A 137,216-nucleotide genomic window follows, 5' to 3' on the forward strand; every position below is an offset into this window, starting at 1 on the left:
ATTGCAGCCTAAAGAGAGAAACGCATCACAGTAATTTTTTACAGCAGAATTTTTTGTCTTTGCTAACATATCAATATTAAAATCACCACAAATGTAATATTGTTTTTTGAAATTATTTAACGAATCAATGCACTCACAGAATTTGGTTTGAAACTCAATTAACTTATTTTTGGGATGCCTGTATACTACACCAACTGTGCACTGTCTATTGTTTGATAAAGTAATATCCACCCAGAGATCTTCACATTCCTGTAAGTTTAGACATAAATTATTAATTTGATTATACTTTATTGAACTGCTTACGTATAGCCCGACACCACCTGCTTGTATTTTAGCATCAGTTTGTTTGTTATTAAAGTGGACAAAATTATAGCCTTGCAAGCTAACAAAATGCAATCGATTTTCATTCAGCCAGGTTTCTGACACAGCAATAAGGTCCGGTGCATTTCGACAAGCAGTGATTCTAATTTTTCAAAGTTGCCAACTAGGCTTCTCATGTTTACATGTAAAATCGATAGCTGGTTCCTATTAATATTGTTAGTTAAAGAGAAGGAGTTTTTTGAATAAAAATTTTTACAATCCGCAGACATTGCCACAAACAAAGTATGACCAACAGATGAATACAAAACCAATAACGCAGGACACGAAAGATTACAAAATGACTTTGCAACAAAACAGATTAAAAGCAAAATCACCAACACCTGCATTTATAACTTGTAGTCAGGATAATCAAAGAATTCACTTATGTGTGACGTGACGAAATAGGACGGTGACCAACAAGCACCGAAAAAGAACAAATAACAAGTCTGGTTTAAGTGGTGTAAGAAACACTTTAGAAAATAAACAAACACTATTATTGCGTTATGAAATATTTAATTTAGCAAGGATTTTGGAAATTGACTAAGTAATAATTTTAATTTGAAACTAAGAACTAAATTAAATTACGGTACTTTAGTTGATGAGAGGTAACTCAGGGCAAAATTCCGTCAAGCAGTGATATAGAATCAAATGAATTGTGTTAAAATGACCTGATTAAAATATGCAGCTTAAAAAGAGAATTAAGACTGGCGAGGATAATGGATATACTTACGTAGACGTAGCCTAAGTTAGTCGGTTTATGATATCGATCAATGTCGGAATACGAATTGTAAAATACAGTACGAGAAAAAATAAATAAAAAAAATACGAGTTCGGAAGGTGAAGAGTTCAAAAATATTATTATTACGTCACAAAGGATGAAACTTAGGGAAAAAATATTAGTCAGTCTTGACCTAGCTGAATCTGATTACTGTACTTCAAAATTGTGTAGAACTACAAATTAATAGAATAACAAACTAAAATTAAACAAAAAATGGAGTGGTAGCGTACAATAAACTGTCCAGATTTGATCTTTTTTTCTTCTGAAATTTGATTTGTTTCCAATAAATTAACCTCTTTGGTGTTGATGGTTGAGCTTGTGCTGAAATTGGTCTTGGTTGGGTTGAAGGTTATTAGTAACGGTTGGGTGAAAAATAATGGCTGGGTTTAGAAAATGTAAGAAAGTCAAAAACGAGTCCTTTTAACTTACTTTGTCTTCTAAACTTGAGGATTTTACTGGCAGCTGTGATTATCTTCGTAAATGCAAAAAAACAAACAAACAATGACTGCTGACTTGTTAGCTAGCCCTTGGCTAGCCTAACTGAAGGTCTTTTCAAGTTTAATTATCTCTGCAACTTCCTGGTTGATTTTGATAGTTTTGGTGTTGATATTACTACAATCAAATTTTCTTCTTCGTTTTTCTAGAATTAGCTTTTCTCCAGGCCTTAATTATTTTTATGAGTCCATTTTTTGATTTGGGCCTGGAGAGAGAAATTTTTGCTGCTTGCTTTGAAAAGCGCGGGAACTTTTTCAAAGGTAAAAGTTCTAAAAATGAAAGACATTTACAAACTAGAAATTGCTAAATTAATGTTTAAATATAACCATATTTTTTGCCCTGTACTTTTTCGAATTACTTCAAAAAAAACATCAAACGTTCATAATCGCTCAACTAGATGTTCAATCAAAACTGATAATTACTTCCCAGCCAGCAAGCACGTATGAGCCCCACATGGGGACCCATATGGGATGATGTACGGGCCCCATGTGAGCTGCTTATATGGGGCCCGTACACATTGTGTCCGCGGGCATCACATTGAGTCCGTATGGGCTGCCCATATTCATTTATGGGTTTCATGTGGGCTGCTCACATTCAACCCACATATTAATGTGGGATGCCTATATGTAACCCATAAATCTAATACAGGCTGCCCATATGTGACCCATAAGTCTAACATGGGCTGCCATATGCAACCCATAAATCTAATATGGGCTGCCCATATGTAACCCATAAATCTAATACAGGCTGCCCATATGTATATCAGGTATTACAGTGATGGGCATTATCGGCGATAATTATCGGCGATAAATTTTTATCGCTTATCGTTATCGCTTAATTATTTTTTCAGTTATTGTTTATCGTTATCGCCAAGGCAATATTTGATTATCGCCGATAATTAATCGCCCATAAATTTTATTTTGGATCAATACACAAGTGGAAAGACCATGAAAAGTAATATTTTTACTAGCCACCTAGTTAATGAAACTAAAATTAAAACCAGTTCTTCTTCAGTGCCTGAAGTGTGTGTGCACAGGTCGTTATCAGGGAAGGGGACACGCCCCCCTGCAGCGACGGCTCTGACAACACAATAATTTTTAGAGTTGCAAATTGCAATGCATGCAACATACGAGGCCGCTTTTACATTGGAAACATGGTCTTTCGCGCCACCTCACGATCAACTATTTTATTCTTGTGTTTTCTTTTTTCGTTGGAAGTGTTAGTTTTTAGTAATTGTAGTAAAGAAATAAAATCTCTCTCGTCAAAACATGAAACTTACTGTTTTAAGCGCATTAAATCTTTAGATGAGTAGATTAACTAAAATTGCAAGAACTTGCCTTGAGACGTGCGGTTACGTCACAAACTCAGATTAAAAGATAAAATTCACACACAATAACAACACAAGATCGGTTATAGACTGTGAGATCGATTTTTTTCTAGCTTGGCGATATAACTTTAATCCAAAAATAATAACCAAATTCGTAAGTGCCATTTAACTTAAAAAGTTAACCTATTTGTGCCTAAAGTGAAAATACTTAAAAAAAATTTCGGAAAATTTAAATATTGCATAATTATGACCTAAAAAACATATCATAATTATTTTTTTCCTATTTGTGTTTGTACTTTTTCAGAAAAAAGCCGTCCTATATATAAGACGCTAAGCAAATCCGTTATCAAATTTCACAAGTTTCTTCTGCGTAATGCTTAAGCGTTTAACTTATTACATTTTACTTATCGCTCAAAGTGATAAATGGGAAATGTCTTGTTCATGTCTTGTCATGTCATTATTGTCATCGAGCATTTTATTGAAATGAAAGTTCAAAAAATATGAAGATGAAAATTAGCAAAGTAACACAACATCACTGAAACAAGTCATTGCGGAATATGATATTGCTTGAAGCATTTAACATGCAGACCAACATCACATTTTTTGCATCTTGTAGTAGTTTTTGCATGACAATAGGCGGATCGAGTTGCGTGGTAAAATTATGCTAAATACAGTATAACCTTTCTCATTTACTGTAGCCTACCTATGCGACATAGCCTACCTCAATCAAATATTTTTATTCCCACTAATACAGTGCCTACATTGTAATTCTTATCTCAACAACTCAGCGTTCTGCCATTGCTTTAATGATGGTGTTCACAAAGAAAACAAAAAAAATTATCTGAAATTATCAGTAAATTACGATAATTATGTTATTGTTCTTAAACAAACACGACTAATTTGACAAGCTTGATGGATTTCACAGTATGCACATTTTTACTACCAATAACGCTTAAGATTACTGATAAATTTTCAAACATTTTGCGTTTTTGGGAATTTTTTCAATGATTGCTGACTTTGCTGTAAACAGCCCTTTAAGCAGAAAGCAAAATACAAAGTTTGGAAGTTTTTATGGTATTTTCATTTGATTTAATATTTTGCCCACTGCATGTAAGCGGCACTGTAACTTAATTGATAAAAGTATCCAACTGGTATCTGAAGGTATAATTATAAGCCCGGCGGTTACCTCAGTGGTTTGATTCTGAATCAAGAGGTTGAAGATTCCATACCCACTGCCGCTATTGCGATTCTATTTATGCATAACTTACAAAAAGTTTTGTCCCTTTACAGTATATTATGTTCGATTTTTCGGCATGTTGATGAAAACAGTTCGTGCTGCATGGGATGGGGCAGCGCTAATGAAGAAAAAAAAAATTATCGTTATCGGACATTATCGGCGATAATTTATCGTTTATCGCTTAACTTTTTTTTGATTTATCGTTTATCGTTATCGCTTTAGGCATTTTTCGTTTATCGATTGTCGTTATCGCTTAACTGAAAAATGAGTTATCGCGCCCAACACTGCAGGTATATATATAACTGCAGACAGTTGCCAAAGTGCTCAAACTGCAAGCAGTGAACTTTGCGCAATGCATAGCAAGGTGTCCCAGTAATTTTGCTTGTTCAATTTCATTTTGTGTTTGTTTAAAAGATCAATAAAAGTCGTTTGAGACAACTAAAAAATCTCAAAGTCTAGACAAATGCTGATCGAGGTGTATATCATATTAGTATAGGTTGCCCAATCACTGTATGGGTAGCCCATGGTCTGCCCTTGAAAAATGTGGGCAGTCCATGGTCTGTCCATAAAAAATGTGGGCAGCCCATGGTCTGCCCATGAAAAATGTGGGCAGCCCATGGTCTGCCCATAAAAAATGTGGGCAGCCCATATTCTGCCCATAAAAAATGTGGGCAGCCCATGGTCTGCCCATAAACAAAGTAGGAAGCCCATGGTCTGCCCATAAACAAAGTGGGAAGCCCATCAATATTTCATGCTTAGCCCATGATCAATAATTTTATGTGGCTAAATTTATTAAAATGCATTTATATGATCACGCATTTGAAGATTGGAAGTTTTATATTCCACCTTGTCATTTAGCAACACATTCTGCAAGAAAGCCCATATTGGGCACATATGGCAAAAACCCACATAGAACCCACATGCCCACAAGCCCATTAAAAGAGTATATGGAGCCCATATGGGCTTGCTGGCTGGGTTTGTTCCTCTGTAGGCTATGCTACTACAAAACTTCAACGAAGCATCAAGTATAGTGAAGTAAAAATATGGAACTCAATCCCACTAGATATTAAAAAAAAATCTTTTGACTCATTTAAAAAACTTTACAAAAACTATCTAATTGCAAAATATTAAAGTTGATTGCAGTGTAATTTACTAATGCGGACCGATATTCTTTAAGCTTTTAATCGTTGACTATCAACACCTAATGTTGGCACTTGTAATTTTGACATATCATGGATGAAAGTTTGTTTCTGTCTTGACTCTTTGTTGCTAATGTAGATATTTTAGTGTAATGTTTACTAAATGTTTATCATCGACTTGGCTGAGGGTGGCTGCTTGACTCGAAGACCGTCATGGTCACTTCGCAGCTTCCCGAACTTGTGATTTAAGCTACTTAACGTAGGGGAGATGTTCCACCAACGGACAGGGTACGACCAACGGACCACCCTTCTATTTCTTAAAGTAAAAGTTGAAAGCACGAAAAAAGTTATTGTGGGATCTAGATTAACCTTTTTGGTTTTGAAAATCTTTGTTGCGGGGAAACATTTTTCTTCTGCAAATTTTTTCATCCATTGGTTTATTTTTTCAAGACTGTTTTTTGTTTGCTGATTGCTTATTCATTGATTAATGAAATTGCAATGAGTTAAATGTTTAAATTTTATCCATCATTAAACTAGGCCATAAAATCCAAAAACTATCACGTATTTGACCATAACGGACCACCCACTTGTTTGACCATTGGGTCACTAGTTAATTGTTCAACAATGTCTTCCTTCATGTATTCAGGCTAAAGATGTCAGCAATTAAAACAACTAGCAATATAACAGGGTTGTTTAGTTCGGAAAATCTCAACAAAGCTGTCGAAGTTGTTTTGAAACAAATTATTTTTGTTCGAAAGTCGGTAAAATAATATGATATAGGCCTACCACGAACAACGTTGGGTCGTTATGTTAAAGAATGAATCAATGGATAGTGAGAGAACTACTGCACCAACACCCGTGTCTACAAAACGCCTGTCTGATATCTTAAAGTTTTCTGCAACTTTAGAAAAATTTGAGGTTTAAAAGGAGTAAAATAAACACCAAAAACAGTTAAATCTCATATTATGAAATTGAACTGAATATGAAATGAAATTTCATAATAAAGGCATATTTCTAGTGCTTATTGCTTATGTTGTTGTTTTTTTTGTATTTTGTTTGTGTATTAAATAGTCCAAAATAAGCTCCAGTGCATCAGATTTTTGCCATGTAGACAGGGCCGTAGCCAGACCGCAGAGCAAGGGGGGGCCAACTTTTCGTTAGGGGGGGCCGAAAAATTATTAATGATTTTGGCATTTTAACCTCTTAAACACCGGTATCCACAAATATTGCAATATGTCAGTTTAGTGTTAAGACCAGTAGCGTAGCCAGGAATTTTGAAAGGAGAGGTTTTGACGACCGGCGGGCGAAGCCCGACGGCGTGTTCGCCTAAGACGACACCAAGCGATGGGGGGTCTGGGGGGCCTCCCCCAGAAAATTTTGAAAAATTACTTTGAATTTGGTGCATTCTGAGAGCATTTTCAACAAAAATGTGAGTATGAATATTCCTGTAAAATGGTGCTGTCAGGTGGAATAGCAAAAGGATAAGATCATGTTTTCTTCAGCATTTTTCGGAAATAAAGCTAAGTCTCTATGTTTTCTTGTTGTTAATTCCTGGCTGAGATGTTTGAATGTTAGGTATTGGCACAACTCGCTCTTTTAATGCAGTTTTGTTTAAAATTAGGCAAATTTTTTTAGACTGAAAGCATCATGCTCAAGCATAAAGAGACTGAAAGCATCATTCTCAATATCGTGACGTCACACGCGTGCCAAAGGGGGGGGGGGTTGTAACCCCCCCCCCTTTGGCTACGCCACTGGTTAAGACCAACACTGGTCTCTTATCACGGCAACCATATTACAATGACCAACATAACAAAGCAATTGTTGACTTGTTGTATAAATAGCGGTACTTGTTACGAGCAAAAACTTTAACTGGCTCGAAGAAGCTAGTGCCGAGGATTTTGATATATATGATTACATTCCGCCTATACAACCGTGAGCTAGTCTATTGCAATTGCAATCGCGGATGTTTGGATGCAAGCCGTCTCACAAACAAGTCTAAATCGATAGATTTCGATACAGAATGTTCAAAGGCCATAAGCACTAAGTTTGCCTGTCTTGGTTGTAACATGCTCCGTCTAGTGGGAGCGTCAGCCCTTGTTAACACTGAGAATCCACACTCACAAACGGCAGTGCTAGATTCAAATGTAGCAATATCTGCTGCAAGGTTGAACACTTCACAGATCAGAAAACTAGAAACAAAATTTATTTACACTGATTGGATTGAAGAAAAAAAATAAACACTGCTTAACTGCACAAATTTGGTTTATCACTGCACAGATTGGTTATCACTGACCCTTAGAATTAAGTATGGTAAGTAATGGGTTTGAATTAAGTATGGTAAGTATTTAAGAATGGTAAGAATTAAGTATAGCCTAATTTGTACCGGTTTGTAGGCCTGCTGGAAATCCATTCCATCTTTGTTAGGTTATCATTCTTTCCCAAAACATTTTTATTTTACACAGTTTCTGACAATTTTTTTACCAACCTAACACGTGTTGGCCTTGGTTGAATTGAACCTGTTGAGGTTGCCAAAGGAGGAGTTAGGGGGGGTGGGGCGAAATTGTTTAATCATCATAGCTGTTAACTAAACAAAACAATTGTAGTTAATTGGGCCAGTTGGAGCTGTGCAACGGGAAAATGGGCAAAATCATTATAATTGCAGCTGTTGCTCAAGAATGTTGGGATTTTGCCAGGGGGGGCGAAATTTTTTTCAGGGGGGGCGAGGCCCCCCTGGCCCCCGGCTGGCTACGGGCCTGCATGTAGAAGTGACCCGTTGGTCGAATAGCAGTGGCCCGTTGGTCGTACAGGGGTTTGACCAACGGGGCACTTTTTAGTATCATTTAAAAGTTAATTTTCGGAAGTTAGTAGTAGGAAAATTAAGAAACTTTTTGGCTGAATATACCAGGGTATGTGACCTACTGTTATGCCAAAAAAGGAGGACGCATGACCTTTGTATGGACAGAAAATAACAAATATGTGAAAAATGACCCGTTGGTAACACATCTCCCCTACTTTAACGATGCAGTGACATTTGTTATTTTTCTTTGTTTCAATTGTGTTCGTTAAGCGTGCTACATCATTTACTAATTTTGCTGTTATGATATTGCACAACAAAATAAACCAATCAATCAATCAAGATTACGTGGCGCTGGTTCGACTCTCAGGATGTGCGCTTGAGCAAAGTACTTTCAGGACTGCTCTCCATTCAGCGGCACCTAGTGAATGGAATAATTCCCCGGCAACAATCGAAAAATCTTCACTGTGCCAATCTCGGTAACCATCCCTGCGTCAAGAGCCTCTACAAAGTAGGCTATGCGAAACTACCAGGAATAACCTATCAAGGCTTTGTCAGTCCGAGGATAAACATTTATAACCAAACCAAACAGATCGGCATTCAGTTAAATTTCAAGCCGCACGTTGTCATGGCTTGCGTGTAAAGATTGCCATGATACAATCACAAAGACAACATACCAAAATCTTGGAAGAAAAAAAATCTGCTTTTTTATGTTTAGGTCGGCATATTAATTTTCTTTCATGTTCTTAATAGCCTATAAAACAAGGGCTACAAACACGCATTTTTAAACTTTGAAATAATTAACAATTACAGTATGGCACTATGGTAGGCTACCACATATTTTTTTCTGTAGATTTTAAAAAATAAAACGCACTCTGTTCAAAAAATCTTAAAATGCCAATCAAACTTCAAACGACTTTTTAGCACTATTGTCGCAAGCCATTTTTATGGGTGTGAAAAACTCCTATTGTTACATCAACATCACAATCACATTTTATGTTTCATTGTGTATTCCTTTCAATTGCTGCACGGAAAGACTCGGACACCCCCACTAGTGGGGACAAACCAAATTTGTAAGATGATGTGTTTTTATTGCGGTTCCACGAATTACCCATACGTAGCCTACCCATAAGTATCACGTCCTTCGAATTACCCATGTAAGTCTAGCTAGCCGAATCACCCATAAGCCGCGTCGAATTACCCATAAGCATCCATAAGTGACACCGAATTACCCATAAGTCACGTCGAATTACCCATAAGCATCATGTCGCGTCGAACTACCCGTAAGTCCAGCCGAATTACCCGGGGAAGGTGGCGTAAGTTGAGCAGGTTTTTATAAAAACGCGTTTCTTGAAAATGTGTCAGGCTTCAGAGAACATTTTTTGTCATGGATATTAAAGGTATGCTCATTGGCTCTGCTTCAACGCAAAAATATTTTTCTTGTCTCTTATATTTCATCTGATCTGAGTAGTTTTGTAAAAGTTGCTTAACTTACCCCACCCTTTTCTTAATGGGGTAAGTTGAGCAATAGTGGGGTAAGTTGAACAACAATGAATGAAGGTGTTGATTGCTTACATTAATAAGAAATCAAGACAACTTCAATTTTTTAAGTTGCAGAGTTAGTATAATAGCCTACATGTTTTTATTGCAACTGAGCCATTGATTTCCCACTCAGGATATGTTTTTGGTTTTCGTATCTAGGGAGGGGAGTGGTTGCCCCAGTTTTCAATATATCACCATATAAACTATTTAAATGTTAGGCTATAGTGAGGAGTTTTTGGAAAAATCTCTTGCAGATCGATGACGTAACGCGAGATAAGAAAAAGTGTTGCACCTGATGTTAAAGCGGCCGGAGCAGGGCCATCTAGATGATTAATTTTTACTTGCCCAGTTTCCTATGTGAATTACTTATTTCTTCATTCTGACATTTAATTAACGCTGTTTGACGCGTTACTACATCGTGGGAACGTATACAGTCGCTACAATACTCTCCGCCCATTACAACTTTGTTGTAGTGGTAACATTTAATGAAAACAGAATCCATATGACAAAAACATGTCAATAACAGTCATTAGCCCCACTTCACAAATACAATGGTTATTCAACATTCCAGTTGTCAAGTCCAGATGAAAAAAATACTTTTTCTTTACGACGTTCTGTGCCACCAACCGTTGACGGTGTGGGTAGTTTTGCCACAACATCTTTTGTGCACCAACACTCATCCACAGCTTTGTTACTGTATGTAAATATTCGTTATCATCCCGTGAACTTCCAGGAATTTTGCATCTATGTCCCCATCATCATCAAAGCCCTTAATTTGCCTCACATAGTAGCCAAATGGATTTTGGACTTGTCCTCAAATTTTACAATAACAAAATCTCTAAGTGCCAAATTTAGATCAGGAGATTTGTTACTTTCTTGCTCTTCATCGCTTGAGGCCATGGAACTCAAGCCTGAGAGGTTTACCGAATCTTCAGAATCTGCTACAAAAAAAGTATCTTTTTCATTATTGCTGGCTTGCATTAATGCAATCTTCTGTTTTTACCTTTTGGTTTTAACTGTTGTGTGGCCTTGAGCTTTTCCTTTTCAAGTTTTTCTTCTTTGCGTTTGTTTTGCAATGCAATGTTGCTTTGCCTTTCATGCCAGCGTGCTTCTATGGCATTTTTTTCTGAAGCGTCTGTTAAAATGGCAGTTTTTCCCTTACGTCGCTTTCTTTTGCTCTTTCGTGCTGCTGCCTTAGGGAAGGGAACTATATCTGATGGTGATGTATACAGTGTTGTCCCAGTAGGCCTATCAGCAACTCCTGGACTGGTGAAAGAACGCCGATGAGTGGATTCACTTTCATCAAGATGTGCTGCTACATCACCAGCTGCATTATATTGTTATCGGTTGATTCAGGCTCAACTGTGCAACTGTCAGCAGTAGCAATCCCATTTTCCTCATTGCTAAGTAACATGGCATTTGACTGGCCAACACCAATAGGCATAGGTCGATCAGTGACCATGCTCGAAACAAAATCTGCATCAGGAAAAATGTCCGCATTGAAGGGATAAATCCCTGTAGAACGAAAGCCAGACGTAAAATGTTACTAGCAGTCATTGCCAATAAGTAGCCTAAGCAGATTTTGCAGTTCCGGGAACAGCATAAATTGTTATGGTTTTGCCTGGATTGTTGGGAATTCAATTATCCATAAACCTGCTGTAATACGACTTAAACGGTTCGTACACAGCCTTGTCTAGAGGCTGTAATTGATGCGATGTGTGGTAGGCTATACCCGCTAGCCGTGCACAGCTCTACTGACTGAAGTCACATTATCGGCAGCGACAGCATTCTTCACTCGATTCGTGTAACGAGTCAGCGTCATCCGTTTAATACCATGATCAATAGAAGCAGGCAAGCAGCATTTACGGATTTTTCATTTATAACATCATCTGCTGCACTCCTCAGCACAGCATCTTGAATGTTTCCCTTGTTTGTTTTTCTTAGATATATAGGCTACAAGGCAATGTATTTAACTGACCATTGACCAAGCAATATATTTGAAAAGGTAACCTGTACATCAATTGTAGATTTAACATAAAAAGGAAAGAAAAAAAACAAGATAATTAGCTGGCTTGACCTAATCAGCTGTCTTAAGTTATTGACTGGGGTAAGTTGAGCAACTGCTTAACTTACCCCAAGAGCAATTGCTCAACTTACCCCATCTCCACCATTTTTTAAAAAAGTTAATTTTTTTAAAAAACTGCTAGAAAACTACATTGCATTATTGGCTACAAGCCGAGGCAGATGTAACGTCTACTTCAATTGCAAAACGAATTTCATCTATCTCTACTAAACATTCAATAAACAGAAATTTCCGCCGCTGCCAAATATTTACTCCTAAGCACCCAAACTCAAAAAAGTGCAACCATTCCTAAACAAAGCTTTCAGTTGTTTAGATCAGTGCTCTTCAACCTTTTTGTCCGTGGTACACCTTTTTTCAATTTTTAATAACTTCGTATACCTCACAAATAGCAATGTTTAATTGTGCACAGGAAGTAAAAAAAACTAATAATTAATTAATTGTTTGTTAAAGTGATTATAGTAGTCTTGAACTGGGCACAAGAAACTGCGCATGCAAAAAACGTCAAAATTGAAGATTTAATGGCTAGCTTGTTATTCCATTGTTTCGGCAAGTTGGACATAACGTGGTGTTAGCTCTTTCTATATTCCTCCCCGCATTAAAGAATCAATGTCAAGTATCGAGTTTTGTTTGTTTGACATGATCTCAACAAGACTGGAAAACCCTTCTTCACACAAATAAGTGGTGGTCATCTGCACCAAGACATCAATGGCTTTTTGGGCGAGATTTTGTATTCGGGAAATTGAAGAAGAGATACCCAACATTCTGTGTAATCCACTTCTCGGAATGAGTATTTTTGATTTAAATCAGCCCGTAGTTCCAATAATTCCTCATCCTCAGTTGGTTCTTCATTAAATGGTTGGATATTCCACGAGTTTGCTTCCAGACATTGGTCGTTATCTTCAGGAAAATACGTAGTCAAATTGTCGGCAAGTAATTTCAGGTGACCAACAATAAGGGCAGACAAGTTATCTTCAGTAGAAACGTCCTCAAACTCCCAGCTAGACTCTTTCATGTATTGACTTAATACAGGAAAGTCATTGAAGTTCCTCGACAAAGCATTCTCTTTCCAGAGTGCAATTTTTATCTTCAGCACATTGATCTTGCTAGTTGACCGAAATATATCACCCCCTCTTCCTTGAAGACTGATATTCACTTGGTTTAAACGATCAAAAATCGACGCCAAGTAGCCTATGCCAATTTTGCAATCCAGATTATGTCACGAAACTTGGAAGCCCTTGGGTCTCCGTGTTCAGTGTAAAATGCCCCTAATTGTTCGCGAAGTTTAAACACACGGGAAAGAACTTTCCCTCGCGATAGCCACTGTACCTTTGAGTGCCGAATAAGTTTTTTAGAAGAGGAGGTCATTTCATCACAAGCCCGTAATTGCGCATTAATGACGCAACAATCCCAAAGTCAAATACGAACCACACGGCACACGCATCCAAAATGAGCGTATCTGTTTCAAAAGCGCAAAGCCAGTTGGCGAGTAATAACCGCACAGGCGCACACCAGTAGGTCCGGTTAAAAGTTTACAAATATGCCAATTGCTGTCTCTGTTGTGACTTCCACTATCACAGATCTAAGCTGTATACCCTTCGTATACCCTTCTCCAGCTGTATACCTTAGTTTTGATCTGGTATACACTTGGGTATATAGTATACCCAGTTGAAGAGCACTGGTTTAGATCGATACAGTGGCTTAAAAGGCATTATGGGTAAAATAACTTGGTGACGGAAAAATTCGTTTTAGCTTGTCCGTTTTCCAGGAACTAGGGGTTGCTCAACTTACCCCATTGCTCAACTCACCCCACCTTCCCCTAAGTCACGTCGAATTAACTACCGTATTTATTATTTTGGTTTAACGCGTAAAACATACGATACGGTATAACGGTAACCCAAATATCTCATGCGACTTGTGACATGCTACTGTAGCAATCCAATATCATGCCAAACACGTTTTCCTTCCTAACAAGTGAACCATTTTAACCTATGCGTAATTTCCTAAAGATTTTGTATTTTTCCATCTAAGCTGCTCAAAATAGAAAAAAGGTAACAGAAAATAAAACTGTCCACACTCGCCCTTTGAGAGGAGAGACGTGGAGAAACGAACAGCGAAACGAGAGAAATTAGAACGTAGCCTATGCAATTTGGATAATTGTTAAAATGTGATAATTCGTAACCTCTTGTAAATTCGCTTCATTATTCGGTAATGTCTAAATTCATTTTTGTTATTAACCTACAATATTATACAAACACCTTCTGATAACTAAAAGTTATAATTCGAGTAACAATTGTGTGGAAATAGTTTAATGGAGTCAGATATAATTAAATTAGATAGATAGAATTTGGTCAGACAGCATTAATATTAGGCTACTAATTAAAATATACTGAATAATGAAAAGTTTGAGTGTTCATCAGAACAATTATCGTTTCTAGCACTATAGTTGCAACGTACATCTGACGAAATGGAAAGTCATCAACAAACAAGATGGTTTATTGCTTCACTGACGTTTCGTGCACCATGACAATGCGCATCCTCAGAGTGAATAACATACAAAATAAAATTTCACAAGGTTATATACTGCAGTGCGATTGAAGGCAAGAAAAAATAAAATAATTCGTTTTTTATGTTGTTTGGCATGAAAAAATCCTGTTTGGCATTTTTTCAAAATTCTTTTTTTCTGAGGAATACAGTACTCTCAAGAATGAAGATAGCTAGGTTGTGCAATAGCAGCAAATGTAGGCTGAGCTTTGTTGCAGTTTTATCCATTTTTTACCGAATCTATTACTTATTAATGAAGAAACCTTCGGTTTTGCAGCGTTTTGCCTATTTGACATTTTTTAGGTCATTTTGAATTGAATTGAATTGAATTGAATTTTGCATTTTTTGTCCAGTTGTTTGGTCATTGACTCATTTTTTCCATAAGTGGACCTGGCAACTCTGGATGAAACCGGCAACCAGGTAAAATCATAGATTACTTACTGGTGTATTACTGTATTGTTGATTGATTGATTGATTGAATCTTTATCCTCGGACTGGGAAAGCTTCTTGCAGAGCTTAATCCTGGCAGTTTCGCATACTTGTAGAGGCTTCGGATCACTGACGCAGGCCCGGTCACCGAGATTGACAGAGTGAAGTTTCCGATTGTTGAAGTCTTGTTGCCGGGGAACTATTCCATCCATTAGATGCCGCTGAATGGAGAGCAGTCCTTAACGTGCGTTGCTCAAGCGCACACCCCGAGAGTCGAACCAGCACCGCTTGATCTTGAAGTTTCTTCGTTCCAGAAGTGACGCGCTAACCAATTGAGCTATCGGGGCGGACTTGAGCTGTCGATGTGTAAGATATCTATGGTAAAATGGTCTGTGGCTCTGTGCAGTGATTACTGATTAGTGTGGCTGTTATTTCTTGGTTAACCCAAGGTACTTATTGAAGCTAGCTAACCTGCGGACGAGATAGTTGTTTCAATTCCAGTACAGTAGAATTCGCCTATATAGTGACTTTGGCTATATTGACACTTCGCCTATAGTGACACCTGTTGCAAAGTCCCGTTTGCAAACCATATGTTTTGCATAGAAATGACTTCGTCTATAGTGACTTCGTGACGAACACTTTGCTTACAGTGACACCACATTTCTGTTCCTTGGGCTCAAAAATTTCCGTATAAGGACACTTTACGGTGTATTTCCAGTTTAAGTTGGAATCATATTTTGTCCTTATCAGCATTCACCAGTTCCCAGCCAGCAAATCCATCTTTTTACATTGATTTAACGTATGCAGAGGTTGAACCATAAAGGATTGATTTGCTGACTGGGTTTGAATTAAGGCAGTGGCTATTTGACCGGCTCCGGTCTTTGAATCTGAAACACTATTTGACCGGTCATGACGTCTTACATAAGTACTTTTTTCTTTTTCTCTTTCAAAGCAAAAGACGTGAAGCGCCGTTATAAAGTTCTAAATTCAACACGTTCTCTTCAACTCAGTCCGTGGCGCATACGTTGCGTCTCGGGTTGCCATTCTAGAGGGGATGAGTTCGATACTATCCAGAAGCATTGACTTTTTTTCATTTTTTTTTTTTTATTTAAACTTTGAACCGAAGCGCATTTTTGTGATCAATTTTTAATTTGAGTAGTCTACAGCCCATTTTTTTATGTCTTTTCAAATGTGAGAAATAAAGTTAGAGTTTTTTTAATTTGCTGGAATTTGAGAATTTCTCTTGGTAATTTTCCGATCGTGATAAGTGGTCCAATTTTCCAATCGTCCATTTTTTTTAAAAGAAAATTACATTTTTGCTCTCAAGTTAGTTATAGCCTATACAATACTTCTTTAAAACATATAACTAACTTGAGAGCAAAAATTCCAGCAAATTAAAAAAACTCTAACTTTATTACTCACATTTGAAAAGACATAAAAAAATGGGCTGTAGACTACTCAAATTAAAAATTGACCACAAAAATGCGCTTCGGTTCAAAGTTTAGATAAAAAAAAATGAAAAAAAAAGTCAATGCTTCCGGATAGTATCGAACTCATCCCCTCTAGAATGGCAACCCGAGACGCAACGTATGCGCCACGGACTGAGTTGAAGAAGACGTGTTGAATTTAGAACTTTATAACGGCGCTTCACGTCTTTTGCTTTGAAAGAGAAAAAGAAAAAAGTACTTATGTAATGACGTCATGACTGGTCAAATAGTGTTTCAGATTCAAAGACCGGAGCCGGTCAAATAGCCACTGCCTTGAATTAAACCAACATGGGATGCGCAGCATGCGCAGATACTGTACTGCACAAATGAAGTTATCAACGACGTCATCATTCGTCTATAGTGACACTTTTTCTGCGGTCCCTTCAGGTGTCACTATAGGCGAACTCTACTGTACTTTCACAGGAGCTTTTCACCTTCTTTTTTCTTTCCAATAATAGTTGCATCTGTTCGGTAACGTCATTGACCAGAGTGGCTGATTCTATACTAAGAGCACCGGTAATTTATCTGGGAATTACAGCATCAGAAATCTTTGCCACTTATTCAAATGCATCACTGGGAAAGGAAATTTATATTACGGTTGGTCAAATGTATGAGTTTAACTTAAGAAATAATTTCTTATTATCTAATAAGTACGACTAACCAGTTCATTTGTGTTTGATTTTCATCCTTTATAAATCCTTCAAAATGAAAGGTTTCTCCCTCCCTCTCTCTCTCGTTGCAGGGAGGGTAACTATTCCTTACAAGTTACAACTATTGGTTAGTGTTGCCTACATGCAAGCTGGGTTTTTTTTTTCGCTGACACTTTTCGGTCATTTGTCCGAAATGACTTGAAAAAGTTCGGTCATTTTTTTTGAGGAAAATATTTCCTTTCAAGTAGCTAATACAAACCAAAATTTGCACTTTCTGACTAGCTACAACATAGGCGCCAACTTTTTATGCTGTATTAATACATAAAACAATAGATGAACTAGCGATCGGCAGCAGGACAACATTTTTTGAATGCAAATTGCAACAGCTTTGCGATAAATAATCACTAGAACGAGTAGGATGCTACAATTCCACACCAGACAAAATCTGTCATTTTTACATTGATTTAACGTCTGCAGACATTGAATCAATGTAAAGATGACTGACTTTGCTGCCTGCGACATAGCAAAAATCTATCATTTTGTGTCGATTCAATGTCACCAGATGTTGAATGCACCCAAAAACAACATAATTTGCTACGTAGACGGAGCGTGCGTTTAGCTTTATGCGCTTGCAAACAGACTCGATGTTGCTTTCGAAAGTCGAAACCTCTGCAGTGAATTGTCGCGGCAGTGAACCACTCACTGTGAAAATGAACTTGAAGTCTCGGCACGACGTAACCACCAACCAACGTAACAAGGGCTGGTACAAACCGCATTGCGCCTATTTCTTGCATATGACTTTTATAAAGTTTGTACCTAAGGTCATGAACTTGATTACAAGTCACGAAGAGACACATTGCTGTGATTGGTTAAAATAGCATCATGAATATGAGGTGATACCTCATTCAGCTAAATCTCTAATTGCTAGCAGTTTTTAAATCAGCAGAAACAAGCTGGATTGATGGCTATGATTTTTTCTCTGTTGTTTAGTTATAATTTTTAGGATAAGCTTGCACACAGCTCTGGTTCCAGAGCTACAGCTTGCTCCATCACTAGTAGGGTGGAGTGAAAAAAATAAAAATCACTAATTCAAAAAACGTCCCCTCTCAATAGTTGCCTTTGGTCCCAAAACTAAGTTTAAAAGTGTTTTTGGGGTGTTGCCTCGAATACTCAGGTGACAACCTTGACGCAAAGGTCATGCTGGGGTCAAATCCCATAAAAATGCCATAACTCTGTGAGCGGTGATGTTAGAGAGCTAATTTTGATGCCAAAAGAAGCAGAATGTGCACTTTCCTATCTGTCCCAAAAGAAGTTTTTTTCGAAATTTTGCTAGAAATATGGTTATTTTCACAAAATGTAATTTTCAGGTCAAATATGAATAACATATGGCATTATGCACAGTTAACATCACCATAATGAGTATGATATATCTCTAACCAATGAAACACACATTTGAGTGGTTTTAGAGCAAGCACAAGCACAGGATGGTAACAACAAACAAATATAAAATTGGGTTTCATAATATTACAATAGCCTAGACGACAGACGTTAAATGCCAGTTTTATGCAGGGGGAAATGGTATGGGCAGGAAGACCTAAGATTGAAATTGCTTTTTGCTTTTGTATTGCTTCATCAGTTTTCGTGACCGAATCTTTAGCCTGATCAGACCGTCACGTCTGTTGAAACCAGCTATTACTGATGAAGCTTCGGTTACAAGCTTTATGTGGCGCTCCACAGCTTAATTGTGGCATGGGTGGCGAATAATGAGCTTTTCTTCTCTGATTTTTTCGATGTTGCAGTTACTCAGGTGTGGAATTGCTGGTGGTTTGTTGGTTTGGTCAGAATTTAAGTTCACAAGTTTGTAGTAAGATTTAGCATGATTGAATTTTTTCACATGGACAGAAGCTACGGATTCTTCCCCATCGGATGGCTCGTTTTGGACTGGTGCTGCTTCGCTTTCAGGCACTTCATTTTCGATTGAAAATTGTTCGATGACTCCCCTCAAACTAAGGATTTTGTTCACAGCTAAATGACGAAAATTATGGGTACAGAATCTGTATGGTCGTAATGTTGGGCACTGTTAATGAAGATCTCAAGCTTCTTGAAGTTGGAGGACTTTCCCATGCAAGGTGGCTGACCTTGGCCTGTCGCATACCCCGTTTCTCTGTTTCTATACAACAACCAACCACAACATTGACAACAATCGCAGAATTTTGCATTAGAGTTTACTTTCCGGCATAGTTTGAAATCAAGCACTACCACACGATCACAGATGGACCGAAAAACTTCTTCAATATGCTACAAAGAGTCGTCAAATTTCCGAACAATAAAGTCAAGAAGATTGCACTGGATGTCCTTACGCGAAATGCATTCTTTGCGCAACAAGAAAACATTTTCTTGGGGATGTTGGCAGATGAAACAGTTCGTCATTTAGCTGTGAACAAAATCCTTAGTTTGAGAGGGGTCATTGAACAATTTTCAATCGAAAATGAAGTGCCTGAAAGCGAAGCAGCACCAGTCCAAAACGAGCCATCCGATGGGGAAGAATCCGTAGCTTCTGTCCATGTGAAAATATTCAATGTTCCAGCAATCAACGTTCATGCTAAATCTTACTACAAACTTGTGAACTTAAATTCTGACCAAACCAACAAACCACCAGCAATTCCACACCTGAGTAACTGCGACATCGAAAAAACCAGAGAAGAAAAGCTCATTATGCGCCACCCATACCACAATTAAGCTGTGGAGCGCCACATAAAGCTTGTAACCGAAGCTTCATCAGCAGTAGCTGGCTTCAACAGACGTGACGGTCTGATCAGGCTAAAGATTCGGTCACGAAAACTGATGAAGCAATACAATACCAAAAAGCAATTTCAATCCTAGGTCTTCCTGCCCATACTATTTCCCCCTGCATAAAACTGGCATTTAACGTCTGTCGTCTAGGCTATTGTAATATTATGAAACCCAATTTCATATTTGTTTGTTGTTACCATGCTGTGCTTGTGCTTGCTCTAAGACCACTCAAATGTGTGTTTCATTGGTTAGAGATATATCATACTCATTGTGCTGATTTCTTGTGGAGTGATTATGTTATGGTGATGTTAAACTGTGCATAATGCTATGTGTTATTCATATTTGACCTGAAAATTACATTTTGTGAAAATAACCATATATCTAGCGAAATTTCGAAAAAAACTTCTCTTGGGACAGATAGGAAAGTGCACATTCTGCTTCTTTTGGCATCAAAATTAGCTCTTTAACATCACCGCTCACAGAGTTATGGCATTTTTATGAGATTTGACCCCAGCATGACCTTTGCGTCAAGGTTGTCACCTGAGTATTCGAGGCAACACCCCAAAACCACTTTTAAACTTAGTTTTGGGACCAAAGGCAACTATTGAGAGGGGACGTTTTTTGAATTAGTGATTTTTATTTTTTTCACTCCACCCTAATCACTAGTGCTGTCTACCAGGTTGACGTTCCAAATCACCACATTTTGGCACTATATGACATCTGACGACGTTGTGCAGAAAAAATACGGCAATCTATATCAATGCCGACATGGAAACAACAGCAGCTCTTTCAAAACCAAACAAAGATGAATTAATGGTGTCTAATTGGGTAGTGGTGGAATTTAATATTGGTTCAACCTCCCGAAACACAACGGGTGACAATAGCAAATTGTATGCGGGCCAAATTAGTTTCCAATTCAGTTTATGAAGTCAAATTCTTAAGGCCCCCATACAATTTGTCTTGTGACAAGTACTCATGGCCCTTGAATGAGGATCAGACCTTTGTGGACTTTGATGCCATATCTCGCGTTCTTCCAGAACCAATCTTTGATCGACGAAACAATATTTTCTTTTCTGTGTAATTTGTCACAAACTGTAAAACATGTATTGTAATCGTTCTGCTGTTGGTATCCGAAAATTAATTTTTGTAACATCCACTGTTGCCGCTGTGTCACAGAAAGGTGCATGATTGATGATACTGTCGTTCAGTAGTTGTTCATATTTCTTTACTGTTTATGTTAGCAATTTCTATTCAATACGTAAACAAGTTGATTTCAATATACGATCATTAAGCCTGGTGTGGCTAATCGCGACCATGAGGGTAACCAATTGTAGAAAGTCCCTACCAATTGGGCAGAAAGTTATTTTTAAAAACACTGCTTGTGGGCAAAGTTGTATGATACCATGTTAAAATTGCTTGATCCACAACTAAATGTGTAAAATATAGCCAAAAAACTAGCTGTGGGCAAAGTTGCCACTTTGGGGACAACTTTGCCCAGCAAAATGAAACAAACAAAAAAATAATGAAAAAGATTACTTCTGATAATTTAAGTTGTTGCATGCTTTAGCACATGTCTTTGCAAACCAGATAAGCCATTGCAACAAGAATTACCTCTTTTACAACAAAATTTACAACAAATAATTGTCAGCTAACTCATGATATCTGGGCAAAGTTGTAAGGTTTCACGGTACTTCTACAGCTAAAATGTTTTGTGCTTGTATAAATTCAGACTTTTTTTGTTTCTTAAATTATATACTTTTCACTTGAATTATTTCTCGCAGGCAGACATTATTTAAAATCCAAAGCTTTTGTGGTCCAAAAAGTTTAACCTCATGGGCCATGGTTTACACACTCTTGCTGTTAAGAACTTGTAGTCTACTAGTCATTGAAAAAATGCATCCAAGACTTCCCAACAAGTCAGGTCAAAAGACTTTAATGGTCATTAACATCTTTTCTTTGTGGTTACAGGGTCTAATGCATTTGGCCAGTTTGGACTGATGAGAAAGTCATTCTACAAATTAGAGCAAATGCTTCAATGGACAAGATAGATGGAATGTTGTGGGTTTATAGCAAGGTATATTCAGTTGTTATTGTTTACTGGTAAAATAATATTATGTATCGTTGTTTAGGTGAGTGAACAAAGTTTAGTGGTATTTAGTCTTCACTCTGCTTTCCATTTATTGTTAACCAGTTAGCCAGTGTAATTTTTCATGTGTTTGCATTGCTGAGTAGAAGTTGAGCAGCTAGGAAAAATAGGCCCTTTATTTTAAATCAACTGCTTCAGTTTAAATCAACTGTAAGAACACAGGGAGAAAAGAGCAACCGGTAACAATCTAGATTAGCAAAGGTGCTTGTTTGACGTTTTATAATCCATGAAGATTGTAGACCTGTGTTACCTGTTTTTACCAGCTTAAGTTTCAACAGGGAAAGATCAAAAAGCATCGAATCAATGGTTGGGCTTATTGAGAAATTTCTTAATCAGCAATATTGTGACATTATTTTCCAATCTGCTAAGGTTCAATTCGCTTTAAACAATACTGTTTGAATTCCTTTTTTTCATAATTTTAGAATCTCCGCTATGTGTGTTTCACCTGTGTGGCCCTTAGCTTTGTATCAGCCAGTTGTAACACACCAGAAACATTTCATGAAGTTCCAAGCCTCAGCTATATTACCATCGTAGTTGACTTGATCACTGGGACCATTTTGTTTCTTGAAGTTTGTGTCAAATCTCGACTCCAGTGCAAGGTATGTAACACTATCTGACTTGTACGCATGCTTGTACTTGTACGCCTTAAAGCAGCCATCGTGGCCATGGCCGCTAAGTAGTGCTTGAATGACTGCTGGTGCTACCGTCTCAGTTGGCTAATTGGGCCGCCAGTTTCTTTTAGCTAATTATTTAATTTTGCAATAGAATGACCGTAGATTAACTGTCGAAAATATCTAGTTCAGCGAGTCATAATCACCACTGTTGTATTGTGCGGGAACATTTGCCATTGTAGGCTATGGAATATATCCAGTTGCGATCACCAGCTATATAAGTCTTGTTTGTAATTTCCGACGTTTATTTTAACAAAGTGTTTATCCGAAGTGCTAATTTACATCGGCTGGCAATATTGTCCTGTTTATGTAGATTCAATGTTGTCAGACATTGAATCGTTATTAAAAAGGAGAACTACCCAGACAACAAAATTCGTCATTTTTACCCTGATTTAACGGCTGGAAACGTAGAATCAATGTAAAAATGACGGATTTTGTTGTTAGTGTGTGGGTTAGTTGACATCGGAGGGGAAAACACGTGTCTTCAGAGTTGAGAAATGTTTCCGCTGTGGGTTAGTGACTTTACACTCTCAATTGTGACATCATAACGGTATAACTGGTCAGGTTTTATGAAAGGCAATATGCAGTTGAAACAATTTACTGAGCAGCGAGCAATTGAAACAATTTAGTGTCGTTAGATGGTCCCGCAATACCGGATTACAATCCCGATAAAGCAGTTATTGCGTGGTACAACGATTCCATTGCAGGACGTCGCCCAGACTTCAACAACGCTATGTGATCATTTTAGCATTGTTGCATACTTGTGCTATCGTTTGTATTTTGGCTTCCAAGAACGCAGATTTGGCCGCCGAGAAGGAGCTTTCGGTAGGCCACGATGGCTGCCGGAAAAAAACACGAGTTTTAAGGCCTGTCTACATATTTTATTTAGACATAGGCGTCAATTACACGGGAAGGAAAGCGTTGCCCCTCAAGTCTGAGACAGAAGGGAGTGAAATATGTCTGAGCCCGTCATTGTTTTGTTGATAGCCTATTAGTTAAAACAGCTTTCACAACTTTGTCTGAAAACTACAGTAGGCTACCGGTTTTGAGCTGTGTTATAAGCTACATAATAAAGTCTTACTACATAGTTATCAAACTAAGAACCTGAGCAAAACTATAACAAACAAATCAATATATAGTTAAAACAACTTTAAACATACTATTCTAAACACAAAAGCGACTAACTTAAAAATTGGCTACCTTTCACCAACTATGCATTGTAAATGTAAAGTAAGAGAACTCAAAGAATACGAATAAACGTTTGCAGTGCGCCGCTGCAAGCAGATGCGGGCACCAAATTAAGACGTCTTGCATAATAACAAAAGAGCCCCACACAGAACTCAACAACGAAAGAGAATTCACTTAGAGCTGTTTACACGAATTTACAAGCTAACATTGTTCAAATTCCAAATATCTTGTAGCAAATAAGAAATATGGCAAATCGGGTCTTGCTTTGGCAATTTTTGCTCATTGAGGTACGAGCCTGTCTGAAATATCTATTACGACTTATGGCAATATACATTATACAATACAAGTCTAGTGAACTTGAGTTATAATTGTAGCTACATACGTTTTCATGCTTTACTAAAATGCACAACAAAGTAAATTATATACAAAAGCAAAATTGAGTTTGTGACAATTTCACAAATAGAACGTAAAACTGTTAAGTCATTTATCAGAGGTGTGTGAAATGAAAATCAACAATAGTCAGACAAGTTTTTTTTCATTCTCTTTATTCGTTTGTTTTGCTGTGATATTGTTGCTTTCTTGACCAACGAATTTAATCCTGAATGAATGGCATTCACTGCGTTGTAGTTAACTAAGTCCTGCATAAGAATGCGAATTGCGAAGGTTATGCTATGGTATGCAATGACAACCATACTAAATGGTGTGCAAAATGATTCATGGCAGTTGCGAAAGACTGAAATGTGGGTCGACAAATAGTGCATTGTAAATCATTTAGGTTGAAATAAAGATTGGCAACTTTAAGAATTCACTTTTGGAATTAGGGGAAATTCTCGCCTCCCTGAAATTAGCTTGCTTTAGAAAAACTTTGACGCCAATGGATGTAGATAAGTGTTAAAATTTTATGTGGAAAATATTCTATAAAATTTATTTTAATATAGTTTTTTTTAGTGAAAACAAAAACATAAATATGTTGAATCTGATTGTTTTCTTTTGTTGATAACAAAATTTAGTAAGTCCTGTAGAATGTTTGCAAATTCTGTTATCAAAGCTGTGACATCAACTTTGTTATGTTTAACCCTATATATATATTTAAATTTTCAATTTGTCAAAGAATATTAAAATGCTATGTCTGGTCAATCCTTTTATACAACTCTGAAACTTGGACAATGGACAGTGTCACAAAAAATGGAAAAACGGATCAATGCCTTCGAGCTCTGGTCAGTGGTCATACAGGTAAATGTTAAAAATGGAATGGAAAACAAAAGGAAACAAAAGGAATGGAAAACAAAAACAAATGGAAACAAAAGATTACTAACGATGCATTATCTAACTAACGATGATTATCTTACTAACGATGCGATTACTAACAGTATTATCCAAATTTGATTCAAGCAAAATTCTCTTACAAATAGTCAAAAGAAGAAAATTAAAGTATTTTGGACACACAATAAGGCAAAACTCGTTACAAAGATCACTAATAGAAGGGAAGATAAACGGTAAAAGAAACCAAGGTAGACCAAGAATGATTTGGACATCAAACATCACTAAATGGACAAAATTAAGTTATGAAAATGCAATACGAACAGCTCATGGTCGAGAACAATGGCGCATTGTATCCAACCTTCAATACGAGGAAGGAACGCAATGATGATGATTAATTTTGTTAACATCAAGTTTGTTATACTTTGTCTCTCAACCTTTACTCCATTCATGTTTTGATCAGTTGAATGTCTCTTAGGATCATCTCACTCTAGAAGTTGAAAAACTCATGAGATAGGACACTTCGTTGTCTGACGCCCTGACATATCAGTTTGAATTCTCCATTTATGCGTATTGCAGCAGTTTGTTTCATGTAGATTCTAGAGTTAGTGAGTTTTCAACTTGGGAGTCATTAGCTTTTTTCTAAAGGTCTCAAATATTTTGACAAGCAAAAAAATTACTAAAATAACATCTAAAAGTATTCTTTCGTCTTAGCATTTTGTTTCTATATTTCACTCAGTCTTGGATTAAACAATCTAATAAAATAAGGCCATTTAACAAAAATCACATTCTTTCACTCAAATTAGTGTTCAAAGGCAAAAATAGTGTTTTAAGGCTAATTGGATAATTAACAACCATTGTGGTCAAATACACCAGTAATGCTTCATTACATAACTAAAGAAGAAATAAAAGACTCTGAAGAATTGTCAGTGGATGGTTGGGAAAGACAAGCACCTTCACGTGGTCCCCCCCGTCAGTAACATACGAAATTATACAAAATACGTATGCGAAACGAAGCTTGTCAAACAAGAGCTAATGAGACTGTTCAGCGCAGGGTGGGTGGGAAAATGCCCTTTTCAGGGCACGGCAGTGCTCGCACTGTCGAAAAGTACCGACGACCCACCGTACTGCAGCTGAACACCGAGGGCATCACGGCCAGCAAGCTCAACATCATCGAGCACCTGGCCACCAAGCATCAAGCCCTCATCATCCTCCTCCAGGAGACTCACTGTACATCTGTGGATAAGTTGGTAATAACCAACTTCACACTCGCAGGCGCAACCTGCAGCAGGAAACACGGCCTCGCCACGTTTGTCCATGACCGGCTGAGCTGGTCCTTGGTTGACCAATCCCAAGCTCAATCGGAGATCGAGTGGCTTTGTGTAGATGTAGCAGGCTACAACATCGTCAATGTCTACAAGCCCCCACCTTCGCGGATAACATCAACAGCCATCCCAGTGTTCCCCCACCCCAGCCTCTACGCTGGCGATTTTAACTGCCACCACACTGACTGGGGATACAACTCCATCAACAACGACGGAGATAGTCTGGCCGCTTGGGCAACCAACAACAACCTCGCCCTCTTATACGATCCTAAGGGCGCACCGAGCTTCCACTCCGGTCGTTGGAACACTGGCACGAACCCAGACCTGGCTTTCGCAAGTGATGACCCCGATGATCGCCAGCCGGACAGACGTGTGTTAGAGAAGTTCCCAAGGTCTCAACACCGACCCTCGCTAATCACGGCCCCCTTGCTTGCCACACCTATTCCGAGCAAGCCTGTCAAGCGATGGAACTTTAGAAAGGCCGACTGGGAATACTACAGCTTCCTCACAAACGAAGCTACGCAGTACCTCCCATCCCCACACACCATCAAAGTGGATGAAGCCTACCAGGACTTCTGTGATGCAATCATATCTGCGGCAAAAGACTCCATCCCGCGAGGTCGACGGAAAAACTACATACCTTGCTGGGATGTGGAGTGCGACAGGCTTTACCGCGACTTCCTCCGTTCCCCCCAGGGTACCGCCACCACCAACTCAGCAACAGCCCTGCTGGCAAGATTGGATTCAAAGAGGAAGAAGCGCTGGACAGAAGCCATAGACTCAATCGACTTCACGCACTCCAGCCGCACAGCTTGGAGTACACTCAACAACCTCACTGGCAGATCACGTGCCTCTCGTCGCCAATGCCCCATTTCAGCAAATGCCATCGCCTCACAACTTGTGGAAAATGGAGTGCACAGAACGAGAGACCGTGAATCAGACAAGTCCGTCCTCAAGGAAATGACGGACCTCTGGAAGGTCCCAACACCTGTCGAGGGCAACATCTCTGGTGAGTTTACCCCAGAAGAATTTGCCTCCGCCCTCCAGCACCTAAAGCCAGGCAAATCCCCGGGCCTTGACCACCTATGCCCGGAACTAATACTCCAAGCTGCCCCCTCTATGAGGTCCTGGTTAAAAGAATTCCTTTCCTGCTGCTTGCGTCACCTGCGCATCCCAAGAATCTGGAGAAGAGCCCTAGTGGTTGCAGTCCCAAAGCCGAAGAAGCCCCCAGGGGATCCGAAGAGCTACCGCCCCATCTCTCTGCTCTGTATCCCCTTCAAGATACTCGAAAGACTTATCTACGCCCGTGTCGAACCGATAATAGACCCTCAGCTCCCTCGGGAACAAGCCGGCTTTCGCCACGGAAGATCAACTGTAGACCAGGTCACTCTGATGACCCAAGACATCGAGGACAGCTTCTCGGCAAAAAAGAAGGCTGGCGCCGTGTTTGTCGATCTCACGGCTGCCTACGACACTGTATGGCACAGCGGCCTTACCTGCAAACTACTCCGTCTCCTTCCTGACAGGCACATGGTCCATATGATTATGGAACTTGTGCAAAACCGCAGCTTTACCCTCTCCACCGGTAGCGGCCGACGAAGTAGACTACGTCGACTCAGGAACGGCGTCCCACAGGGCTCTGTCCTGGCTCCCCTCCTCTTTAACACTTACATCTATGACCTGCCTGACACCATCTCCAGGAAGTATGCTTATGCAGACGATCTGGCTCTCCTGCATCCAGCCGGAGATTGGCAGTCAATGGAGAGGAACCTAAGCCAGGACATGTCAACTATATCAACATATCTCCAGAAATGGAAGCTACAGCTCAGCAAGGCAAAGACAGTGTCGGCGGCCTTCCACCTAAACAACAAGGAAGCAAAACGTGAGATCAACATTACCACCGATGACGAACACCTCCCCTACTGCGCCGAACCCACCTACCTCGGCGTAACCCTGGACAGGTCACTCACGTACCGACGACACCTGGAGTCACTGCGCAAAAAACTATCTGCGCGCGTTGCACTTTTGAGGCGGCTGGCGGGTTCCGGCTGGGGAGCTGATGCGAAAACCCTTCGCACAGCTACCTTGGCCCTTGTCCATTCTACCGCTGAGTACTGCGCACCAGTGTGGTGCCGCAGCTCTCACACCCGCCACATTGACACCGCCATCAATGACGCACTACGCACTGTGACTGGATGCCTGCGTCCCACTCCAACGGACTGCCTTCCCATCCTTGCAGGCATCCAACCTGCTGAGCTTCGCCGTAAAGGAGCCATGATTTCCCTTGCTCGTCGCGCACTGGACCCCGACCACCTCCTCCACAGTACATTCCAGCGCCTACCTGGAGGACAGCAGCGACTGAAATCAAGACGCCCATTTGTGCCCGCCGCACGACAGCTTCTGAACAACGTTGAAGATCTTGGAATAAGTGCGGCACACTGGACGAACTACACATGGAACATGGAGTGGCAAAACAACACCTCCCGACTCCGTGATTTCCTACCCGACGTCGATCCCCACCCTCCGGGAATGTCCCTCGCAAGACTTGCGTGGGTCCGGCTTAACCGCCTACGAACCGGCGTCGGTCGCTTTCGTTCAGACATGTGCAAATGGGGCCTGGCTCCCTCACCGGGATGCGAGTGTGGCGCCACAGACCAGACAGTAGATCATGTCGTCCATGACTGCCCAATCCATCAACCACCACATGGAGCGCTTGGACTGAAGGCCCTGGATGACGAGACTGTCGAGTGGCTGATGACATCATGCCCAAACATATAGTCCAGAAGAACAGCTCATACGACGAAGAAGTGGATGGTTTTAAGCAAAAAACAAAACTTTCGTCGAAACTGAAACTTCGAGAAAGATGACAATGATGTAAAGAGCTGAAATGTGTCCTACCATAAATAGGTTTCTTGAAAACGCCGATGATATGATGCTGGATGACGATATCCAATCGAGTAGCCTATTATTGACAACCTTCTGTTTCTTCACTGTCAATATCCCAAGTATAATTTGTTATCTCGCCCACGCCCCACACAAATGTTCTACAGTCTACATAGAATAACTGAAGAACACTTGGAGAGGGCGTTGGGTTACGCTGAATAGCTAAAATGTATGCCAATATAAAAAAAATGTTGAAAACCACTGCTGTAGAGGTTCAATGTTTCCCAACTACGGTACTCGGACCCTATTTTAGCATAAAAACTACCTCTTTTGTAATTTTAATCACATGTATATTAGGGTGTTTTTAATTTTCTCATATCGTAAGTTTGATTTGTACAGGGCACCAGGTTGTTACAATTGGTAAGAAAACAATGTCTTTCAAATTTCAAGAAATTATTTCAACATTTACAACTTGCGCAAGGAGGTTGAAAAATTCGCAAAATCAATAAAACAAGCAACTTTACAACACGCAACCAAATAACCAGCTTTATTCAGTACTTTTAATATGCACGCATTTCAGGCACGTTTATAGGATAACAAAGCAAATATAGCAACAAAGCAACTATTCCTCTATCAAACTTTACACCGTGTTTCACCAATAACCGAGATGATCAGAAGCAGTGGCGTATTTAGAAAGCTTGTTAGGGGGGGGGGGGGGGGGGGGGCAATACATTGTGTTAGTCAGCCGTGTAGCGGTCCAGAATCGCCAAAAATACCGTCATATGATATTTGAACGGCCCCATACTTTAAATCAAGAGCGATTCCGCAGAAGTAAGTTACTGTTCCAATCAATGAACCAACAAAAGATATCAAACACTTCAAAACATAAACAATAATGGAACATAAACAACAAGTTAGTCCTTCCGACCTCGAATACTTTTGAATATTCTCGACAATTCGCAATGACAGCCATCGCATTAAACTTAGAGTTTGCGCTTGGCAAATATGTCAATTACTGCATCATACTCGAGTACAATATCCTTGTTTAAATACATCTGAGCTAGACCATCCAAACATGGCTTTTAATTTTTTTTGGCTAAGGGAAATTTTCTTCGATGATGCTCCACTACCTGCAGAACGTACTGTTTCTGCTCCTCATCTCTGGTCAATGTCGTATTGAACTCTGTCATAAGCGCCACTCCTCGTTCTGCCAAATCGTTTGTCACCCTCAGGGCAGAAACTGTTTCCTTGGCACTTTGGTAGGCCTCATTTTCAGCCCAGTATTTAAGATCAAGGGTTAAGAAGCTTTTGTCTAGACCAAGTATTGTGAATAATCGTTCAGTTGCAGTAGTGCAGAAATCAGACAGTTTTCTCTCAGCAATATCGGTAGGTACCACGGCTCGGTTTGGCGGATCTTCGGATCCATGACTGTTTGTCATACTGCGAACCATTTCCCTCTTATCAATGTCAGTGACTCTGCTGTCAAACAGTGCAAAGGCAATGAGACCTTCCGACAAGTTCCACAGGTGTCTGGAGTAAGCCTTGAAGGCTAATTGAGATACTGTACTTCTCCATCAGCATACGTTGTTAAGTTCTTCATAAAATTCAGGTCGTTGAGAGGTGCCTGTATGGCTGAATCACAGCTGTACCAGTGGCCTATGTAAACACTCACAATAAATAAGCACATGCGTAGCAATTGACTGGACGTTTTGGGCTGCGTCTGTCTTCGGCCAGTGGTACGAAGGTCCAGTTGGAATTGCTTCCTGAACAGCCATATTTTAAGGGAATATATCGCCCGTGCCATCCATCTGGCTCGATGAAGTGCACCAGGGTGACGGAATTTAACACCTCTCTTCGGCATTCCTCCGAGAAATATGATACTGAGTGCTAATAATTCAGCGTAATCGTCCCGAGGATGATTGAGATCTAGCTTGTCGCCGCTAACTTCAGGATTTCTGCGCGGACAGGTTGTAACTGATCAGAAACAGCAGGATCGTCCAGAGATGTGCTGAAGTTTGCTTGATCTATATTTGGCCAGAAGTCGCGGAACCGAGCGAATAAGTCGATGACTGGGGCTTAGAAACAGCATCTACCAGAGAGAAAACTTTTTCAAGGACAATCTCCAAGGAAATTTTCAAGGAAATGACCTGAACTGCTACCTACCAGCCAAATTTTATCTTTAGACCTTGTCCCAGCCATTGTACATTACAACCGCAAATTGTTAGTAAACTGAAAAAAATGCAACAGCACAACAGACATGACAGTGTAATTTTTGTAGTTTTACGAGGTGTTGCAATTGTGACGTAACAATGCTTTATTTGTTCTGTGAAGTAACGTAGCCTACAAGTACCGGTAATTGCTTATATTCCGCTGCTAGATTATAGGCTAAACAACCTAAACTTTAGCTTCCTTGCGCAAGTAGTAAATGTCGACGGATTTCAACAAAAATTTGCCAAAAGGATTTTTTTACTGAAAGGAAATGAACACCACCCTGTACATTAATATTAACAATGGTTAGAATTTTGCGTATTACGCTAAAAACACCCTAATGTATATATTGCAATTATTTTCAGGAAGGGAAAAGAATGAAGGATCGATGGCACATTTTTGATTCCATCATGGTCATCTTTATATGGCTTTCTGTGATAATTCAAGTAAGCATTTAATCGTGTCAAACTATTTTAGTCAACAACATTATCACGATTTAGTGAAGCTGTAATGGAATATCTACGGTATGTTTCCTGTGCTTTTTGGGCTGTGTGTGACCTTTTATGTGTAGTGCTGGTAACAATTTTAGAAATTTCCTGACAAAGATAAAAGGTTTTAGGTATAAATATACATATTTTTAATAGAAAAACTTCGAAGTTTTTCAATATGCTCCAAACTATATCACTTTTATCGTAATGCATTTAGTATGGTTCCCACTGTTGTTGAAAACATCTTGAATGCCTACGGCATGACATTAAACAGTTTCATTTCATGTTTAATTAAAGCCTAAACATTTTTAATTGGGACAATGCCAAGAAAGTTTCCTGATTATATTGACATATTGGTATTTTTGGTTTGCAACCATTTCACAAAATATCGTTGAAATATTGTGCATATCTGTAAATGTTGAGAAAAGCAATAAAGCGAGTGTTTAAAACACTTATGTAGTGAGTGACCGTTATTTATGCTTCCAACTCTAAATTAAGAAAAAATGTTCTGTTCTGTTGCAATACTGAAGTTATACAGTGCCGTATATAATAAGAAACAAAATTAGTCAGTAAAAAATCCGCCTTTATGTTGGCGAAAGCTTTATCAATTAATTATACAAGTTTGCTAGTCAAATCAGAAAAGAATCTAGTCTTTTTCCTGCGCCGTTTATCAGGCCAAATTTAATTATGCTGATTATATGATTAGTTGATTACGGTTGCATTTATCATTCACTTCATTAAATGTATCATATATAAACATTAAACAAGCATTCTAAAATTCGTTCAATTACATTGTACTCATTTTGTATTGTTTTAATATTTTTGCAAACCATCAGTGATGTCAGTTTTCAACCATGACTACCGACAGTATGTTTTGACCAGTTTTCCAGTAATTTAAAAAAAAAAAAAAACTTTTCAGATTGCAGAACTTACTTTCATCAGCAAAGATCCACAGAAAGACGATTCTTTTCCGTTCGGTTTGTTTCGCACACCTCGTGCACTAATACTATTGCGAATGTTTCGCTGCTTCAGCTTTCAGTTTGAGAGTGGAAGACTGACCATCATTGTGGTGTAAGTGTGATTGTTGTTTGTTACTGGCTACCTATTGCCTACTAGTAATGTGTTTTGCTTGTTTTGTGTTTCTAATTTATATTTATTCATATCACTGCACTTCAATGTTTGTTAACTGATATTGTCTAATCGATATTGTTTAAATGATGTCTGTTTTGGTGTTGCAACATCAGTTTCCAGGTGAAAAACAAGTCATTCTTGATTTTAGATTATTTAAATCAGGGGTGTCCTGCTGTCTACTAGCCTATCAATTACGGCATGCTTGTGGAGCTCACTAATCGAACTTAAAATACCATTTTTTTTTTAAATCAGGCAAGAATTGTGTATGACAGTTTTACTTGTTCAAATTTTTGCAAAAAATGTAAGTTATTTTTTCCAAAACATCATAATTCGTAAAAAAAGGAAGAGGTATCCCAACAAGAATCTGTTGGTTTGATGTTAGCGAAAAGTATTTTTCCTGCCAATAAGATTGGATTTTTTTTAGAAAAGTTGTGCTAAGAAATGATTGGAACATGTCAAATTTTTTTTAACTTATGTAGAAAAGTAAGAATTTGTGATTAGGCTAGAAGAAATTGGTACGTTTTAAACATTGCATAAGCACAGAACGCAAACTAGCAGTCACAACAAATTACTCAGGTTAAGATGACGCCTTAAGTTACAACCAGGTGACTTGACTAGAAAGCCTCAAACAAACATAAAGACGAAATTCATCTAATTGCCTCAAAATGATTATTCCTGATTACCACAAATCATCTCATTTCGTTGCAAATAAGCTGAACTATCGTAACTTCAAAAATTTAGTTTTGAGAAAATTGAATTTTAAAGTTTACGCTGTCTTTTCTGTTCATTGTATGATCTTTCTAAAAGTTTTCTAAAGGAAAAACATAACAACTAAACATTGTTTTTAACATGCAGTTTTGTTGAACGGGAATTGTTTCATAGAATGTATGGTAGGTGGTACGTGGTATAGCCAGTTTTCTGCAAAGGTTCATTAAATCCTTTTTCTTGGCTTGAGATATCTTTAGTGGTGCATGATATAGCTGTTTGGTCATTCCATGTCAAATGATAGGAAAAAAACAAATTTTGTAACCATTATGTCTCAGATTTCCCTTTACTGCTATTATCTTGTTGCCCCTGCAAAATGAGGAATAATGCAAAAAAAAATTCTTTCCAAACTCGTTTCGTTCAAAAGTTATCGCATGTTGAAATTTTAGCCACTAGGTGGAGATTTTATGTGTGAGCACACCCACGCTCTACATAAAAGGCTTATAACTTCATATCTACTTTAGGGAGAGGCCCCAAAATTGGTTTCTGGCAGTTTTAAGGGTCAAGGAATTCGAATTTGAAGTCAAAAATACAAAAAGACAACTCCCTCATGTTCAAATTTCAAGTTGAAATGCTTTCAGCAATTTTTCAGTTACGTAACTTGAGACACCATTTTCACAATGTTGAGGCGGAGTTAAAACCTAATTTTTTTTTCATGAAATACATTTTTTTTCTTGCACATTTCAAAAATATAGGTTTGGTCAATGTGTATTTAGAATTGCCAGTTTGGATGCATTTTTTATAAAAGTACTAGGTAATGCACAATCACAGCTATATTGATTTTTTAATACTTATTGTCTTGAGTATTGTTTATTGCAAATGCAATAGGTTGACAATTCACATACATGATTAAGGTACAGTTGTGTCTTACTCTTATACTTAAGGTACCTCTAGCTTTAACAGCATTAAAGGTACCTTAAACAAGATGTACCGTAAGTAGATCGTTGAAGGTCAAATGCACCAACAAAAACAGGTCGAGATTAGCTCATAATCCTTCTTCTGAACTTATAGTTAATGTCCTTTGTTGTGAAGAAAAACCATAAATAACTTCTTCCCAACAAAGGGCATATGAAGAAGTTAATAAACATCTTGAAATGTTTTCGTTGATGCACTTTGGTAATGGTGTTGGTACTATCTAACTACTCAACCATCAAGTACGGAAAGCATAACACAGTACTTACAATTTACTTACTAAACAAAGAATGATGACAAATAAATAAAACGCAAACAAAACTAAAAGAAACATTCAAATGACAGACTGTTAAAGTACGATAGTAGAAGTCAGCTGATTTTACAATTACTTTGATCTATCATTTGAATGGTTCTTCCAGTTTTTTTGTTTCTTTTTGTTCACCAGAAAACATCAGGTATACAGATACTGCATCATACTTGCAATCACACACATGTTCCACAGCTCATTTAAAACTGCAAAAATAAGAACACGAAACGAACGTCAAATATTGTTCCTATATTAATGTAACATACGGTACCATACAGCACAATCTTGAAATCAACAAGCTAAAAGTTAAAGTGATGTCGAAGTGCTTAATATTGCTTCTAAATCTTTCTCCTCAAGAATATATTTTCTTCCACTGGTGCTGGCTAGTCTTGGGGCTGCGATTACATGTAAAATTTGTTGCAAAGATATTCAACAAATATCATCCCTTGAAGGCCATTGAAAATATTGCTGGGACCATGTGGTGACGTGAACTTAACTTGAACTTCGCCTTCTTCCTCGATTAATTCCATGACATATCCAATCCACCAGAAGGAATCGTATCTACAGGCAATATAATCATTTACCTTGGCTTTAGTCACAACTATTGGTCCTTCAATTTCATGAAAAATGTGTATTCCACAAAATTCAAGGGTTCACTTGTTCTTTTGAACCTGATGCTGTTGTTATTAATTGGTTCAAAATGGTGAAATGATCTGGTTCCTCGAATTGTTGCTCCTTTACTAAATCTTTGTTGAAGAGTAATCCGAGTGTGTTGCATGTCATCTTTGGAAAGAAAGAAGAAGTTTATTCTTTCGATGTTAACTTTGCAATACTCAAACAGACTTTTTGATGACAAAATCTGATTGCCTGCTGGTCTTTGCAAGCTTGCTCTTGCTGCAAGTCTTTTTACAGTTCCACCTATGCCTCACAGGGGGACTTTCCATGGCTTGTGGCAAAAAATGACCATGATGCACTCAGGTTAAAATCAAGCTCATGATGGTAAAAGTTCAGCAGATTTTTGAAATTTTTATATTGTCCTGAACACCCATCAGAAAAATATTCAAGTTTTTAAACTTGACATAAATTACTGGAAACATAGTTTGTAACGTGCTTCAGGAGCTCATGCACGAAAGCAGTATCATGATTTATGTCATCAGAAATGCAACAGAGTGATACATGACACAACACATTTTCATTATTTTTGTAGTAAATACTACGGGATGTAGGGTACTCTGGCTTTGATTCCAGTGGAAGCCCTGCACTTCGTCCTGTACAGTAAATTGATAGTTTTCAGCAAAGTCCAGTAACACAATACAGGAACTTCTATCCATGTTGTTCTTTCTGCTGCTCAAGTATTGTGCTTGACACTTGGCAATATATGAATGAGAAGTCAGGTTATCTATGGCCTCAGAAAGAATGTCGACAAATTCCTCCACAGAAGCCACCAATGTATTTAACGTTGTCCTGTCAGTTCGTCAGCGTATGCTCAAATTCTATGAATGGAGACAAAGGACCAGATGAACTTCAATTCGCTTTTAATTCCAATTCATACACAGCATGAATTTGTTGTATATCCGGATTTCGAGCATTTAGCTCTCTTCAGTACAACTTTTGAATTGCGAATGAACAACACTACAAATGAACTGGTATTTATAGCGAAAAAGGTTCCACGTTGACAGCGATGGCATTGCAAAACAACGTCAATCACTGCCAACGTGGAGCAAACAATTTGAACAGTGGCGAAACGGTTGAACGAACAATGGATAAAGGCCTACGAATAAAATTAACACGTGGAGAAACTTGCGTTAACAATATCGACGTGGAACTTCATTGCGCTAGTTTAACGTCTTTGCGGACCAGTATAAACTGTAATTTAATGCATATAGCAAACCTCGAGAAAGACGATAAGAGCTAGGAGGCGTATCCACTGAAAGTTACCTTAAACAAGAAATTACAAGAACAACAATTTGCGCTACTACCGTTGTCCCTTTGTACGGCCAAGGACGACGAAGATTGTTGATTCCTTTTTTTCGACTTCTTGCTCTTCTTAGCCATTAGGAAAAGCGACTTGAGGCGTCCTTTGTCCAATTGCCTCGCAGACAGGGAATGCGAATGTCAGTTGATTGCCATTGTTGATAGGATATATCTTCCTCTCTATCCTGTAAAGTGTAAACATCCTAAAAGGTATGCATGCACGCAGGGATTCTTTACCAGGACAATGACCACAGCAACGCACCATACAAATTCTGTCATCTGTTCGGCAACCAATTTTTGCCATTAAACTTTTGTAGGTTTCTTTTAAATGAGCAGCATCTGCTAAAAGCTTAGCATTTTGGTGGTGGGTGCAAACACATACGGAGTGTGTTCCACTGGCAGACATTGTCACACACCATTTTGGTCTCAAAAAACAGAACTTAGAGAATCCAACATTGGTGTGTGGATGTTTGTCACAAAATTCGTTGTTTAATTTCTTAAGATTGCATAAAATCAATCGTTTTTGCATGTGTACATTTCGTGAAATGCTTACGTAATTCTTCATTCCTGGCATACACCTACTGTACTCATCACTCTCGTAAAAGCTCTGTATCGCATTTATTGTCTCCAGTGGTAGCACTTTTCCACGTTTAGCTTCAGGAGCTCTCAATATTCCCTTCTCTTCTTTTAACTTGGTTGACGTCTTGGACATGGAATGAACTGTAAAGTAACTTTGTTACTTTGTTGAAGCATCTTGAAGTGGATCCCAACATCTTTTGGCTCTTCCAAAGCTGAAGAGCTCATCAAAACGCTATCCCTAGTGTAGGTGATAACTTGAGTTTTGGATATTTTAGCTGAACTTTTTTTTTTAAATAATCTGTTCTGCAGCTGTGGTAGATCAAATATTTCCTTTTGGTCCATTTCAACGACACGATACTTTGTTTTCGATGCTATCCTGATCAACATGTACCACTGTTCTGGGGTGAATATTTCGACATTTTTATTGGCAATGCACATTGTCATTTTTGTTTTGAAAATGTCCACTTTAAAAAAAAAAGCTTTTTCTTTCAACTGAATTTGCTTCGTATAGAAGAAACCACAAAAATAAGCTGATAATGTTCCAATTAATGCAAAATTATATGTTGAAAGCTTTCTTAAGTACCGTAGTAAAATAGAGAAACTTCTGATTTTGGGGATTTTGTCAGCTTGCTGCCTATGTTGTGCAAAAGCATATTTTTCTCTTTTTTTTGTCTGGCTTTAAGTCACGATATCTCTCACAGGTTTCACATTTGTCTCTTTTCGGATGGTGAAACTCAAGTTCATACTTTGAAACACAGCACACCAGCAAGAACAACTCAATGCCTCCGTGTCAGCTTCTTCGTATAAATTGTACATTTTGGATTCATTTAAATCAGCTGGAAGATATAGCAAACTACTTGAAAAATGGCAGTAATGAGATGGGAGCCTAGGAAAAGGCAAAATATGCCCTCCTAAGCGTTTCGGCTCTCTTTCAGTAGCTTCATGTTTTCAATTTCTTCCTCGTTGATCATTTTCCACTATGCCATATTCAGATGATTCAAAAGATGGATATTATGGGTTATCAATCGACACGTTCATAAATGAAATAATATGAGCCAAAACTTTGGAAAATAGGTCACAATTCATCCATCCGGAAGGAGCAGCTAATCCCAAGCTTTATGTTCCACAAATTTTGTGTCGGAATTGGGCAACTGGTTTAAATTCTTTGAACGCCATAGCTCTTGCTTGCTGCTTATCCATCGTGAACTCTGAGCGTTGCGGGAAAAAAGCTCTTGCCTTGTGAGTCGATTCTGGTTGTAAGGTAATGCTGCTATTTCTTTGGCAAAACCCTTACAACCAGTCTTCACCAGCCATGCTTTCAGACTCTTTAGCTTGTTTCATTAATCTCCTTATAGTTGTTCTGAGAACTTCACAAGTGCAAGCTGCCTCTGGTATGGACAACCTTGGCTCTATCACATCTTTAACTGCGTTTGTAAACTCTGTTCACTATATTGCTGACTTTAAACGTTTGCATTTCAATAACATCAAAGTAAAAATACACTGTTGCTTAGAGTTTAGATGATAACAACCTAAAATTGCATGACTAAAGATTTGGCATTATACTGTTGGACCTTTGGACCATGGTCCAAAGGTAGCTTGACTAAATGGTCCAACGATCTCCCAATCTGCCATTTTTTACAAAACTAAAAAAAAATCAGAAGAATTCGCAGTTTAATTTAACTTTCCGTCTAACTCGTCAAGCAAATTTTATCAGCTAATACTAGAAAATAGAAATATGTAATTTACTTGCTACATGTTTGAACTAGTTAATTTGGAAATATATCCGAAATATTTACTTTTATACTGTCAAAACAAATTTTCTGCCATTACGCTTTAAGTACTGCTGGTGAACCTTATTTGGACAAGCGCAGGGTTTCCAATCAAAAGAGTAAACATTTTAAGCTAAGTTTTAATTTTCAGTCCCTTTTGGTTTTTGAGAAAAGTGTCATGGTCCAAACGTTTTGGTGGTTCACAAGTTCCACATCTCCCCTACTCTTTTTCTCTTTAAATGCGATGCAGTGTTTTCTGCATTGCTTTCTTCATCACTTGTGTATTCTTTGTCGTCATCACTTTCAGATGTTTTACTGGAATCTGAAATCTTTTTTTCGATTTCCTTGTTTTCACGTTCGGAATTTTGATACTGTTTTTCTTCGTCATTGTTTGAAAAATCTACTCCAGTGATGCTTTTTCCTGCTTCACAATCTTTTTTTTTCTTTTTTTTTTCTCATCATATCCATAACGCATTTCTTTCAAAATATATATACAATTAAAGAAGTATCAGTTGCAGAAAGTGCCCTCTAGAGACATCATTTGCATCACTGCTGGCGGAATGGCCCGTTTCGGTGAGTCCGATTCGGTGAGTCCAATTCGGTGAGTCCGATTCCCTATTCGGTGATTTTTTGAATTTTTTTTTTAAATTATCGGGTACTGTAGCCTAATTATCATTGCCGTTTTAGGATTAGGGGTTTGGGTTAGGAGTTAGGAACTCACCGAATCGGACTCACTGATTCGGACTCACCGAATAGTAGCAGACCCCACTGCTGGAGTGTTGGCATTTAGACTAGTTGCAGTACCATCATTCATCAATGTTTGGAATACGTTCCATTACCTACTTTGGTTCTACAAACAAATTTTATTTAATGGTGCCAAGCCACATTTCTCAAAACCAAATTTTAAGTTGGAAACGGAATTTGTCTCCACTAATTGGCATACTTCCTTCGGCAATTGTGGAAAAGTATCTTTAGGAATGCCTGCTTGCTTTCGATCTGGACCTTCCAGTTTTGTAAAACATTACACCATGCTTAATCTAATCAAAAAATAAAGAGCCCAAAATGTAGATGCCAAACTCATGTTCAGCAAACAAACGTTTCGAAAACTATACTGTCTTCATCTTCAGTGGTATAAATATAAGCAATCCCTTAATGCCGCTTAGATTTAAATTAAATTGCGGCTGACGTCACAAAGACTCATCAACAGAACAAGCGATTATGAGAGCGAAAACGTAATAAAAGTCAAATTTTTTCATGAAATGATGCGTAACAGAAGTCAGTATTTTACGATAAGACTTTACAAAAAAAACAAATTACAATTTCCTGGATCAACAAGATGCGTTTGACAAGTCAGAATAAGTGCTATACGGTATATATATCAGTTCAACAATTAAATAAATGTAATGGTGCAGATGCCAAGTCCAAGTTCAATTGCGGAGATTTTTCTTTGATAAATAACATTTCCAGAATTTTCAATTTCCTTGAGTCCTCTCCTTAGTATTTCAACTTCTTCAAAATTAATCTTGTGGTCTGCATTGGTGCGCAAATGGTTTGCAACCTCAGATTCTTTGAATTTTGATGATCTAGTTTGTGTTCTAAAATTCTTGTGTATAGATTCCTTTTTGTTTCTCCAGTGTAATTTGCTCCACACGAACAAGACATTTGGTACACTATATTGGAGCTTGATAATTTGGATTGTCGGTCTTTAAAATTAAAACGTTTTGAAAGATGTGTGGTTTGTGGACAAAACAAATAGACAATTTTCCTTGGGTTAGTTGAAATGTTAAATGTTGAAGTTCTTTGCGTATTTGGTATGGCATGTCACCGAGAAACGGCAGCTTAAAGATTAAAAATCGAGTTTGATCTTTAGCTAATTTTTGGCTGGGTGAAGTGCTGTGTACTTGGTTCAAAAGAGTTGCAATACATTTATTTACGAATTTTCTGGGGTAGGCTAGCCATTATGCCCAAGCATCTTTTTAATGATATCGAATTCTTGGTGTATGGAAGAATATGAATTGCAGATGCGGTAAGCTCGGGAAAGAAGAGAATTAACAAGATTACGTTTGTAGTGAAAAGGAACAAAGCTTGACCAAAGGGAGTAATGTCCAGTGTGTGTAGGTTTTCGATACACATTGGTGTTGATGTTACCTTCATCCGTTCTACTAACTAGAACGTCTAAGAAAGGTAGACACTTGTCAACTTCTGCTTGATTTGTAAAAGATATTTCTTTTTTTAAGGAGTTAATTAATTTGAAAAACTTTGACAACAGAAGAAGAGGAAGTTGGAAAAATTAAGAAGATATCATCCACATAGCAGCAAATTAAGGTTGATTTTTTCATTTCGGCAGTATGAAGTAAAGCTTGGTCTATCACATAGTTCAATAAAACATCGGCCATGAGTGGGGCAATGGGACTTCCCATTGCTACACCATCTATTTGTTTATGGTATTTTCCATTGAACTGAAAAGTCGTATTTTTGGTTACCCATTTCAATAACGATTTAAGTCGGCGCTTGTTGAGACTAAGAAATTCTTTTACGTCTTACGTAAAATTCAGTTGTAAGATTAAGCCAATGGTAAAATTTACAGGAATGTTAGTGAACAGACTTTTTACATCAAAAGAAGTTAGAATTTTATTAGGAAAAGAGCCATGGTCGATAAGAGAAACAAAAGAAAAGACATCCTTTAAGTTTGTAGTGTGAGATCGAATAGGTGAAAGAATTTCGTTGAGCCATTTAGCACATTGGTGATTAAAGCTACCTACTGAAGATAAAATAGGCCTTAGTGGGAAGTTTGGTTTTATGAATTTTTTGAAGTCCGTAAAGAGTGGGAGTGGTAGCAGAAGAAGGACGAATTCTGGAATAATCTTCTGGTGAAAGTGCTTTAGCTGCTTTTAAATAACGTAAGTGATTTTGAAACCTGTGAAGTTTTATAATATTGTCATCCGTATCTGTTGGTTGAAATTTAGATTCCTTTTGACCCCACAAAAGTTGAAATATTTGTCCTGAAAAAGAAAATAAAATTAAACACAATGTAAACATAGTTGGTCCAAATTTTTTTTGTATATGTACAATAACTAGAGCTCGACCGATATGACTTTTTCAGACCGATACCGATATTTATGAAATTTTTAGGCCGATGCCGATATATATCAACTACGAAAAATTTGTTACCAACAAAGTTATTAAGCAACAAACCAGTCCAAGAAAGTTTATGCATTGGTTGCTGTAATGGAAAAATCATTCTTAACACTAATCACAAAAATAAAGCAAACAAAAAAGAAACAACCAAATGCAATATTGTTTTGTTTTCAATTCAATATTCAAAGTTCAACAGTTTCAAATTGTAGTTTAAAAAACATAGTTTCTCACCATTCATGCCAAGAAGAAAACATCTTTTGTTGTTGTAAATTAGTCCAACAGTGCTGAACACTTGTTTGCTGGGGACAGATGTAGGGGGTGTTCCGTGATACTTTCTTGCAAGCTTAGGGAATCTGGTGCAATTGTTTGCCCACCAAACTATTGGGTTGGTTCGTTTTCGGTCGCATACAGGTTCCTGTAAGTACTGGTCAAGTTCGCAAATATTTTCACCTTCGTTTTGCGATGCTTGACAGGATTCAAGCATAGCAGCAAACATGTTGTCCAATGAGCTAGCACTGACAGCAGTACATGAGGTTGTTGGTCTTTCCACATTTTCCTCCTTATCACACATTCTTATTTTTTCCTCCACTTCATTCTTTATCACAGATACTTCTTCGCAACTCAAAGAAAGTTTCAGCACTGACACAATGGGTATTATTAAAGAGATTGTTGTGTTGGCTTTGCTGATATCCAAAGTTATTTCTTGGAATGGCTTCAAAGTGGATATCAAATTTTCAATTAATTTCCTTTGATGATTGTTTGGTATGTGGTCTTGAACCACCCCTCCATGCTCTGTTGCATAAAGGGCAAGGGCGTTTTTTTGCTCCATCCCTTTGAAGCATGATGTAGACCAGGGGTGGGCACACTTTTTGAATTAGGGGCCAAAATTATTTTGTTCTTAGACTGGCGGGCCAAGTGATCGAGCCGCCACTTACATATAGTTTGTCACACGAATAACAAAGGGACAAAAAAAACGGAAGATTAAATTAACAAATAACTGAAAAATACAACCAAAAAACAAAATCGAATTTAAATACGACGTCTGACAGGATTGTCAAGCTTTATTTTTTGCCAAAGCATCGAAATTTGGCATCATTTTGGTTGTGGCGATAGTCAGGATAGATTTGAGGTGCGCATCACTCAGCTGAGACCTGTGGCTAGATTTGTTAAAATTCATCAAGCTGAACGTCTGTTCACAAATATATGTGGAACCAAACAATACCAGCATTTTTTGTGCCACCTTTCGAATTTCTGGAAATCTGGTGTTGCTTAGCGATGCGTAAAACTCATTTAGCTTCAGGGCTTCGAATTTCTCCTTTAAAACGTAGTCACTCTGAAGATCGATCAATTCCAACTGCAGTTCTTGTGGTGCTGTTGCAGCGACTTGTGAAAGTGGAGCCGAAATAATCTGAAATGGTTTTTGGAGTTTTTCGAAATCAAGAAATCTACGGCAAAATTCGTGGTGCAAATCATTTAGTGATTTGCTGTATTTATTTGCATGTTTAGGGGCTTCTTTCATCGTCAGTAATGTGGGGAAATGAACAAAAGAATTGTTGGACATTTGTGCTGAGAATAAAGCCAATTTTGATTTGAAAGCCGTAACGCTTGTGTACATATCGTGAGCGAAGAGTTCTTTCCCTTGCAGCTTTGCATTCAGCTCATTCATATGTGTTAATATATCGACAGAAAAAGCAAAATCACAGAGCCAATCTCTGTCCTCCAGCTCAGGAAATTCATCAGCTTTCCCGATTGACTTCAAAAATGAGGTAATTGCCTCTTTAAGGTTCCAGACTCGTTTACATGCTTTACCCAAGCTTAACCAGCGCACATGAGAATGATAAAGCAAGTCCTGGTGATCAGAATCAATTTCCTCAAGAAACTTGATAAATTGGCGATGGTGAAGTCCTCTCCCTTTTATGTAGTTGATCAGTTTTACTACTGCCTTCACTACATGATTGAGCTGCAGTACAGATTTACACAGGGCTTCCTGATGGATAATGCAGTGCAAAAAAGTTATATCCACCCCAGCATTTTCCTCATTCATCTTATCTTGAAGTCTTTTTAGCAGTCCAACATTTTTTCCTGTCAAATTTGGTGATCCATCAGTGGTGACATTCGTAAGTTTGTTCCATGGTAATTTAAACCTGTCGATCACACTAGTGACTTTAAGAAAAAGGTCCTCTCCTCGAGTAGTCCCTTTTAACGACTCCATTGCTAAAAGTTCTTCTATTATCTCAAACTTGTCATTAATTCCTCTGACGAAAATCAAAAGCTGTGCCGTGTCTCTTACGTCATTACTTTCGTCCAGCGCTAACGAATAAAATACAAAAGAATCTGCTTTTCCTTTCAACTCGTTAGCTAAGTGCTCATCAATTTGTTCTATACGGCGAGTTACAGTTCTGCGTGATAAACTGATTTGTTCATATTTGCTTTTTGCATCTGGACACAAGAGACTTGCTGTCTCTACCATGCACTGCTTGATAAATTCTCCATCGGAAAATGGTTTGCTTGCTTGTGCTATTTTGAAAGCCAGTAAAAAACTTGCCTTGGTGATTGACTCAGAAACTGCACTCTGCTGAAAAAGAGTGCTTTGCTGAATCCGAAAATTTGCCACTAATCTCTGAGAAACGTCCTTTCTTTGCTGAGTTGACAGGCTGCTATGATGGTTTGCATGATTGGTGTCAAAATGGCGGCGGATGTTGTATTCTTTCAAAACAGCAACGTTTTTTTGGCAAATAAGGCATACCGCAGTTGATCCCACTTCGGTAAAAAAGTATTTCGTCGTCCACTCCTTTTTGAACACTCTGCGCTCACTATCGACTTTACGCTTCTTCGCTGCACTCATTTTAACAATATAATTTATTAACAACTTAGCAATGTCTATTTCGCTTAGCATTCCACACTGACGAAACTGTTGATAAAAACACTAAACTAAGAAATATGGTACATTACTGGTTAAATTGACTAATAAAACTTTCTGTTTTTAGTGAACCTCCCAGCAAACTGTCCACTTGAAGCGGTTGACTGTCTCTTATCTATAGTCTCGTTCTGTTGCTCAACACAACAAACAGTTTACCAGCCTCATTTTTTTAAAAAAATGAGGCTGGTAAACTGTTTGTTGTGTTGAGCAACAGAACGAGACATTACTGGTTAAAAGCAGAAAGCACTGTTGCGTCAAGCGACGCACAAATGTACCTGTGACATCATAATGCTCTACATTCTACATTGTATCGCTATTTAGAGACAAGAGGTATCTAATCCTCCTATTGAAACTTCACAATAATAAAACTTGCAACATGTCGATAACATCCGGCGGGCCAGAATACAAGAGCCGGCGGGCCGGATTTGGCCCGCGGGCCGTAGTTTGCCCATGTCTGATGTAGACTGAATTCCAACGAGTTGGCACTGATTGTAATATCGAGTGCTTGGGCAATAATGGGCATGTCAATTTTATCCTGAATAATGCAAAGTCTTTACTTAGCAAGTACTGCTAGATTGAAGTGAGTTGCGATTTTCCGAATTTTGAAGCCATCATCGAGCAAAAGCTGCCTGATTTCTGGTCCAATGAATATACCAGCCTTCAGCTTGGCATCGCTTTTGTTGGCCCCAAATTTTTCTTTCAAATATGCAAACCCGTCTTTGTTTGAATCCATCGCTTTCACAAAAAATTTCGTCAAGCCAAGCTTCATATGAAGCGGAGGCAGGTATATCATTTCAGGGTCAATCAAACATCTGTGCTTCACATTGTATCTACCAATTGTGGGATTATCCCGTGGAGGCCAAACTTTTACAGCATTGTGATTGCTGTCCTGGCGACTGTCCCACACACATAAAAAACACATGTGCTTTGTATAGCCCAACTGCAATCCTAAGAGAAGAGATATGACTTTTAAATCTCCACAGATTTTCCATTTGTATACAGAATAATTTAGCTGTTTCAGAAGTACTTCCATTGTTTGATGTGTTTCTTTCTTGCTAATGCTGTGTGCTAAAGGAAGAGACGGCTGATTGTTACCATTGTGCAACAGCACAGCTTTCAAACTTGTTTTGCTGGAATCAATGAATAGCCTCCAGTCAACAGGATCGTGTTTACATCCTAGCTCTTGCATCAAACCATCTACATTCTTACAGTAACATATATCATCTTCAGTTGTAAAAAAAGTGCGAAATTTTCTTGCTGCGTTCATGAAAAAAAGAAATTGTGGTGCATGAATCTAACAAATTCCACTGTTGTAATCTAGACCCCAAAAATTCCGTTTTCTCTTTGGACAAAGACAGATCACGCACAAGGTCGTCCAAGCGATCCTGATTGATTAAGAGTGGTATTTTTTTATCCAACAAAGATGCCTCCATTTTCGCATCTGTATTCTCCTCACTACTCACTAGTTCATCGCTAAATAAGAACTATTCATCTCTAACTGGAGGAAGAGGAATAACAATATCAGTACCATGGATAATGGGGTAGAAGAGCTGAAGGGCAAACTGGATATTCAATCTTAGACTTCTTTTGCACGAAAATCCTTTGATGTTGGTCATGCAAAAGTAACAGTCTGAGTGGTGGTTACTGTGTTCACGCCATATCATTGGCACAGCAAAAGGCATAGCCTTCCTTTTACCATCAAGCCATAACAGAAGGCCTGTTCTGCACCGATTGCAGCAAATGCATGGGGCCCAGCTCTTGTCTTGGTCACCGACTTGACATCCAAAGTAGTGCTTGTACGCAAACTTGACTCTGGTGGAGAGCTTCATAGTGTGGAAAAGTGGAGTGTATTCTCCGCATATGTAACAAAACTTGTCTGGATGGTTCAAGCAAGCTCGCCTTGAGCTGCTTGGTCGAGAACTCATACTTCTTGCAGTCTCTATTGCTGACTACGTTAGTAAAAAGTATACAATAACCTGAAAAGATACATTGTGAAAGTTATGCCTCCAAACACAATACTAAACTTAACCAAATACATTAGCTGCGCATAACTGCAACACAAACGCAGCAACAACCTCAAAACCAATGATACAGTCACTTGATGTAATTGAAAAAAACAGAATTTCGACACTTTAAACCCTGATTAACATAAAGTCAATAAAGGATCCGTGTAAAGCAGATACAAAAGCATCTAATTTAGTGAAAAAAAATTGAATGCAGTAATATTAACGATGACCTTTTAAAGTACATGTAGTTCAAACAGAAATAGAAAATGTTGGGTGGAAATTCAATGTTCATGACAAAGTCCAACTTGAAATTCTTCTGTTGCAGATCGCGATTTCGGGTATTGAACCCTCTTGAGTACAACTTATTAACAGTATAGTATCAGTAAAATTTACAGCAGTTCACTTTAGAAAATGACTAAACATGTTATGTGGTTGCTAAGGAACAAATTAGTCTGTGAAATTAGTCTACGAGCAGTAATAATGACAATTTCTATGCAAATTATGAAGGTTATTAGGTCATACAACCGACAGTTGCAACAATAAAAAGCACGAAAATATTAAACATGCAGGCAAAGTATTTAAATTCTAACAACAAACAAAGGGGTCAGTCAAGCTGACATACGCTTAAGCCTCGAACCAGTCAAACCGGCCTCCTGTAGAATGATCCAGATAAAAGGATGCGAGATACTTCTAAAATAAAAAAGAAAAAAAGAATTTTGACACTTTAAACTCTGATCAACGTAAAGTCAATAGAGGATCCGCGTAAAGCAGATACAAAAGCATCTAATTTAGTGAAAAAAATTGAATGCAGTAATATTAACGACGACCTTTTAAACTTTTTAAATGACTTGATGTAATCATTATGACAGATTATGATGTCACAAAAGCGAAAAGCCAAAGGTTATTATTACATCATTATGTACCTTTGTTGGAGACAATTAACTGTAGAAAAATTGATTTTTTTGCTAAAAAAACGAACAAAAGTGTAATTATCTTGAAATCCTGACGTGATAGGAAAATTCTGACTTCAGATTCGAGCTCAGCACACCTGAATTACCTAGAAAAGGTTGTTAGTCTAGCTTGTAAAATTTTCTTGTTGACCAGTGATTTGTCTGACTCTTTTCGTTAAAGAATAGATTATGTCGAGTGGCTTGATCATGATGTAGCTTTTTTTCGCTGCAAGGATTTGTCGAACAACGTTGTTTGGCGTCATCGCAGCAAGGCGGCTTTTGTATTCGTTGTGTGGCCCTAGAGAAACGCTGCTGCATTGGCTCTGAAGGCACTTTTTCTTCCGGCGGTGAGAACGGCAGAACACTCGCGTTTCTGATCTGGATTGTTCCTGATGATTTCTGAGAAAGGCAAAATAAATTCAATTACATGTCTGACTATAGAAGTATCTATCAACGGTTTGTAAGTCGACCTGTGCAAAATGTAAAGGTACGATTTGTAATGTGAACAAAACTAATATATAACAAAAGAACATACGCTTTGAAAGGCATACACCATTCACAAACTCGTAAATGTTCATACAATAGTCTGAACAGTGGTTTAGAACTTGCAATTTAAACACATATGTAATAGATCATGGCCACCTAATAGAATATGGCCGGCTATGTCACATATAATGGCCTTTTTACAACAGGCCGATAGAAAAATACTTGAAATTTTGACTAACAAAGAAACTGCTCTTACTGGCATGGGGAGAGAGAGAGAGAACTTGTATTTTGTCTGTTGCAAGAATAGCTCGGTACAATTATACACAACATGAATAGAATAGCATCATAGCCATCTAGATACCACAACAGTCAGCTGCTTCTCTGTTCTTGATGTGACAAATGTCAAGCATTGGTAAATTACGTTTTAGTTATTTTTCCAGTTTCATTTTTGTTAGTTTGCCGTTGCTACGTGTTTGCGCCAGCAATTAAATAAAGTTAAAAAAATTACAAGTTTCCTGAACTTTTTACTTTGAGAGTCTTCATAGGCAAGTTAAAAAATGAGTTGTGATGTCACACCAAACTTTAATCATTTAATTTCAGTTTAAAACAGTGGTATTAAAACAAGGGAATTAGTTTAAAATGCTAAGCAATTAAACATATGCAGCTTTGAAAATAAAATGTGGTCTGTTGCAGTTAATGGATCAAGTAGCCTAATTAAGACATCAATTACTGTAACATGAGGAAACAAAAATAGAAAAAAAAACAAGAGAAGGAACAGCTCGAAAGGTCAAATTTTCAAAAATATTATTGTTGCGTCATAAAATATGAAAATTAGGCAAAAATTATAAAATCAGTCAGACCAAGTTGATTACATTCCTATAAATTTAAAATTGTGCAGAACTACAAACTATTGGCCAACACAAGAAAATGAAACAAAAACGGAGTTGTAACATAGAGTACAATGAACAGTCCAGATTCAATTCTTTAGAAATTTGATTTGGTAATCATAAACAACATTTTTTTGAGTCGATGATTGCAGCACCAAGCCTGGGTAGGGTTTGAACTTGGTTGAGTGAGAATGAAGGCTGACTACGGTTAGGTGGAATATAAAAACGACCAAAAGCATTTCTTGTGACTGCTCTTTACTTTGTCTTCAAAATTCAATAATAACAGTGGCTATCTACGAGCGATCCAACTCAGAAAATACAAATAACAAAATGGCTGTCGAATTCACTGGTAGGCCTAGCTACTGGCTAGGCTAAATCAAGGTTTCTTTGAATTGTCCCTTCTCTGCGAGTTCTTCATCGATTTTTAAAATTTTGCAACTAAAATGATCACACTTAAATTCCTTTCTCAATTTGTCCAAATCTAGCCATTCTCCAAGCCTAAATTTTTCTTGATATATTTAGACCTGGAAAGCAAAAACTTTGCTGTTCACTTTAAAAAAGCGCGGGAAAACTCTAATTGTCAACAACAAAGCAGATATTTTTCAGACTTGTTAGGCGTTTTTAATGCATTTAAAAGGTGCCTGACCTTACATTCCTTAGACATATTGTATTACCAAACTACAACATGACTGGTGCAAATGAATGATTTTTTTAGTGAACAAACACCACAAAATAATAAACAGTACAGACTATTTTTTTACAACAGAAATAGTGTAAGGACATGCGAAAATAATCATGTATGTGACATTCAATAAAGTGGGGGGAACTAGAAAAACCATAGTGACCATGGTGACGGAAAAAAGACATCCCGTAACTACAATAGAGTCTTAAACTACTTTTGCCGTTGCTTTTGCTTAAGTGCCATAATGTTATTCTTTCTTTTTGACTCATTTATAATCTTATGGTAATTATTATAATAACAAGACAATCCACATTTGCATCCTTTTCTTTACAACATCTAAAACAGAACAGCACTACAAACAAAATAAGCAAGTGGCTGAGAAGGCACAGTGAAGCCACCCCTTGACAAAAGCTGGAAGTACGAAGGAGCATTAGCTGCAGAATCAGCTGTAAGTAAAGTTTTGCACATTATACATTTGGAGCGTTTAGCAAGCTTTTTGCGGTATAATCGGTTATTGCAAATCCAACTTCTGCACTATCAAAAGATAATGTTGCGTCAAACATTTCAATGGCAACTTTATCCACATCTTCCTGAAAGTTTTCCAAGCTTGAAATGCATGGATCACTTACAGCTAGATCATCTTTCAAAAAATGAATATCCCTTTTCAACAAAGATTTGCACGCAATAATTCTTTCAGAGTTTGTGACCTCTCTTAAACCAACCAAAAAGCGCCCTCCACTCATTTGCTGCCTGTACTGTGAAAACCTTTTTACCAAAGGATCAGTTTGCATTTTTCCTAGTCTGACAAACTGGTACCCACTCTCAAACAAATCGTTTGTCAATGAAACTTGTGCACGCAGCGTCTGGATGAGTGTACTTGATGTCTGTTTAGAGCATGGGTCACCAAACTTTTTTCTCTGAGGGCCGGATTGCTGCAAGATTAACAGCTGAGGACCTGTTGGGCAGATGATGTCACTGATTGATCGTGATGTCATTGACTGTCGATTGTTGGGCAGATGATGTCACTGATTGATCGTGTTGTTGATCAGTTACATTTCTGGGTGGATGAGCAGTTGTTTCTACTACTGACACATTGTTAGAATAGTTATTATCAGAATCAATGTACTTTGTTTGCTTTTCTGAAAGTCTTCTGATAATTTGTTGCAGTGGGCAATTAGGGGATCGCACTAATTTTTTAATACTACCCAAATAAGATTCAAACGATAATGCTGCAAAGTTTTCCAAATGTCCAAAATTTCCAACATCAGCAGTTAAATGAATTGAATTATGCACATTATAAACTAACATGTTTGAACCATAGATTTTCACAAAATTCTCAACAAAAGAACTTAATAGCTTGTTTGCATAATCACGATGCGTGGTAACAAGATAAGGGTTTGATAAGCAATAGATACTAACAGAAAGGCAAAGAAAATGCTGGTATGTACTTTCAGGAATAGCTTGGTTACTGTTTAGTAGAAACAATGCCAGTATAGAGCAAAAATGTAAGAAATTCAGTAGCCTTCCAACGCTCAAACTCAACTAGAGATCGGCCCTTGCGTGTAAATTCTTTTGGTAAGCATTGGGAAAATCTTTCTAGGTTGTCAGAGATCATTTTCATAGCAACAGAATCATTTTTACAATTTTGTGGCAACAGACTTTTGCACCATACCCATAACATTTTTCTGACAGTTGCAAGGTAAATCAAATGCATTGGATGCAAAACAAATTGAGACATCAGACCAACCGACAGTTCTGTCAGTGGTGTGTCACCAGTATGATAAACAAAGTTTTTTAAATCTTGTTAGCGATAACCACAACCTCGATGGGTGCAAGCGGCTTCGCATGATTTCCCCTGTCTTTGTGCTACGGAGTTATACAAACAGATGGTTTCAGCTGAAAGCATAAGGGTAGCAAAATCGATGTCTCCTAGTTGGAATAAAAAGATGCACAAAAATTAATGAGTGGTTGCTTGGGAGCGAAACCATAATTCTTTGCAGAGCCAGAGCAGTGTCTGCACGTCTGTAAAAACATAAGATTGGGGCGCATGCCTCGCAATCTGTTATGCCAACCCATGCTACTTCCCCGTAAGATAAGGCAAAATAAAAAATATATTAAAATGAGCTAAAGATTCAAGTTAAATTTGGCACTACAATTAGTATACTTAATCAACGTTTAAAAACATTAATAGTGGCAAATGGCACTTCCTCATCAAACTGCCTTACTCGTTGTATGCGTGTTTTCATGCTGCTTATGTACTAGATTTCAACTTGTTGTGATATTTAGGTTTATTCAAACACTACAAAGACAATTAAACAGCACTTTATTAATCACAAGGGCTGAAAACAGCACAATACACTCTTTTTGAAGAATCAAAACTTTAAAAATGAACTGTTTGAAACGACCATTTAACAGGTTTTAATGAACTAAGAAACGAAGTACATCTGCAAAACACAAGCCATAAATATAAAACGAACAAAGTAAGTCAGTCACACACAATCAGAACATAAAGCAATAGAAAGCCCCTTTAACTGAACACTGCAAGAAAGGCTCTTATGAAAACAGGCTTGCTGAGATTGAGTGAGCCAAGAGGCACGATCAGAGAAAACAATCAAGGTAAAGCGCGCCGAGCAGAGAAACCATAACAATACAAACATACATAAAATAAACGTAACGTACATAAACGTACATAAAATGCATAAAATATGTACATAAACGTACATACATTTTACATAATACGTACATTTTATGTAATACGTACATAATACGTACATTTTACGTACATAAACGTAAAATAACGTACATAAAATAAACGTAAGTTTACAACACTGTTGAACGAGATTTTCTTTTATAACCAGAAGTATCTTCCCTTATCAAAAGCCACATGTATAATCTCCCATCATTACACTGTCCCAGCTGCCCTGATACCGTCTTTCCATTGTCTGGATATCTTAGTGGAATCTCCCACCATGTTCCTCGCTTAGGTCCCTAAGATTTTCTTGAAAGAAATCAAGATGAGAGCGTAAACAATGAAGTTTTAATGACACGCGATACCCCATCTTTTGATAGCTTGTGATTAGTGTCTTCGCTATCTCTTTGTAATTTGGATCTTTTTTTCCAAAAAGCCATCAACCACACCTCAAAATTCTTGCCATTTACTCCTTTCTGTTTCAGTCACTTTTTTCCTCCAGGGTGCGTGACTTCAACATGGTAGATATTTTGGGCCAACAAATATTCCTCCCTTTCGTTTGGCATCTGACAATTTTGGAAACATTGCTCTAATTTCTTGAAAGCTTCTCCTTCGAAATCCAGAGCTTTAACAAACTGCTTGAATAAACCTAATTTCAATTCAATTTTATTTTTTGCTGCTGGCGCAAATATGTACAGAACGGCAAAGTAAGCATACGAATTTGACACCAAAAAAGGGAAAGATGGCAAAGCCCAAAAGTTTAAAATATACGTTGATAAAACAGTACTAGCTAAACTACCACTATCTTAAAATTGTACAGCCACCAAACCTGGAAGAGAAATAGAAAAAAAAAAAAAAATTTTGTGATAATAGTCCTACAATTACAATTGAATACCTGAAAATGAAAATGGCCCAAGTCCAAGTGATACTATTTCGAGAAAATCAAAAAAAACTTCACAATTTTTTTTTGTTAAAGGTATCAAAGCCTGGTTAATGTGGGTAGTTACTCATGGGAATAGACAACAAAAAAGCTGTATTGTGTGTTGCTGTGCGTTATAGTTAATGCGGTGCGGATCGTCAAACTCACTGGATTTGGACCCTTCTTATATTCAGGACCTCACAAATTTGTAATGCACTGCGCTTTGCTTGGATATATTGATAGATAGCACCTTGCCCACTGGCATAGTAACCCCCCTGCAATACCTGCAGTCGCAGGGGCCCACACCTAAATAGCCCCACGTTTAAGGGCCCCCTCTCGAGGTTGAAGACCTTTTTTGTTTTGAAAAACAACTTTTTGGGACAAAAAACGGAGCGTTTCTTAGCTGAAGGTGCAGTGACAAAAGCCACGCAGGGGGAGGCGCTCTTGCTAGGTACGCCACTGACCTTGCCCCATTGTCATATCAAAATACATTCATCATGAAAGAAATCTGAGACTTTTGTTATGTACAATAAAAGCAGTTTTTCAGTTCATTGCGTAAGATAAAAGCAGTTTGTGTATAAAGTAACTCTAGTTTTCATAGTCTGAGTTTTGTGCATCAAAGAATGCATCGTCCGTTGTAACGAGTTGGTCTATCATGTCTCTTGCTTCTTGGTGCAAGTATTTTTTCAATTTGATAACATCTTGCTTCTTTGCAGCCTTAATCGGTACTTGGCTAGTATAGCACTGACTAGCTTCTAAGGTAGGAGGAGCGTTAGGCTTAAGGATCCGAAATTTAGTTCGAACGAGTCCCATCATATTCTTTGAAACGTCAATTTATGAAAGAATGGCCTAAGAATAAGAATGTACATGGCCTAAGAATGTAAGATATAAAAAAATTTATTATGAAAGAATGGCCGAAGTCCTGGGGCCATTCTGCTAATCATACAAATTTATTTACCTTCGATAACACGTTTCAAAGCGTGGATTTGGACCTTTCATTTGCTCATAAGGTAGCGCTAGGCGTTAGTATTACAATGGGGGATATAACTCATTTTGCCAAAAATGTGGACTTGGGCCCTTCTCATTTTCGGGTATTCAATTAACACTTGCAAGTGCAAGGGCAATTTAAACTTAATTAGGCTACACAAAAAAGAAATTCTAAAGGTAATAAGTTTCCTGAACGTTTGCTTTGAGAGTCTTCAAAGGCATCTTATAAAATAAAATGTGATGTCATAAAAAGACCAGCAATTCAAAAGTTACAGGAAGCCGGCTCAGTGTGACCGTACAAATTTAGAAGAAAAAGTATATAATCAAACGCAAGGATATGATTAAATAAAAACAAAATACATACATACTATTTTTTTTCTCAGATACATTTTAATTATACAGTTCCAGTGTAAGTTTACAAAACATTTACAAACATCAAAAATGAAATAAGTTTTTGGTGATTTCAATGCATTTTTGCTTGTATTAAAAGGTAGCCTTTAGTGAGAAAAAAGTTGAAAATTTGTTTGAAAGCAAATTGAGTAGAAACAATATAGCAAGTTGTTACAGTTTGAATAAAACAAAGCTACCGAAGTAAAGTGATTTTACGACATGACACACAGTACAATTTATTGAAATAAAAGGTCTGGCAGCACTGCTTCTAAACACACAGTTAGGCTACCAGTCAACTGATGTACAGATTTACAATTACAAAAGAAGATAAATTTAAACAAAAAAAAAAAGAGTTGCAACATCCAAAGAAAATAGTACAGTCTTGATCTTTTTTTTTTTGACTTACCAGTACTAATCGTTGTTTGATGAATTTTGTACTGTACTTCAATTGCTTCACTGGATAATAACTTTAATTTCCTCATCCCGATTCTTTCAAAGCTGAGACTGGCGAGTCAATAGCTTGTCAAATAATTCTTAATGTACTTTAGAGTACTGAAAGATCTCTCATTCGTAGCTGTTTTTACTGGTATAGTTGCAAATATCTGTAGCAACGTTGCGATGTTGGGGAACGTTTTTAGGTCCACTGCGGCTTTGAAAGCATCAATAACGTTATCAGGTATACGTGAACTGTTTTGCCAATGGATTTGCCATCTTAAATATTCTATTTTGACCGAATCTTTTCCACATGAAAGAAAAGAGCTCTACGTGCTAACGATTTTTTCAATGGCTTCAAATGGCCGACTTGAACAATATTTCGGTAGCAGAAATTGAAGTGAAAATGCAATAGTTGTTTGAGAGCTGAATCGTTCTCGCAATTGCAGAAGACAAGCGTCTAAGAAAGGATAGAACACGCTTCTGCGGTAGTATTCAGACTTCAAAGTGTCAGCTGATACATTACTTCTCTGTTTTTTAAAGCGAGCTAATCTCGGTCTAGTAATGGCTTCACCGTAGGCCTATAATAGTTCCTCAGATCGGGAAAAAATAAAAACAACATCATTTATAAAACAACAAATTGTTAATTGTTTTGACAGTACAATCCAAAACATATTAAATGCCTTAATGTACGTTGTTAACTACTTAAACATTTTTAGGGGGGCATGGCCCAATGGCCCCCCTGCGTACGCTAGTGGCGACAACACACAGAAACTAATCTTCAATCCTACATCTTCAGCTCCACTAAACTAAGCGTCATTAGATTCAAATTTAAGTTTGTAAAGTAAATGGTCGTTTGCGAGTTTCAACTCGGCTTTCTGCTGTTCTGTGAGACTTTGCATTTGCTAGGCCAATGCTTTACAATAAAGCTCATCTGCTGTTTCCGTTTGTTAAATAAACATAACATAGAAATTACCTTACCTGTGCAAGTCTTTGCATTTTGTATGTGCTGCATCATCTTCACAGCACTAGCATTAAGCTCGTCCAGCTCAGCGTCGCTTTTCCGTGTGCGGTTTTTTCCTGTGAAACACCGAAAGATAGTACTGTGAAACACGGACCTTTATCTCACAAACAAAGGGTTGAGGTGTAGCTGTTTACGCGTAGACTGTAACCAAATTATACCTACCAGTAGTTTCAACTGTTACCCAAGCTCGATAGGTAATTGCAGACGAATTTCAGGAATTGTACAGACGATACGAGGAGCAGGGTGATTGGTATGATGCCAACCAAACTTAAATAATTGCATTTACCTTCTGTGTGTGGCTGTACATTATCTTGTGGTAGCACCGGCAACAAGGTTATCAAGCTGTCGTCATCTTTTGATCGTGATCCGCTGCACTGGTGGACGAAATGCTACTGGAGTTTGCTAATTCAAGCAAGCTATTAGAGCTCTCTTCAAAAGCAGTTTCCAGTGAAGTTTCCTCTGATTGTGAGCCAGACTGATCCAAGCCAGAGGAAAAATTGGAAGTAGTGCTGAAAAATGTTTTTATTAGTTACAATATGGTAGGAAGACCAATCAATAATTCGTTGGAACCAGTGATTCATCACGTTCAGTGCTCAATTTTCTGCCTAGTTGACATACACTTAACCTCTAGCTTGCATAAACGGATCCACAAAAGTCATTATGTCGTGGAATTCCCATTTGTTGATGAAATTCCACCTGAACCTGAACGGATGTTGTTCATTTTACTTTTCTCCCTCTTGAATTTCTCTTTCTATCTTTTCCAAGCAATTTTTAAAATTCCAACTGTATGAAGGTGTAAATATTTAAATTGCATCATGGGTAAGCTATGGTTTAAATTGAGTTCAGTTACACATAACCCAGCACAGCAAATCAACTTGTTAGTATTTATCAGTATGTAACGGTATTATTCTTGTCACTTTTTTGTTAACTCTTTCATATCTGGTCTTTTTGAGACGATGTTTTTCTGGGCAGGGGCACAAAGTGCCTTAAAGTTTAACCGCTTATAAGTTCTTTCAGTTATGAACTAGAATCTTTTACCGCTGGAAAAACAATTGCAAGGCCTTTGAGCGTTGAATGATATTAACATGTTTGTAATACATATTATTAAAATTTGTTAATAAACGTGTTTATGAACGCGGGTCAAATTTGAAAGCTGCCTGATTTTTATAATAAAGAAACAAATCTTTCGTTTTTCCCACTCTCGTGTCATTTGCCTTTTTCTAGACCCCTTTTTCGCTGTGATGGTCAAAAATAAAAACAAAACTCAACTGAACTGTGAAGACGTATTGTCGCCTGATTAGTTGCGCTTGGCCGGCCAACAAACAAACTATGTCAATTCGGTGATTACGACGACGTTTGACAGCAATAGATTTGTAGGGAATCTAGCGATCTTTTGTGGACGCACATATCAAATCTATATGCTCTGGTGAAAGATTATCTGCACTAATTATGTTCCTTATACCTTCACACTTGAAACAAAAGTATAATTTATTGCCAAGTCGTGTATTTTGACAAAACTTTGATTTTTGTGCAGTGTTTTTCTTTAGCGTGCGCAAACTTCAAGGTTACCTTAGTTCAGCTAGAACACAAAAACTGTAGTTTAGAAAAAGGTCCCACGTTGCTTATCTCCTAAACCACGTCTGTTTGCAACTCTACATCGAATAATAAAATATCAATTACGCTCATATTGAGCAATTTCCTCGAAATGGAGCCTGCTTGAACTAAAAAATTATAATTGTCAACTCCGTGTAAACAAAGACATTACTTCTGTTTTGTAAAATATGTTGCGCTTTTAATTAACTATACATACTACTTGTAGATTTCTGCGTAAATTATTAAACATATTTAGCTGCTGCAATTCTGTAAACAGAGATCATCGTACTTCGTAAGCGATGACGTAAGTATATTTGACAGCAAACAACACTTCGAAGCAAAAGAAATCAATTACACAGAAGGAAGCGTATACAGTATCAAAATTAATTATACGTAATATAAACAAACAAATAAACGATCATCATGGAGGGCAGCTTTCGCATAATCTTGTCGAGTGCAGTTTGCACACAGGCATACCACAACATTGGCAGTGGGAATACAACTTGCATAGTTTGTTTTTCTTAGCTGTTGCACCTGGTCCTGAAATTGCATCTTTGCAAACTTTGCATATGCGTTTCCGTTCTGACAGAGGAGGCAAACGATTTCGGCTTCACACCGGCACAGGAACAACCGTTTTTTCCCCTAAAACTGTTTCTATTTTGCGTCTGATGTCGTAAGTCAGACCATTGAGCGATCGCGCTTCAATGTGGGGTTTTACTAGTGAAAGCACGAGGTTCATGCCGAAGTCAAACGATGATTGCTTTCGCGGGTCCTTGTCCTGGTTCAAAGCTAGCACTGTGGAGGCGTTCACTCTACAAGAGTCCAGGACATACGCGAAAGCAGTCATTGTCCAACGGCGTGACTTCGTTTTGCACGAATAACACCCCATTCTTTGGTCTACGACATCAGTTCCCCCCTTTGTTAGGTCGTAGAGCTTATAGATAGCGGGCTTCTTTTTGCCATCATCTTTCGTTCGACCAAGCAGTGGCTGCATTGTAGAGAGGAGGAGCACGTTTCTCGAACCCTAAAAAAGAAAAAAGAATGTTTATATCTGTAAAATCGCACAACCACTTCTAAGAAGCATTCTATTTTAATACAGTAGACGAGTGCAATACTAAAATTCGACAAAAGTTGCATAAAAAAATTCTTATTACCCGCAATAAAATCTGATATTTGGGCTTGGGATTAGGGTTTGCCCTGAAGACGCATAACACAGTGCAAACATTGCCAAGAGACTTCATTATTAGAATTCTAAATTTCACTGCTGCAACACGAAAGTAATTGCAGTAGTACAAAAGTTTTTTCGAGCCTACCTGTACTCTTGGTGTTGACGACATAAGAGTGCAAGTTCAGCTTCTTGTCTTCTTCGTCCCAGAATACCTCGTAGGAGAACTCCTTTCTTCCACGCATGTCTTTTACTTCGTCTGGAATGCCCTTCCGGTTGGACTTGAGAGTTCCAATGCAGGTAATTGAACGTCTAAGCAGCCACTGCGCTAGCGGAATGGACGTGTACAGCCGGTCGAACGATATATTTCGACCCGCAAGTTCCCCATATATTCATCCAACAAGCTCTTGGTTAGTTCCTTCATGAGATTTTCGGTCCCTTTTACATAGTATTGGTGGGGCATCTTCTTTGGTTTCCCGCAATACCCGTTTGTAGTATCAGTGTATGGATACCGTGCTGCGTTTATTGACCGAAAGAGCATTCCATATTTTGCAGGCTTATTGGGATTAAATTGTTTGAAGCCGATTTTCGTCCGCATTGGATAAAGGGTTTCGTCAAGGGCTAGAAAATCTTCCGGAACCATATGACGTTTACAGTTTTTATCAAACATTTGGAATATGCGGCGAAATGCCGCGAACCTATCGAACTCCCAAAGTTCATCTCGCCTTCGAAAATTGTCAAAGGAAATGTGGCACAAGAGAAATAGGAAACAATTTTTTCTCATTGTGGCTCCAAACAACGGGTTTCCGTAAAGTTCGTGAAACAATGTTGCTGTTTGATGCCCCGCTCGACCCAACAGTCCCCTTGCATAAATGAGGCCTATGCAGGCCCGCATCTCAGTTTCCTTTGTCGGCCCCAAATACGTGTGCCTGTCATCCTGTAACATATGTTCAGGAAGTCCAGCCATGACGTCGATAATTTTCCTGTTTGTTTCATTGACAAGATATTGTAGCATGTCCTCAGAAAAAAACAACTCCCATGCTTCTCGTGGAGTTTCTGCTTCCCTAGCGATACCATAAACCCCAATCTGCCTGTGAATAACATCGGTTCTAGCGTTTCTGCCCAATTCAGGTCGTTTATTGTTCCATACTATCTTGACGCCAGAATCGTTTCTGTTTTTGGGCTTTTCGAGAAAAGTGGAATGAACTTTGTTGGCTGTTGGTTCTTCAACTTCATCGTAGTTATTGACATCCAGAGCAGTGGCGATGCTGTTTACTGCCTTTTTGAAAGGAGGCCTACGCGTCTTCCTGGCTGCTGGTGTTGATTGCTCTAACTGCGATGTGTTATTGGATTGCCTACTGTCTGCCTCCGGTAAATCCTGACTAACAACTTAATCTTCCTCCATTGTCAGCGAAGTGGATGGGGCGCACTCTATTTTATCTGGTAAATCCTGGCCAACAACTTCATAAACCTCCGGCGCAGTAGATGGGGCGCACTCTAATTCATCCTCAGAATCTGACGAGTAAATTTCGCTCAAATCATCTCCTTCTTCATCGGAATCAAATATAACTTGTTGCAATAATTCATCTGCGGTTAAATTCAGCCTGGCCATAAGTTCAGTGTAACAATACTTAGTAAATGTAATTAATAAAATAATGTAGAAAAGCAATATCTGTTTCAACAATGAAGACATTATGACTTAAAAAAATATCTCTATATAACTAATAAATACACTAACATTTTGCTCCAGTCTATCGGTTAGAAATTGAATTTACCTAACTTTCTCCAACAATATGCCTGTTCTTTATCATCATATCATTTTTTTATGGGAGGCGTTGCGCTACTTGCTAATACCTTTTCAAACATATTACAATGGTATTGTGGCCACTATATGATAAGAGCTGGGGAGTGCTTTTCGCTTTGATTGTTTTTGTTTGAGTTAGTGCTAATTGTTATAAAGGTAGAAAAAAATTTCAGTTTGCTGGAATTATCACAATATCCTAATAACTAACTATAAAGTAAATTTTTAACCAAATTCATACTTTTCAATATATTTTGTCTTGAAACGGATTTATTATAAGCAGATAAGTTGTTTGATTCGGTTGTAAATACTGTAGTATCCCGCTGAAAATAAATAACCAATGAACTACAAAGCGATGATGATTGTTTCAAGTTTCAATATAGGTAACGAAAACATCGTAGGAATTTCAAGTCACCAAGAATAAAAGCAGCTTCGATCGCTACCTGATAGGCTATATCTCAATTACTGTTTGTGATTCGATTTGAAGAAGGGGGTCAAATGATTTTGATCAAAGATACATGATTTTATTTTTGAGCATAGCCCGTTTGACAAATTTTATTGGAATAGAACAATGCGTTTATCAAGTGTTTGATAAAGTTTCAATTGCGTAGGCTGGCTATTATTTTGCTATTTGCAAAATTGCTCAGAGGTTTTTAGATATTTTCCAGCAATTCAACGTCGGCTATAATCTATCTTCTCGGCAGATTGGGAATTTGCGACTCTAACCGATTTTTAAAAAGTAACTATATACATAGTCTAGTCACACCACTATCAAAATATTTTCCAACCAACCCCATGTACAATTTCCCAACAAGGATGCAGATGACAAAAAGATTAGCAGATGACAAAAAAAAAATTCCTAAAATGTTCATTGTTCAAACATAATAAATTTGACAATTTCTTTTATTTCTTAGTGTTGTAGAACACGTCGTACAGCTGGCACACACCAAAAACCGTCTCCCTATCTTTAACGACATCGATGCATATGGTGTTTCCCAAAAGCCAAAAAATTGACTTTAAAGTCAAACAATAGAAGATTGTCAGTTAAACCGGCACAAGCTACCTTGGAGCAACAAATCAAAACTAACATGGATTATATATATGTTTTTTTATAAACTAGAAAGCTAAAACCTCAATTGCTAAGGCAACAGGGATCAGTTGTCAGTAGATGTTAGGCAGAAAATATTATTCACACTTGCTAGTGCATCTTCAGTTCTGATAAAGGCCAGTTAAAGCCTACAAGTACTACTAAGACTACGGTACCCAATAACTAAAAAAAAAAAATTGAAAAAAAACCCCGTTAAGGGATCGGACTCACCGAATCGGACTCACCAAAACGGGCCATTCCGTAATTTCCAAGCCATAGGGTTTTAAGGAAGTTGTTATTTACCGCTGCTATCAAGTCTGAAAAATATAAGCAATAGGGTTAAAATCAACCTATTTATTAGCAATGTTGTAGGTTTCATTCATTTTTTATGCGCAAGATTAACCGGGTTGTGCAACCACTGACTGGACAACACGCACCCCAAGAATGACTTGTTTTTCATCATTAATTATCATATAAATAGTTGTGTCATGTTCAATCACAAGTTCACTGTTATGCAGCACACTTGTGGCAATGACTTTTACCACTGGTGGTGCATTGGTGCGAAACTAGTGGTGCATTTAACTAAAAATTGTTCGCTTTTAAAAATTACCCGTCTTTTTACCTTTTCTGTAACTTTTGTTACCGTACTTTAGCTTTTTGAAAACAATTCGTTCAACAATGATGAGCACAAAGTGTTTGTTAAATGCTCAAACCCAGCCAGCAATGACAACTGGGGCCCATCTGGATAACAAATGGGCAGTAACTTGGGCCCCAACTGGGCTGCCCAACTGGGTCCCAGTTAAATTTGGGTTCATTTGACTTCTAATTTCCGTCTCTGTCTCTGGCATTCACAAACCATTTGCCGAGAGACAGTTCCAATGCCTTCCTAGTGGATGAGCTTGTCTGTGCATTCATTTTTACAGCTCCTGCAATTAAGTAAAATCATAAGCTATTCAACAGTGGTTTCAATTGTAATAAAGACTTAAAAGGCGTGCAAAGTTACATGGTCTAGATTGAGAGTATTGTAGCCTATTAAAAGTACAAGCTACTTAAAAAGTGTATGCAATGCTTCAGGTATATTGAAATATTAAAATGTGATTAAACTACAATCGCAGAATAATCCATTGCGCCTTTCTTGGTGCTAAAAACTTGGGAGCAGCAATTCAAAAATTAGAACTTTTTTTGTCACAAATAGTGCATGTAAAAATCTTCGAATCTCCAGGTGGCCATGGTTGAAAAAAATACAAGACATTTGGAATAGGATTAGCTAGTCGAAGTGTTTGCACCTCAGTATTCTTGTTGTCACCAAACCAATTGATCCAACGAGTAGGATCATCCGGCGGATCAATCGGCCCTTTAAGCTCTGACCTATTGGCAATACGACCAGGCCACCATCCAAGGCCTCTGCAACGACCACAAACAAGCTAAAGAGAAACAGGATTGTGTTGTGGTTAAAAACATGTTGATTGAATGAATGACAATCAGACAAACTTATCTTCACAATAGTATTTAAAATATAAAAAAATATAATTTTGAACATTAAATAGAGAATGGTCGCATTGGAGGAAATTATCAAGATAATAGTTTCTTGCATTTCGGTTTTTTCTATCCTGTTAGGTTTTCAAGATACAATGACAAAAATTACTATTAAATGACACATATTATAGATGACACAGATTACTATTAAGTCTAAATTAGTTACCAAGAAATTATACTGCCTTGCAATTATTGAATGTTTGATATGAGACATAACATACCATAGAGAATATCCATTAGCATAGTTTCGCTAAATGACCGCTTTCCGTTCCTAACGAACATATTCATCAGAAGGGCGACATCATTTTAAGCAAAAACTCATTGCCCTTCTCACAAACTCGTCCAGAGTGCGTCCCCCAATGTCTCGAAGTACATTGCCCTGCAAGGCATCATAATTAGAAAATGTATTGTTCACTGCACACTTATATATAGGCTATATGTAATATTGCTTGCAGTTCTAGAATAGCGCTAGGTATCTTTGTAACATGTGTTTATGTTAAATACAAATAAAAATCTGATGCAATATAGGTTACTAGGTTACCTCCTGATGTTAAAGATGATACCTAGCTTTTTATTACCGACGTTTCGTCAGTCAGCACGACTGACTTTATCAAGGAGGTCAGTCGTGCTGACTGACGAAACGTCGGTAATTAAAAGCTAGGTAGGCCTATCATCTTTAACATCAGGAGGTAACCTAGTAGCCTATAGTCACCAGAAGAACGCAAGTTGCTTTAATCATCAAATGCCTGGTGAAAAGTTTCACTCCGTTTTCCTATATTTTTTCCGTTTTCCTAGCAAAAAAACAAAAACTGACAAGTATTTGCTAAAGATCAACTGCAGTACGTAATTTTTCTTCTAATTGATCCAAGTCATTCAAACACGATAGAGGCAAATTGAGGTCATGCCGCAGTTTTTCAGCAGAGGATGAACTCTTCATGTTGGCACGAACCAATGATGATAGCACCTTCACATCCTGGTCTATTTCACAAACTTTTTTGATCAGTCTCTCCATTACCACTCTCTTCACCAATAATGTTTGAGGACGCTCTAAAACAAAGGAATAAAAAATATATATATATGTTTCTGCTCAACATCGTTAAAAAAGATTATTTAAAGGAGTGGATTTTAGTAATTAATCTTGCGATTAATGGCAATGTTTAGAACCAAATTTCAGTTTAACTTAAATGCCGATGTAATAGTTGCTTCTTTAAAGGAGTACCACACATTGAACAATACAAACACATGTTCACAATCCAATGATTGTGAAATGCTTTGCAATTGCAATGTGTCTAACTAAGCTATAAGCACTACATACATTACCATTAAACTTAACGTTGTCAATTTAATTAAGTTCACAGGATGATGTGCATTTCGCAACTACTTTGATAACCTAAAAAATATATTATACTTAATACATCTATAAAAATAATGAAGTATCACCTATTGCTTCTTCTTTATGGGGCTCCATAGGAAAATCCAAAGTTGTAGGCCTACTGGTTGTCCTAGAGGCATCAGGCTCAACAGTACTACTGGCAACGAAAATTGATCCAATACTTGCCGAACAGCCAGGCTTAGGAGTGCTGCAAGTAGGTAATGGGGGTAAAGGAACTTCCTTAATCCTTCCATCATAATCGCTGGAGCTGCTACTGGTCCACCTTTTTCGCTTTACTTTCCTGAAAAAAAAAACACGTTTATACAACATAGGCCTAGTCTTGGAGTATTTATGAATTTGTAGTGCGATTAGGACGGCTGTTGGTGACATTGGTACAAGAGCTTCTAGATTACTAAACAGAAACCAAACATTAATAATACATATTGTAATGGGTTTTCACAGTATTAGTATTCAGAGCTTATCATCCCAGTGTTGGATGTTGTATAAATTTTGCAAAACATTCTCATAATTAACTACCCTGCAAAGGTGTTGGAATGGTGTAGCGGATAAGGCACTCGCGTTACAATCATACAATCCTGGTTTGACTACCAGAATAAGCTAGTTGTTGAAAACACTACTCACCCCTACTCAAGGTGTAATAGATTGGGTGGAAATAGTTGCTAAAGCCTTATGCTGCAAAGTATATGCACTACATACACACATATACACATACCTTTTTCTAGATGAGTGTGACTCCGTTTCATAATTAGTATTTACATCAGAAGTGTATTCAGCCAGATTAACTTTCTCAACAGCTCGTTGATAACATTCTAACCCAAACAATACATTATTGGCTTTGTGGATGAGTTAAAGCATAGCATTGTACAAAAATATTTCAACAAAATACTGTATATGTACATGCAATTTTTTTTTAAATTAAAAAAAATACATTAAAGTCATTCTAATCTTATCAATACTTCGGACCAGGCATAATGAAAGTTGATAACCAAAATATATTACTACCGGTACCTAATAACAAAGTGAGTGCATTATAGCCTATAATTACATCATAAATATACATTCGAGTACATACATTTTCCACATTAAAATACTTACGAGCTTTTCCCAATATCCGTACTTTGAAAATATCCCAATCACCTTGAGCATCAGCAAGTTTTTTTACGAGAACAGTAATGCGTCTGTATTCATTTGACCCAGAAGGTGGCCAGTAGCATTCATCCTCTTCAGAATTTAACCACCCAACTGGCACAACAGCAAGCTGTTTAGAATCAATAAACTTCACAACAGAATACACATTGGTCATATTAAGCCACAAGCAACACAATAAAATCAATAAAAATATATTAAACCTAAATGCATAGTTGAAATGGTACATTGCATTTCGTTTTGGTATAAATAATCAAAAAAGCTAAAAAAAAATATTTGTGTCATCACATTTGGGACCCAAAACAAACCCAGATGGTCTGCCCACAAGCCCACCTGCCCACTTAAATTTCCACTGGGCTCCAGTTGGGCTTGCTAGCTGGGAAGTTACTATAAAAATTAAAACTGGCTCCTTGTCATAGCAAAGTTTAGAGAACTTTATACAGTGTTTGCCTAAAATTAACAAAATCCCTCGTAAGATTCGTTTGCTTTGGTTTCATGAAACTTATGTTATAAGTGCGAATGACTTCCTATAGAGGAAGAGGAGAATGAAAGGAGGGAAAAAGTAATATTACATTGTCTGCGTTTCTCTCCCCATATGACGGTTCCAATAACTCATTAGTTGTGCATCATCCCTAGTCAAACTGTCTATTTATCCTACTGTTTTGGCGAATACACTGTTTTTTAACAGCATTGTAAATCATGTAAACCGATTGTGTCTATTGATGTTGCCTGATACCAATCCTAAACAAATCGTTTTTTCTGATGATCGTAAGCCAAGTTTACTGTGAGATGCTCAAATAAAAACCAGCTTGCTTTGGATTATTGAAAAAACGACTCATGTGGTGATTTGATGAATGAACTCATTACGTATCTTGGCTTACGTATCATAATGTTGATGTTTTAATTTCAAGGTTATTAGTCATATTAACGACACTGCACATATTTTATTTGCACGATTGTACAGTATTGTAAAGTGTATGTGTTGTGCAATGTGCATCTTGTTTGTTGTGTTTCGAAATTTCACAATATAGGATACACGAGCTAAAATTTTTCGTTCCGTTGAGATCTGTTTGTGGAAATCTACGTAGCGTAGCTTACAGCTTATCACATCGCGTTGAATTATTATGCGGAAACCAGTTGCTTCTCGGGTCAGCCCCATATTATCCTATAGTCACAGTGTCTTGCGCCTGGGATCTAACAGCTATGTTATTACCAAAATATTTTTTTGCTCGTGCTGAGCAGTTTGCCTCATGACATTATACTGTAAATAAAGCTTGTGGGCCCACTGACAAAATCTTTATAGTAAAATCTAGTTTACGGTAGTTATACTCAACCGGCTGCATAGTGCATAGCCGAGTGGTGAGAGCTCTAGATCGAGGTTCGATAGGGCGCCGGTTCGACACCGCTCAAGAGCGTATGGCTGTTTATTTGGCAAGACACTTAAATGCATGGCGGAGTGCTGCCTTTTCGACTCTTGCCCTTGATCCTTCTCATTATTATGTACAGTGAGCTTCTCAAAAAAAAGTTTGCGTACGGCTCTTGGAGCTATGGCCTACCGTACTGAACTGAATCATACTCAGAGAGAGAAGAAGCGTCCTCCAACCGAAGCGGCCCTAATCGCTTCATGTTATTTTCATTTCCAACTATCACAGCCAAAACAATATATGTCAACACAGCAAAGACTTAGAAAAGGATATAAACGTGAACGACGTGCTTGAGACAAAAACGGGATACGAAACACCTAGGCACAGTCGCAAAAAAATAGAAATGTATTTTCAAAATTTGTAACTTTAGGATAGTAGCCTACGAATAAAAAATTGCTGTAAAATTGGCCGTGGTGCGTTATCAACAGTGTTGAATCTCACGAAAGAAATGAAGAGCAAGGTGGGCAAAGAAACCTTTTCAAAATGCATCAAGCAAAAGTGTTGCTGTGATTTTCAGACTTTTTTCAGTGTAACGCACTTGGGAGATTTTGCTGAACTCGCGACGCACTTGTGACGTTTGATAACATTAGATGTAGGCTGCAATGGCAACGTTGTAAATAAGCTATATGTGGACAGGCGGGACCATTAATTTATATGCTAATTTATTGTTTTTTTGTAAAATTTTTGCTAGCTCTACAAACAATTTTTCAGTATTTTCATTTGTAATCAATATCTCGTTGCACACTCAGTCATGGTAAATCTGTGAGTGCTACCAGCCGATAAGTTGCTGACTTAATGAGGTTGAACATGCACAATAGCACAGGTCAAGTATATAAAAAAAATTGTCCTTATTTTCCTACATCAATTTTTTACACGTTATTCATGCGCAGCATTTTATTTTTCTTCAAAATTCTGTTGTTAAACAGCAAAACTTCTTCAGTAGGCTTATGAAGACTTTGTAATTCACAGCAACACTTGGAACTTACAATTTATGATATCAGCTAGCCCGCCCTGCAGCAGTAGCCGATGTTTCTGTCCGATTCTTGCTACACTCAAAGACAACATATTTTGTACAATATCACACAAAAGACAAAACTAACCAGACCGAGTGATGAGAACGTCTGCGCGACACTCAAAAGGACGTCAGTTCGACATCGCTCCTGTTGTATTCTTACGAGACTTGTATTTAATAAAAGACAGAAGAAGGTAAAACAGGCAAAATAAGTCGAAGTGATATATTGTAGTCGATTGCATTACGGTAGTAGGCTTACCTAAAGTGATGTTAAATGTCACGCAATTTATAATGAGAAAAGAATGCATTTGAGCTACAAAGGCGCTGATTTGATTGGAACCCCATGCGAGCAATCAAATCAGACTTTGTGTCCTGCAGACAAAAATGTTACGTTGAACTAACGAAAGACCATAACATCCCCAGAGCACGTAGCTGTGCCTCGGCAAGACACACAATGACTTCCCAGAATAATGGGAGCAGCTGACTGGATGACAACAAATCCCTACGCTGCTTCCAGTTGTCTGCTGTGCATTTTAGATCGCAATAACCGCAAAATGAACTCTGATTTAAGTTACATATGGCTTTCCAAGCACAAGTTTAGATCAAGCGATGACATTCTAGTCTACAACACGCACGAAAAACTTCAGAGTTAATTTGAACTTAATTTAAGTAAATGACTAACGACAGTAGGCTGTAAAGGCTATTCCAATTTTGTAATTTGTACAAATGAATTTGTACACATTGATGTAGAAAAATAACAACCTGTTAAATTTTTGATATCTCATACTCCCATGACTTCTTGCGCGCGCATTTTGGCATTGGTTGCTTGCAGTGATTCTTTCACTCAAACAAAACGTTTTGTTTCAGCAGTTTTGCATTATTATTTAACATTTATGTTTCTTTTTTAATCTCAGCAGAGTATAAAACTTGTAAAAGTTTTTCACCCATACGACGTCATGAATGAAATTATATTCAAATCGGCGTAATGACGTGACATCATCTAAACATTTTATCGAATAAGGAATTAACAAATTCGATCGTCACAAGTGGTTTGGTGATGGCAAACAAATACGTTTTGACTTTGAAGTTCAGTGGGACAAAATATCCATTAATCTATATGTAATATATGTACTCAAATTTCATATCAAGAGTAAGTCCACATTTTTTCAGGTTTATGTTAGCTCCAGAGATCAGTAGGCACAACAAGACCTTTTACTGATTGGTTCAGTGAGGATTCGTTGTCCCGTTGCTCTCATTTTTAGTGAATAGACTCGTTTTTAATTCATTCTTATAAGTCTTAAGACATTACGTAATGAAAATATATGTGATAAGGTTGGAAGACGTTGCGTCATGTATTTTTAATACAAATTGAAGTTTAAAATGTATTCTTTTGTTCATAGTCGTAATCCACCTTCAAAGCGGTATTACAAAGAACAATTTTCGATAAGGGGGGCATCAAGAATAAGTCGACATGACTTTTAAGGTTTACGTCAGCTCCGGAGATCAGTAAAATATAAGGTTGTCATCTTATGTGCAACAAGACCATTGATTGATTGGTTTAGTGAGCATTCGAAGTCCTATTGCTTTCATTTTGAGTGATCATACTGATTTTCAATTTTTTCCTACAAGACATTACGTAATGAAACAATATATGATAACTAAGGATGGAAGACATGATGTCATGTCTTTTCAATTCAAAATGAAGTTTAAAATTTATTCTTTTGTAATCAGTGGCGGCTCGTCCATAGAAACTGCAAAACTGCAGCACCCCCTGCACATTTCAGTATTTTATTTTTTTTATAAATTTCACGTTTTTTCTCGTGTTCTCTATAGATCCTACCGACTAGAAGTTTCATAATTTCTGGGTTTTAAAAAATATGATGATTTTTTAAGTTTTGTATTTGGCAGCTCTGAACTGCAAGCCCTGCAGTTGCGATCTTATAAAAGAAGAACAAAGAGAAATTGTGACGTCATATTTTGGCTCAGGTTGCTTCAAATCCCACAATTTCGAACTGCAAATTTTGCAGTTGCTGGTCACGTGGTCAGGCTAGCTACTGTTGCAAATACTGTTGTTTTCAAACACGATATTAGGTGGCTGCGACTGATGCTGTTACATGGTTAGACTAATGTGCTTTGCTTTCTCCACAAAAAGATAAAGCTTAGACTAGGTTTTCATTAGTGTTGTTAAATTAAATTTAAGAAAAGCTCTACCAATAAATTTTTGTGGTTACCAAACCTGGTTGATTTTTTATAAATTTTAGGTTCATTGTTAACTTACGATAAGTTAAGGCCAAAGGTCACATGCTAAAACAGCCTATTTAAACTTGATGAACATCAGGAAATTAATTGCTCAAATAGCCTCAGAATTCATGAAATACCACTAAAATAAGGTAAAGTTTATGGGGGTCATGTCCCTAGACCCCTTGGCATCGCGCCTTTGGCGTTCGCTCTTTCACGTATAGGCTACCTCCGGTTGCAGCACCCCCTGTTATAACTACCACGAGCCGCCACTGCTTTTGTTCATACTCGTAATCCTCCTTCAAAGCGGTATTACAAAGAACAATGTTGTGGCGCAACATGCAGCTTTTCAATGAAGTTTGGAACTGTTTTTTTTCTTGTTCATCTGCGCTTTAAATACCGGTCATTCTCCGTTGTTCATCCACTAAGCAGTTTAGGTGAACTGTGGTTAGCCTACTTGCAGCAGGAGTTATACTGTACAGACAGTGGTGTAGCGTAACCATGGCGTGACTTATTTAATTGTGGGGCACTCCAGAAGCAGAAATATTTAGCTTGACATGAAAATTTAGCCTCGGGCGATTTTTGTTCTGTAGCCTAACATTCAAAATTTTACTTATCACTGTATATACTCGAGTGTAGTTTGAGATTTTCGCAAGTGGTTTTCACCTCAAAAAGCCAGGTTCGACTTATGCAAGGGACAAGCTGTTTCCAGCTCGGCAGCCTTCAAAATTAACGCATTTTTGCTGCGGCAAAATTATTGCCGACCTAGATTACTGAGTGTGAAACTGCGTCGGCTGAAGTAAAAGTTTTGAATACGTTTATTTGCCGTGATTCAAACTTCAGTTTCAAATTTAATGATTTCTTGTCAATTCTAAACTTTATACACTTGTTGAGCAATACGCAAAGCTCAAGAGACAAAAGAGCTGATTTAAGCAATCAATTTTTTTTTATTTTTGCGTGTATAATCGTTCTTGTAACGTAACATTCCATGATCGTTGAAGTCGATTAGCGGCCGCATAAAACAATGATGTCAGTTTGGCTAGGTGATAATAGCGGTAAGAGACATCGTTAATGCAGGCAATATCTGCGAACAAGACCACAATACCTCAGTCCTCAATCACGGTGGCTTTTCATTACTAAAACCTACTATTATGACACAACAACAAAGACACTATCATTCATAAATCTTATTTACTGTACAATGTCTTTGTGATTCAGTGTTCAGAATCACAAAGACAATGTTCAGTGTTCTTTTCACTTACTTTATTTTGTCAGTAGTGTGATTTTTAATTGTTTTGGTTTGGCTTATGGCAGGTTGCCATGTCCGATGGAATGAGGCTTTGAATTGCAATTTTAGTATAAATGTGACAGTTTATCCAAACTGATTTCAGTTCGGGTGGTCTTTTGAAAAAAATAGTTTTTTCTTCAAACAGGAATCTTCTATATGGTGCATTATAATTATTTTTCATACTGATTCGAATGCAATAGAGTCCGGATATATTATACAATTTTAAACCTGTGCATGATCGTGTTTGGAAATAATACAGCACAGAAATTTTCTTTGATTAAACACTGTTAATGCGCAATTTAGATCAAAATCAGGTTGGGAATTTTTTAAATTTAGTATTGAAAAAGTAGGAAGTTTTTAGTATTGAAAAAGTAGGGAATTTGTTTATAAAAAATGTGTGGGAACCCTGAGTCAGTCGTTAGAACCTGCAAATAGCACTAGTTTTAATCCAGCCAGTTCAGAGGAGAATGGTGCCCTCTACCTTTTCGGACTTTGGGACACCATCACTCCGGCTTGTTTTGCATGCCCAAGTTTGCGTGTAGGCTAAACGTTGCCACAAATAGGGGGACTGTGTGAAGGTCTCAATTGGACTTAGCCTACTATTCCATCTAAGAAAGAACCAATCAAGAATCACATGCAGCATGCTTCTCCATAACCTACATTCTTTCCCTGATTCCTTCAAACACCGGTTGGTCGTAGGCTACAGTAAATAGCCTAATTTTTTAAGCTTTTTGTAGTCTCAGTTCAGATTCCCAAGTTGCCCAGATTTGATAGTGCGGAAGTGTTCGCGGCCCCAACAACCTCTGACAATCGTGTTGCGAAAGATGAAGAGAAAGATGCATATATAGCAATATTAGCCCATAGGCCTATTATTTAATGTCATTTTCATACAACAAAGCAATAGCCCATGCAAATTTAACTATTTTTTAGTCTACCGTATCCATATCATGAGATAATGATGAGTTAGGCTGTATATTATGTTATCTGCTTTAATTATCAGAACTTAAAACACCCAGGAATTTTTTAAAACACGACTCTGTTAATGCGAAAGATGAACTGACCAGGGGCATAGCTTGGCCAAAATTTTGGGGGGGGGGCAAATAAGTATTTTTGCACTTGTAAGTGAGCCCAGCAACGAGTCACTGAAGGGGTAGCATCCACAACAAGAGGTATGGGAGAGCAACCCAAACAAAATTTAAAAAAAATATCTTAAAAATACGCATTCTGAGGGTAGGCTGTTTTCAGGTAATATCAATAGTAAAAGTTTGTCAAATGAAGCTGTAACAGAGTGTGAAATTTTTATTTAAAATATTTCGGAGGTGTAAAAGGTCATTGACTCATTGTTCAGGGTTCAAGCAAAAAAGAAGTGAATAGCTATAAATCCTCTACATTTGCGACAAAATCTTGAAAACGATCGTTGGATTTACTGGCAAGAACATGAGTGAATGCTTGACTGTATCACTCATTTTAGGGCAAAAAAGTCAATAAAGGTAATTTTTTTAGTAAGTTATTGCGGTGTGGTTTTAAGGAAGAGTTCTGGGCACAAGCAGTGGGTTTCAAAATTTTAATTTGATAGGTCAAAAAAACTCTATTTTTATGGTTTGGTCAATTTTTCAATCTTAGGTCAATAAAGTTAATTGTATGTAATTGACACGTCCAGTCTAAACATTTAAGAAAAAAAAAAACTGAGAAAAACTGATACTTTAACAATTTTTTGTTCATCAATCTCAATTTGTGCTTCGTTTAGCATCTTCAAATTAAAAACACTGCAAAACAATGACGACATTTCTAGAATAATGAACATTGAAAGACCAGAAAATTAATTAAGTGCCCGTTCGACACCGCTCAAGAGCATGTGGCTGTGTCTTCGTCAAGACGCTGAAAGTTGTGCCGTGGATTGCGCAGTGGCTCTCGTTCGATACAAGCTCTTGATTTCTTTCGTGATTATGAACAGTAAGCTACTCTTGGGAGAGGTGCCTACGGCCCTTCCTAGGGCTATGGCTTGCTGAACATGTCACATTTCAACTTTTGTTCTTGGTGAACTTGATGTTCGTTGGGAAGTTAGTTGCCAACTTATAAAGTCTTCAGATGACAGATGAGCCTAAGATATTCTGTTAAAGACTTCAATGTTTTTTGTTGATCTAGCCCGATTTCACACATAAAACACAAGAAACAATGGTTCATTCAGGCAAATATTCGTTAGGTGAATAAAGCCAATTTTTTTAAACAAAGTTTCTAATTTTTCTCGCTTGGCTTTTAGTCTAAGCGTAAAACGTATTGACCTGGAATAAATTGCGACCTTAACAAATTAGGTATCGTTGGAAAGCTTAACTCCTCTAGATTAAGATTTTCACTCTCCTCCAATCAGAGACCCTTGGCAAAAAAAGTTATGGCCGTTTTTGAAGCAGCATCTTGCGCCACTAGTGGCGAAACTGTATTTTTCCTTTTGCACAAGTTTTTAGGCTCATTTTTAACTTTTTTCCCTATGTGTATAAGAAAGAGACAACTCACATTTGATAAAATATTATTTATATTTAAATGACGTCACTCTGACGTCATCAAATTAAAATTGCTTACCTATTACTCTCAGCCCATTGATAATTGCAGATCCAATACATTTGTTCTAAAAAATCGTTTTTAGACATAACGGAGCTTCATATAATGATTCAAGGGGGCATTTTGACCCCAGGTCCGGTTTACTGACGAAACTAAACGCTACAAGTGGCTAGAGTATATTATGGGCATTATACAAAAAATGTGAAAATTTTTAAAACTTTACTTCAATAATTATGCCGTGGAGTGTTTTTGTTTTATTATCTTTATCCTGCATTGCTGGAAAGCGGACTTGAGCGCTATGCATCGGTGTACGCCTTCCGACGTACACCTGACCCACGCTGCAAGGTCTGTTTCCGGTTGTCTACTCTACTTATGACTTAAATTTGGAACTACCCATTACTCGAAAGCGATCACTGGGTAGAGGCTATTATCGTAAAGTTTCTTGCCCAGAGAAACAACAGCAAGTGCAGGTGGCTGGAGTCGAACATGCAGGCTCTCGACTGCGAGCCCAACGCGCTAACCACTCGATCACTGCTGCCAGTGCCCAAGGCGTGTAACTATTGTTCTTGTCGACGGTGAAAATTCGACTCACACTGCTAGTGGATATGCCATGTCTGAGGAGTACAGCTCAACTATCCAGTGGAATCTTTCGGGTAGCTCAAATTTGGGCAATAGGCTACACAAATAATAATATTTATTTGCATCAGACAAAGCTGTCAATATACAAAACAAAGAAATAATACACAAACTGCAAATGCACAAATAACGAACAACAACAACAAAATAATACACAAACTGCAAATGCACAAAATCTCACTAAATAGGCTATCTAATGTTACAAGTTTACAGACAATGGCACGGTAGTGTTGCAAGTTAGAAAAACTGAAAGTATTCAGAACGATAAAAACAATCAGATGACATGGCAGCCATCAAAACTAGATATCAGCATACATAAAATTATTATAATGAAGACGATAACTTGATATACGATGGCAATCGGACTTCATCAGGGAGGCAACAATAGAGTTTGTTTGTTTATCTTTATCCTGCATTGCGGGAAAGCGGACTTGAGCGCTATGCATCGGTGTACGCCTTCCGACATACACCTGACCCACGCTGCAGCCGACGGCAATGTTTGTTTCCGGTTGTCTACTCTACTTATGAGTATGACTTAAATTTGGTACTACCCATTACTCGAAATCGATCACTGGGTAGAGGCAATGATCGTAAAGTTTCTTGCCCAGAGAAACAATAGCAAGTGCGGGTGGCTGGAGTCGAACATGCAGGCTCTCGAATGCGAGCCCAACGCGCTAACCACTCGGATACTTCGCATCTTCCAACAAAAGAAAAAACATATTTCCGAAGTAATGCATCAAATGTTATAATGTTGCACAAGACTTGATGTTCACGTACGCTATAATGTTTAGGCAAATTGTGTATAATTCTAAATGCATTATTGAAGGTGTAGCGATTCATTATTTCAACATATAAGTTTTCCTGCCTTTTACTAAAGTTTCTGTAATTTTCCATTTAAACTGCTCCCGAAGTAAATAAGAAAAAGGGAACACAAAATAAAATAGTTTGTTCGTCCTTTGACGAGAGCTCTAGTTCTATCAAATCGGACGAGCTCTATCAAATCGGACCAGCTCTATCACATTAAACCAGCTCAATTAGACAAAGAGCTCTATAAAATCGGACTAGCTCTATCACATCAAACCAGCTCAATTAGACAAAGAGCTCTATAAAATCGGACCAGCTCAAGCAGAGCTCAGTTAGACCAGTTCATCTCTCAGAAAAACATTAAATTGATTGTTTAATTAAAATGTAATAACTCGTGATAATGTTTCACTATCCAGTAATTTCATTATTCTGTACTGTTTAAATTCAAATTGTGTTATAGACCTACAACATTATATGAACACCTTCTGATAACTTAAAATTATAATTCGAATAACAATAATTGTGTGGAAATTATTTCATGGAGTCAGATAGCCAAATTAGATAATGGAGCCAAACTAGCTAAATTAGATAAATAGAAATTTCATCACCCAGTCAGACAGCCTTACTATTAATTCTTATCAACAACACTTTTATAAGTTACGTAAAATAAAGATTACCACATTTTATAAGATACCTAAATAAAATATAACCACATTGGTGACCTCGCACGTAAGTAGGTTTGAAAGTAAAAAGTTAACACGATTCTGGAATCTGGTAAGTACATTATGCTACAAAATTTTTATTTCTATGTCAATAAAAAAAAAAACACGAGCTCATAATTAGTTTGTAAAAACATGTCACCTTTTATGATTTCACGCGTTGGTTTTCCAACAATTTTTCTGATAGCGTATTGTAGCCTCCTTTTTAAAGCACCATGCCAGCAATTTATTGCTTGTTAAACGTAACTGATTGTTGTTGTTCGCTCAATAAAGCGAATCGTTCAACGGCAGACTACTCATTTCAGCAGCCGATGTCGACAATCTGATTTATGCCGAAGCGCCATTTGCCAAAGTTAATTTTTTTTTTAAACGTTGCTTAGACAAGCTGATTGCCAACAAGTTGCCTTTGCAGGGAAACATAATTATGTAATTTTTTGTAGTATTATCGCAGGGTCAAATGTTACTTAAATACTTAGCTCATTTTAATATACTTTTTTTTGCAACTAGCATGCAACTACATGCAACTAGCATAGAGATTACGAGGTTCGAACCTCAATCTCATTTTTCTACAGACGTACATGTGCAGGCACAGCTCTGCAAAGCGTTATGGTGTCGCTTCCAAGCAACCATCCGTGAGTTTGTGCGTCTTTTTACTCCGACAAGGAGATCTCCGAATAGGAGAAATACTGTTTAAATTCAAATTGTGTTATAGACCTACAACATTATATGAACACCTTCTGATAACTTAAAATTATAATTCGAATAACAATAATTGTGTGGAAATTATTTCATGGAGTCAGATAGCCAAATTAGATAATGGAGCCAAACTAGCTAAATTAGATAAATAGAAATTTCATCACCCAGTCAGACAGCCTTACTATTAATTCTTATCAACAACACTTTTATAAGTTACGTAAAATAAAGATTACCACATTTTATAAGATACCTAAATAAAATATAACCACAAAGGCAACACGCAGGCGATTAATGTTACGTTGATGATAATTTTCCCACAGATGACATGCATACATTGGAGTACAATATGAACGGAATAGAACGTTTTTAATATCACTGGAGCACTTGTAAAATTTTGATTTTAATTTGTTGGCAGAACAGATCATTTATTGAAACATTGATCAAACCGTCGCAATCCTCAGGGCAGTCTTCTTGTACACAACTGAGATTGCAACAAGTTTCCCCACGACACTCTCCACATGCTGTATGCACTTTAAGCCATGTTTTCTGCAGCTGCAAGACATTGTACCACATTGATTTTTTGTTCCTTCTTTGCATTTGCATCGTACAACGTTCAATAGCCATTCTGGTGCCGGATCTAAATTGGCCTTTATTGGCATAACTGCACCTGCTGCGTCAGCTTTCCATCCCCATTGTGCGAGATCCAAGATTTCAGTGTCAAGATGCTTCCACTGACATACCTGAAGCAACAGTTTTATATCAATATGTTTCTCGGCAGCCGATTTGTAGCAAGAATTGACAGCGATAGACACCGTGTCTATCGCTGTCAATTCTTGCTACAAATCGGCTGCCGAGAAACATATTGTTGATTGGATGGTCTGAATGGCTAGCGTGGAAGCTACACCGTTATGGTTGCCGAATCGCAGCTGCTCGCTGTACTAGTGAGTGCTCAGCCTTGTGCTGATAGCCGGGAAGAACGCCCCCTTCTTCACAAGTTTTATATCAACTTAGATAAATCAAGTCTTGCTTCCATAAAATTTTTGATTTGTAGTAGCCTACACCACATGTTTATGCTAGTCATATTATAACGCAACTTGTTTTGCTATAACTTGCATCTTTTCCTTACCGCAGTTTAATAGCGCAATTTGCTGTAATATTTTGAAGTTACCGACAATAAACAATTCTTGAAAAATATCTTCAAGTGGTATATATAATCTATAGAGCAAAGACGCTTTTATACTAAATGATTACGGGTATTGTGTTACAATACCATTAGGCTACGCACTATTATTTCACCTGCAAATGTACTCTGAAGGAATGAAAACGAATTGCAGCTTCGGTGGGTGGCAATCTTTCAGGATGAACAGTGGAAGCTGTTGCAACCATCTGCATGTACTTGACGTACCGTAGTTGGCCAAGTGAATCGGCAGGTTTTGCACTAAAGCTTGATGGATCAACAAAATATAGCATTACTATCGGTGAATCTCATTCAGACTGGTAGGCTACTCAGCAACATTTTCATTTCTTCTTATTTAATTAACTGTGCACCAATACAGTCCCAGTAACTAACCTTTTCAATAACAAATCTCTTCCAGCATCAGCTATTTGCTCACAGGTAAAATCTAATCTCCCAAATAGGCTACATCAGCAGATTGTTGAAATTCTTCCTTCTTCAGGTAATTGAACATCTTTAGCTTTCCTAAACAACAAGACAGATGACATAATTAATCATTGTCACCAAATAATGTGTGCATACACTCCATACATTGGCATTCCAAATAAAAGTATTACAATATTAGAATAATATTGAGTGGATTTGGTAATGACTGCCATCTGAATTCTTGCATATCTTTTAAAAGCTGATCAGAAAATGGTAAAAATGTACTTTCAGACAAGCATGGTAAGCAGTTCAGAAATATATAAAACACTGTAACAAACACTATAGATAAAACACTGAAAGCAAGATTAAAATGTACTGCTACCAAAGCTGATTAATTATATTGGTACCTTGTTGATATATTGCAGAAGTTGTATCACATCCACTCCAAGCATGAGCAAACAGCAAGTAATTTTTGACACACCTCATGCACCTTACAACTACTTTCGCTCTCTTCTTTTTCTTTTAGATATTGATAAAGATGACTGTCACCAATGTTTTGTGCATAGCTGATTAATGTATTCAGTCCACCTCGTTTCACTTCTTGTAGCTTTGATAAATTAAGAGATTGGCATTTGATGCATAAACTTTCATTATAAAAAGCTTGATTCTGATTTTCCATTATTCAATTATCTCCATAACATCTGAAAACTAGTCTATCAATTCTAACTGTTTAATAAACTAAGCTATACAACTTAGAAATCATTACCGGTATTTCATAAATATCTTTAAAGCTGTAAAGAGAGAAAACTAACATCAGACCTAGGAAAAAATGGCCACACAGAACATTTGCTCTTTCAAACTTAATCTATATCTGAATATGTTATAGCCTTTACAGGTGGTCTCAGAAGTAACAAGAACCATAGCTTCTACTGGTAGGCTGGCCTCCTTATTTAACTGATAGTGTGTGCAATTACCAGAAAACGTATTGTTGCATGGATATCACTAGAAGCTACCAGGTCTCAATAAACACCCTTCCTTTGTCAGTTTGTGCACCAGTGCACTGGTAACAGTGGCCTACTACTACTACCATACTGCATTCATTGGTACAAATACTTCACACCTGCATGCAATGCAATTTAAAATCCAAGTTGTTAAATGAAAGAGAACTCAACTAAAAGAACAACAGAAAATTCAAAAATTTAACATAAGCTAGAGATGATAAGACATGCTGCATGTAAAGAACATTTAGACCTGTTTCCTTTAACTTTCATCATAGCCCAGCATACCGTACTGTACACTGTTTGACTGTTATAGGCCTAGTGCACCTGTGTAATGTGTATCGCCGACGCCTGCTGCCCGGTACCCTATCTAACGTTTTGACTTCTGTTGCAAACCAAATTAATTGAATAACCTGACATAACTTACGGTACCGATAATGATGTTCTTGCAAACAGTTCCCAAAACAAATTAAACTACGGTAGGCTTGCCTGGTACGGTACTCAGTTCTGTGATATTTAGGCTAGTACTGCAGCCAGTGCAGAGTGGTAGATCAAGAATCTTTGCTGTCCCAAACCTACTCAGTACTGCCTAGTTAGGCTACTTACAAACCTCATGGCTATTTTTTTTTCTTTTTGCGCAACGCTCAGAGTTCAAGATGGATACCACTACATGGCTAATAAGCTGGTCAGTGGTCACCGGAGCAACTTCGACTGCCAGAATTTTACACGGCTTGCTGTTTCTGCTGAAAACATAGCTAGATTAGCTGCGCCACTAGCGGCGCAAGGTGTTGCTTAAAAAATGGCCACAACTTTTTTTGCCAAGGGTCCCTGGTTGGAGGAGAGTGATAATCCTAAACTAGAGGAATTAAGCTTTCCAACGATACCAAACTTGTTAAGGTCGCAATTTATTCCAGGCGACCCTATATTTTCGCATTTTACGCTCAGACTATTTTGTCTGTGGGAAAGTACTGCCTTGATTAATTAAAAAAAGCTAATTGGCTGCATGTGATTTTTGTGTGTCTGCTAGCCATAAATAACACATTGTACAACAGGCGCTAGCCATACAAAAACGTCTTTCGAGGCGGATTTGACCCCTGGTATTGGTACAGAAGTAAAAACGTTTTGTCTCAAAATAAAGTTGTAAAAAGGCGTTTTTAAGCAATGGCAGTAGCATAATAGGCTAAATCATTTTAAAATATAAAAAATAATGAGTTTTTACTTTTTAATGTCATTTTAATTGTATTTCTTTGTAGGCTTGCAGAAAGTTTAGTTTCCAAAGTTGGTCCGGCAGTTATATGGGAATACCTACGTGGTGGTCCATTCTTCTCGTTTCCCAAGGTCATTGATCCACTTACAGTAGACCAAGCCTAACTGTATTTTCTATTCTTCTGCTTTACAGAAGAGCCGGTCAACAAATTGGTGGCGCAACAGTGTTTCTCTTATTCTTTCTGCTTCTTTACGGATTTCTTGGGGTGCAACTATTTGGTGACCCTCCACACCGTTGCGTCACAAATGACGCGAATCTTAGGTAAGAACTACCGGTATCCTAGCCTTCTGACCTCACAATACGGCAACCTATAGGCTACTCAGCTATTTATTCGTTAAAATGTTGAAGTTAAAATGTTTGTCTGATTGGTTTTCAATATTGATTATTGTTAAAGTCTTGAGATGTAGCTTACTTTTGCAAATAAACATGTCGCAAGCTACCTTACCTTATTTACTTGATTGTAAGCCGCGCTTGATTGTAAGCCGCCCTTGATTGTAAGCCGCATGTGATAGTGTTAAAAATTTTATGTAAGCCGCCCTTGAATGTAAGCCGCAAATACTGTTTACACGCAAAGCTGAAACTGCTGAAACTCCAAATTTACCGGTATGTTCATTAAGTAGGCCTACCATAAATAAAACTGACAACTCCTTTTTTTCTTTCGAATGCACGTCATAAATGCATGTGACAATTTAAAATGCACGTCACAACTTCACAATTATCGGCATCAGACAACGCAGTACGGCAAAACATCTATGGCAAAGTCGACAAGGAAAAAGGCAAAAAGAAAAAATGTAAGCGCCTTTGATTATAAGCCGCCCTTGAATTTAAGCCGCAAACATGATGGAAAAAAAAGTTTATAAGCCGCGGCTTACAATCAAGTAAATACGGGTAGGTCCTAATGAATGAGCTTTGCTGGATTCTCACATCAGTCTTTACCCTGACAGTTGACTTAGAATTTGTTTATGATCAATCATCAACCGAAGCCACAAAAGACAAAACCAAACAACACCACACGGCATACATCATAATACAAAATTTACCCAAAATTGCAAGCTTTTCAAAAGTAAGCTATTTTCCAAAGCTGCACCAAAAAAACATCAAAAATCGATATGGACAGCCGTAAAGCTGTGCATTGTGCGTTTTGCACCCAGGCAAGGCCGGTGACAGAAGAGTGAAGAGATAAGAACAGAAAATTGTTTGCCAAAGAGCCTCTCATCTGTTACACGTTTGGAACTAAGTGATCATGTGTTCTGCCATAGATGTTTGTTTTGTGACATAATCTTTTTTCTGCCTTTTCTTATTTGAATGCAATATAAATTATATTTTAATGCCAAAGATTGTGAGACGACGTGGAACTTTGCCGTTTTTTTCTTTTGTAACATAATAATCTTGCTTGGTTTCATGTACTAATGGAAAAAGAATCTAGAATAAACAAGGCGCTGGATGCGCTGAGTTAAGAATAAATGAAGTTTACAAAACTTTCGCATTCTATAAAATAACTCTTGCGCGTACAAAACTTAAATCTAAAGTGTTTCAAGTCATTATTTATTATTAGCGACACATCCCTAAGCGTCTTCGCCATTCCGGACACTTTCTGCTCTATTGGTGATGCAACAATGTGTCCACCTAATTTCCGCTGCGCGAATCATTCTCTTACGTTTCAGCAAGGCGGTTATGGAAGATTCGATAACTTGTGTAAGTTTGTTGGTAATGATTACAACTTCAGATTTATTCTAAATCTAAATGTTATGATTCGTGCAACAATTTAATTAAATCATTTGTTTATTTCATAAGAATCAGTAACAATTGCTCTTCAATAGATTGTCAGGTGATGTGCATTCAATGCCAAGTCTTTATTGGGTTAGCATCAATTGACGTGCAATGAGACATCTTGCAACGTGATATGGATACTACAGTATATGTTACTTTGTCCATGCTGCGTTGTTCTACAACTCCCTCACCATATTAAAACATATCATGTCGAGAAGTTTACAACAACCTTTTCGTTCAGTTGTCAGCATCAAAACTGTGTACGAATCTGCTAGCCAGGAGGGATGGGTGTTCCTCATGTACCGAAACATCGACAGCTATCCTGACTGGCATGGTTATCTTTACTTTGTCACGTTGATCTTCTTTCTGGCCTGGTTGGTTAAGGTAAAGCAACTGCTGCATTCGGATAAGTCTGCACGTAATAAAAAAGCGCAAAGAATGTTTATTTGAGTGCTTTTTTGTTTGACATTATGCAAACAAGCAAACAAAAGTACGGGGATTTATTCAATATATTACGCCATCATCCTTGTGTTATCCTTTCGTACATTACATCATCCTTATGTTACATACATTACATACATCATTTTACCACAATGTAATTTTTCAGCTTTTTTTCACTTTTTGAGATTGTAAAATGTTAAACAAGGCGACCTATTTCAAACAAGAGATGGAAATTTGTCGAATGTTAAAATAAAAAACGAACTGTGTTTTATCAAGACCAAAAATCCCGAAATGTTTAATTTTGTTTATAAAAAAATTGTTTTGCTGTGAATTTTGAAACAAATAATTTTCCAAATCCAAATCATAATTAGGCTTTCAAGTGTTCATTACAAAACAAAATCAAACAATCTTTCGCGAAATATTTCATTTTGTTTCCGTACCAAATGCATTACTTTGAGTTTGCTTCCAAACCATTTTCTTTTCAACAACCTTAGTTGATTACAATTTAGTTACTTAGTTAAAATCAACTACCAAAAAAGATGCAATGTGATCGTTATTGCATTTACGGTATGACTTACTTTTTTGCTATGTTTTCAGCAAGCAACTCACTTCTTTTTTTACATTAATTTAGTGTCTGCAAACGTGAAATCAATGAAAGAAAGTATTGATTTGTTAGGTTGATTAAATTATTTGCTGCTTAGCGCATTTATTTAACTTTGTTTCGTAGAATGTATTTATCGCTGTTATCATCGAAACATTTGCTGAAATTCGAGTGCAGCTTCAAAACGCTTGGGGAAACACTCGATGTGGTCACTCTCCCAACATAGCGCAGGTGACTTATATGTTATAACATAAGTGCTACATTTTACTGAAACAAGCTGTTTGTTAAATGTGTCTCCAGTAATCAGTTCTCTGCATACTGCTCATTCATTCACTGCTAAAAAAAAGTTGTGTTTTCACATGTCGTTATCAGCATCACACCTACAGCATAATGCACGTACAGCATAACTACATGGTGCTTTCATCTCTATGAATTTAAGCCCATCATTTTTCTCTGTATATATAACAGATGATCAGTAATGAAGGACCTGGCATGTGGACAATGGTCGATGTTGATATGCAAAAAGGAAAGAAGCGACCACTGGACAGTTGGCGGCGTGCGCTACGGTCACGTTGGTGAGAATTTCTTTATTTAAACCCCACACCTTGCGATGTGGAGAGCAACGAGTCATTTCCAATGCAAGAATATTGAAATTTCTAAAGTTTTTAGCGGAGGTCTACACTTTAATTAAATATTTTAGGATAAAAGAGATTAAAAAATATTTATTTTTAACAGAACATACAGGCGATTTAATGTAATAAGCAAGCGGTAACAACGACACAATTCCAGCTTGCTTTGTGATGTGTAGAGAAAGTGGTACTTATTACGATATACACATACAATGTATATGCTATGAAGAGAGACTTAGACAAGTTGCCTTTAGACGGTTGCTTGCTTTTAGTTGCTTGGTTTTATACGGTTGATGATGTTGCTTTGCAGGTACTACCTTGTTATGACCGTTGTAATTGTCCTCAATACATTCATATCCGCCTTTCGACCCTACGTCGACGATGCCACCGCACATAATCACGAGATGAGCAGACAATGGTCATTCTTCGGAATAACTGAGGTAGCCAAACGACGGCTGTGACGTAATACGAAATTAAAAGGCGGTACGAGCTTAGTTTTTAAGTAAATAGAAAAGCGATAGTTTATCTACAATACAAACAAATTTATTTTCATGAAAGTTAGTTGCACCTTAAACAGTAAAAAATCGATTTCAATAGCCTGCCCTAGATCATCTTCAGTTTAGTTTTTGTAAACACGACGCAACAATGCTAGTAGGCTATTTATCTACAATGTTTCCAATGCATTGTTGTTCATAGTAAAAGAAAAGTTCTGTACAAACAAAACTTAAAACAATCTTAAAGCATATAGTTAAAAATAAAAAGTTGTTTTAAGAGAAAGACAATTACAGTAGGGCTATTAAGAAATTTTACCAAAAGCTTCCACGTGTAAAACCATGACATTGATTTTGGAACTCAACTAATGGCCAGTTGAAGTATATTAAGCTATTTGACGCAACGTTCTCTAGTTTATCAGAAAGCAATTTAGTCCAACTGTCTTACTCGATTTTATTTTTGTCAGTTGGTTTTCACCTTAATATTTGACATCGAAGCCGTGATCAAAGTGACTTGTCTTGGAGTTCGCGGATACTTTAAAAGAAACATTTATAAATACGAAGCGTTTCTTGCCCTTATGACCACCATCAACACCATACACTCCTTCCACCCGGCTCTACGAAGCTTTCCTGTGTTAAGGATCATTCGGTTATTGAAGCTCTCTCGTGCTTTAGAAAATTTTGCCTACAAGGTTTGTTTCAATTATAAAACTTACAAGTTCTACAGTACAAAATATCTAGAACCTACTGTAAAGTTTTCGTTTGGCAAACTCTTATTGATTTATTGATGTTGTATAGTGACAAAAATAACAAAATGTTAGTACATTTGTTGATTTACAAATGTATGATGCCGACAGCCACGAAATATTGAACTATGTGAATCTGGTTAATCCGTTAATGTAGTAGTCATTGTATTGACTATTGAACATAAGTATATGTTTTTAAGCTCAGTAAATAGCTGAGTATTACAGCTGTCTAAAAGACTAGCCTACATTTCGAAACTTTTAATGAAATCGCATTGATTTAGGCTTTTTTCACCCTTTCCCAAAAAAACGTTTTGGACCCGTACGAGGATGGTATTAAGAACTCAATTCAACCATATTTTTATATCAACTTTTAATATTTTGTAGATATTTGGACCTGCAAAGAAGATCGGAATGCTGGTGACGTTTACCCTCGGTATTCTGACTCTCATGTCTACCATCAGTCTCCATATGCTCTGTTACGTTCGAGGACTAAAGTCTTTTTCTACTTTTCCCAGAGTAAGTCTCATGTGTACCATTTCCACATTTAGAAATCCTCCACTTCATTCGTTTAGACTTAATCTACAGTAATTACGTTGATGCTTAATAATATATCGTTTTTATTTTGTCTTCTTTATGCTTGTAGTGGTAAAACAACAACACAACAGCCAGCAGCAACGCGCTTTTGTTTTTGAGCAGGCATTCATGTCGATGTTCCAGATTATGACGCAAGAAGGGTGGATAGATGTCATGCACGAAGCGATGGATAGCGTAGGGAGCGGAACTTACATTCTGGTTTGTTTTAAAACTGGAGTGCTTGTTTTCAAATCTTAATTTGTATCAATTTATGATTTGACAAGTTTCGAATGACGATTTGCGAAGTCATCTTCCAGCAACAGTTACTTTATTAGTAGCCTACATTGTTTAATTTAGGAGGAATAGGTTAGAAACTAAACAAAAACGCCTACGCTTTGATGGTTGGGTGCTAAATTGGTTGGTTGGTTTTGAATGTTTATCCTCGAACTGACACAGCCTTGATAAGGTTATTTCTGGTAGTTTTGCACACTTGTAAAGGCTCTTGAACCAGGGCTGGTTACCGAGATTGGCAGACTGAAGTTTCCGATTGTTGAAGTCTTGTTGCCGGAGAATTATTCCATTCTTGAAGAATAAATAATTCAGATCATAAATGACTTTATGAAATCTTTGGCGATGCTGTCAGTTTTGTAATACCGTATTGTGTTTGATGCAGGTGTCAATCTACTTCATCCTTTATCACATGTTTGTGACTACCGTTCTTCTTAGTTTGTTTGTGGCTGTGATACTCGACAATTTGGAACTGGACGAAGGCTTGAAGGTAAATCAATCAGTGCTACCTCAGCACGTTCTATTTGTTTGTAGATAGGCTCCACTGATTGAAAAAAAAGCATGCATAGTTTTCAAGCTAACATTATGGTTGCATTTTGAAATCTACAAAGCTGAATTTTTAGCGTATTTCAAACGAAAGTGAGAAAGTTATTTTCATTATGTGTAGATGTCTAGATGATGAAGTTATGTCATGGTTATCGTGTTCAGGGCCGGATTAAGACGAAACTGGGCCTGATGCTGCAGCGCAAAAACAGGCCTATTTTTTCTAGGCATTGGTACATATGCATTCGACACTCTGACTCCACCGTACACGCGTAATCAGACCGACCAAAGAGCCTTTATTGCTTTCGACGCAGTCAGCCAAATTTTAATGAACATGAACAATAATAACGACGTGTTATCGTAAAAACTCGAGAGTAACATCAGGCTATGTAACACCAACACAATTCAATACCAATATTGCCTGAAAAGCGGAGTTAATGAAGAAAAGGCTAATCCAGATCAACTTAACGTTGGCATATTGTCAATGCTGCGCTAGTGCTGCTTACTTATACTACTGTTTTTCGAGCCTTAGCAAGCGCGAAATCTTCGATCATGTCAGTGCAGTCAAGGCTGCTCAGCACCTCATGTTCAATGCTCATAAGCGCCAGCATGTTTAGCCTTTCCTCCCTCATCGAGGACCGCAGCTCTCCTTTGACTATTCCCAGTTTTGAGAAGCTCCGCTCGCCGGAGGCATTAGACACCATCAAGCACAGATAGATGCGCAAAGCAATCTCGACGTTTGGAAATGTTTGAGAAAGGTTCAACGACGACAAAAGTTTGTACATGGTAAGCTCTGCTGACTCGTTCACACTCACCGATTTCTGGGTGCGCATAAATAATGAGTAATGAGTACATAATGAGTAATGAGTACATAATGAGTAATGAGTACATAATGAGTACTAATCTTACTGCCTTAACCTAATCTATTCCTAAGGCTTAGCCTAACTCAGTGGTTCTCAACCGCCGGTCCGCGAAGTACCGTATCTTACTTTCTGCCAAGCTAATTTTAATCTGGAATCATAAGCATTGCAAAGTTGATACTTCCTGTAAAACTCATTTTACGCTTGGCCGATTCACAGCAGTAGGCTAAAACTGGCATAGCCTATCTCTCCTTCGTTGATACAGCAGAACTGTTTAATAATAAAGGTTAACCTTCCGATGACCTAGATTTTGTGCCGTTTATGATTGCTTCGTCATAAACTGCGTCTAGCTTTCAAAAAGTTTTGTAATACAAGGTCATTCTTCACTTTTCAGATGCTGCAATAGCTTGTCCTGTTAAACTACAGAAGGATTAATATGGAATCAACGAACCAACAAGTGTATTTTAACAAGAAGGAAAAAACTAAGACTTCTGAAACAAATAATTCTCAAAATGGAAATGAACCAAGTATCAGTAGCCTAAGTGCAAATGTAAACTACGAAAAGGGCATATGCAGATAAGTTGAGTGTCACAGAGGGAAGTAAGAAACGAAAAGGGGAATTTGTCAGGCAATACAATAAAAATACTTGGAGCTTGGTTTTACAATAGTTCCGGGTAGTGAACAATCGTCACGCCCCTAATGTTTGGTGTGCTCCCAAATTCTGCCAAATGACGTTATGAAACCTTCTAAAGTTGTTCGTCACTTTCATTCAAAGCACAACGATCTTGAAGGCAAGCCACTTGAATATTTTGGACGAATATTCTCTGATATGAACGATTAAAAAAAGCAAATGAAAAGATGACGACTACCGAAAAATCCTTTCTTCATGAATTATTTGTGGGTTAATTAAGCAAAGGAAAACTGTTCAGCGTCCGGAAAATTCACGTCTGTTTTCGTCTGGGCCTATTTCAGGAATGGGCCTAATGCTGCAGCATCAATAGCATCCACCTTAATCCTGCACTGATCGTGTTTATCAACTTGTCTATATGAAGGGACAAATGTAATTAATAGCCTACTGCGAAGCGGTTATTCTATGTTGTTAATGTTTTTTTTTTCACAGCGCTACAAGCAAGTCAAAGTGAATGAACAAAGAGTGGATATCAACAATCCGCTGAGATTGAGAATATTTGAACATTTTCCGTGAGATATCTGTTTTAATTGTTAAATCCAATTAGGTGTTTAATAAGGCCAGTTCATCAATGAAAATTATTTCTTAGAAACCGGCCTGAGATGGTTCATGTCTCAAAACTTCAAGGCGAGTTTGTGGTTCCGCGCTTACGTGACAGCTTCCTTCAACAATTTATCGAATCCAAGTTCTCCCCAGGAACTGCACATCACGTCACAGGGTTGCCACACTCTGTGTATTCAAGTTTTTCTCCTTCCTCTGGGATCCTTGCATCAACTGCTGTGAGTTAAGATCATTTTAAATTTTAATAAAATAAAAGCTAAAAAATTATTGGGTGATTGTTACTGCCACGTCGTAGCCTATATCAATAAATTATTGTCAAAGTTTAATTTTAGAAAAAATAAAAAAAGTTTTCCGTTTGAATTTTTACTTCCCAAACTATATAATTAGCTTCACGAGCGATGTTAAAATTATAATAATTTAATTCTGCCTTGGTTAAGCAACAATAACTTATTGGTTCTGCAGTTAGCTACGAGATTGGCTGTTCAAGAAGATGGACTACCTCCAGCCAGGTTGGCCATGGTTTCGGAAGAGATGATGACACATACTGAAGAGCCTCCATCTCATAGAAAGCGCTTGGATTGGAGAAGATCAAAGCAGTGCGAAAAATTTAACAAAAAAAAGGTAAATTTATGAAAGAAAAAGAGGGCGTTTGAACTTAATAATGTCCGTGTCAGGTGCAAGATTCATTACAGAGGCGGAAAACGCGTTTCAAGTAAAGTAGACTTTATGTAAGTTACCTTGTTTGTTACAAACCATCGGTTGAAATTTAACATTGCATTTACTTTGAGAATGCGTTTTCTAATGCGTTTTCTAACTTTTTGTATTCTATTATTTCCTTGTTACTACAACACTTTATCCCGTGTGCAATAATAATTAACAGCGTTGACAAGGGGCCCAGAGGTTACTTTTGGATTCGGGCCCGGGATGGTTTTAGGGCCCGGAATCTTTTCGAGGGTTAGGCCCAAAAATTTTTTGAGGCCGGAAAGATTTTATAGGTACAAGTCCTAAAATATCCTTTCAACAACCCTGGCTATAATGTTCAAAGCATGACAGCCGAATTGCAGTATTTGTTATTTCATATTTTGAGCTCACAGCGACAACCACTGCAAATTGCAAAAGCAACACAGCAGATAAGCTACTGCAGCTGAAAGTAGCGAAAGAACCACGCAGTAGCTCGAGTCGGCTGCTCCTCATTATTTTAGAGTGCCATCCAGTGTCTTCCCGAAACATGGCGCATGTTCTGGAGCGATGTCCAACCGAAGTCCTTTCAAGTATCGAGCAGGCGCCATCATTCTGGCCAAACCAGTGAAGGGAGTTATAAAAAAAATCTAGGGTGCAGCCAGGTTTAGTCAAAGCAACAATGTCTGAGATAAATTTAACAATGTTATAGTTTGAGGTATAAATAATACTAAAATAGTATAGAGTGCGGTTGGGGAACTTGGCCTAGAAAATTTCAATACATTGAGTAGGCATATTGTCGAACAAGTAGGCTATTGCTGTCTGTAAATTATTCTATCCACCAAGTGACGCTTAATGCAGAGTAATCCTCGAAATGCGTTGTTCAAGCGCACACCCTGATAGTCGAACCAGTGCCGCTTGATCTTATAGTTTTTTGTTCGTCTTTTTTTTTCTGGTAAAGTCAAGCGTTAACCAAATGAGCTATCAGGACGGAGCAATGAAGCAACATAAAGCAAAGCAACCAATCATCGCAACAGTCAACGAGTCATTTCCTACTTAGCCTACTAACACTTACTACTAGTTATCATTTTATATAGTTATAAAAGCAACAAAACAATTTTATGATAGCCAACTTGTTTATTTTCACGTTGAATGATATTTTTTGCAGAAGCAGTTGACAGGTTCTCCGATCGCCAAACACCTCACGTCATTGGAATTGATGGCTCGAGGCCGCAAGGCAGCTTCATCTGGTGAGCAGGCAAATGGGAGCTGAAGTTTATGAACGGATATTAAAAATAGGCTACCCTAAAATATACTAAAAATACTAGAAATACTAGGAAATACTGAAAGCAAAGTTACTTAGATTGTACCAAACCACAAGAATTATAGAAAGAGCCGAAAGACCATTGACTGAAAAAACATTAACCAACAACTACACCCCCAACACCACCAATCGAAAAGAATACTAGAGAATACTGTGAGCAAAAAACATGCATGCTAAAATTAAATACTAACACTGTACCATCTGTTCTTACTAAAATTACTGACACATGACCGCTTCATTCCAATCAGTAGTTTATTACAAGCGACTCTGCACTAAACAATTTACGAAAAAACATTGACCCATCCATACTCCTATCAAAATGAAAGTTTAAAGTAGTACGGTAAGCATGTTGTTACTGAAACATAAAAGTATATTATCTGTGGCCTCTTGAGATGGTGGGCTGCCCGGGAGTCGGGCACATCTTTTCCTCCATTGACACAGCACTGGAAAAAAGTATCCATCTCTGAGGCCTTTCACTCGTTGTCTTTCACTCTCCGCCTAAAAACTGCTCACAGTCAAAAATATATTGTGTCATTTGGGTTAAGATAGTAGGCTTAATATAAGAATTGTTAAAACTTGCTGCACTGCTCAGCCACATGACAAATTTTAGGTAAAGTACTAGCGCTATTGATGCAGATCTACCAACAATTGGTGGTGATGCGTCACAACCAGATCGTTTGCTGCTAAGTACTCAGCATTTTCTACGTCAACAACGCCGCTCAAACCAACCAAGCCGGGTGACGTTTTATGATGATAAGCAAACTACTAAAAGTGTCATCGAATCACCAGTAAGTCTCTAACATTTATCTCTTTTAGCTTAAATTGTATACCATAATACCAGTATTGACTATTGTGACTATTATTGACTAGTATTGACTAGTATTGACTATATAGAGTATAGACTATTGTGTAAACCTTTTCAGTTAAATTGTTTTTCAGTACAATTGTATACCAATTGGTTGGCTGATGGCTTCTTGCATGCAGCAGCAAAGTGTTGCGGCATAACATTTTAAATGTAATTTGTAGAAGATAATTATGTAAATTGTTCTCGAACAGTAGCCTACTCACTCACTGCCTAAATGCTTGTTTTTGTCGGTTTGGTGGCTGTGCATTTTTAAGATTATGTTTTTCAAACAGTTTTATTGATGCATATTTTAAACCTTTTGGTTTTGTCATCTTCTCCTTCTGTTGGTGTAAAATTCGTGTGATTACTTTATCGTTCTCTACATGTTCGCGCCAGCAAAGAAAAATAAATTGAATTGAACTGAATTGAATTGTATTCGTTTGTAGGGCAGATTTGGTTATTTAGTTTTCTCCGACATGGAATTATCAATTATTATACACCAGTCTCTGCAACCGTATGAGTCAATCGTACTCAAAAGTGTCTTTATCAGGCTAATTAGACTATATCGAATGCATCGTAACACTTCCTTTCCTCACTCAGGTTGATTTTCGACGAAATTGGATCATTTCTCCCCATAAAATGATAATTTTTTGCAGGACGCCCTCTTGGGACAGGACGTTGACTTCAAGTTAATTCACTTGAAGCGTCAGCAAGCCATTCTGAAGCGGCAGCGACATGAAGAAGAACTTAGAGAAAATCATCCTCTTTTTGACACTCCACTGCTAATTATTAAAAGAGAAGGTGCATTCCGCAGGTGGCTATTAAATTTCTCCACACAATTTGGATTAGCTTGAAAAGTTTAATGTAAATTCAGGCTTTCAGTGTGTAGCGACATGTAAAACTACTTTTCATTCTAAAAATGTAAATGACATAAAATATGAATTAATAATTATTTTACAACAGTGTAAAATAAAAATGCTTTAGTGCAGGGGTCACCAAACTACGGCCTGCGGGCCGGAACCGGCCCGCGAACTGATTTCATCCGGCTCGCTACGAGCTGCGGAAATAGCAGCTGCACTACAACTGTTAAGGAAAAAAGTTACCAAACTTTTTGTAAAGGTCTGACGTTGCTGTTGAGCTACACGCAACTTGCTTGTCCTGCTAAGTGCTAAATAATGATTTTTCCATATTGTTTCTTCTTATGACATCACAAGTTTGTTGTTCAAAACACCAATGTTTGATCAGTGCGATATCTCTGTTTAGGCAAATCATACCAGCCAGACTAGACATCATAAGCAGAAGGATTTGGACAATTTAAGTCCATGGAGATTCTAAATAGTTGTATATCTTTTCGCAATTTGCATCCGGCCCGCAGCTGTAATCTCGCAGCAATCCGGCCCTCAAAGAAAAAAGTTTGGTGACCCCTGCTTTAGTGTTTCAGAATTCTTGCAAACAGCGAGATGTTGTATTGTTGTAATGCGCATTGTCTGTTCTACTTATGAAGCAGATGTTTTTAAACCAGGATTTGTTAACCCTTTAAAGTTAACCTTTTAATTTATCAATTAAAAAGGTGAAATATTCAGTCATTGTAAAGATTTTAATTGATAGATTGCCTCTCTGGAGACCCCAATATCTCTGGCTACAGCGATCACAGAATCTCCCTTTTCTAACAAAGCCAAGGCACAAGATTTGTCTTCCATTTGCTTCTTCTTTCGACCCATTTTAGTTTTTGAAAAATTTATTGCAAGACCTCAAAACTTTGAGAAAATGAAAAATATTGTGCGATTTCACCGACCTTACTATTCACGAAGCTGTAAAGCAGGGGTCGGCAAACTTTCTGTACCACTGGGCCAAATCTACAAACTTCCGGTAACGCGCGGGCCGCATAAATTTCAACCTATAAACAATCGCCACATTATCCTTAAAATCATGGCGCACCTGCAACTCCTATTCCTGTGTCTATTGCACAATGAGACGTGTTTGTTGCCGTTTCATATTTATTGTCAAACACGTATTAAAACGCAATGCATTGCTTTTATTTAGTTATCATTTATCAATGTGAAGGATGATGTTGTTTCTGTGTCATGGCCAAGGTGTTTAAATCAACTGGCAACTTTGTTGATGATATTTGCAATACGTAATTCAAATGACGATCTGACAGGCGAGTGCGAAGTTTATTCTTTGCGTAATTCATTTTTGAAAAAAGCTGCTCACAGCAATATGTGCTTCCAAACATGCACATTACAGGTTTTGCATTGTCATACAGATGAGGATAGGTGGATTTCTGGACATATTCTTTAAAAAAGTTGGCAATTGGAACTGAATCGTATTTGGCCTTCAATATGTTGGATGATTGAAGTTCAATGTTCAACCAAAGACTGGCTGCTCTCTAGTAGCCTTCCAGTGTAGGCCGGGAACATCGTGAATCTGGGGTGGTAAAAAGATAGACCCTTGGCCCCAGAGGCTCACACGACGACGAAGACGATTGAAGTTCAATTATTTCCATTTGCATCTCATGTGGCATAGTATTGACATCCATTGAAAATGGAAGGCAAATAAATCGAATCTGTTTTTTTAAATCGCAAAATCGAGATTCAAAGTTAGTTTTAGTGGAAACGATAAGTGATATGTAGGCTACTTATCAGGGTTGGAAAGTTTACAAAGGCCAAAATTGGGAAAATAAGCAAAGTTGGAATTGATTAATTGAGTTTCCCAAAGACGTAGCTTGTTTACGAAGGCATTAATATGATCATACATCTGATTAATAAATTGCTCCTTTCCTTGTAGTTGTAAGTTTAGCTTGTTCATATGAGAAGTGAAATCAGTGAGAAAGGCTAAATCTGTTAACCAATCAGGATCACTCAGTTCATCAATGCCGAAACCTGCATTCTTTTGTTTCAAGAAAGTCCCTATTTCGTTTCGCAAATCATAAAACCGTTGTAACATAGCACTGCGACTTAGCCATCTAACCTCGCAAAATACACCAGATCTTGATGCACAGCATTCATCACTCCAAGTAAACTTTTGAATTGGCTGTGGTTAAGGCCTCTTGCCAAAACAAAGTTGATTATTTTAACAACAGTAGACATTGTTATGATATAAAATGAATTCATGCGTACATAATGATGAAACTTTAGTGTATGCACTAAAAGTAAGATCGTTCGAGGGCCGCAAAAAGTTTGTCCGCGGGCCGCATTTGGCCCGCGGGCCGCAGTTTGCCGACCCCTGCTGTAAAGCAACACTAGGCACGCAAAGCAATGGCTTTACTGTGAAGTGTAGCCAGAGAGTAGCTAATGATGTAACTATAAGCGTTTTTGTGACGCAATGCTTTTGGCGGGAACAGTAACCTATAAGAACTAGTGCAGATTTTATATGTAAAGTTTTTTGCCGACTAAATGTAAAGATTTTTTTGCCGGCACTGTTACATTACCGGTCTCTTTTGAAAGGGGAATAAGCACCTAGATCGATCGATTTTCCTTCGGTAGCCTATATAGACTACGGTAAAAAATAAAACCTAAATATCTGCTCACTTTAATTTTGAATGTAAAATGTTTCCCATACTGTGCCACAAAAGGGGGGTGAGCAAACCAAAGAATCTTACACGAATCCACGTTACAAAAAGCTGAAGAACCCCTGTGACAAAGGCTTTAACGTTTGTTTCCAACTTATTGTTTATCGTAGGTTTTGTAAGCTCTTGGTCAGTGCACAGTATGGTCGATATGATGACAAACCAGTTGGTGAAGTGCCCGAGCATGGAGCCATGAAAGTCACGCAGTGAGTTTTGAAATGTTTGAGATTTCAAATCAATTCAACCTTACTCTTACTACTTTTATACTAGGTTATATTTTATGTATGTGTAGTGATCTTCTTGGGCTTGTTCCGTACTTGGACTGGGTGATGATCTTTGTAACCATTTTATCTTGCTCCTCCATGATGCTAGAGAGTACAACAATGCGCATCCACGACACACAGAAGCTCCAGATAGCTGAGTACATATTTGTTGCGGCTATGGGCTGTGAGTTGCTCTTAAAGGTGAAAGGACTATTTTACACTTACAAACATTTTCATTTGTGTCGTTTTGAAGAAAAACTGAGCTTCGAAATCTAATGTTTCGATCACCCGTAAGTCTCAATACAAAACATACCGCGTAGACGTAGAATATAGCGTCATGGACTTGTTGAAAGCAAGCCACATGAATAGAATTTAAGAAGTGTGAAGTAAGATGTGGAGTAGGCTAAGATTGCAAAAAACACTATATTGACATCTCTGGATTATTGCTCTTGAAATCCAAATTAATTTTCAAAAAAAAAAGTCAAATTAGTTAATAAACTTTTTAAAATTTTTTTTATTTGAAAGTGTTAGTTTGTTGTTCTGGCTATTTGTGCATTTTGTGGGGCCGTGATAATTTATTTTTAAAAACTCATACTATGCTACCGTTTTTCAATTTTCTCAGTTTAAGAAGAATAAATAGCTTTTATTTTGCTATGATCCTTAGTTACAATTCTTACTTTGGTTTTCTTAAACAGATCTTTGCAAATGGTTTATTTTTCACTCCCAAACCGACCTTCAAAGACTTAGGAGCATTTTTAGATCTGGCCACATTCATCGTCTCTTTTGCGTTTGTCTGCACTCTTCAATCTTCTACCGGTAAGCGGCGTGGCTGTGGTTTGTGCCTACAAGCTCATATCGCGGTGACAATTTTCGGACACAGGTTTCGACAAACTTGCTTTGCCCAGGCCCGGATTTAGGGGGGGCAGAGGGAGCAGTTGCCCCGGGCCCCCCGATTTTTGAAGGGCCCCCCTATGTGGAAAAAAAGGTGATTTTGTGCTATTTTTTTCCTTTTGGCCTTTAAAGTTTCTGCAAAATGCTGTGCACTACTGGACTGATGCTACTGTATACGTAGAGATGGTTTTTCGCGCCGTAGGCTTGAAAATATTTTTTGCACGGGGCCCCCCGATTTAAAAGTGCCCCCGGGCCCCCCATCAGCTAAATCCGGCCCTGGCTTTGCCACTTTTAAGCTATCGAGCAATCTCAATCTCGAGCGAGATCGTTTAAAATGGCATAAAATCATTAGCTACCTCAAACAATAAAAAAGAATTTCAAATTCTTTCAAGTAACAACTGAAAAATACAATCTTTGCATTATGTACCGTTGCAATCTGTCATTAGTTTGTTTTCCCAGGCAACTTTTACCAACTTCTCATGGTTATGAGATGCTTACGTCCTCTGCGGATCTTCATGTTGGTTCCTCAGATTCGAAAAGTTGTCTTGGAACTGTTCAGAGGCTTCAACGAGATTGTCATGGTAAGGAAAGGGAGACTTTAAAAGCGTTGTTTGTATTGACGCATTCATTTGTGTTGATTCTTTCTTGTCTGTATCTTTTCTTCTATCTGATTGGTTGGTTTTGAATCTTTATCCTCGGACTGACAAAGCCTTGATTGGTTATTTCTGGTAGCTTTGCATACTTTAGAGGCTTTTGACACAGAGCCGGTTACCGAGATTGACAGTGTGAAATTTCCGATTGTTGAAGTCTTGTTGCCGGGAAATTATTCCATCAATTACAGTGGTTCCCAACCTTTTTGTCTTGGTGACCCCTTTTAAAAAATTTTGTAGATATTGCGACCCCCACTTAGGCTATATTCTTTCCTAAATGCAAGTATACTATTAACAAATAATACAACAAAAGGCAGCCCTAAAAATGTTTTTCTTGCATTTATTGACAAATCAATGCGGTGGTTGACCTTGTAGGTCTGCAGCTAACCGTGAAATTCGAGGTTGCGTGCTAATATAGTCGTGCTAATATAATGTTGTCTAGTATACAAGGCTACTTTGTTAATAGAGTTTCAATTTACACTTTTACAGCGAATAGTCCTACACAGTATGCGTCCACTGTGATGTAATAAGCGTGACTGTAGGTCCTACTGTCACGCTTATTACATCACAGTGGACGCATACTGATGCAATAATGTGCTGTTAGCAATCTGAATGACATGGCTAGCGGACCGGCACCTCGTCCTAGGTCCTACATACATTCACTTTTGTTGTTGCATGAGCAACAGCTTTGCGACCCCCTATAAAATGCTCTGCGACCCCCTTGGGGGTCGCGACGCCCAGGTTGGGAACCACTGATCTATTAGGTGCCGCTGAATAGAGAGCAATCCTTATAATGCGTTGCTCAAGCGCACACCCCGAGAGTCGAACCAGCGCGGCTTGATCTTGAAGCTTCGTTCACGAAGTCACGCTAACCAACTGAGCTATCGGGGCGGACATTTTCATCTGTTTTTAGCTCAGCTGTTAGAACATAATTATGTAAATGTAACACAACTAAACAAAACTACATCAAATATACTTACTACCTTCTATAATCTAAAACCTCTACAGCCTGTTTCACCCAAAAGGAGGATCATCAGAATGACTAAGCAAAACTAAATAAACTTGTCTTTAAAAAATCATGAGATATCTCTATCTTAGGTGGTCGTATTGTTGATTGCGCTGGTGTTCGTGTTTGCAAGCTTCGGAGTACAATTATATGGAGGTAAACTAGCGGCATGTAATGACCTCACAATAAAGGACAAAGAGAATTGCACAGGAATCTTTTTGCAAAAAGTTTGGATCTCTAATAGCCTTGCTCTAAAAGAAGATCCTCCAGGTAAAACTTTTGTTCTTGTCTGGAAAGTTTTGATCAATCAAAACGTCCAATGTAACAGTTTAACAGCAACCGATGTTTGATAGAGAGTTTTATGACAGATGAAACTTGGCCAAATATTTGTCCTTCTGCAAACAAAAATCTTTTTCTACAGTTGAGGCTTCAGGTATAACTCGAAAATCATGAGATTTTGGTTTTCTAAAAATTCCATCCTATTGTACCTAGACTTACTTATTCTGAATCCTCCCCAAAAAAATGTAATGAATTTATTATTAGATCAAGGCCAGAAAGCTTCACAGGTGAAAAAGTTACCAACGTATATTTTCAACTCGATAATATGTGGCGTGTAAGTAGGCTAGGCCTACTTATAATTGAGAATTCATCAGACCAAGTGGGTTTAGTCTGGTGCCAGGGCTGTGTTTTTAAGAGGAGCTTAACAACAAGCTATTACATTTATTAATTAACTGAAGCCGTGTTGCATGTGAAATATCTTGTAACTATATGATTACTTCAGTCTTTTGTCAAGGTTAAGATGTTGGAAGGCCGCTGACTGACATGTGTTAGGGTTTGCCCAATTTGCTTCACAACAAGTATCTATAGTCTAATACAGAAATTGCTAGATAAGTTAAAACGATATTGCTGATTTAGCTGTGAGTGTATAAATCTTTGAGTATGTAAAAGTGAGATCACGTTTCTGTTTTTCATCAATTCGAACCGTTTTTACGATGGAATAAATTTGTGCAAAAAACACGATTTGTAAATATATTTACGATGTTTCCTATTTGTTTGTAATGCAGAATTCTACGTGCCCCGTGTTTGGACAAACCCACGTAACTTCGATTTCGATACCACTGGGGCAGCTATGCTCGCCCTGTTTGAAGTCCTCTCGCTCAAAGGCTGGGTTGAAGTGCGTGACGTCATCGTGGAACGGATGGGCCCAGTGAGTGAAGTTATCTTGCCGATGTACACTGTCAGAATAATGTAGATCTACTTGATGTATCATAAACGTAATCGAGTAAATAAAGCAGCCGGACTTTTAACGTTTAAAAACTCAACCATATTCGGCAGCCGTGGCCGAGTGGTTAGCGCGTTGGGCTCGCAGTCGAGAGCCTGCGTGTTCGACTCCAGCCATCCGCACTTGCTGTTGTTTCTTTGGGCAAGAAACTTGACGATAATTGCCTCTACCTAGTGATCGATTTCGAGTAATGGGTAGTACCAAATTTAAGTCATAAGTTAAGTAGACAACCGGAAACAGACATTGCTGTCGGCTGCAGCGTGGGTCAGGTGTATGTCGGAAGGCGTACACCGATGCATAGCGCTCAAGTCCGCTTTCCCGCAATGCAGGATAAAGATAAACAAACAAACAAACAAACATATTGTTTCGTAACTTACACAATTTGAACTTTTAGTATTCAAATTATCTTCCACATGCATTGCTATAGTCAATCAATCAGTTTATTTATTTATCACTGTCACGATTTCTTTCTATCTCTTACCAGGAAAAAGACTTGGAAAGGTTCAATGACGTAGTTTAATGGGTCAAACCGAAAAGCAGTCAATTAAATGTCGAATAATTCTACTAGTGAAATGATAATCTGACTTCTTGAAGAACTTTAACGAACGGCTTCTCAAATAACTCTAATTTCTGCATCAACTACCATTCCACAACTCATAGCACAACTCTCATAATCAACTCATAATAATCATCATAATAAACATTACACAAACTACACCCCTATTTATAGTTGGTTGTTCAGTCCAGTAACTTCGAGAAGGTTACGTAAGGTTACATCATAAAGAACCATTGTTCTATCAAGCAGCATTTAAATGTACACAACAGAAGTCTCTAGAAAGTCACGTAGGGAGAATGATTCCAGAAAACACATTTTACATAATACAGATTTCGTAATCAGAGGTTACTTCAGGTCATAACCGATAATAACATATCGCACCAGAATTCTACAACCAAAACAACACGCTCGTTGAAGATACAAAGCAAGCCATCGCGAGGCATTGCACTTTGATTGTGACATACGCTCCCCCTTAGAATATTGTTGCAAACAATATAACAACACAATCAATACAAAACACACCACCAAACAAATAATTACTCAATAAAACAGTTCTCATTAATCCATCGTTGCATGAACTACCAACGATAGCTTTTCTCAAAACAATGATCATTACGTTTACTGTGAAAGTTTCCACCGTCCTTAACAACTTCAGTGCATCGGCGAGCAAGATGACCCATCTTCTTACATCGGAAACACCTCCTCTCCGGACAGTCCTTGGCGAGATGACCTTCTTTATGACAGTTGTAGCAAGCCTTTTCATCAAAAGAGCAGCTCCTGGCTATGTGTCCAATCTCTCCACATCGGTAGCAGTGGTTGTCACGGCAACGTCTGTTTTCCGAATGTCCGCCGTCAGCAAGCGCCAAATGGTGTGCGTGGACTGCGTGAACTGGATGACGAATCAATTCAATGGCTGCTCGACACCTGCCCAAACATTTAAACCGCGTCGCCGCCACTGCCCAAGGGTGGTAAAAGGCAGAGCCCCTCGACCCTTGAAGTGGCGAAGAACAAGGTTCAAACGAAGAAGAAGCAACGCATTCCCTGGCGAAGTGTCCGCGTCTACCGCATCTATAGCAAACTCCAAATGGTCGTCGCCTGCCTCTTCCCCTCGGTTCTTCGCGCTCGTAATATCCGTCATCGTGAGATCGTTGCTGATTATCTGCAGAACAATCTCGAGCAAAGTGACCATTCTTGCCACAAGAATAACACTTATCTTCAGAATCTCTCTCAATAACATTTCCGATTATAAGATCAACTAAAGAGTTTTGTAAACATAACGCCTTCACAGTCCCGGTAAGGTAGGGAGTATCGATATATATATTCGCTAACGGTCCTTGAATTGAAGTGTTATTTATCTTTATCACATAGCCAGTTTTTCCCGTTAACTGATTGTCATTTACTAAATCTCTCCTCACCATTATACCCGTAGAACCAGAATCACGTAAAACTTTTACCTTTTTGTTTCCAACTTTTCCATCCACTACTGGCAGGTAATCTTCAGGTATTATTTTTTCGCAAACATCTTCATCCGGTTTCTTCTCACCAAGCGTGGGTTCAGGAATCATTAACGCACAACCGCATCGATAAACGTCCGTGTCTTTATCTTTTCCAGACTGATTGGATAGGGAAAACGACTTGTGCTTGCATTCCTTCGCTTCGTGTCCTTGCCTATTGCAACGATTGCACCACTTCCTCGATTCCTGATGATTTCTGTTAATCTTCCTCCGGCAGTTAACAGCCTTATGACCTAAACCATTACAATTAAAGCAACGTACTTCTCTTGGAACCGCACCTCCTTTAAAATTATTTGTTTGCTCCTCGTCATTATCGCATGACAACGTTTCTTCAGTTGACAACTTCTCATCATGAGCAACTAAATACTGTTCCGCCACACTGGTTATGTATTCTAGAGTCTTTGGACTTCTCTCCATTAAATAAACAGACAGATCTTTTGAACATGAATCTGTGAATTGTTCCTTAACTATAAGGTTTGCCAATCCGTCCAATGATTGATCGGCCCCCGAAAGTTCAAACCATTTTAACAAAAGGTTTCTTAAACGTTCAATAAATTGACCTGGGCTTTCGTGTTGTTCAGGCTTTGCCTCACGGAATCTTTGACGGTATCCATGCTCGGTAAAATTGTATCGCTTTAACAGAGCTAACTTCAATCTGTCGTAGTTCATGCTGGCCTCTTCTTGCGAAAGTCTTGAATATACATCAAGAGCTTGTCCCGATAATAACATGCTTAGCTGGGTAGCCCACGTCGACTTCTCCAATTTGGCTATTGTAGCATATCTTTCAAATCTTAACAAATAACTATCCAACTCATCTTTTTCTTCAACAAATGATGGCAAATCTGGACGTCTAACTTGCGCCACAATAACATCTCGAGCATTATCATTAGTAGAATTAGATCGCTCACCAATGTCCAGCTTTTGTCTTTCTATAAGTTTATCAAGTTTTAACTTTTCCAATTCATATTGCGCTCTTCTTTCTTCAGCTTCTGCTTCGCGTTGCGCCCGATTCTCTTCGGCTTCTGCTTCGCGCTGTGCCCGCTTCTCTTCGGCTTCACGCTGCGCCCGCTTCTCCTCTGCTTCGCGCTGCGCCCGCTTCTCCTCTGCTTCAGCTTCAAGTTGTGCTCGCTTTTCTTCAGCTTCAAGTTGTGCTCGCTTTTCCTCAGCTTCAAGTTCTGCTTTCCTTATTTCACGAGCAGCTCTTCTATCTTCTCTTTCGTCAGCTTCTCGCTGAGCTTTCTGGTCCATTATCTTGTGATACTCTTCCATCACAAACTGAGACTTCTCATTACCAGTCAGCCCCATTCGTTCAGCCATGCTCTGTAAGTCTTCAATCATCTCATCTTTGACAGTATCCGCCATCTCGATAGCTTGTTGTTAATTTATTATTCTTTCAATAAATCTTCGGTTTTTCGGTTTATTCTTTTTCGGTTTATTCCCGGACGAGCCCCCAGAATGTCACGATTTCTTTCTATCTCTTACCAGGAAAAAGACTTGGAAAGGTTCAATGACGTAGTTTAATGGGTCAAACCGAAAAGCAGTCAATTAAATGTCGAATAATTCTACTAGTGAAATGATAATCTGACTTCTTGAAGAACTTTAACGAACGGCTTCTCAAATAACTCTAATTTCTGCATCAACTACCAATCCACAACTCATAGCACAACTCTCATAATCAACTCATAATAATCATCATAATAAACATTACACAAACTACACCCCTATTTATAGTTGGTTGTTCAGTCCAGTAACTTCGAGAAGGTTACGTAAGGTTACATCATAAAGAACCATTGTTCTATCAAGCAGCATTTAAATGTACACAACAGAAGTCTCTAGAAAGTCACGTAGGGAGAATGATTCCAGAAGACACATTTTACATAATACAGATTTCGTAATCAGAGGTTACTTCAGGTCATAACCGATAATAACACATCGCACCAGAATTCTACAACCAAAACAACACGCTCGTTGAAGATACAAAGCAAGCCATCGCGAGGCATTGCACTTTGATTGTGACAATCACAAACACAAACATGAAAAGAATACAAAATATGCAATAATCTGCTGTGTGTCATATGACGAGGAGGCTGCGAAAACACCAAGCGGTCATCTAGTCAGCAGCCACAAGTCATGAAAATATGTAACCATCGATCTTCAGTTTAAAACAAGGTGACCTTGTTATTACAGACCCATGCTCTTTACATCCACATCTTCGTCTTCCTTGGATGCATGGTCGGGTTAACGCTTTTTATAGGTAAGCCAATCGTGCTCGTGTGGCATTGATGTCTAGGTGACATCAATATATGGTTTTGTCGTTACATGCAATGTGAGTGAACAAAGCGAGCGAGAAAAGTTTGAAAACAGAGAGAAAAATTACGTTTTTTGGCTTTAGGGGCACGTAACCAAGTGCCCCTTTGGCTCCGCTACTGTTTCGTCTTCTTTTGAGTAACTCCGCCACTATATGACGCTAGAGCATGTTTGTTGGAAACCTCAATATTTTTCAAGGTGTCGTCATTGCCAATTATAACGAAAACAAAGGAACAGCGTTGCTGACTGTAGACCAGCGGAGGTGGACTGATCTAAAAAGCAGAGTGAAGATTGCACAACCTCTCCACCTCCCGAGAAGGTCTGTTACTCTGTATCTTTTTGTTTCATCTTGGTGTTTTTTGAATGAATGCATTAGGGTTTATTTTGTGAGTAATAAACTCGCGTTTTATTGCGAAGGCTATCATCCTCGAAGACGAGGGATAGCCATCATTTTGTGAGTATAAAAGTTTATAGTCTGTGGATGAATATGGTACATTGGTAGGCTGCAATGTAAAAAAATGAAAGCAAACATGCACATAATTCAAGTTCTTGAAAACAGTTAAATAAAAATTGTAGCAGTTTATCGTCAATAGTTGTCAATGGAGAGAGAGAGAGACCTTTTGCTCTGAAATGGAACTATTCAGATAAACTTTGTTTTAAGATAATTACAAAACTGAAGAGAGAAAGTATTTCATACATTGTAGGCCGAGCAGCAATAATGATTTGAGAGGAAAAATGTACGATTTAGCTGAAACCCTTCGATTCAAGATTATCATTGCTTGTTTTGTCTTGGCTCGTTCAATTCTACTTTCGATCAAGGTCAGTTAACCATTTTTTTTTTCACTTTTTGTGACGTCATACATCTTGTATATTGTGATAATTCATAGCCATTATGAAGTTTTATACAAAGGTCGCAAAAATTCTATTAACTTTTGTAAAAAAATTACAAGAAAGCGTAAAAATAGAATATGGATTATTGATTTTTGGATCTGTGTGTCCATATTAAGCTTACGTAGCCTATAATATAACTTTGCTAGTGTGCATCCATGCCTTCAATCGTCATAAGTGCATCGCGAGTTTAGCAGATTCATTAAAGTGTGTCTCACTGACTAAAAGTTTAAGAACCACTGCCTTGAGATGTTTGTTAGGAGCTAAATCAGGAGCTGTCAGGAATCCTGAACTCAGTGATTATTAAAAAGATCCAAAAGGGCCGCCACAGCCAACACAATCACAATAAGTTAGGATGGGTAAAAACCATGCCACACAAGCAGTGGCGTATGTAGGATTTTTCAAAAATAACGTATTTTTCTCATTGCGGCTCTAGATCCTTTTGTGTTGTGCAGGCCTGTACAATGAGCTACTATTTAGCCAATTAGGGCATTAGCAGGGGCGCCGGAACGATTTTTGACTGGAGGGCGGGATTATGAAAAAAGGGCACTTTTGTTGCTGAAAGGCCAATTTTTTTTTAAGTTTTAAGATAACATATAGCGATAAGATATAGCATCCGCCCCCCCCCTGCCCCCCCGCTTCCGGTGCATTAGGCCTATACTATCTAAACTCTATACTATCAGGCGTACTATAGGCTACTGCGTTTCCACGGCATGGATAGCAATAAAAAATAGTGATTGCAAACTGAAAGTTTCAAGCATTGGTGCATGTCCGTTCACCGAAGTTAATAGTGAAAAATTTTGTGGCGCAAGTAGAAAGACGATTTTTCCTGGCTCTCAAAAAAATATCCATGCCAGATTGGACTGCAGATGGATTTAGCTAACGCTATAAATTGTAGACCTAAAAGAATGCTTTGGTGCAACTTGAAAAGTAGATTCAACGAAAATTTTACGAACGCACTTCCAAGCAATAATCTAATTAAAATGATCGCCCAACGTGGGGCTCGAACCCACGACCGTTGGATTAAGAGTCCAACGCTCTACCGACTGAGCTAGCCGGGCACATTTTTTTGAGCTTCATAGAAATATTTTATTCAGGTAGGCTAATGCTTTATTATTCAGCATCCAAAGACTTCGCCGAGATGTGTTGTTTTAGTTAGCTATTGATCTGCTCAAGCTATATTGCAGTGCTGCTCAACTGGCGGACCGCGGTCCGAATCCGGACCGTCGGGGTGTTGATGGTGGACCTTGAGCTTTTGGAAGAATAACCTCATTGCCACGTTTCAGGGCTTCTTTAAACAGATTTCTCCTGGGAGGAAGCAGTTTTTACTGTGTCTGATTATCCTAGTAGCTGGGGGGCTTCGCTCTCCAGACTTCCCAACACTTTCTCAGAAATTCAAGTCGAGTTACATTTTACCTAAAAAAGTGGTTTGGTACAGATAGTTTAGCTTTCGTGGTTGCGTGTGAAATAACTTATTCGCCTGACCGCTAAAAATATTCAACTTGTCAAACTGGACCTTTGTTAACATTAGTTGAGTAACCCTGCTGTAGAGTTTCGTTTCATCACAATGCCTTGACCAAAGGCAACATTTTATAAACATAGAAGAGTTCTATCCTGTTTCATCAAACCAAACCAAGATAGATGAAATTGAGTGGGCCCAATGACATTTCAGTTTAGATTCCGGTAATTTTGATTGCAAGATAGTTTTTTAGAAGTTTCTTCTAAGGTTTAATTTACAATTTATTGCATGAACAAAATTTGTTTTTACAGTGGGACCCATCAGACAGTTGGGCTCGCTACCTTATTTGGGCATCCATTGCAATAACAATAGTCTTTGTTGCTGAAATTGTCATAAAGATAATAGGAATGACATTCCTTGGTATGATGTGCAGTTGGAGAAACAGGTTTGTTGCTTACTTACAAGTAACAACTTCAGATTAATTTCGTTTGGTTTTATTTCAAACCAAATTTTACAAAATAAATACTCTTCTAGTTAAAAAAAAAGTTTTTGACTTTAGTAGGCTATCCTACAAACTTTCAATGTATAGACTACTTTTAGGCTTGTTTTAACTTGAAAATGAAATGGGCTAATTTTTACTTGCTATTTGGCTGGAAGTATAAAAAGTATCTGGCAACTTTGTCATTTACAGTTTTGCGAAAACATGGCACAATGCCCAACATCAACTCTTGATGTGCAATCTCGCTAAACACATGCACAAAAAGCAAAAATCGCTAACCATAGACCTATTTTTAGTGGGACGGTGGGCCGATTAAAGCAGGGAAAATTGTACAGAAAATCGATTTAGATTCTGAACTAGCATAAAACGGTCCGATTAAGTGGATATTCTGATTAAACATGGATCGATTAAGCGGGGTTAACCGCATAGGCAAAATGTTTTGTGATTGGTTACCCTACAAAATACAATCTTAAAGCTTAGACCAAATTTCAAGGACAAAAATGAGTGAAAAATTTGATATGGCTGCCAAGATTTGCAAATAGCGAAATGCTGCCCATGGCTACAAAACTTTGGGCACCCCTGGTCTACATAAAGTATAACATTATTACTACTATTTCAGATACGATTTGTTGGTCACCATATTGGAACTAGTGTGGATTGTGCTTTACTTTCTTCTTTCCGACGAACCATTCGTGTACAACGCCGGTTGGATGATTGCCACTTTGCGATTTTTCAGCATATGCGGAAAACATGTTAGTTTTGGTTGCTACTTAAAGTGAGAAAAAAAATGATGAAACATTTGTATTAAAATCCAAATTAACTTAAAAGAAAATGATCTAACAGAGATGTAAGTTAAATCGGCGTAGTTTTAAATACTTGTTAAAAGACATCACACTTTCGCATCTTGGCCTTGTGGCCTTGTGAACATGTCAGACCATTTTTTTAGCTTATGTCTTCTTCCAGGCGACACTGAAGATGTTGCTGATGACAGTGGCGGTGAGTGTTTATCGTTCCTTCTTCATTATCGTCGCCATGTTTCTGCTCCTTCTATGCTACGCATACGCAGGGGTGGTGCTTTTTGGAACAGTTAAGTAAGTAACTTATATATCTGCAGATTACTTAGACATTTTTGTTTAACAATTTGTTTTAGAAAACAACTTAAAACATTTTACTTTGACTTAAAATTTAAACCATAAGACTAAGAAAGAAACATCTTGTTATTGGATACAGCTGGCCGAGATAATACTTGTACATTGAGACTGTTTTGTTATATTTGCACACGTATTTTATTTGATAGCCTACCTTGCAGTTCTCATAACATAGTATGCAATTAAATATTAAAGTTGGTATGTTTTTCCTTAAATAAAACAAATGTGTTTACTTGGTATCTTCTACCAACAACCATATGCTAATCGCTTTTTTACAAGGTACGGAGAAAATATTGACCGTCATGCTAACTTTGCATCAGCGCCACTAGCTGTCACTGTGTTGTTTCGCATCGTGACCGGGGAAGATTGGAACAAGATTATGCACGATTGCATGGTACGAGCGAGTTCTATAGTTTACCACATGTAAAAAAGTAATGCTCAATTGATGTTTTGTGTCAGTCTAAATTGGTTTAATCAACGACTTCTAAGACGACTAATCAGTCGTTTTTTTTACGTTCTGTACGTCTGTAGACGTTGGATCAATGTAAAATCGATTGATTTGCCGTATAGTTTGTATCAGTTTCTCCTTGCATCGAACATTCTTTATAGATCCAACCACCTCGTTGCACTCCGGCAGAGGATTACTGGAACACAGACTGCGGAAACGTTACCGCGGCACTTATTTACTTTTGCAGTTTTTATGTTATCATAGCTTATATCATGCTCAATTTGTTGGTTGGTGAGTGCATTGTTTTATGATAGATATGAATAGATATTATGGTAGATATGATATTACTGTTATTATATTATATTTTATTTTATATTTTATATTTTATGTTTTATGTTTTATGTTTTATGTTTTATGTTTTATGTTTTATGTTTTATGTTTTATGTTTTATGTTTTATGTTTTATGTTTTATGTTTTATGTTTTATGTTTTATGTTTTATGTTTTATGTTTTATGTTTTATGTTTTATGTTTTATGTTTTATGTTTTATGTTTTATGTTTTATGTTTTATGTTTTATGTTTTATGTTTTATGTTTTATGTTTTATGTTTTATGTTTTATGTTTTATCTTTTATCTTTTATCTTTTATCTTTTATCTTTTATATGTTATATGTTATATTTTATATTTTATATTTTATATTTTATATTTTATATTTTATATTTTATATTTTATATTTTATATTTTATATTTTATATTTTATATTTTATATTTTATATTTTATATTTTATATTTTATATTTTATATTTTATATTTTATATTTTATATTTTATATTTTATATTTTATATTTTATATTTTATATTTTATATTTTATATTTTATATTTTATATTTTATATTTTATATTTTATATTTTATATTTTATATTTTATATTTTATATTTTATATTTTATATTTTACATTTTATATTTTATATTACTGGTATTACTGTTAGATATGAATATTTAACAATCTGGATTAGAAGAGACTTCCAAAACTTTTAGACGTTTTGAAAAACTTTCTTTTTCACAAAGTTTGGTTTTTCATAACTGACTGACCAATTTTAATCGAAAAACCACCACAGAAGCATTTTCGACCATGACAAGCCATAATCTATTTACTTGTGTGCTTTGTTGCGTCAAAGCCATGTTAAATTTTTGTTCAGCTATCATCATCGAGAACTTTTCTCTCTTCTATACAATGGACGACGACATTCTTTTAGGCTACAATGACCTTCATATGTTCCAAGTTCGTTTCAATGAGATAGAAACCAAGAAGAAAGGAATGATACCAGTGAAGTCGGTAAGGAAACCGACTCATCCAGATCTGATCATAGAAAAAATACTTTTTTTTTTGATGACAATAAAAATACTGTAACTATTGGAAGATTGAACCATGTACAGAATTTGTAATGGGATGTTTAAAAATGTAAGAACTTCAATTCTAAGAACTTTTGAAGTTAAGACTCTATATTGTGTTCTTACAGACATACAAAGACAAAAATTAATATAAGTAAAATAACGCACCAACTTACAGTTGCCCACTCACCTGAAATATACTTTTTAGTAACGCAAATATAACGCAATATATTGTTCAAACAAAAGCACAATTGTGACTAGGTGGTGGTGCAACACTTTGCTCGGTGGAAAACGGGAAAGCACGAGTACAATTAGTTCGGACTTCTGCACTAGAAACGCTGAAGGTCTTCAACACAATAGGAGCAATTCAACACATTGAATCGAAGTTACAAAATGTGAAAACATTGCATTATTTCTTTGAGAACTTTTAGAGCCTACATTTCCCTGCAACAACCTATAATCTACGGTGTAATGAAAAGCAATTGCATATTTTACAGGTCGCTACGCTTTTGGAGTCACTGCAAGGCCGCTTGCAGATTCGCCCCGAAGATAGTCTCTTGTTGAAACACATGAAATATGAAATGGAAAGAATAGGGCGACGATGCGCAGCTGGGAGTCGTACTAACAACGCAAACAACATCAACAATGTAAACAACAAAATTTGTGACAATGACTTGCATGTCACTTTTCATGACGTGCTCATGTGAGTGTGAATTTTCTTCTATACTCGAATAAATCAGTGAACGCAGGTTGCTGGATCAGTGCCGGTCTTTGGGGTGTGCAAACCGTGCGATCGCACAGGGCCCGCAATTTAGGGGGCCGCAATTTACTCAGAAAATGCAGTAATTTTGTTATTTCCAATAGAAAAATTCAACAAAGTGAATTCAACAAAGAAATTAGCAACACCAAGAAAACATAGAAACTCAACGGGTGCAACCTATTTTGTCCCCTGAACATTTCGTACCCTGAAAAGATCGAGAAAAAAACAACAGAGCCGAAGTCGCTGATCGGAGTTGCCGCAAACATTTTAAAATTTCTCTCGATCTTTTTAGGGGACGAATTAGGTCGAAATTTGATTTTGTTACTCCGATTTCAGGGTACGGAATCGGGGTAAGAATTTTTTAGGGGACGAAATAGGTTGCATCCAAATCAACATAGAGACATAGCTTTATATTTCCGAAAAATGCTGAGGAAAGCATGATCTTATCCTTTTGCTATGCCACCGGACAGCACCATTTTACAGTAATATTCATACCCAAATTTTTGTTGAACATGCTCTCAGAATGCCCCAAATTCAAAGTAATTTTTCAAAATTTACTGGGGGAGGACCCCCAGACCCCCGCCACAGGGTGTCGCCCGCCGACCGTAAGACCACCCCCCCTCCCCTTTCAAAATATCTAGCTTCACTACTGAATTGGATCATTGTCATTGGGGCCCGCAAAGTATATTCCGCACAGGGTCCGAAATACCCTAAGACCGGCACTGGCTGGATGATTTATTAACTGTTCTTGTGACTTTATAAATATTTTGCAAAGCAATAGGCCAAGCAAGCCAAATTAGACTATGGTCACTTTACTGACCTAATAACTTTTTAAAACATGCAACAATAAGCTTTGACAAAAAACACTGGAATTAAAAGAAAATATGCTAGAAAAAGGATTATGTCGAGAATGACAGAGCCTACGATAAGTTGGTTAGCGCGTTACTTTGTAAACGAAGAAACTTTAAGATCAAGCGTCGCTGGTTCGACTCTTGGGGTGTGCGCTTGACCAACGCACGTTGAGGACTGCTCTCCATTGAGCGGCACCTAGTGAATGAAATAATTCCCCGGCAAAAACACTTCAACAATCGAAAACTTCACTCCGTCAATCTCGGTAACCGGCCCTGTGCCAAGAGCCTCTACAAGTATGCGAAACTACCAGGAATAACCTATCAAGGCTTAGTCAGTCCGAGGATAAAGATTCAAAATCAATCAAAAATACTTTTAATCTATTTAAAACTTAATAACAATAATAACAACTTGAGCTGGTTGGGTGCAAAATAGCGTCAATAAAAAGTCTCCATAATGGGCGATTTTCAGCCAACTGTCGCAGTTCCTCCGGGCTGTGCTCTGTAAGGGATCAAACCCTTCGCATGAACGTTTATTGAATGTTTTCGTTTAAAAAGTTTTAATTCATAGTAGTTGTTATGATTTGGTTGCTGCTGATAAATAATGAATGTCATTATACCTGTTGTGCTTTCATAGAATCTATAAGCTAAATAAAACAAGAAGCTAAAAATTAAAAATGAAGTACGTAGGCCTACCAACAATCTAAAACGAAAGCAAGTATGACAAATTGATGAGTTTTGATTTATTGTGACTAGAACCCTAATTTACAGAGCTGAGGAGTCGGAGTCGCAGGGATTTTGGGGTGTCCGGAGTCGGAGATTTAAAAAAGGCCTACTCCGGCTTGATACAGTGGTTGCAAAATCATAAAAAAATTGTATGTGTGCTTTACTTACTATTTTTACCCTAAGCATCGCGTCACAAAATGCTTATAACCTAATTACATTAAAGTCAACTGTTTGGCTTGCCGTTACCTCCTAGCAATTGTCCTGGGTACCTCGTGTTTTGTGTCGCATGATGGTGAATAAGTAAGTCGGTGAAATGGGACTCTTATGTTCATTTTCTTGAAATGTTGAGGACTTATAAAGTTTTATCCAATACCAAAATGGGTCGAAAGAAAATTTAAGCAGAATAGTTATGTTGTGCCCTGACGTTGTTAAAAAAGGGACATTCTGTATTTATTGTGGCTAGAGTTATTGGTGTTTCAAGAGAGGCAGTTTATCGGTTAAAAAGATTGGAGGGTCGTTACCACTCAAATGATAAATTTTTTGTAAGTCCTCAAAATTTTATGTAATGAACATAATAGTCCGATTTCACCAACCTTCTTATTTACCATTCTGTGACATCACACCAGGCACTCAAGAAATGACTAGGCAGTCCATCATAATGTAACTATAGCCTAAGCATTTTTGTGACGCAATGCTTACGGAGGGAATAGTAAGTTAAACAGACATACGGATTTTCATGTAAAGATTTTTTTAGTGAACTCCACAGCTTTACTCAACTCGCTCAACTACACAGCTTTGCTAATTTCCCAAATGGTACTTTAGTCTTGGCTAAAGACATTAGTGAAACCAGCATATGACCTTCGCTCTTTAGTAGTTTTATACAGTATGTTTAATTGTCTTTACAAATCTTTGAATTTTCATCTCTTGTGACTAAACCTTAACTTCACAGATGATAGTTTTCATTGCGATTTAAGTTACATTCTTGTTACACGATTTTGCAGGATGATTGCGTACAGAAGTGTGGACATTCGGAAATGCCTGCAGTTGGAAGAATTACTCATGAGAGAAAAGCTAGAAGCAGAAATTGAGGAAGAAGTGGCCAAATGCATCATCCGAGACTGGTTCATCGTTGCATACAAAAAGAAAAAATGTAGAGAGCAACTTCGAGAAGCCATTCGAGAAAAGCGAGAGAAGTTGGAGCAAGAAAAACGAGAGAAACATGAGCAAAACTACCCGAATCCATCTCCTTGTGCAAGCGCAGTTCAAGAGTTCAGTCAAGACTTACAAGTGGATGCTGCAACACCAAATGATACGGACAAGAGTAAAACTGTCAATAACGAAAGTAAGATTACGTATGCATGTTTGTAGGGATATCGTACGTAGGTTAAAGATACTGTGATTAAGGATCTGTTTAAAAGATTGCAAATTGGACGAAAGTACTATACAAGTTTATTAGACATTGTTTAGACCAGCGTTTCTCAAAGTGAGCAAAATTTCCCCCCTGGCGGCGATTTTGAGCGCCAGGGGGGCGAAAAAATCAAAGGGGGCGATCGGGGGGCGAAAACACTCAAAGGGGGCGAATTTATCAAACCACCAATAACAGTCCAACGCGCAAACCATTTAGCCTACTGCAAATAGATGATTCCACCTTGACCAACAATGTATCGCTGCTGCTTGGATATGTGCGTTTTGTTCATAATATGAGAACAAGATGAAATGATTTTTGCGCTCAGTCTTCCTACAGATATTCGGGCATCAAGCATCTTTAATGCAGTGAAAAACTTCTACGAAGAGAAGGGGATTCCACTGAAGAAAATTTTACAATGCGCAACTGATGGTGCTCGGGCAATGGTTGGAAAGCATCGAGGGTTCATTGCACTGATGAAAAGAGCAATTCCTGGACTTATTGCAATACATTGTGTAATTCACCGTCAGCATTTAGTCGCCCGTAATCTCAGTCCTGAACTGCATGAATCACTGAATATTGTGATAAAATGCGTCAACAAGATAAAATCGCAGGTCAAAATGTCTTAACTCAGTTTCCCAATTTGAGTGAGAATGTTATTACACAAAAACAACGGCAAAAATACTGTTCACATTTAGACATGCTTCATAAAGACATGAAACTTCGCTTTTCAACTCTCGTGGACCTCCATGTTCCAAACTGGGTGGTACAACCATTTTCTACCGAACCTACAGACATACTGTAGAATTGGAACTTCAAGAGCAGTTCATTGATATGCAAACAGATGATGAGTCAAGAGTGAAATTCAGAAATGATCGATACGATTTGTTTTGGTGCCAGGTTGCTGGCAAATATGAGCTTCTCTGGAAAGAAGCTAAAATGTGGATTTTGTCGTTTCCTCCTTCATATATGGTTGAAAAGGGGTTTTCGGCTGTGACATTGATGCTTTCAAAGCAATGAAGCGCTTGCTAGTTCATAAACGGGATGATCTTCGACTCTATCTTACGAAGATGTCGCCAAACATTTCAAAACTTTGTAAAAGTCGCCATGCTCATCCATCCCATTGAACACTGAACATTATCATGTATTCATGTTACTGTCAATTTCGTTGATTAAATTCCCAAAACTAAATTTGTCTATCATTCTATTATCAATGTTTATTTTACTTGACAGAATTAGGGGGCGAAATTTTATTTCAATAACGAAAAGGGGGCGATGGACTAAAAAAGTTTGAGAAACACTGGTTTAGACTCTGCAACAAAACTTTAGCTTATTTTTGGATAGTACTGTACAAACAGTAACAACCTAATTTGTTAACAAAACCGTTTTCTAAATTTAGGCCTAATTAAGCTATCAAAATTAGGCTCTTTAGGCTCAGTTGGAACTGATTATATCTTCGAAGTTGTGCTCATTGGCATAGGCTTGGGAATATGAAAGGCTTGTTCCCAGAAAGCGCAGGAACGTGTTAACCTTCAGTCTTCGTAAATCTTACTTCACTTCCACATATTTAAAATGAGGAAGGAGCATGTTTTCTAATATAATAATGTAAATAATAATAATATAAGTTAGTCAGCTGTATCGAATCGGTATTTTTTGCACTGACACTGGTCAAGCCCCGAATCAAGTATTGAAAAGTGGTGAAAGTTGTTTTGCTATTTGAGTGAAAAGTTCAATTTATGACATTGTATTTGTAGTCTGCAAGATTTAAAACATTACACTTTAAAAATTTAGATTGAGTTTGACCGTTTTATGGTTCATATTTATGTGCGTATTGCTCAAATTACTCAGACATAAGTCTTCTGGGCTAAGTTAAGCAATAAACTATGATAAGCCTAGGCCCTAGGCCTATAAGCTGTGTGGCCTATTGCCGGTTGTGTTAATGAAAAAGGATTGCGCGGCCGAGAACATTTTGAAAAAACAGAGAAAACTACATGTTTTTTGTCAATTTTGGAGGGGATAGGCTACGTGGCCAAATGCTCCTCAGAATAGGCTACTGCACCTATCGTGTTATCGTATCGTGCTTTTGCTATCTGTTCAATAGCAAAAACTCGACTTATAAATAACTCAACCTGCCTGATTTAACTTCATTATATTCCATAGTTAAGTTTCATCCAAAATTTGTGGATCCTTGTTAATATAGGGTCAATCAACAAATATCCTTAGGCTATACCTTAGTTTATCATTCTCCGTGACATAGAAAGTGGAACTGATTTTGAGATTTTACTATATTCATTTTCTGCAAAAATTTTGATGCATCATTTTATTTTACCAGTGAATACTCAACCTTGTGTTGATAGCCAAGAAGAACACTCTCTTCTTCACAATTTTTTTTTAATTTGTTAGAAAATTAGTTAATTTTTAAACTTCTATTTCTGCAGATCTATCCGGCTTCGATCGATCAGAAAACAAGAAAACGATCAAACATCGACGACGCGGCTTATATAATGAACGTCCTGTAACAGTATCTGGTTAGTACCGTAATTCTTTTATGGATTCAACTTTAAACAATGCACTGTAAATTATAGCCTCAACTATGTTTAGCTCGCTAATGGAACTTGGAAGTAGTTACTCAAGGAAGTTGACAGACGAAAGAAAAGAAATAAAACTGTCTAATCCCAATGACTTTTAGTTAGTTATTGTACATTTGAGCTTGTTCTGAATCTAAAAACTTCCGAAACTATCAATTCACTTCGTAGACTACTGAATGTACTTCTTCAAATCCCATCGTTCATATGTTATATGACAAGTCAACCGATATAAATTGGTTGCTTCAATAGTTTCTGGTGTCAGCAGCCTATCAGTTATCACCATTGTAAAGTGCCAAACTCAAGCAGAAAATTTGAACTAACTTCTAAAAATCTGGAAATTGTATGAAAATTGTTCTTCGTATATGCTGTTTTTTGAAAATAAGTTTTGTTTTCTTTTGCATTGACAAGAAGCATTTTTTAACACAAAATTAAACGCTTCGCTATCAGTTTATGTTTTGTAGTTCCATATAAAAGTTAGCTCTCTCTGGGTCTTTTCTTAGCTGATAAGCCCGGATTGGTTGCTGGCCAGTGGCATGCCTGACAAGGATAAAGAAAAGGATACGTCCACAATCACAAACAGCATTTTAAAAAATAGGGCTTTAACCTAACTCTTTTTTATTTATAGCTGCGATGACCCGCTCTAGCATAAACGTCTAGGGCACTTCATTAAATCGCATGTAGGCTAATCCTGTTATTCATAGATAATTGCTGGAGTGAAGCTTTCTCTTTTCTCGTTTTACATGTAGTCAGTATCTGCTTAACTCTATTTTATGTAACAGGCTACAAAATTTGTTTTCTTTTTAGGATCATCTTTCCCAGGTGATCTTCCCTCGTTAGTGATTGACGGGATGTTGTACGATGACAACGACAAATGTAACCAAGAAACGGTATCCATAGCAACAGGTCTTGACACGTGGTGGAGGAAACGCGATTATGAAGAACCATAATGATTTCACTAGAGCAAGACGTGATGACAAAGTTGCAGATACTTTGATAAGACTCTAGAATTTTTTTTGTTGATGTTATGAAGTAGGCTAGTGTTGTATGTGAATGCTTGTTGAGATGTAAGTGTTTATGTTGTTACGTTTCACGACTAATTGCGAAAGATGAGGTGTAATAATATACTACAATGCCACCTTCATTAGGATAGTTTGGACTCTTTAGAGTACTATAATAGACTCACTAGAGGAAACCATGATAGATTTCATACGCTAGTCTATCCACGCTAGTCTATACGATCAAAACTGAAGATGCACTGAATAAGTGCGAAATATATTTTCTGTAACATCTACTGATTAGTCTATCCACGGTGGAAACATCATTACGTTGATTATAGGCTAGTTTCTTAGCTAGCAGAAGTCAGCAATTACAATAAACATAAAAAAACAGCAAGATTAAGCAAAAGTGGACAATTTACAAATGCAAACATTGTGCGATCTACTTCTCTAGTGATCTGCTCAGGAGTGGTTGGTTTTGAATTTTTATCGAGCTCTCTCTTTATGTTACTTATTTGTGACGAGACTTCATTGCTTGTTGGTTGGTTTTGAATTTTTATCCTCGCACTGACAAAGCCTTGATAGGTTATTCCTGGTAGTTTCGCTTACTTGTAGAGGCTCTTGACACAGGGCCGGTTACCGAGATTGACGGAGTGAAGTTTTCCGATTGTTGAAGTGTTGTTGCCGGAGAATTATTCCATTCACTAGGTGCCGCTGAATGGAGAGCAGTCCTTAACGTGCGTTGCTCAAGCGTACACCCCGAGAGTCGAACTTGCGGCACGTGATCTTGAGCCGGGCGCGTAACCACCGAGCTAACGGGGCGGAGTGATCTGCTCTGGTGATCTGCCCAGAAGTGATTTGCTCAGCAATGCAATAGTACGGTAAGCTGAGAAGTTTTGTCTGTTAAAACAACCACATAAAATACACATTCCATTGTCAGAAAAAATCATTTTTGCCTTTTGTAGAGAAATTTTGTAAACTCTATCGAGTAGGTGTAATCATAAGATATCAAGATTTTGAACAGGGAAGTTTTGTTCAAGATCTTCTCTTGACTTAAGCTTGATGGTATGGTAGTAGGCTATTGTTGAATCTTAATCGTGTTTCAAAACAACTTATTATAGGCTGAGGAAGCTAAGATAACCTGACCTACAAATTGTTGCTGGTGAAAGCAGGCGTGTCTAAAGTGAACTCATGTAGGCTACAAGTTTTAGCAATAGGATATGGTTTTCAAGCAAAACCTGATTTTAACAAAACCAAAAATCACATGTTGCCGTCTTGCCGAAAATATGGCTTTACCAATATGCCTACTATAAAATCTATAAAGTGACATATTAAACCTGAGATAATTTCCCGTTTCTAACACGTTCATCAGCACTTCCATTCATTTGGATTTCACTTTTTTTTCTGCTAAATCTCAGAATGCATCACTTTACGATTTTCTGTTTTCGTTATACATTTTCTACTGAATGTGTCACTCCCTTTAAGTCGCACAGGTTCAAAGACTTTTCAAGATAACCTGGCCGGTGTTGATTTTACCTTCCCATCTGCTGAGTCCACTAGTTTAGGCTGGCCGACGAGGAAGCAGGCTCCTGTGAGTGGGCACTCAGTCCCACTCAACCCAGGTGGTGAAGCCTCACCGGTAGACTCTGTTGCTTTCACGAACTCGTTGCTTCGTCATGGCGACGAGTGTCCGATCCGTGATCCCACACCACACAGTGGCTTACCGGTCGCATGCCACGAGTCAGCTCCACTATACCTGAGGTCGAATAGACTGCAGTCTGTCTGCCCTATTCGCCTCACCCTCCCCAATCTATTCCCCCTTCTCTGTCCTTTCTCCACTTGCAGGAGGGCATCTCGACCTTACCGAGATGTGCAGGCGTATCAGGACCATATGCGAGCATTACATGGTTCGCGCGCCGAGTTCCTGATCACCTGTAGCAGGTGCTGCCGTGTTCTCCCTCGAGCTTACAAGCTGGATGGGGCCCTAGAGCACTGGCGATCCTGCCCCAAGGGCCTTTAATTGCCAACCTGCCTTTCCTGGCCGAGCAATGACCCGACGCCGTCGGAGAGCCAAACCAGGCCCCCTATGATGACCAAGCCTGGGCCTTCCTACGTCTCTTTTGTTAGGCATGGAAGGCGCCGGCCCTCGACTGCAGGCGCATCGGTCGAGGGGTCATCTCCTCTTTCCTCTTCCTCTGTCATCCGCTATCAAGTCTTCTGGCGCCAAGGCCTGGATAGCACTTCCACTTTGCCCCCCCCACCTGACTTTATGCCTGAACTTTTCCGTACTGTTCCATCTCATCCAGGCAAGACTTCACTCAGCCTAGCTGATGCTGACAGCTTGCCTGATCTAGATGTGCTGTTTCTTTCTCGCCTGTCTTCGGCCGGACCTGGGTCGGAAAGTGGGGACTCTTCCGACTTGTCCGACTCGTCGAACAGCAAATCTCTTTCCTCTTCCTCCACTTCCTCGCCTGATAGCCCAACCACGGACGGTTACGGCCCTACTGTCAGTGCGAATCCTTTTCTGTATGCACCTCTGCGCAAGCCGACCTCCACCGGAGCCGTGGCAGTGGACTCGCTCGGTTTATCCAAGCCGGCTTCGCGCCCATCTTCTCTGCCTCGGACGGCTACCACCGGAGCTGAAGCTGGGGACTCAATCAGCTCTTCCAAGCCGCCCATGCAGACCTCTTTTTCCAAGTCTCTCCAACACTACCCATCTCACTCCTTCTTATCTTTTAATCCTATTTCCATCTGTCCTATACAATCTTGTACCTCGACGCTGTCTGCCGAAGCCCAACCCTTTACCTCACCTACCCAAACTACCCACAATGAATTCCATTCAACTATCTCTTCCTAAACCTTGTCTCGACCCCGAAGCGACACCATGGCATGCAACCAAGCCACGCATGACCCCGGACTCCCACAGACTACCCCAGGGATGTCCATCACACCCAACACTCAACGATCCATCCAAGACCCTGTTGAACCGGTCAGGGAAAGTAAGACGAAGAGCTCCAGGCGGGCTCTTTGCAGTTTAGTGAACCTTACTTTAGCGGGTGGCATAAATTTCGACCAGTTCTGCATTGAATTGGAAGAGTGGACCGCTGGCACTTCGCCGCCCAAGAGAACACGTCCTCGCAAACCACGCTTCAATCGTGGCGCCCGGGCTCGCCGTCGTTCGAACGGGGGTTCTCCTCGGTCGGACGGCGGGGGTTCGCGCGGGAACGGAGCCCGATATCGTAGGGGAGTGGAGTTGCGAGCCGCCTTCTCGCGGGACGCGAAGGGAACGGTCCGTCGGATCGTTGAAGGAAAAAACTGCGACCTTCACTGCGAAATTCCCCCTCAAGAAATTGAGGAGAGATTTCGACGTGACATGACCGCTCCTAAAGCTGGGAGTTGCTCGCAGATGCCTGAGTGGATGAACGCCCACCGTTACGAGTATGGCAATGTAAACCTCTCCCTCATCGATGACGGTGAAGGTCCCATTACGGCCCGGGAGGTGGAGGCGGTCCTCCAGTCGCTTGATGTCGGTTCCGCCCCTGGTTCTGACGGATTGTCCTACGGTTTCTGGAAGACCCTGGACCCAAGAGAGGGACTCTTGGCCAGCCTTTTCGAGACCTGCCGGATCAACCGTCGTGTACCGGACCAGTGGAGAACCAGCAGGATCACACTCATATGCAAAGACCCTGAGGGTGATCTGCACGACGTCAGCAACTGGCGGCCCATCTCCATCTGCCGAAACATATATAAGATTTACGCCGCCGTATTGGCCCGACGCCTGCAGCGATGGGCGGTGGAGGGGAATGTTATCAGCCGAGAGCAAAAGGGATTCATGCCCACGGAGGGCGTCTACGAGCATGTGTTCATGCTCGACACCATCCTCTCGGATGCACAGTCACGCAAAAGGCCTGTGTCGGTTGCGTTTCTGGACATTCGAAACGCCCTTGGCAGTGTCCGGCACGAATGCATAGCCGAGGTCCTGCGTCATTTCGACGCCCCCACAGACCTTATTGAGTGCATCTCAGACATATACGTCGACAACACCTGCACCGTCCGCTGTGGCAATGGTGAAACCGACCGTATCCCTGTGGGGCGGGGAGTCCGTCAGGGCTGCCCTTTGTCTGGGCTGCTATTCAATCTGGTCATCGAGGTGCTCCTCAGGGGCGTCCGTGACAAAACGGATTGCGGCTACAACCTTCCTGCTAAAGAAGACATCACAGTACGTTGTATGGCATATGCGGACGACATCTGTCTCGTTTCTTCCGATCGCGAGCAGATGATCTCTCTCTTATCTACCACTGATCCCTTCTCTTCCTGGTCCAGGCTACGGTTCAACCCACGCAAGTGTGGCACCTTATCCTATAGGAAAGCGTCGGCGTCCCGTCTGCGGGTCGACCCGGAACCTTTCTCCCTAGCCGGGGAGGAAATCCGAGTCATCCCCAAAGGCGAAACGTACAAATATCTTGGCGCTCGAACCGGTTACGCCTCGGATGCGTCCCTTACCCAACCTTTCATCTCCACCCTGGAGAAACACATTTCCTCTCTAATGAAATCTTTCCTCACTCCAAGCCAGAAACTTCTGGCCATAGCCGTAGGAGAGTAAAACATTTTGGGGGGGCGAACAAAATTTGCCCAAATTTTCCAAATTTTGCCCAAATTGTGTCTTTGCGTATATATTTTCAAAAACATAAAATTACTCACAACCTCTGAGATAGTGCAGTCTAAGAACTGCACAGTCATCAACTTGGCGGTGTACAAAAACACAGGCAGCAAAACGTTCAACTTAGCAAAACAAGGCTGAATTAACTTTAAACTAAATAAACCATCAAATTTAAATAACTTTCTTGTGGCACAAAAATATGTATATATATTAGGCCTACCTGGATTCAACAACAATTTAAACTGAGAATTCAACAATAACTGGACAACAGTGGCTAAATATCCAAGTCGTCAGATCGTTTCAAAATCTCTAGCTCAATTGCAATAAAAAGCCAGACCAAAAGTAGCTGAATCTTTTCATTATAAAGATAGTTCAAAAAATCAAGAGTCAAGATTCTTAAATTTGCATTGAAAAAATCTAAAATGACAACCTATATTTACTTATCAAACTAGTAACATTACTTAATCCATGCTACTTAAAACCTTACAACCTGAAAAGAATTCGACAGTTTATCATACTATGCACATCAAATTTGCACCTTTGAACAAAAACTAAGTTGCTATTAGTATGAATATTGATTTCATATTACAGTGAAGTTATAGCCAATGTTCTTTCATTAACATCATTACCAAGATATTCTAAGTTCATGATGAAGCAACTACTGAAATCGCAGGCACTGAACTAAAATAACTCATATACCGTAGGCAAAAACTTCAAATTCAATTCTTGCCAGAAAATACAGACAACATCATCAATACTGTCTACATTGCATGATATATTAACTGCATGAATTGGATGCAAAAGCAACATAACACTTGCCTATATATTTGATCATTGATTGCTATAATACTGTGTCATATATGGTAAATAGCTGAGCATATCAACCCTAGGACCGGCAAAGACAAACAGTTGTTAAGACAAAAACTTATTTTTATAGAAAACAGTTCAACTGTAGCCCACAAAAACATGAAATCAAACACTGGAAAATTCACAGATACTAAAACGAAGCTTACCATTTTCCACAAATTGCAACATATTAAATACAATATTTTCCAAGATTGAAGATGGCACAGTTTACATTCATGGGAAAATTTTAATGTATATTTCATACAAAATATTGCACTATAACAAATATACAAAGTTTTTAAACTGGTAAGATGTTGAAAACTCATGATAGCCGAAGATGGACTTGCCAAATAACTGGATATTTTTGCCCAAATATTTTTACAAATAAATACATCAGTAGAATATAAATACGCCCATTCAGAAAGGAGTAAGACAAGGTTGTGTGCTATCACCTGACCTTTTCTCATTATACAGCGAAATAATTTTAAGACATATTGAAGATGAAAGAGGTATTAGTATTGGAGGAAACAACATTAACCACATACGATATGCTGACGACACCGTTTTGATAGCCGACTCGGACGTAAAACTGCAGAACATATTAGATATTGTGTGTACGAAAAGCAAGATATTTGGCATGGAATTAAATAAAAAGAAAACAGAAACAATGGTCATAACAAAGAAAAAAGCAACCGAAACTCCTATTTGTAATTTATCAGTTAATGGAACAATTCTTAAACAGGTCCAAAAATTCAAATACCTCGGTACTATGGTGAATTGGGATGCAAGAGACGAAACAGAGCTCAACATAAGAACAGCCCAAGCAAAAGCAAGCTTTCAACAAATGAAACCAATTCTTTGCAATAAAAATATCTCTTTCAAAACAAGATCTAGAGTTTTAAAATGCTATATTTATCCTGTTTTTCATTACAACTCTGAAACCTGGAATATCTCAACAAAAATGGCAGAAAAGATTAATGCTTTTGAAATGTGGTGTTTCCGTAGAATGCAACGCATTTCATGGCTGGCAAAGAAAACAAATAAAGAAATTCTACACCAAGTGAACCAAACCAGAACTCTGTTAAAAAGTATGAAAACCAGACAATATAAATTTCTCGGCCATGTAATAAGAAAGCAAAAACTGGAGCATCTCTCTTTAACTGGTAAAATTTTTGGAAAGCGGGCACCTGGCAGACAAAGACAAACACATCTGGAACAATTTAACGACAAAACAGAAACAATTATCCATGCAACATATAATAGGAACATTTGGTCTAATTATTCATCTGAGGCCGTCGATGCCTGGTTCAGGCAAGGCAATTGAAGAAGAAGAAGAATATAAATCAAATATAGTTATTACTATGTGAGTCCGTAACAGCCTGTTTCACCTAAACGGATCATCCGAAGGTTCTTATTTAAAGAAGCAAAAAGCCTCATAAGATTACCAGTACCCAGCAGTGTTTCAAAATTCCACCAATGAAGAAATGTAGTGTATACTGTATATCCTAATCAAATATTAGTAAGAGCTTACCTTTGCTTGCTTATTGCATTATTTTACATTTACATTCTGCAGATATATACTGAATCGAAGCTTAACATTCTGCCCAAATTGCAATATACCAAATTCAAAAGTTCTAAAATTGATGACACTACATTTAACATTTAAAGAAAAATGTTAATGTATTTTATACAAAATGCAACACTATAAACAAATTCCTAAACTAGAAAGATTTTGAAAACTCATGGTAAGATTGATTTGCCCAATAACTGGACAATTTTGCCCAAATATTTTTACAAATAAATACATCACAAGAATATAGATAAAGAAGCAAAAAACCTCATAAGATTACCAGTACCCAGCAGTGTTTTAAAATTCCACCAATGAAGAAATGTTGTGTATACTGTATATCCTAATGAACATCAGTAATAAGCTTACCGGTACTTCTGCTTGCTAATTGCATTTTTTTACATTTACATTCTGCAGATATATACTGAATCGAAGCTTAACATTCTGCCCAAATTGCAATATACCAAATACAAAAGTTACAAAATTGATGACACTACATTTAACATTTAAAGAAAAATGTTAATATATTTCATACAAAATGCAACACTATAAACAAATTTCTAAACTAGAAAGATTTTGAAAACTCATGGTAAGATTGATTTTCCCAATAACTGGACATTTTTGCCCAAATATAATTTTCCGAATAACTACATTAGTAGGACATGAAGTAAAAACCTCATAAGGTTATTAGTAGACTACCCAGCAAGCTTATAAATCTCACCTGTGAAGAAATACAGCCTACGTACATGCTGGTGAATATCGGTACTAATAAGCTTAACTTTGCTCGCCAAATATGTTCTTTTACACTTTACTTTTTGCAGGTGTTAAATCGAAGCTTATCATTCTGCCCAAATTGCAATACCACATGCAATAATTTTCAAAATAGCCTAGATGAAAATGCATTTTACATAGGTAATTGATTGGAAAATATTAATGTATCTCATAAATTATAACAATTACGTAAACTTTCTAAACTGATAAAATATCGAAACATCACGATAAGATTGATTTGCCCAAATAAGTGCAGATTTTTGCCCAAATTCGTGGTGTTTTTTTTTCAGCGGGGGAGCGACCGCCCCCCCTGCCCCCCCATCTCCTACGGCTATGCTTCTGGCACTTACTTCTATTATTCTTCCGTCTGCGTCATACCATCTGCGAGTGCGGCGCTTCAGACAGTATGAGCTTTTGAAGCTCGATCGACTGGTATTGCAGTGTTTGAAGGTGGCGTGGCGTCTTCCCAGGTGGCTGCTTTCTTTTACTGTAAGCCTGCATTGGGGGGCTGAATAAGGACCCCCCCTGAAGGTGCCCGTTCTCGACCATGCCCAACAGGCGAAAGCTTGTGGGGCCGCGTCCCGGCGGCTACCCGTCGTCTAAATGTACGTTGGTCCGCACGCCCGGATGGCGGTCTCGAGTTGACCGCGGGGAGCTCCAAAATCACCCCTCCCCTAAGAAAAAAAGTGGTTCCGACCCTCCACCAACACAATGACTTGTGGTGGAGGAGACAGTGGGAATCTAAACCTGACCAAGGCAAGACTGTCAGTGCCCACTGTCTGTCCGGATTTTCGAATTCTTGGACTCGGCGACCGGAGCTCCTGGATCACGCGAACCGTGCATTTGCTTATAAAGCCCGCCTAAAGCTACTTCCCTTGAAATCAAAACCAAGCCATGGCCGCCCTTATGAACCTGCCATATGTCGCGCGTGTGGGAAAGCGGAAGAGACTCTTCCTCATATATTGAACCACTGCCCTACCGTGATGCCTGTTGTCACAGAACGACACAATTCAGTATTGTGGGAGATCGTGAAGCATGTACCTGCCGAATGGCAACCCTTGCTTACCATAGATAGTACGGTTCCACAACACGTGGAAGCGGGTGGTGCTGATCTGCGCCCTGACATTGTCCTGCAATGCCCTGACGGTGTCACGGTTGTATGTGACGTCACTTGCCCGTTCGACTACGGCGCGGATTCCCTTCGAAAAGCCGCCGACAGGAAACACGACAAGTACGGCGAGTTATGTGTAAACATATTGGAAGACAGGAAGCGCCCTTGCAGGGACGTCCTGTCACTTCCGTTCGTCGTAGGCTCCTTCGGGAGCTATGCTCCGTTGAGCTCTCGGGCTTTGGCGGCCTTGGGTGTTCCTGCTCGTGGGGTAGCAGAGGTGGCTAGAAAAGTGGCCTCCCTCTCAATCGAAGGTTCCCTCCGTGTCTGGAAAGCTTGGAACGCCGGGCTCACTCGTGGAGGGGCTACGTCATAGAAAAGACGATTCCAGCGATCAGAAGCTCAATTCCCCAACAGCAGAAGCTCTGCAGTAAGCATCCGAGCGCGCAAGACAGCAAACCACCTCAAAACCCGCCAGTAATTGTGTGACGTCATAGTATGTTAAATCCATTGTTTTATTATCAATTTATCTGTAAACAATTGTCGTTTCATCAGCATGATGCAGCTCAATGAAGAATACAATCATCATCAATAAAATAAAATAGCAATATATGAATTAAGTATATATTGCATATCGTGAATGGACTCATATCATCTATCAATGACGTAATATCATTAACAACACTGGATCTGTATTTTCATATTTCAATATTTTAAAATATCACACACTATACCTTCTCCTGATATGCTGCTCTTTCCCGCTCGGATCAACCTCGCGTTGCTTTTAACTCATCGATAAACATGATTTCCCGATCAACTCGATGCAACTTCCAAAGTTTCATCCCACTATTCTATATTTTTCCTGGTAACGTAGCCTAGTCATATCTACGCTTCGATCGCTAGTTCCCCCGACCCATCTGGGCGAACCTGCCTTAACGTCTGGCCAGTGCACATCCGTGCTCGTTGGTTCAACGTCAACACTTTTCCAGTAAGTAAAGCATACAATATATTCCCACATACCTTCTTTTTTTTACACCAATTAATTGAGCCTTTGCTCCAGATTTTATATAATTTTCGTCTCCCACGAGTATTCAAATCGTCCTTGTAGCTAAGCTTCTCTTCCTCGTGGGAGACCCCAAAGTTTATCCGCTCTGCCTACGGGCAGACCGGGTATAGGAGTCAAACGTACCTGTGTTACGGTCACGTGATGGAGACGTGGGCGCTGCCTGGCCTTATAAAACTTCTGTCGCCCGGCCCGTCGTGAGCTGACCTTTTTGCGTTTGCAGAAAGCTAAGCCCGTCTCCCTGGCCCGTTCCGCCATTCTAACTTTTGCGGACGAGTCGCACAAAATTCTCGATCCACACTTTCCTTCCACAGGTACATAGACTCCCCAGCCTGGCCCCGCGACCTAAGCTGGTGGACTTCCCTTCCGGGTGCATCGTCACCCATAATCACGCCGCTCCCCGCCTCCACGGGGCGTGGCAGGCCGGTTCTTTAAAGTCTCTGACCTGGCTATGTTTATTGTGTTCTTCTCGCCGTGTCAATTATTTTGTACTCGTGCGTCGTTGATCAAAATAAAACAGTTCATCATCATGCAAAGCATTGACTTTATTGGCTTTCCAATTCTGATTTCAACATCACTATTGTGGTAATAATTATTTTACATGAAGGATGATTTTTATGTGATAAAATTTATTATTTTTGTAAGGATAGTTTTAGGGATGGTTTAAAATGTTAATTAGCTGTTATATTATATAAGTGTAAGAAGGATTGTAATGTGGTAATAATTTATTATATGATAAAGCTTTGGTAGAGAGTTTGCTTTGTTGAACCATAGAGAAATGAAACAGAGTCCCTTAGCGGGTTTAACATACTTTTTTACACACAAAAAATATAACATATTTAAAATAAACTCAAACGTTTTCGACACGTACGCGTGTCCTCATCAGGAATTTGACTTTGCACTACAACTGTAACAACACTCTGGACTGCAAAGCACAAACTGAAACAAATGATACAGGAATGATTACGAGTAATTATGCGGTGAGAAACAGATCACATGAAGTGTAAATGACAGGACACACGTATGTGTCGAAAACGTTTGAGTTCATTTTACTGTAATTATGTTATATTTTTTGTGTGTAAAAAAGTATGTTAAACCCGCTGAGGTTACTCTGTTTTATTTCTCTATGGTCCAATTTGTGATATATGTAAGGATGGTTTTAGCGATGGTTTACAATGTTAATTAGCTGTCTCATGATTTTCTGACTGTCCAACGGATATTCTAACTGACTTTGACTATCTGACTCCATTAATTATTTCCACACAATTATTACTCGAATTATAACTTTTAGTTATCAGAAGGTGTTCAACTGTTCATATAAATATAATATTGCAAGTTGATAACAAAAATGAATTCAAACATTATAAAATAACGAAACAAAGGGTTACGAATTTTCACATTTCAACACTCGTCCCAGGAGCGCCGGAACGATTTTTGACTGGGGGGGGGGGGGGCAGGATTATGAAAAAAAGGCACCTTTATTTACTAAAAGGCCAATTTTTTTTCAAGTTTTGAGATAAGATACCCTAGCGATAATGCTAATCTATCAGCTTACTATGTATTGAGCAATGATAGCCTACAAGTGTCCGGTATACAAAGAAAGGCATCATGCTATGTTATAATGATGTAACCTACTGTCAAGCCTCAAAGCAGCCGGCGCCATGGCCGCTAAGTAGTGCTTGAATGACCGCCGGTGCTACCTTCTCAATCGGCCAAGTTTGGCCGCCGGTCTCTTTTAGTCAATTAATTAATTTCGCAATAGAATGATCGTGGATCAACTGTCGAAAATATGTAGTATCAAAGAGTGACGCAAAATTAGGTCAGCGCGTCATAATCGCCACTGTTGTATTGTGCGGGAATATTTGTTATTGATGGAATATATCCATCTGCGATCACCAGCCCTGTAAGTCTTGTTTGTAATTCCCGACATTTATTTTAACAAAGTGTTAATCCAAAGTGCTAGTTTACATCGGCTCATGGCAATATTGTCGTTTTTATGTCGATTCGATGTTGTCGGACATTGAATCGTTGTTAAAAAGGAGAACTAGGTTAGTTGACATCCGAGGCGAAAACATTTTTTGATTATATTTTGCAGAAATTATGCTTCTTTTAGTAGCCTAATGTCCTTCACATCATTGAAATACTTTTTAGTTATTACCTTGTCGTCAGTAGCGCACCCAGAAAAAAAGTTAGGGGGGGGCTAATTCAGAAATGTCGGCCGAGTGATTTGCGACAATAGTGACAGTGACAATAGGCCAATGCCCATCCCTTTGATTAATATTTAAAGGCACTCACAGCCAGTGGCGTAGCCAGGAATTTTGAAAGAGGGGAGTTTTGACGGCGTGTTCGCTTAAGACGACGCCTAGCGGTGGGGTGTCTGAGGGGCTTCCCGCAGAAAATTTTGAAAAATTACTTTGAATTTGGTGCATTCTGAGAGCATTTTCAACAAAAATGTGGGTATCAATATTCCTGTAAAATGGTGCTGTCTGGTGGCATAGCAAAAGGAAAAGATCATGATTTTTTCGGTATTTTTCCGAAATAAAGCTGAGTTTCTATGTTTTCTTGTTGCTAATTCATGGCTGAGATATTTCAATGTTTGGTATTGGCAAAACTCGCTCTTTTAATGCAGTTTTGTTTAAAATTAAGCAAACTTTGTTTTAAAGACATAAAGAAACTGAAAGCATCATTCTCAATATCGTGACGTAACACGCGTGCCAAAGGGGAGTGTTGAAACCCCCACCTCCTTGGCTACGACACTGCTCACAGCCCACAACCCACCGGTTGCCGATACATCAGGACTCGTTCTCTCAATCGGATTAGAAATTGGCCTAGTGAACCCCATGCTACTAGCACCATCAGCACCCTCATTCCTACGTCTACTCTCGCAATCTTCTATAGATCTCGACTTTTTCCTCGTGTATGACAAAATAGAACTAACTTTCCGTTTGCCAACACAAATAAGAGTAAAAACAACAACTAGCACGAAAACAGTTTGAAACAAAACACTAATTTTGTAAACAATAAATTTGATGTGGACGTTTTTTCTACTTACAAAACATTTAAATTTAGTTACGGTAGGCTATTTGATTTGTATTTTCAACTAAAGTCCCAGACGCCTTCGTCTCTCTGCTCAAACGTCGTATACAGTTTTACATGTCCGTGTGATTTGGCATTGACGTACGGTACATCGGTACGTATGTCCACCAGACATTTGACCACGAAAGTACAGGAGCATCTGAACTTTAAGGAGCTAAAGAAAAGTGCCATTAAAGACCATATCATGGAGTGTTATTTTTGCTCTGTTTGGAAATTATCTGCTGACTCATTTAAAATTTTACGCAAAGACAAATCCCAATTTGACAGCAATATTTAGGAAGCACTGTTAATCAAACGCTCTAACTCAAAATTAAACAAACAATTATTTGCTGGAGGCGAGTCTATTCTCTTCAACATTTACTTGATGTTTCACCTTAAATTTTTTCGTAGTAGGCCTAAGGCTATTTATGTAGCCTAGTTGCCTTTCCTAATGTAATTTTACATTCAAGAAGTTGAAATTTATGGCATTGTTATAAATATTTTCAGCTTCCTGATGAGGTTAAACCGAAAACGTTCAACTGTTAAAACTATTTGTAAGTTAAATATTATGTAAAATATATTGTTATAATGGTCAGTCCTGTTGTATTGTTGTGTCTTATTCATACCTAACCTGTAAGCAAAATGTATAAATGAGGAGCATACAAAAATTTCATTTTTAGTGGCGAGTTTGGGGGGGGCTTGAGCCCCCTTAGCCCCATGCTGGGTGCGCTACAGCTTGTCGTCATCGTCAACACCTGTCGAACGTTGTTTTTCGTTGCTAATCTAGGGGAGTGGCGAACTTCTTTAAAATCAGCCACATTGGAAACACTCGTGCTAGTGTCGTTAGATGGTCTCGCAGTAGCCTACTGGATTACAATCCCGATAAAGCAGTTACTGCGTGGTGCAACGATTCTATTGTAGGACGTCGCCCAGGCCCAGACTTCAACAACGCGAAGTGATCATTTTAGCATTGTTGCAAGTTTAATTCTATTTACTTGTACTATCGTTATTTTTATTTTGTATTTTGGCTTCCAAGCACGCAGATTTGGCCGCCGAGAAGGAGCTCCCGGTAGGCCACGATGACTGCCGAAAAAAAAAAAGTTTTAAGAGGCCTGTACTGTGTTGCAAAATTTTGTGCCGTAAATATTATTTTGAGGCAAAAATGAAAGATTATAATTAGGCTAAAAGCGAATAGCAGAAATTGTTATACTGCAAAATGTGCAGTAGCTTACATGACTTTAAAAAGGCACCATTGCCCCCCTGCCCCTCCATCTGCAGAAAAATTGAGGGCAGGGGGGCATCCACCCCCCTGCCCCCCCCCCCCCCGCTTCCGGCGCCCCTGAGCCGTCCAAATTGTTACTTTTACTACACAATCTATTTTATGTTTTTCTGACTTGAGCTCATGTGTCGCTGTTCATCTCGCTCTTCGTCAAAGGGCGAATGGAAACAGTTTTATTTTCTGTTCTCTTTTTTCTATTTAAAGTAGCTTAGATGGAAAATACAAAATCTTTAGAAGATGACGTAGGCTAAGGGTTAAAAACTTGAAATGGTTCGCTTGTTAGGAAGAAAAACTTACCTGACGCAATAATGGATCGCTGTAGGCCTACACTATCACTTGCTCAAATCTCAAAATTTCTCTTGCAAACTAGTCTACAGTTAGGCTACTTTTGCAGAAAGCGAAGCCAACTTCTAGTGCAATGGAAAGGTCATTTTCAATGCTGAAAAAGCTTTTGTGCATTCATTGCAATTTCAACACAATAGTGTTCGAAAATGTATGATATTGTCATTTACCAAACAAATAAATGAGTGTAGTATAATATGATATGTAGGGCTAGCCTAAGTCTAATATGATTTTTTGTGGACTGCTTGGTTGGTTGGTTTTGAAACTTTATCCTCAGACTGATAAAGCCTTGATTGGTTATTCCTGGTAGGTTCGCTTACTTGTAGTTGTAGCCTATGGGCTCTTGACGCAGGGCCGGTTATCGAGATTTGCAAAGAGCCCTAGAGTATTTCGGGCCCTGTGCGGAAAATGCTTTGCTGGCCCCAATGACAATGATTCAATTCAGTATTGTAGCTGGGTATTTCGAAAGAGGAGGGGGGTTTGACGGCCGGCGAACACTGCCAAAGGCGACACCAGCGGCGGGGGTCTGGGGGGCCACCCCAAGAATTTTTTGAAAAATTACTTTGAATTTGGTGCATTCTGAGAGCACGTCCAACAAAAATTTGTGTATGAATATTATATGTGATTTCCCTAACCACGATTCCTACTTAGTAAATAACCCGAAACATGAATTTCAAAATAAACAGGCTAATGTTCGTTTAAACTCAAAAACTGAAATGGCACAGGTAAGAAAATTGCTATCACAATTTCTGCACTAAAAATTAGACCAAATTGTTTTTTCAAATTTCAATAATCAGCAATGGTTTGACCTAGGCCCAAAAACCTTTCCCAAATCAAATTGAAAACTTTCTGACCGTCTGCACTTTAGAATTTTGCTGTAAATTCTCTTCTGGTGAGCCTAGAATGACCAGTGGAACATCAATGGAATCGGGAAGTAATACTCTAGCGCCATATGACAAATAAAAGCCAAAAAAGCAACCGCTAGATGGAGATGGTAAGTTTTGCGGTTTGGAAAATTTCGAGATTGCGCAATCCAAAGTGGCTCACTGTCAATCATCAATCAATCATTTTATTTTTCGTCATTAAGGCGTCCGGGACGAAAAAGATACTAACTATAAAAATCGATATAAACCTACCAGCACGTTAACGAACGGGAAAAGGTGGCAAAACCTTGAAAGGTTTAAAACGTGCCTGAATGAAAAATTATGTAGTAGGCTATATAGTGACTCTGATATATCAGTGGTTAGTCAAGTCAAGTCAAGTCAATTTATTTTGTTTTGCACGGCCACAAAACCCAAACCAAAACAACCCAAAACTTGTGACCTTTGTGCATTTGCAGTTTGTGTATTATTTCGTTGTTTCTTTTTGAATATGGACAGCTTTGTCTGATGCAAATAAATAATAATATTAAAAACAGTGTTAGGTAGGCTACCACTATTTTAAAATTGCATAGCCACCAAACCTTGAAGCAAGATAGAAAAAATAAAACTATTTTTGTGAAAATAGTCCTACGATTAAAATGTACATTTGAAAGTGCAAGGATTAAACTTCATTCGACTTTATTACACAAAGAAGAAATCCAAAAGATGACAAATGACATTTTTCTGAACTTTTGCTTTGAGGCCTTTTTTAGAAATCAGGTTTCACTTGGCAGAACAGCAATTCATAAAGTTGGTCTGGCAACACCGTCTTGAAAGTTTGCTTGGCTGGAACGAAATTTAAAAAAGCTTGAACTGACTGGCTAATCTATGACTCAATGTATTATTTTTCAATGTTTTGCGATATAATCTGTCAAGTTACGCGGCTGGGATTTCAGATGAGGAAGGAAATAAAAGACCTCATTTCCTCAAGTCACCTGTAAGTCCTCATTATCAGAAGACCATTGACCAGGATGTAGACCAAGGTTACTCTTGAAACTAATGTTAAGAAAGGTCGACTTCGCCACTAACTACTAGGATAATCACAGAAAAAAATGCTTTCTCCCAGTACAATACTGTTTAAAGAGGCAATGAAACGTAGCATTTAGGTTATTCTTCCTGAAGGCCGAGGTCCACTATCAACACTCAGAAGGTCCGGATTTCGGACCGCGATTCGCTAGTTGAGTACCGGTAGCCCTGATGTACCGGTAGACTAAATGCATTCATTGCTTTGCTTACAGTACTTCTCAATTCAAAATATAAGGTTTACCTTAGTACAAGGAAAGTTTCATTCCTACTTAAATCGTAATAGCGAATACATATAAGTACTGAGTATTGCAATAATTTCAGTTAAATTTCACTAAATATAGCTTTTGCCTCTAAGCATTTCTGATTCCATGATAGCTCATGAGCAAGGGTAGTATCAGACAGAGCATGTCTTTTAAGTGCAGACTGTTAGGTGCCTGCCAAATAGGTGTGCACACTGCATTCAAAATGCCTTTCCAGCAAGTCATATTGTATATAACATTCGCCTATGACCCTTCGAGGAGTAAGCCACAACTTTCACATAGAACCTTAACTTTTTAACTTATTTTTTGTAAGTTTATTGTGTTTTTTTACAAATTTTATTATTTACAGTGTTCAATTGCGCATTTTCCGTATTTTATTTATTGCTGAAGAAAAACCTTCGTCCTTACACCTCATGCACCTGTTTAAACAAAAGAGCTTGCTAAGTAGGTTCTTGACTGTACTTATATAGTCACTAGTCAGGCACTGCACACTGATATGTTTCAAAGTGAAATTCACTTTGTACGGTAACAGTGGGAAAGCTGTCGCATAAGCAAACAATTTTATAGAATATAAATGATTATAAGTGTAATTTGACACACCCAATAACACCTAAATGACCGGGCGCTGCACCTAAATATTCTGATGCCATACCTAGGTAAGCTATGGTGCACCTATTTGACAGACACCTAACTGTCTGCACCTAAAAAATGTGAACCCGTATCAGGTATGTAGGGATGGGCAATTCAGAATACCGAATCCAGAAGGATTCGGATCCTAAACTATCCGAATCCAAAACGGCAATAAAACCGGGTAATAAGATTCGGTTTTAAAGATATGCATAAGTCTTGTGCAAGCTGTCAGCTGGAGACAGTGAACTAAAAAAAAGTGTGGATTACTCACTTTTTTCTTTGCACTGACACCATCCGCAGTTCCGCACGTTCAAAAACATTTTGCACGCGTTGTGCGCGCACGGCGCATGCAACCCTACGTCACTCGCTCGCATGAGCAATCAAAGAAACTAAGCGCACAATTTTCTTCACGCTTTGTACACATGCACAATCGTGCAATGCTTTTTTTCAATCCACGTGCGTATGCGACTCTGCGTTGGTTTGACTGGTGGGCGTAACAACATTGAGCAGATGCCCCTGCTAAAGGAGTTGACTCTGAAACACCTCAGCATACCTACCACATCAGCATCTTCCGAGCGATGCTTTTCCACTGCGGGCTTGACGGCAACTAAGCTGCGCTCCCGTTCAGCGCTGCCAGATGGGGAAATAGAATATCAAATTAAAAAATTCTGGTGAAATTTAGAGGTCTTTATTGCCAAGCTTTTTGACCTTGGAACCAGATAACTTTTTGGTGAAATCTGGTGAAATTTTCCCGACTCAATTCTTTTTAAGAGAGTTTTTTCAATTTTTTAAAACTTTTTAGCAAATAATCCCTGCTCGTATAGAAAACGTTTTGCAAGAGGTTTGCATATGGATGATGGCAGTGTCTTATGTCTTAAAAACTATTTGTATTTAAGCAAAATTGCTTTATTTAGGGTGTTTTAAATATCTGGTGAAATTTTAGTTACTTTTTGTTGCCAAGCGACTTCCATCATCTGGCAACACTGCTCCCGTTTGGCTGGCAGTCGTTTAGAATAGAATGCCTTAATGTGTTGCATTGCAACAAACGTTTACTTTTTTGTGTAGCTTTTATGCAGGGCCGTAGCCAGACCGCAGAGCAAGGGAGGGCCAACTTTTTTTAGGGGGGCTGAAAAAATTGAATCATTACAATTGTAGCTGTTGCTCGAGAATGTTGGGATTTTGCTAGGGGGGTGAAATTTTTTTCAGGTGGGGCAAGGCCCCCCTGGCTGGCTACGGGCTTGCTTTTGTGTCAGAAATTTTTTGCTTTTTGTGTTGCTGGAGCCTGGAAGTTAATAGGATTCGGTATTTTGGATTCGATTCTGGATTCGGTTTAGTATTCCGGAATAATTCTGGAATAGTGAATTATTCTGAATTGCCCATCCCTACAGGTATGCTACATTGAGATTGTCTGCTTTGTAAGGCTCTAAGAGTAACAGACATTTGCAATGGATGCAGCACTACTATATAAAATAGACTAATATCCTATTATTATTGCTGGGAAATCAGATAATTGCATAATGCATACTGCACAAATGTACCAATCATTTTATTGCATAAAAAGTCAAAATTGGTGCACGAAAAATCAATGAAGCAATAAGAACAATTTGAGTTTTTGCTGATTCATCAGGTGAATGTTGTATCATATCTATCATACTAAAAAAATAATAAAAAAATGTGTTTTTTGTACCTTGGTTGTATGCACCACAGAT

General features: G+C 38.2%; 2 protein-coding genes and 1 non-coding gene across 3 annotated transcripts; 1 reads left to right on the forward strand and 2 right to left on the reverse strand.

Moving 5' to 3' along the window:
• Positions 1-31,739: 31,739 nt before the first annotated feature.
• LOC145772586 (sodium leak channel NALCN-like) lies at positions 31,740-118,096 on the forward strand. Its single transcript, XM_082584448.1, has 37 exons — positions 31,740-31,782; positions 32,744-32,895; positions 81,863-81,991; positions 83,286-83,425; positions 83,742-83,884; positions 84,669-84,773; positions 85,011-85,117; positions 85,482-85,611; positions 86,130-86,354; positions 86,793-86,924; positions 87,105-87,200; positions 87,655-87,759; positions 89,793-89,872; positions 89,950-90,139; positions 90,384-90,542; positions 91,768-91,849; positions 92,560-92,711; positions 93,424-93,581; positions 96,449-96,541; positions 96,628-96,799; positions 97,294-97,414; positions 97,949-98,070; positions 99,238-99,415; positions 100,210-100,352; positions 104,685-104,751; positions 105,003-105,123; positions 105,509-105,623; positions 107,463-107,596; positions 108,270-108,402; positions 108,614-108,741; positions 109,078-109,192; positions 109,408-109,537; positions 110,446-110,582; positions 111,136-111,341; positions 113,974-114,314; positions 116,816-116,905; positions 117,770-118,096. Exons 1-37 carry the CDS (start codon positions 31,747-31,749, stop codon positions 117,910-117,912), a joined length of 5,010 nt encoding a protein of 1,669 aa, XP_082440574.1. The 5' UTR covers positions 31,740-31,746; the 3' UTR covers positions 117,913-118,096.
• On the reverse strand, positions 78,306-79,442 carry LOC145771702 (uncharacterized). Its single transcript, XM_082583432.1, has 2 exons — positions 79,162-79,442; positions 78,306-78,605 (listed from the first exon to the last, which is right to left on the reverse strand). The coding sequence occupies exons 1-2, from the start codon at positions 79,333-79,335 to the stop codon at positions 78,306-78,308; spliced, it is 474 nt and encodes a 157-aa protein (XP_082439558.1). The 5' UTR covers positions 79,336-79,442.
• Trnak-cuu (transfer RNA lysine (anticodon CUU)) lies at positions 106,681-106,753 on the reverse strand. The gene has a single exon. It is a non-coding gene; the product is annotated as a tRNA-Lys (tRNA).
• Positions 118,097-137,216: the final 19,120 nt, after the last annotated feature.

The sequence above is a fragment of the Aplidium turbinatum genome, chromosome 6, assembly GCF_918807975.1.
Source record: "Aplidium turbinatum chromosome 6, kaAplTurb1.1, whole genome shotgun sequence".
Classification (NCBI taxonomy): domain Eukaryota; kingdom Metazoa; phylum Chordata; class Ascidiacea; order Aplousobranchia; family Polyclinidae; genus Aplidium; species Aplidium turbinatum.

What these genes read in the sequence shown, in the direction of transcription:
- LOC145772586 (XM_082584448.1), top strand. Translation starts at nt 31,747, where the DNA reads ATGGTCATCTTTATATGGCTTTCTGTGATAATTCAA. An exon ending in AGACTGACCATCATTGTGGT is followed by an intron (nt 32,896 to 81,862) that starts GTAAGTGTGATT and finishes TCTGCTTTACAG; the next exon opens with AAGAGCCGGTCAACAAATTG. An exon ending in ACGTCCTGTAACAGTATCTG is followed by an intron (nt 116,906 to 117,769) that starts GTTAGTACCGTA and finishes TTTTCTTTTTAG; the next exon opens with GATCATCTTTCCCAGGTGAT.
- LOC145771702 (XM_082583432.1), bottom strand. Translation starts at nt 79,335, where the DNA reads ATGCTATATTTTGTTGATCCATCAAGCTTTAGTGCAAAACCTGCCGAT. An exon ending in CCTTCAGAGTACATTTGCAG is followed by an intron (nt 78,606 to 79,161) that starts GTGAAATAATAG and finishes CTGTTGCTTCAG; the next exon opens with GTATGTCAGTGGAAGCATCT.